Source organism: Nyctibius grandis, chromosome Z (genome assembly GCF_013368605.1).
Source record: "Nyctibius grandis isolate bNycGra1 chromosome Z, bNycGra1.pri, whole genome shotgun sequence".
Classification (NCBI taxonomy): Eukaryota; Metazoa; Chordata; class Aves; order Nyctibiiformes; family Nyctibiidae; genus Nyctibius; species Nyctibius grandis.
In genome coordinates this window covers 25,484,572-25,619,281 of record NC_090695.1, presented here as the reverse complement: position 1 = coordinate 25,619,281, position 134,710 = coordinate 25,484,572, and the positions used below count along the sequence as shown (strand labels likewise).

At 39.4% G+C, this 134,710-nt stretch overlaps 1 protein-coding gene across 1 annotated transcript; it reads left to right on the top strand.

Moving 5' to 3' along the window:
- Window positions 1–39,809: 39,809 nt before the first annotated feature.
- On the top strand, window positions 39,810–127,583 carry SV2C (synaptic vesicle glycoprotein 2C). The gene is made up of 12 exons (XM_068423305.1): window positions 39,810–40,386; window positions 62,303–62,483; window positions 78,360–78,511; window positions 104,920–105,053; window positions 105,210–105,299; window positions 110,090–110,200; window positions 111,727–111,815; window positions 112,182–112,346; window positions 115,216–115,349; window positions 116,618–116,821; window positions 117,383–117,542; window positions 127,400–127,583. Exons 1-12 carry the CDS (start codon window positions 39,810–39,812, stop codon window positions 127,581–127,583), a joined length of 2,181 nt encoding a protein of 726 aa, XP_068279406.1.
- The last annotated feature ends 7,127 nt before the right edge of the window (window positions 127,584–134,710 follow it).

Sequence of the window (134,710 nt, the reverse complement as noted above, 5' to 3'; positions counted from 1 at the left end):
AAAGAAAAAAAATGCTGTGTCAAGAAGGAGAGAGATTTGTTTTTTTATATCTGTATCGTGACCAAAAGGATTCAAGTATTAATAGTCCTCCTGTTGGTACAGTACTTCTTCAGCTGATAACGTTGCTCCTGCTTACATTACGTGAACATTTATTTAGTGATTCTTCATTAGTTTTAGAAGAGATAGAGGATCTTTTATCAATGGCAGACTTTACCTGTGATGGGTTTTTGTTTGTTTTATGAGGCCACAGAAAAACACGGTCTGATGTATATTATCACAGAATCACAGAATGGTTAGGGTTGGAAGGGACCTCTGGAGATCATCTAGTCCAACCCCCTGCCAAAGCAGGTTCACCTAGAGCATGTTGCACAGGGTTGTGTCCAGGCGGGTTTTGAATATCTCCAGAGAAGGAGACTCCACAACCTCCCTGGGCAGCCTGTTCCAGTGCTCTGTCACCCTCAAAGTAAAGAAGTTTTTTTCTCATATTGAGATGGACCTTCCCATGTTTCAGTTTGTACCCGTTGTCCCTTGTCCTCTGTGTGTGTATTATGTGCATGAATCAGTACCATATAGGCTGATTTAAAGTTACTTTCACTTTACAGCAAAGAAGTATCAGATTTTTTTCCCTTTCCCTGTAGTACTCTTTATATTTGTCTAATATTTCCAATTAGATGTGGCTAAACATTATGATACACAATCTTTAGGGTCAAATTCAGACAAGTATCTCATGTATAACTATAGAAAACTTCAAGAAAAACCAAAGAGAACTTAATTATTCTTTCCCTTTTAGACAAACGGTAGAATTTTTTTCTGTCGCTGTCACCTGAAGCCATAATGAATTCCTTCTGTATATTTAAGTGGCCTTTTCCTGCTGTTACTTATCTGAAATAAAGAGGTGTCCAAATGTCTCATTCAGGACTGGGTCATGTTCTGTTAGGTCACTGTGCACAGATGTAGTCAGAAATGTTTATACATTGCACACAATAAAATACTGAAGTGCTTTAGTGTCTGAGGTAGGCTGTTTATCATGGCAGCTCAGAGGATCCCTGTGGGTCTCTGACCCCTTACTGAGGATTAACCTTAAATGATTCTGTGAACTTTACATCTATATTCGATTCATTTCCCATTGCCCCATTTAAGTCAAGGACAGTACTTGCAGGATTGAATCAGTGATAAAGGTGGAACTTGTACAAATGGAACACATAGTATGGTGGAAGTCCTTGGTTCTATGAAGCATTTAACTTCGGTTTCAAGGTAAATGCTATAAATCTTTGCTGGTTGCTATTTTCAGTCATCATACTATAGCCAGACATTACTGTATTTATATCCTGAAAATGAAGCAGTGGAGAAACAAAGCTAACGTCTCACAGACAAACATTTAAGGTGCAAGTTAAAATAAATACTAACAACAACCAGACACAATCCTATGGTATTTTATTACAGACGTTTATTTGCCATGTACTTTTAAAACCAGTATAGAATAAATAATTTGGAAGGATCGCAGGGTCTACATTTTTCAATTCCTTTACAAAGTAATGATACTAAGGTTTTGTTGGTTTTCCATCCACCTAGAAACAATGTTCTTTGTTTTGTCGTGTTGCTAGAGGAATGCAATGTGTACGTGGTCATATTCCAGGATCATTTGCTAGCAAAAAAACTTGTGTTATTTGGTCTGATAGCTGTAAATGAATATGTCCAGATGTGTCATGTAGTCTCCACAGAAAACTGACAGAGCAGCAGATGTCATGAGCTTAACTGAATGTGCATATAGATTAAATTTAATGTTTGATACAAAAGAGTACTCTTGAGGGCAAATTTCAGGAAGGTCTAAACTATCAGATCCGGGAGCAGGGAAAAGAGAGGTAGCCTATGCAAAATTCTCAAACTTGAGAGACGTCATTTCTATTTGAGTTACCTGTCTGCAGGCAATCCATCTCAGGGTGTGTGTGCTGGGGGTAGGAATGAGACCTGCTTCCTGCCAACCCGCAGTGGGGACATTCTGGGGGAAGGAATTTTCTCCTATTGTACAAAGACTCTTCAGGGATGGAAAACCAAGCAAGGACTTACTATGCAGTTTTACTTAAATGATGCCTTACATTGCCACAACAACATTTCTGAGCTGGCGCAATCAGTCCTATACACAGCTTCAGGATCAGGTTAACTCAGCCTAACTGAGACAAGTGAGTCAATTGCTGGTCTGACTGAAAACCTGTCAGGCTTCGGCATACTTTCCTTTGGTTTCCAGGCTTATTGTACAGTCAGACCTACTCACCAACTCATTTTACCCTGTGTCCTGGTTTGGCCCAAACCAGGCCAATTAGTCTTAGAGAAACCAAGGTCACTGCTAAATTCCTCACTGCTTACGAGTGAAGAGCCAAAGGGGGGTCGCACCTGCAGGGAGGAGCAGACAGGGCAGGTGGCCCAGAATTGACCAACGAGGTATTCCATCCCATACACGTCATTCTCACTTTTCTATTTATCACTAACCCACTGCCTCCTGGAGGTGGGGCCCAGGAGGGAGGGGCCCTCCTGTCTCCCACTGATTGGTACCAGCTTTGTAAGTTCTCCAGTTAAGAGCCTGCAGGTGTGATGGCAGGGGGAGCTACTGCATTTTTTCCTCTGCCCGTGCTGGGGGAGTAACTTTGCCTGAGGAGGATTTCCAAGCTCTCGATCTTGGTTTTGTATATATTTGTATATATTTGATTATTTCTATTATTCTTATTATACTCTTTTTCATTACTATAGTTTATTAAAACTCTTTTAACTTTCCAACCCGTAAGTCTCTCTCCCTTTTCCCTTTCCCTTAGGGTGGGGGGGGGAGAGGGTTAACAGAGAGCGTCTGCCACCGGGTTAATAGCCGGCCCTACTTTAAACCTTGACACCCTGAAACCACACAAACAATAAAGCTGATGCTAAGAAAGAAGCAGGGCATGTAGACAAGTGGAAGAACTGATCTCTGCAGTAGCAACATAGTGTTACTTCAGTTTAACCTGACCATGAAACTGCACACTTTTTACTTCTGTGGATAAAATTCTTGGTTTTATCCTTTAGCCTATCTGCCTGTTTTCTATGAAATGTCTAGAAACCTATCCTGTGAACCTCCCTCTCTCTAGTGCAGTAGATGAGGAGGAAGGTGGCTACTGCAGTGGCCCTTTCCCTGTGGAATCTGAAGGTAAGGTTAAAAAAAGTCTTGTCTGTCCATTGTGCTTTTATCACACTGATTTAGTTTTCTTAGCATTTTAGTCCTATATATTCAAAACCTAAATGTGGTGGTGGTTTTTCTTTTAGAGTTAGTTGCTATATTTGCTGAAGAACTCACAAGGAGCATGTCTTCTGTCCTAATCAATTTATTTCACTAAAATACAGTGGGGTTGGTTTAAGATGCATTTTATATACAGAAATGTTCCTGTTAGGTATTCAACAGTAAATAGATGGAACAACATTTTACCATCATTCTTGTTTGTGTAGCACAAAGAGCCTTTTCTTTTGTTGCTGTGGGAAAATTTTGGAATCTTTGTTTTTCTTGTATATGGTACATGACAAGTTTAGTTTATTAACAAGCAGGTGCTGTTTTCTAACACCAGGTGCTATTTTCTAATGTTAGGATTACTGAAAGGGACAGAAAAGTAATAGGTATTTCTTTTCTCTTTCTCTGCTTGTGTTTCACACTTGACAGCACTCCATGCATAGTTCATTCAGTTTCTCCCCTGGGTAGCCAATCAATAAACCAGTTTCCTTTGCTGTCTGAGTCTTTTGATCAACAACAGAAGAAAAGAAAAGCATTTCAGAGTGTAGGAAAACATGCATATAAGCTCACAAATATTGATGGCAAGACGGAAAGGCAGATGAGCTATCAGAAATGACAACTCTGTAGAAGCCACACACTAGGTATGGGCAGAGTACAAGGCAGGGGCAGTGGTGGTATCTGCCCATTACCCTACCTTCCTACTACAGGTATAATTCATGGTTTAACACATTTTGGAGAGGTGAACCCAAGTCCCATGTTTGTTAACAAAACTGATGGAATATTTGCTGATTTTTAGAAGTAGTTTTAATATGGAGTCCTACCTGCTCTCTTCACTTTCTCTCATGTCTTCACTTTGGCAATACCACTGTATTCGTCACATTAAACACTTTGCCAGTGCAATTTCAGGTAATGTATATAATCATAAAGGAGAAACTGTCTTCATGGTTTTTATTCTACAGTGGCTATTAACAAAGTTATGATATCACGTTCAGTCCTTAATGCCACTGCATTAAAAATAATATTGATAATGGTAGTAAACATAATAACCTCCTACTGTTCATAGAACCTGAATCAAAAAAAGAGACTTCATAAGCTAATCTAGCTTATCCATTTGTCCCAAGACAAATCAATCATATTTAAAAATATGTTTTTCTGATGTTTTCTTAAAAGCCATGGATGATGGGGCTTTCACCACTGGTCAAGGCAATCTGTTCTAATGCTTCACTCTTCTAGTCAGGTATTTTTCCACTCAGGAAAGTGAATCTCACTTGTGGGACTTCCTACATCAACAACTTCTCACCCTGATCTTCACTTTCAGTTTTCGCGTGTGGAGTGCAGGCAGCTTTGCACTGGTGCTGCGAAGCGCTCACGACCCGCGCTCCAGGAGGACGGTAGGGAGGAAGGATGCCGTGATCTTTGGGTGGCCGTAGGGCCTGCTGCAACCCATTCTGAAACAAGCTATTTCGTACACACTCCTGTCGCCACCACTCATAAAACACTGTCTTCTGAAATAACGTGCATGTGTGGGTGTCGTTATTTTTATTTTTCCCTTCTACCGGGAAAAAAAGGAGGCTTGTTTTCGCAGAGGCTTCCCAGCCTTGTCCGCGGGGGGGGGCGGGTCTGTGCCTCCCCCTCGCCAGCTCTGGCCGCTGCCTGCGGCGGAGATCCCGCTCCCCGCAACTCCCACGCCTTCAATTATTGACGGTGGCGGCTGCCGTCCGCGCCTCTGCTTCGCGCTGCGCCTGCCTCCCTCCGCGCCTCGCCGTACCTCACTCCGCGCCGCTTCGCGCCTCGCCCGCCCGCTCCGCCTCTCTCTCTCCCCGGCACTGCAGCAGAGGCTCCACCGGAAGGCGAAGCCCACACAGGCGCTCCGGTCCGCCCCTTCTCTGGTCTGTCACGCTTGGCGGCTCCTGCGGGAGGCTCCTCGCCGCCTCCCGCAGCCTCACGCCGCGAGCAGGAGGCAGGCGGCTGCGGGGAGCGGAGGGAGCCGGGGACGCTCCGCAGCCCGGCCGCGCCGCGGGTCTCCGCGCCTGCTCCGCCGGTAAGTGATGCTCCGGGCGGTCAGGCGGCCGCTGCTGCTCCCGGACAACTTTTCCCTTCCCCCCCCCCCCCCCCACCTCGCCTCCCCCGCTCCGTCGTTTGCATGCTTGCAGCGGAGGAGGACTTCAACTTTTCCATGGGACTTACAGGGGGTTTGCTCGTCGGGAAGGGAGGGAGAGCGTTACAGGGAGCGCGGGGTTCCCTCGCATCTCGGCGGTGAGCGGGAGTAGTGTTTGCTCGGCTGCTGCTCACTCCAGCTCTATCCAGAGCTCGCTCGCTCTTCTGCGCAGAGAGCGCAGGTTGCACAGATCCGAGGCGGTTTGAGTGTCTAATCTCTGCTTTTGAAGCTGACTGGCATATTAAGGCTGGAACAACTTTTGCACACTAGGGAAGCAAAGACCAGGGAGGCTGAGGTTCTCGGACTTAAGGCGTTTGAAGAAAACAAGCTTGCAGATGTCCTAGCAGTAAGTATGGCAAGAAAAATCAAAGATGCAGGAAGGGTGTCAAGATTCCAGCTCCTTAGGGAACCAACACTTTCTAAGATGTGTTTAGAAGGAGCAGGCAGGGTTTCAGACCCTGCAACAGAAAATTAAAAAAAAAAAAATAAACAATTTAAGTGGGTTTGGAAACTATATTGCTTTTCTCACTGTAGGTTGCCTTCAAGGATTGTAACTCACGTTGACTACATTGGGAGAATAGTTAAGCATTTATAATCCATGAGGGCGAGAAGGGACTCCCTTCCTTACAGCTTCAGGAAAGGACTTTTCCAAAACACACTAAGTTACTGCTTTCCTGGTGCTTTGGGGATTTAGATTCGGAGATGCCTCCAGCAGTATATGGGGAAGGGAGCATGGAGAAGTCACAGTGGGGAAAATTGTAGTCCAAGTTCCAGGTTTAGGAAGAGCCATAGGCTGATGAGTTTTTTTGAGGCAGCCTCCACCTAATCTAAAGAGGATTGCAGGGCAGAAGAGCCTGAGGGATGCAAAGAGGCAGAGGAGTCTCTGGCAGTCCTGAGTGGAGGCAGGTCACCCCAGGGATCTGAGGGCTGGGTGAGCATGGATGTCACTGATGTGTCTTGGGAGCCTAATCCTGCAAAGCACTTTGGGCACAGTGTGAGTGGGGGGCGAGGGTGGGAGCTGAGTCATGCTGGCTGGGGCGGCCACGGCACATCTATACAGAAAGAGGGGTCAAGGAGAGGAAGAGATGAGGAAGAAGTATACAAAGATAGGCAGTGAGGACGAAGATCGTCTCATCGAAAGATGTTGAGATCCTCTAGAGGCTCCTCCATGATTGATAGTATCCTGCTCTCCTTCCAGTAAAGGGTTAGGAGGCTGATGAGTGTATCTCTGATGGAGGGGAGGGCGGATTGCAGAGCTTAGTACTACGCAAGGGAAACCTACTCAGACAAACACAATTGGTACTGCTGGTACTTGGGCTGCATTGCACTGCAGTGCAGGGAGCTCACAGCAACTTCTGCCTTAGGAGAGAGACGGAGATGCTGAATTGATCTGTAGAGGTGGCACAAACTATGCCAAAAATTACTGCTTTGCGAGGGAATTGCAGATAGAAGTAAAGCTGGAAGGAGATTTTGGAAGGGACTTCCAGATGAATTTACAACTAACCACAAAAGATTTTAGGAAAAAAAAAAAACCAACACCCAAACAAAATAAAGTTCTCTGATTAGAATAATTGTAAATGGTATACTTCTGTTGGAAGTTGTTTTCCTCTGAGTTCTCTGTGGGAAAGAGCCCTGTTCTAACTACACCATATGTCCGCGTGAATTATTGGAGTTTCACAATGGATCTTCTTTTCACGGATTGAAGTCCCTGTGGGAATGAAAACTACCATTGCACTGTTTCATGCAATATTCATAGTTTTCCCTGTAATTAAGTATTTATTCAGCATTTTCATAGAGAACAAGGCACCGCAGTAAACCGGAGACCCAATTCCTTCCCTCTCACCTAGCCATTTTCTTCAATTCTACTGGATGATAATATGCATTAAATCTTACTGGTTTGGTGCTTATTTTGGCGCTTTTTTCGTCTGTTTCCATAACGTCAGAGCGAGAAGCATTGCTTTTCTGTATTCCAAAGAAATGCAGAATTTGCTAAAACATAGTCACAGTAAGTTCCAAGTGGGCTTCTATTTATATTTGGAAGAAAGCCTTGTGTAGGCCAAATATTGAAAAAAGACAGTCTGTCAATTAAAATTATTGACACACATTGAGCCTCCAAGCATCTTCAAATGATAGCCTAAGAAAAAGAAGAAACAATCGTTTAATGTCTGTATTTCTGAAGCTGTATTCCTACTGCTCATTCAATAAAGATGACTGTGTATCAGTGGTACAGACTTGACATAGACTTTCTCTGATGGCAACTTGATGTAAAATCACATATCCTTGCCTTCTGGAAAAATAGATTTATATTTGGCCAAATGAGATCAAACCAAGTGTTTTCTGATTATATATTTGAGAAAGCTAATTAATTTTTAATAACAGTAAAGCAAAGGTGTTCGTTTTTTCTCAGTTCTGAGCAATATGCAAGAAATATGTTTGCAACAAAGGAAAATCACATGAAGCGTTCAGTTATGTTTGCAAAATATGGTGTTACTTCAGGTGGCAGTGTGAAACCTATAATCGAGTTTATATGTGCCTGAGTGTATAAGCTTGTGTAAGTTACTTGCAGTAATGGCGGATTTCAAATTAATTTTTTAAATAATGTGTTCCAAAGCACAAGGACAAACGTTTACCCGCAGTGGTCCTGATCATCCCGTTAAAATCAGTGTGAATTGTATTGTAGATTTCAGTGGGAACCAGAATGAATACAGCTATATAATTTTCTAGGGGTTTTTTTTGTATGAAAATAGTATTAATGAAGATATTTCACATTCTTGGTCATGTAAAAGTTGTTTCAGCGTCACAGGCAAATCACTTGGGCTGTATATTACTGTGAGTCTTTGCAACCCATATGCACCACAGGATGCATATCAATTCTTGTTTAAACAAAAGCTCATCAATTAGATTAAATGTGTTTGCAAACCTGTGAAGGGAACACACAGCTGTTGTCACCGCCTTTGTATTATATAGTGCACAGCATTTTCCTATGAAAACAGAATGGAGTCCTTTTTAAAATGATTCAGAGGACTGGATTTAGAGCTTGCCTTCTTTTAAGTGTTTGTAAGCGGTGAAATGGAAAAATTAATTGAAAGTGTGCTCGAAATATTGACTCTGTGAAGAAAAAGGTAGCTCCATTTTTCTTCTAAATTAGCAAATGGTTTCAGTTTTAAATTAAATGTGATATATTCAGTAGTAACTGTGTTACAAAACATGGTGGGCCTTTTTTGCATACAACACTGGTTGATAGCCTCACAGGCTTCTAATTTATCTTTGATTTTGTGTATTGTTACATGGTTCTTCCAGAGACATTCTAAATGTGCAGAGTACCGATTCTTCTGTAAATGTGTATGTTGCCTGTCTGTGATATGTTAGTCAGGTTTTGTTTCAAATTACCATTTTTATGTCAGAGGGAGATAAATACGTGTGGATTAAATATAATCCAATGCAAAATTCTTTGGTGTGATTATTATTGAAGCTGTTATCCTCTTATTAAAAAAACAAACAAAGAGGGAAAAGCAAGACTGAGCATGTCCTTTCTTTCTCTGTGGTTAGAGCTCTAAGTCACTTTCCCACCCAGCGAGGCTAATAAAAGTTTGAATGTTGCAGACACAACAATGGAATTGCTTAAGTATAATAGAGTGTAATACAGTGTAATACGATTAAGATATCGTAAAGTCCTTTCATTTTTAAGACCCAATTCTTACCTCTGTTTGTCTGCATTTCCGCTGACCAGCTGCTGACAGTAAAGACTTGCCATGCATCAACAAAACATCGGAGACTTTCATGATTAGGTGGGCATTCCATCCAAATATTTCTAATTCAACTGAAAATGCACTGTATTGAAAATACAAATGACACCTACCACGTAATGTGGCTGTTTCAGCACAGGAGGTATATAGCTTTATATTGATCTGAGACCCATGAAAAATATGGTGTTGCTGCAGCTTCGTGTTTCCTTGCCAGGAGCAAGATTTTTTTAAAGATAAAGCAGCATCCCTGTAGCTGAATCTCTCCTTCTCAGCAGGTAATTTTTGTGGTCATGGCTGTGTGGGTCTAGTTACGTGCTTTGTTCTAGGATGACAGTCTGTGTCTCACAAGCACGTCTAAATTTTTGTCTGAAAATCCCTGTTACAATGAATACAGTTGGTAGCAGCATTAAAGCATCCTGCAGGATTTTTTTTTCCCTTTAGTGATTATGTGAGGTTTTATATAGGGAAAAGCTTTGTGAAATACATCATGGAAACTAATTAATTAGAAATACAAGTAACCATGGAACTGAGAGGTGACTTTGCTCATAGCATCTCATAGGGTCTCTGGATCTCTTAAGTGGCACCATTTTCATGCCATATAGAGCTGCAGGATAAACTTCCCTTTCTGTAGGAGTAACAGTGCTAATCCCAAGAAGCTGGTTTTGCAAACTGGATTCCACCCTTTCCCCGCCCTTCCCTGCCCTGACCATGGCAGGTTTTGCTTTTATGCGGGAATCCCAGCCCTTGCCGCAGCCTGACAAATTAAGTGGTCCTCTGAACTGCTCCTAAGGATGAGAAATGGATGATTGCTTGCAGCAGCACTTCAACTGAAAGTCACTGCTCTTTAACATGTAGCTTTTTGTTGTTTCTCTTTTATCTGTGTGGATTCCTGAAATCCTGCCTCTTGGTCAGCTGATGGTATGTCTCACGTTCTTGCTGTCTGTAAAAATGGGACAAAATACATATTTATTTTCATTAAAAATGAACACACTTGAAAATTCCATTACAAAATATATCCAAGCACCAAACAATAAAGATAAGATCAACAATGTATTTTTCCATTTCCTGATCATGTTGAAAGCTCTCTGCAGAGCATTTGTGATATCTATCTTGTACAGATATGAAGGCACCAAATACTATTTGGCATTTTCCTTTTTAACTCTCAAGACAACAAAGTAAATAGCTTGGTACAGACTATGGAAGATCCTATAGTGAGGGCTTGTTAGTGCTTTTTGAGGAGTATTATGGATCTGTGAATGATTGGGATGCTTCTTCATGAGTCATATGAGGCTGGTCCTGAAAGGAGACGTAAGACCAGGTGTTACCATGGTCTCCTATGAGTCTAGAAAACACATATTCTTGATTTTACAGAGCAAAGTTCTCCTCAGTTTTTACTGAGCTGCATTTGATCTGGTTTTAATCAAAAAGTTAAAAGAAGATAATTCTAAATGTAGTAGGTGAAGATACCAGATGTTAACATTTCATGAGTCTTTGCCTCGTACTTTTCATATCGGCAGGTAGCTGTGCAGTTGATGGTGGCTTTTGCTTTTGGACAGTTTTCTTCTTGGTGTCTAGACATCACCTCTTGTGGGCAGAACTCACTGCCTCTCTTCATGTGTAGCTGCAGCACGGACTGCCACTGACACCGGTTCCACTTACCCTTTTAACATTCTTTCTCAGCGTGTGAGCAGCACCTTATTTTCAAATAATTCAACTGTTATTTCCTCTCAGCTTTGTTAAACAAATCAAGTTCTGGCAATAGGGAGAGTATCAGAGAAAAATGCACTTAATGATGTAAAACATATAACTAACAAACTCATTACTGTGCCTGGAAATCTTGTAAGGGTGATGCCTTCAGAAAAAAAAAAAGGAGAAAAGGAGTATTAAGGCTTGTGGAAGTCTTTGCTACACAGATAGAGTCCGTCTTTCCCTCAGTATGCCATCTCGTCACTGGCTGTAGTATACTGTAGACATAATGAAGACATTTAAAATAGCTGGTTTCTGTTACAGTCTAATGCACCAGTATGATGCTCTGGACAAACCACAGACATGCTTGAGGTTGTCGTACAGCGTGGACCATGATGCAGATTGTTTGCCCTCCATTCGAAGCTGCCTAGTTTAAAACTTGCAAGAATGTTTCTGCACAACACTGCTGCAATGCAGAATAATGGAATAATGTACTTTTGAAGGGACTCCTTGAAGTCTTTTCATCCAGTCCCCTTGTAAAAGCAGGGTCAACTTTTATAGTTAGATCAGGTTGCTTGGGGCCTTGCCAAGTCAAAGTTTTAATATCTCCAGTGATGGGGACCCCAAAGCTTCTCTGTGTAACCATTACCGTGCTTCACCAACCTCATCATAAAGAATTTCTTCCTTATAAATAGGTGTGGGTAATGGGGGCAAAAGTGAACATACTAATCTAGATGTAGCTTCACAAGCAGAGGGGAATAATTGCTGCAGGTAAAACTCTTGCTAATGCATCCCAGGGTTTGATTATCCTTCAGTACTACAGTGTACATTGTGGTGTGTAGCAGCATAAGTTAAAATGGGGTCCCCTTGCCATAATACTGGCGTTGGTACAGAGGCCCTGATTTTTTTTGTAGAAAACATTTCCCATTATCTCTTAGAAAGATGTTACTATGCGTGATTTTTGAAGTGTGATAATCCATGAAAAATATTTTGAGACATGACTGCCTATGGGGTTGCCACAACAACACCATGCACTGCTACAGGCTTGGGGAAGAGTGGCTGAAAAGCTGCCCAGTGGAAAAGGACCTGTGGGTGTTGGTCAACAGCCAGCTGAATATGAGCCAGCGGTGTGCCCAGGTGGCCAAGAAGGCCAACAGCACCCTGGCTTGTATCAGAAATAGTGTGGCCAGCAGGACTAGGGAAGTGATTGTCCCCCTGTACTCAGCACTGGTGAGGCTGCACCTCAAATACTGTATTCGGTTTTGTGCCCCTCACTACAAGAAAGACATTGAGGTGCTGGAGCGAGTCCAAAGAAGAGCAACGAAGCTGGTGAAGGGTCTAGGGCACAAGTCTTATGAGGAGCAGCTGAGGGAACTGGTGTTGTTTAGCCTGGAGAAAAGGGGGCTCAGGGGAGACCTTATTGCTGTCTACAACTACCTGAAAGGAGGTTGTAGCGAGGTGGGTGTTGGTCTTTTCTCACAGGTAGCAAGTGATAGGACAAGAGATAATGGCCTCAAGTTGCACCAGGGGAGGTTTAGATTGGCTATTAGGAAAAATTTCTTCACTGAAAGGGTTATCAAGCACTGGAACAGGCTGCCCAGGGAAATGGTGGAGTCACCATCCCTGGAGGTATTTAAAAGACATGTAGATGTGGCGCTTAGGGACATGGTTTAGCGGTGAAATTGGCAGTGTTGAGTTAACAGTTGGACTCGACAGTGTTAACGGTTGGACTCGACAGTGTTGAGTTAACGGTTGGACTCAATGATCTTAAAGGTCCTTTCCAACCAAAACGATTCTATGATTCTATGATTCTGTAAACAGCATGAAGACAAGTGCCCCACTGAGCTATCAGGTACAATGTAGGGGCTCAACTGTCATTTAACAAAGATATCCTCCACTGGTGGCTTTACCTCAGTTGTGAGAGGAGGGACACCACAGATTACTACAGATCTACACACATACATATACCAGCTATTTAGGTCCTAGTATACCCCACTGTAATTTAAATGAGGTGAATGGAATTGCATTAAATGGGAATTTGGCTCAGAATCTGTCAGTTTAGAGATTTTGTTGGAGAAAAAGGGCTATATAAGACATTGGTCTTTTTCTCTGATAATTATTTTCTCTTTGATTTTAAATAGTCATAACTACGTTGGTAAATAAATAAGCATTTGACCAGAAAATGTTTATCCTTCTAAGATTCCAGTCTAAAACTTGTATTTAAATAGGAGCCACATGGTTAGCCTTGGCAGATATTGTTATGTTAATTAGCATGGAAAAATTCAGATGGATGTGTTTGTCAGTACCATAAATTAAAAAATCACATCTTCTTTGTGCAGATATACCTGCCTTATAAAACCTTATAAAGCTTATAAAGGCATACCTTCAGCTTTAAAGGGAAAAAACTATATTTTCTCTACGTACCTTTAATCCTTTTGTAGTTGTTCATTACATCTAAAAGGACTAAACTTGAAAATGACAAAAGAAAAAATGACTTTTAAAGTAATTGAAAGCCTTTTCCCATATATTTTGCGCATTGCACACTGATTCATATATATCTGCTCTCACAGATTCCCCCCACATATCTTGTAACGTAGAAGGGTTGTGGATTCGCATGGATCTGAAGTAAAAACAGGAGACAGGATTGCATGAAAAAATGAAGCAACATATATTGTGGTAGTAATGTCACAAAAACTAGTAGGAAAATCAGTGGTATATATCTGCAATCACTTTTCAATGCTTTTTAAAACAGAGTGTTGGTCTAGTTGATGGCATCCCTTTAGTTCCATTTATCATCTAGCTCCATTAGAATTTATGAAGTGTTGCTCCTATCAGTTGCATAATTTGACTATTTACATGTTAAATTCAGAATAAGGCTTTTCCTCATAGCATGACCTGTATATGGAGTGAGTAGTCAGAAGAAAAAATGTTTTGTAGTATTCCAGTTTTGTTAGTATACACAATGTAAATGAGGAATGTTATTTGGTTTTGTAAATGTGTATACATACTTATTGTGCAAGTAACAGAGAAATATCAAACAAAATCATACTCTGACTTAAAAAAATGTACAACTCCTGTGAGTGTATGACGTTCAGATTTCTAAATGCATTTAGGTCGCTACATTTGCCTGTTGAGGGGATATTCCCTATGGAAAACAGCAAGTGTACACTTAATGTGCATTCTTTGGTGTTCTAAACTATCAAATAGATTCCTAAGTAATATATTTTGTAGAACTTTCCAAGTTGGGTAGGCCAAGACTGATGCACCAAAAATTCATCCCACTTATTGGGAAAACTGGAAAAGCCTTATGTTAGTCTTTGGTATTTTGTCTGGTCCATTTAGCTGAATACTGATTCTTTTCCAGTCCTCTTCGTGCCTTCAAATGAAGTCTTGAAAAGAAAAAAAGAAACAGCTTGTACATGGAGAAGTGGGGATGCTTTTCCTAGAAAACACAAAAAGGTGGTAATAAGTGTTTGACACCATGTAGGAACATCTAGCAATTGTCTGCTAAAATGAATTCAGTTTTGTTTAATTATTGTTTCTTCAAATAAAATTCCATGTTCAGTTCACATCTGAACTTGGGAGAGTCCAAGCACTCATTAATTGTAAAGCTCTTAAAAGTTTTGCTTGTGGTGCTAAGGATCTGAGCCATCTTCTACTCTGTAGATGCACTCCTTAAACTTTGAATATCTAATTAGAAATGGTTAGGCCAATATTTATAATCATAAATATCATGGGCTGACTTTCAGAGACCCTGGAAATTCTCTCACTAGAAGACATACTCCAGTAGAATGCAGCAAATACCCGTATTAAAAAATCAAGATATCAGTCCTTGTACACTTTGAACAACCAAACAATAGCAAACTCCCAGAGATTAAAAGACAATGCCATGAGGGTGGTTCTGTGTATTTGCTTAGAAAAACTACAAGGCAGGGGGAAAAAAAAACCCCAAACCACTAACTAATTGCCCAAACGCATTTTAGCAAATGGATGTTTAGAACATGGGTGTTAATTGGCTAGAACAAGTTCTTGTCAAAGACCATTATTTATTAGGTCCTACATGGAACAAACCAAAACTTGCTCCTACTTTAAGAACCTCAACAGCTAAAATCAAAATGAACAAAACATAAACATCTCATATGGCATTTGCTGGACTTACGGCTTGACTCTCCACTGTCTGTCCATGATCATGTCTGTCCATGGAGAAAGTAGCTGTCCAAGATGTGGCACTACTCACTAGCAGTCTGCAAGCAACCCTAATGCTTTGGTACTGGACACCTTACCTCCTCAAGGCAGTTTTGTCTGAAGTGCTGCTTGTTTTGGACTAGCTGCCTTTGTAGAAATAAAGAGAGTCCTGGAAATTCTCTTTCAGTTCGTGTTTGTTCAATGGTTAAAACAATGAACGTTTTTTAAGCTTTAAAAGAGCAGTAAGGTTTTGATGACAAAACTGGAACAACCAATAAAAGTAAAGCATTAAAAAGAAGAATACTGATAATTTCTCTGAAACATCTTTTGACTGAAGTGACTAAGGACCAGCTGAGGAGTAACCCATTCAGGGTGCTTTCCTCTATTGCATCAAAGCCATTCTTTGGCTTATCAATCACTTTAGAAAATATTAGTGTACTTCAATCTGTGAAAATTCAGAAAATGTTTCTCAAATCCCTGTCTAGGATTGAAACTCATAAAACCATTGAGTAATGGTTATTTCTCTTATCTGGCTCACCATCTTGCCTAGGAAGATGACTGAATTGCCTCCTGTGAGAAGTTCACTCTCCCACGTATCATGACAAACTTTCTATGACTTCATAGTAACTTAAAAATGTTAAGTATCATCTTCCTTCTCAATTTTAAACTTTGTTTCATTCCAGCTACAGTTTCATGGCAGAAAACTACCAAGAGTCATAGAATTACTTTCAGTTCCTTTATTTCAGTACTTACAGAATCATAGAATCATTGAATGATTTTGGTTGGAAAAGACCTTTAAGATCATCAAGTCCAACCGGTAACCTAGCACTGCCAAGACAACCACTAAACCATGTCCCTAAGCACCACATCTACATGTCTTTTAAATACCTCCAGGGATGGTGACTCCACCACTTCCCTGGGCAGCCTGTTCCAATGTTTGATAACCCTTTCAGTGAAGAAATTTTTCCTATTATCCAGTCTAAATCTCCCTTGGCACAACTTGAGGCCATTTCCTCTCACGCTACCACTTGTTACCTGGGAGAACTACTCTTCAGGTAGCTGTAGGCAGCGATAAGGTCTCCCTTCAGCCCCCTTTTCTCCAGACTCCCCAGTTCCCTCAGCTGCTCCTCATAAGACTTGTTCTCTAGACCCTTCACCAGCTTCGTTGCCCTTCTTCAGATGCTCTCCAGTACCTCAGTGTCTTTCATGTAGTGAGGGGCCCAAAACCGAACACAGGGTTCAAGGTGCGGCCTCACCAATGCTGAGTACAGGGGGACGATCTCTTCCCTAGTTCTGTTGGCCCCACTATTTCTGATACAAGCCAGGGTGCTGTTGGCCTTCTTGGCCACCTGGGCACACTGCTGGCTCATATTCAGCTGGCTGTCAACCAACACCCCCAGGTCCTTTTCCACTGGGCAGCTTTCTAGCCACTCTTCCCCAAGCCTATGCGGGACCCGGCACTTGGCCGTGTTGAACCTTATACAGTTGGCCTTGGCCCATTGATGGAGCCTGTCCAGATCCCTCTGTAGAGCCTTTCTACTCTCAAGCAGATCAACACTCTTGCCCAACTTGGTGTTATCTGCAAACTTACTGAGGGTGCAGTCGATCCCCTCATTCAGATCATTGATAAAGATATTAAAGAGAACTGGCTGCAATACTGAGCCCTGCGCAACATCAATTGTGACCAGCTGCCAACTGGATTTAATTCCATTCACCACAACTCTTTGGCCTTGGCCACCTAGCCAGTTTGTTACCCAGTGAAGAGTTCACCTGTTCCAAGCCATGAGCAGCAAGTTTCTCCAAGAGAATGCTGTGGGAAACAGTGTCAAAGGCTTTATTAAAGTCTTGGTAGACAACTTCCATTTTCTAAAGTCTAGGTAGACAACATTTAGTGAATGTTTATCATTTATGAGGTATTGAAGCACAGTATAGAAGATTCCTTGCTATGACCAGACGTACAAAATGATTAAGTAGAACGGCACTCTACTGCCACTCTACTTAATCATTTAGTAGATGAGAAAATTTTTGCTTTCTGGGAAATTCCTGAGAAGAGCAAATTTTCACTGTAGAAATTGTTTGCTAATTTCTTTATTATAGTAACAACCATTATAGTATGGTGATTCCCTGCTCCATAATCCAAAGGAAGAAAATATGTTTTCCAGTATTTTGGAAACTGTTGCAAACCAACTTCTTTCAATCTGTTGGTGGTGTGACTACTCTCTAAAGTAAATGTTGCTCATAGAAATCACCAAAGAGTAATTTTATTGTGTATATTTGCTGAATTATGAGTAACTCAATGATATGACCTGAAATGTGTGTAACATCCCACTTGGCATTTTAAGGGATGTGTGTTATTCTGGCAGGGATAGGAAAAAAATGCTACATGTTCTAGGCTTCCCTAGTGCGTGGTCCATGCACAGTCTTTCAGAATAGACCAACTACAGTCTCCACTGTAGGCAGTTCCTTTTCACTCCACCCAGTGGAGAAAGACACTGATAGACTGACAGTCTAGCAGGTGGTTGGAGTGCACAGTGCATAAGGAGAGGCTGTGGATTTGCTCAGCTGGGACGAGAAGGCCAAAGGAAGATGAGAGGTTCTAATTGCTCTCTTCCGTCATCTAATGAGTGATTAGAAAGAAGATGGAGTCAGGAAAGGGAATGGAAATTTGAACAAGATAGAAGGAAGAAATTTTTCACTGTGTGGATGGTGAAGTACTAGAGTAGGTGCACAGGAATGCTGTGGCATCTCTGACCTTGGAGATGCTCAAAACTTGCCTGGACATGGCCCTGGGCAACCTGATCTAATTTTGAGGCTACCCTGGCTTTCAGGAGGAGGTTGGAGCAGAAGACCTCCAGAAGTCCTTTCACACCTTCATTATTCTATAATTCTTACTGATATGAGGGACTACTGGTATAAAGACCATGTACTACTGAAAGCTAATAAATCATGGAATTCAGTCTCCCTCTCCTTTAAACCCTTCTGCTGATGTCAGAATAGTATCTGGTCAAGATCAGGGCCTCTTTTTACAATTGCTTACAAAATCAGAAGGCATAGACATACGAGTGAAGAATTTACAATCTGAGAGGGAATTTGATTACTAACAGGAAAATACTCCATCCTGTTAAACTGTATTCTGAAAAATCTCTCTTATTTGGCTAGAAATTCTTGTACTGACACAGACTGAGGCAAAATCAAGATAATTGCCTTGATCAAAAAATTGGTTTAGGTGATAAATGAGGTCATTTGTTCTATTGTTAAAGGGCCAAATTGTAGAACTGCTGAATCATTTCATTCTCTGTTTATTTATGGAAATGCAGTAGCTCATAGTGTCAGCTCATAGCTGGCCATGATTTGAGTTTCTGGCCACTTTTGTCTTCCTAGGGAGCTGTACTGCAGGGTACACAGAGAGGATTTGAATAAAAGTTACTTCACTTTATAGTTAAATACAGTTATTCTGAGGCTAAAATAATGAAATACGTTGAATAAATCTCCTCACATGGGATCAGAAAAAATGGAGACTGTAGGGCCTTTTTTACCAGTCTAAGGTGCTTTGTGCTAGTGCTTGCTCATGAGATTCAAAGTTTACCTTCAGTATCCAAGTTCATATCTGACAGGTGTAGTTAATTCTTTCCTTTTCTTGAAAACACATAAGGGTTTTTGCATGCTGGGCTCCTGAGTTTTTCCTGACTTGTAGGGGTGATACCAGATGGTTCAATTTAGCAACAGTTTAGCAAGAGTAGGCCTCAGAGTTAGCAATGGTTTAGCAAGAGTAGGCCTCAGAGTAGGCTCTAAAGGCCTGCTCTGTGTTACCTTTACACAGAACAGCATTAATTGCAGTATTGTGTTGTAACTTATACTCCTGTTCTTTGGATATTTCTCCTTATCATCTAGGATATACAAAGGCCACCAGTGATTACAATATTCTATAAGCTGCCTCTGGGTGAGAGTGTCTCCCCACCCACACCTTTTTCCAATGTTTCAATATACATCCTAGAGGAGATTTTTCAGAATCCCCCTTCCACCAAGGGATTGTTACCCATTGCAAAATAATATCAGAACACAAAAGCAGCGTTAAAACACAGAGACACAAAAGCAACGACTTAACACAGACACAAAATCAACAACTTAACACAAAATAACAAGATGCTGGGGACTCAAACCCCTTATACCATTTTCAGGTGACTCGAATCCCTTATACCACTTTCAGTGGGACTCTAATCCACCCCTTCAGTAGACTGTTTGTTTCCCATTTTACAAAGTTTCAAAATTAACACGAATACCCGAACAAAGTTGTAAGAGTACCACAATTACAAATAAATCTATCACAGTTCAAAGCCGGACTGGCTGTTAAACTGATACCAAACAGTAAACAGCAAAACGCTGCTCACCCCCCCTTTTCTCCTTTCCCTCCCCCGAAAGGGAGGAACGGAGAACACAGAGAGAAACTTGCAAGCTGAAAGTCAAAAGCAGTTTCGCTAAGCAGCAATGAATATACAAATATATACAAATATATACAAAACCAATATTCAACCAAAATCCAGACTCTGGGCGTCCCTGTAGTAGCGTACGGATTATCACAATTGTGCTCACCAATACCAATAGCTTAACAACGCGCGCTTAATTCAGGTACGACTTATTTGTAAGCACCCAAACAACCAAGCAACCAAATTAAAATACTGGTACCAATACTCACAACCAATGTCGTTAATATCCCAGATAGCTGTTAGCTGTCTCGGAAACTCACCCGACCAGGGACTCGGAGGCTTCCCCGAAAATACTCCGGTGCGCGCTGGAGCCCTCACGATTCCTCTGGTCTGTGGAGATTCCGGAGAGCTTGTCCCATCTGGGGTGCCAAATTCTGTTACTGGAAAATAGTAACCAAGAAAACTCTCCAAACCAAATGATAGTTTAGAAAGCCGACATTGGTTTATTGCAGCGCTGGGTGCATGGGGGATCTCTCCTCCTAGCATGCACACCTAAGAACAAAAGCTTGCTCCTTATATACGTAATTCCAAGCAAAGCCCACGCATTCCAAAAAAACCGTTATGCATAATATGGTGGAGAAGCGGGCTTTCTAAACTAAAAAAAAAAAAAAAAAAAATTTATACCAGACCATTCAATTTAGCAACAGTTTAGCAAGAGTAGGCCTCAGAGTAGGCTCTAAAGGCCTGCTCTGTGTTACCTTTACACAGAACAAACTTTCCTGTCAATAATTTTCCTTTTAGCTAGAATAATAACAATAGGTTCTGAAGCAAACTACATGTTTTATAGATAGAGTTTGTTTATGGGATTGATAACAAGGGTCTAGTAAATAATGATTCAGGCTGTTTACACCTAGTCCCAGAAAAACAAAGGTCTCTGCTAATTATATAAGGCCAAAAGACAAAACAAAACTGTAGAGAACAACTTTGTGATGTCTAAATTAACTTGATTCATAAACTCTTGTGTCAGAGGAGAGATAAGTTCAAAATGATATCTTCTTCTTGAGAACACATGTACTTGTAAACAAGAAGGCCTCGATCACGCTTGCGCAGAAGCACGATTAAAGGGGGATTGCCACCACCAGCGACCCCCAGAGACCACCCAAGACCCCTTCCCCAATTTAGTACGCATGCGTAAAGACATTACACAATGCATTACATAACACATTATGCATAAGGGTTTTTTTTGAATGCATGGGCTTTGCTTGGAATTATGTATATAATGAGCAAGCTTTTGTTCTTAGGTGTGCATGCTAGGAGGAGAGATCCCCCATGCACCCAGCGCTGCAATAAACCAATGTCGGCTTTCTAAACTATCATTTGGTTTGGAAAGTTTTCTTGGTTACTATTTTCCGGTAACAGGGGCACAAGAGCTTTGGCTTATTTTCCTTGATATTTTCTCATATGGTTTATCTTAAAAATAATGCAGTCAGATGCACTATTTCATTTTCACCAGTATTCACTTCTACTAGCTGTATGGCCAATTCTGTACAGAAGCAGATTGTGAGAATTCAAAACACAGATATGTCATTCCTAAAAAACCACCTAGTAGAGGCTGTCCACCCCGCCCCCCGCCATTGCCCTCCCCTGAGGCTGTGTGATTCACAGGAGTGCTTTCTTGTAGTTTGTGCACTTAGCTCCTATCCCAGAGAAGCGTAGAGGAATACATTGCTGTTCTTACAAATATTTTTATATATATATATATATATATAAAATCTACTTTATTGCAATAGGGTTGTTTATATGAATTATTTTACTCCAGGGCATAAGTTCTTCCAGAATAAGACCACTTCACTGATAAAGTGGAAATCTTGTTGCAAATAAGTGTTGACAGTGTAAGTTCCTGACAGGAGAGAGGTAGGAAATGAAACAATTACCAATTAAAACTTTTTCAGTCAAATGTTGAAGATTCTATGTTACATATCTCATGTGCTTTTGAGTCCATTTTAAATCTGGTTATTGGGTAAAAATGTATTTTTACTAGTTGGGAGAAATCGTTTTATATTGTACCTCTTACGCATGAAATAAATTGAAGTTGCTATGTAGGTCTGTATTTCAATATCTAGTTACAGGAGTGACCTACAGGTTCAAATACACCACCTTCCTCCACTCCTGTGACTGGGAAAACTAATTTGTGTGAGCAGAAGTATCCTTTCATTGGCGGAACTCTATGCCAGCAATTTTCTTTAAACTATGGCTTTTTTTAAATTATTAAATTCAATTTTATTTAATATTCTAAAACAGTGGAAGTAATAATTCTGTGATGCCTTTGGTCCTTAATATTCTAGTAATGTGTATTTTTAATTAGGAAGCTGTTTTAATTCAATAAAACTTTCTGAGAAAATGTATGGCATTGCTGGAATAGGGTTGATAAAAAGGGAAGTGTTGCTGTACTTCATAAGGACTCTGTAAACATGTAGAAGTTTTTCAGAAGGTCCAAATAAGTGTTAAAAATACAATTAAGAAAACCTGTTACCTGCTGGTTTAACAGTGCTATAAAAGCATAGAATGCAAGGGTTATATACTATGCATGTGAACTGTACCACTGAAAGCTGTGGGAGGGTCAGGAGAGGAAGAGCACATGCAGTAGACAGAAAAGATATGCTGATTCAAATTCCTGTGAAATTTTGGATTAAACTAAAAACTGCCTTTCCTTAAAGGGAATGTCCCTTGCTCTAGGGGTGCAAGTACTGAACATTGCCTCAGCTATACGATCTGCTAACTATTTTCAATGAAAGCTGCTACATATACATCTAATAAGCACTTAATCAATGTGATGTATATCCTGAGGCCACCATAATGTGATGCTTTTAAAATGCTAATTGTGAGCTATAATAGAGAACTAATTGGCTCACGAAGCAAGAATTTATTTTCTAAAATTTCTTTGCTTATTAAATTTAAATATTTATGACATCTGATTTTTTTCCTCTTTTTTTTTCAAGAAAAGGAAAATAGCTTTTAGAGCTTGGCTGCTGTGTTTTACTGGGGCTTAATTTGTTGTTTATTTTGCCTACTTTGGACTTATGCCTCTACACACACATAAGTGAATTGTTTCTTCTTATTCTCTCTTCAGACTCCCCCAGCCACACAGTAGGCAAGAGACCTGCTTGGAGTATAACACCAGTTTCCTTCATTAGTCAGCTGGCACTGGTAGCATACAGATAATTTTCTGTCCTTGAACCAAAAATATTATCTGATATGAGTCATCCAGGGCCCTCCTTGTGGGTGGGTAAGGGGAGTCTTAATGTTTCTTTTGAATAAGAAAAGTGATTATAATAGACCAAGTCTGAAGAGAAAAAAAGTGGAAATGTTTATAAATCATAGATTCATAGTATAGTTTGGGTTGGAAGGGACCTTTAAAGGTCATCTAGTCCAACCCCCCTGCGGTGAGCAGGGACATCTTCCACTAGATCAGATTGGACAGAGCCTCGTTCAACCTGACCTTGAATATTTCAGGGATGGGGCATCTACCACCTCTCTGAGCAACGTGTTCCAGTATTTCAGCCACCCTCAATGTAAAAATTTCTTCCTCATATCTAGTCTAAATCTACCCCCTTAATGCAAATTAGTAGTGTGGAACATTTAAATAGTTTGCTGCCCAAGCATGAGGGTAAATGAGAACCCATTGGAGGAGCTGGCCAAGTGTTAATAGTGGTCCTTCAACATGCTTTGTGAGTGTGTGTAATTGAGGTGCCAATAAGTAGATGGTCCACCTTATCTGTGGCGTTCAGGGGACATTACTGATGTGGAAATGCTTTCCTGATTCACTAATTGTAGCAATATCTTTAGTTACAAAAAGCACATGAGGACATGGTACCACTATGCAGGCTTTTGTACTCGATTACCTACTGAAGAGCCATTATTGGTTTTGTTCAAGGACAATATCAGTAAAGAGCCAGGGTGCAAAATAAGGATAATGATTAATCAGGTTGAAGACAGCAATTCAAGGGAAATTACTTCCAAACACAGCCAGGCCAGGATGGTACCTTATTGACCATCACAGTGTCAGAAAGCAAGAACATTGTTGCTGTAAGTCTAGCAAAGATAAAACTTAGTTGGTGAAAAACGTAAGTAATTCTTACCTGTTGGGGAATGTATGGTTTTTAAGGATTGAGCCAGCCTCAGGTTAGACTTCAGGAAATTACTAGATACTTTTTATTTTGTAACGTGTATTCTTGACATGTTTTTTGTTTTCCTGACTGTCACATTAAGTGCTCTAAATATCACTGCTATTCCGTCTTCTAAAACACGGAGGTAACAGGAAAAATGAAATAAGGTTGCTGTGTACTCTCTCTTAATGGTTTGATTTATCAAATTTATTGAACCTTGAGGGTTACAGGAAAACCATTAATATGGCTGTGTAGCTCCTATATGCTACAGTCCACATTGCTATAATAAACAAATATTCTTTTAGCAGGAAGACATACAATAACAAGTGGGGATGTTTTAATTATTAAGCAACTATTACTCATTTTTCAATCTGTAAAGAAGAATTTTTACTTTTTGTCCCCATGTTTTTATTCCAGTTCCTTTTCATGAAAACCCTTTTAAGGTGAATTAAGAAAGGACAGGCATTCATACATTCAGTCTCAGGAACTGACAGCGGTAATATGTTGTCCTCCCTTCAAAACTGCGAGGTTTAACAGTTTTTCTCAGTGTGTTCCAGAGCGAAGACTTAACCAACTTAAGACTTTTGACACCACCCCCTCCAGAAAATGTCTAATTCCTCCTACTCCTGTCTTTATACATGATAGAATAGATCCTGCTTTGATAATATTTCTAATATGCCATTTGAGTGGCAGCACAGGAAATCAAACCCATGGCCCCCGAGTGCAGCAGCATCACAAAGAACCTGTTCTTTCAGACTTCTGTCCTTTCAAGGGTTTCTTTCAATGCTGTTTTTCTCCTTGCATATTCACTCATGATGTAAAAAATGATGAATTGCTGTAAATTCATGATTCCAGTCAATGTTAAAAGTTGTGCAGAATTTTGGGTTGTTTCTTACGTGTTTTTAGCATGCACTCCTAGTAAACTGCTGAAGATACTCCCTCCATAAAAGGTGGTATGTGTTCATTCCAAATCCCACCAACTTCAGTGTGAGCATTTTAATTACTTCTAATCCAGTCCCAAACGTTCATCCTTAATGTTCCTCACAAACAGCCTCTTCAGTCTTGAAGAGTTTGTTACTGCTTCGTGTGGCAGAACAGAAAAACAAGATCATAGACAGATAGCAGAGGCTTGACGCTAAAACTGGCAGTTTGGCAGCTGAAATGCAGTGTGTGTTCTGCATATCTTGCCAGAAAGGAGAACTAAGCCAATGCCTGTTTGTAGACGAGACTTGCTACATATGCCAAAAGTGAGCTTTTTACTAGCCATTCTGATAACAGTTACAATCAGTAATTGCTAATGAAAAATATTGCCACATTTTCCAATGTGTGTCTTTCTCTAGCTGTTATCGTGCTCTTCCACATCATAGTGTTACCGGAAAATAGTAACCAAGAAAACTCTCTAAACCAAATGATAGTTTAGAAAGCCAGCATTGGTTTATTGCAGCTCTGTGTGCATGGGGGATCTCTCCTCCTAGCATGCACACCTAAGAACAAAAGCTTGCTCATTATATACATCACAGATATGAATATTCATATAATTCCAAGAAAAGCCCACCCATTCCAAGAAACTTATGAATATGCTAATGCATTATGTAATGCATTACGTAATGTCTTTACACATGCGTACTAAATTGGGGAAGGGGTCTTGGGTGGTCTCTGGGGGTCGCTGGTGGTCGCAATCCCCCTTTAATCGTGCTTCTGCGCAAGCGTGATCGAGGCCTTCTTGTTTACAAGTACATGTGTTCTCAAGAAGAAGATATCGTTTTGAACTTATCTCTCCTCTGACACAAGAGTTTATGAATCAAGTTAATTTAGACATCACAAAGTTGTTCTTTACAGTTTTATTTTGTCTTTTGGCCCTTTTATAATTAGCAGAGACCTTTGTTTTTCTGGGACTAAGCGTAAACAGCATGAATCATTGTCTACTAGAACCTTGTTATCAATCCCATAAACAAACTCTATCTACAAAACACGTAGTTTGCTTCAGAACCTATTGTTATTCTCTATTATTCTAGCTAAAAGGAAAATTATTGACAGGAAAGCTTGTTCTGTGTAAAAGTAACACAGAGCAGGCCTTTTAGAGCCTACTCTGAGGCCTACTCTTCCTAAACCGTTGCTAACTCTGAGGCCTACTCTTGCTAAACCATTGCTGAACTGAACTGTCTGGTATCAATAGTTTTGGTCACAACAGGCTTCATAGTTTTGGGTATACTGTTCTGGATGCATAAAGCAGTTTTCAACCTTCTGGAGTTTAGAGATGCCTTCAGATTTTCCAGTGGAGGGAAGGAGCCATATGTAGAGAATTTCAGTCTGCTGGCAGTAGTCTCACTGCCTGTTTTTAGTGGGCTTTCATGGTCCTACGGGTAGTCTGCAAGTCGGGCACATACTCTCGGTCTCTGTGAGGATGCTGAGTGCCCCAACAGACCTTGTTTGCCCTGATGAGTCTCACCTGGACCCCCTGACATAAGCACCTTTTGCCTGCTGGTCCAGGAGCTCTTTCTAAGCTCAGGCTTCAGCCTTTGTGAGAGCTGCCAGGGAGCACCAACTGTGAGACGGCTCCAGGAGGGAAGAGAATGCAAGAGCTGAGGGGAACCACAGTGCAGGCAGGTCAGTGCCTTCACTGATGGAGCACGGTCCCCAGACAGGGTGTATGGAGATGGCGAGAGCAATAGCTTTTCATCAACAGTCTGGTGCTCATCAGACAAGGTGAGGCAGTGTTATGTCCAAGATCAGTCAGGGAAATCCAGGCTGAGATTCAGGAACAGCAGAGAATAAGAGACAGCTACCCTTCAGTGTAGCTCAGGCAGAGTTGGGGTGCCCAGGTCTGAGCTTAATGGAGCTTGAGTCTGTGACAGAGGATGTGAGTGCCTGGAAGGGGTTCCAGGGGAGGCTGATCAGGGTGATGAAGGCCTGTTGAGGCACTTGGGGCCCTGACAGTCAACTAAATCTCTCAAAAAGAAGAAAAAACTATTTCAAAGCAAGGACAGCAGGAAGATGGTCAACTTCAGTGTTGGGTGTCAAGCGTTGTAAGAACCAGACTAAGAATTAGGCTAAGAATAAGTGGGAAGACTGAGGATCTCCGTGAACTGGAGAATTGTCTGTGTCCATAAAGCACACACTGAGAAAAAAGGCTGTCATGTCATTCTGCTTTAAAATAAAATAGAAGTGGTTTCATATGGCAGCATTTATTTCTGAGATGTTTCAGCTCACCATATCTGGTTGCTGTGCAGAGTCAAACACAGGGAACAGAAATTTTTTTCAGGTTGGCAAGTAGGTTGTTTTCAAAACAAGCTGCAGGAAGCTTACTGAAATTGAAAAAAACGTTCACCAGCTCTTCTATGTTCATTATGCTGCCTATTCTGTGCTTTCAATGACAGAGCACTGTGTTTGTTCAGTTGTGCTATCCACCTCTACATATTCTACCCAAGGGAAGAAAGCCACACTGAGGTAGTGCTCAGATTGCGTAATGTGCTCCGAGATACAGATAAATCTCATTTTGTCAGAGGTCTAAGCTGCAGAATCTGAAAACCTAGGGACTGCTGCATTTTCAATGCAGACTCTGTTCATCAGTCCGTTGTTTTAGTCTCTTTCTGTGCTCCCTTCTTACCTATGTTATCAAACCTGTGAAATAAAGTCTCACGAAGTTTAGTGAACCAGGTAGGGATATAAAATATAAGCTGCTAAAATACTACATTTGTGATTTAGTGGAAGCCACACACCTGCAGCCACTTGGATTTATTTACTTTAGGGCTGAAGTTTTCTTACACTTGCTGAAAAACTACATGTGCTAAGGCATATGTGTACTGTGCAACTTGGCATAACAGTGCAATCCAAGTTAACAAACTGAAGAGACCTAATTAAACATATTGTCAGCAAATGATGCTGTTTAAATATGGCTAAAACCTCAGTTCATGGGAATCTTTAAGAAGTCTTTGTTTTCCAGTGTGGAATAAAATTATGTAAACAATTTGTACAACTACAAGTCAGTACAGCCTTAAAAAAATGCAATTGGATTTTTAGCAGCAGCATTTATATTTGGGGAGGTTAGAGCACTCATGATTTCCTTTTTTACTCAGTTAAGGCCTGGAAGACAATGAGTCAGCCTTAATTGTGAAAAAAGTAATTTCCACCTGAAACTCTTAGGTTTTTTCCCCAGGGAGAGGTAAGATTTTGTGAGTGTGCAGAATCTCTTTTTTTAATGCAGCAGAACTAGTGCTCTATTTGGATATCATGTTCCATAATCTTTAACAGCCAAGGTATGTCTGAAGCAGAGGGACACATTACTGTGATCACAGGCTTCTAGTAAAAACACTGTATCTGGCACAGTGCAGAAAACAGTCCTAGGAAAACCCTAAAGGAACAAGAGGAAATAGAAAAGATTGGTGTACACCATCTGGAATATACACAGAATAGTTTTTCCAGCCAAATAATTTAGAAAGTACCCTGTTCCTTAAGAATGACAGAGAAAAGCTAAGGTCGATGTAAAACCAAATCGCTTTGTTTGCAAGAAGGAACCTAGCAGTCTTGGTTGTATTGTACAAAAGTGTTTGAGAAGACTTTAGGTTTGCAGGCTACTTTTAAGGTACAGTAATCTGTTAGTTAACTTCCTTCCTCTTTTATGTAAGATGCCAAGATGTTTTAAGATAGATCATCAACTTTTAATTATTTCGGAATGAAAAATAAAGTAAAACTGTATAAAATTTAATTCCTACTTAAATATGCAGGAATTTTTTTTTGCTATTTATAAATCTATTTTGAAAGCACTGAAAATATATTTTGCCAAGGTACCTATTATCTGCGTATTATCAGAGTGTTTTTATTACAGCTCTCTATGAATGTTCTTCCTGTCATTCTTGATTATAGCTGAGTTCCCATATTGATGAATTTCCATGTCACAGACTCTGAAAGTCATTGTTACTTCTTATATGCAAGTACACTTCTTATCAACTTATTGCCTTATTCTGCCTAAAGATTTCTACCTGACGTGTACAGCTTTTACTTCTATAGTTAGGCAGCTTTCTAGTTTGAGTTCGGGTTTTTTGACTTAGTTTCTCTCAGAGGTAGCAAGTTTATGGAAAAACACAAGGAAGAAATGATCTACACTGTGCTTCCATTGCCATTATTTCAAAGCAGGAAAGAAAAATTATTAAATACCCTGCCTGTGTAGTTTATCTAAGGTACTCATCTAAAAGCAAATCCTTGTGCTTTTTAACATTTATAGTCTACAGTATTTGTTTTGTATTTCCTGTATATCCTCATTCATTTGCAACAAGAAACATAAAGGCTATATGTCATCTAGTTTTCCCTTTCAAAACAGAGTAAAAATAGCAGGCACATTCACCAAAGTGACTTTTTTTGCATTTCAAAATCACTAGAGATCAGACCTTTTGAACTAAAGCAAAATCTTAAAATTGTTGGCATTTTCATGGCACATGACAGGGACATGACAAATACCTGATCCATATTTAATTACTGTTCAGATCTGACATCTTTGCCAAATGCTTCTCCAAGATCAAATCTGTATGAAAACAGAAGACTCTTTTCCTTTTCTTAGATGGGCAATGGTTGTTTAACCAGTTTTATCTAAGCATTTATGCTTTGTGACGTTTGGGTGTGTATATGCCACCAGTCCTCCAGAGTCCGCTGAGGTGTCCCTTACTCTCTCTGTAGTTTTCCAGGCTGGATTCAGAACCTTTTCAGTTATTCTGTGAAAGATATATTTGTACACTGTCATATTCGGCACTTAACAATTTTCATTTATAAAAATGAGCTCTTCATTAAATACAGGACAATTGAATTAAAAAAAAAAGTATTGGAATGATCGAATAATTTAGGTGGGGAAGGACCTCTGGAGGTCATCTAGTCTCAAACCCTGACTTAGATAGCTCAGAGTCTTGTGCAGTTGAGTTTTGAGTACCTCCAAGGCTGGGAACCCCAGAGCTCCTCTGTGCAGCCATTCCAGCCTGACCTGATTTCTTCCTTAGAACTGGCTGGAATTTCCCTTGCTGCACCTTGCAGCTATTTCCTCTTTTCTTTTTGTCATTTACCTCTGAAAAGAGCCTGACCCCATTGTCTTTATAATCCCTCATTAGATGATGGAAGACGGTGATTAGATTCCTCTTTAAACCTTCTCCTCTGGAGGCTGAGCAAACACAGCTGCCTCTCCTTGTATATCCTGGCCTCTAACCACCCTGGTGATCCTCTCCCTTTGTAGTTTGTCATTGTCTTTTTGAGACTGTGGTGGTGATGATGCGGGCAAAATAGGACATGGTAGTCTAGGTGTGGCTACACAGATAGAGGGGAAAAACTCCCTTCAGCCAGTGTGCAGCACTCCTGCTAATGCAACCCAGGACACAACCCATCTGTCATGGCAGAAAGGGTGTTCTGCAGGTTTGTGTTCAGCCTGTTATTCACCTCAGGTCCATTTCTGCAGAAATAATGCAGTGACTTAAATCTAACCTATGTAAATATCAATTTAGTTCAGGGAATACATTCCCCATCTTAAATTTGCATTTTGGTGTAACCAGCTTAATGACATATAGCAATAATACACCTGTATATTAAAATAGTTATTAGAGAATGCTTTGTTTGTTCATATCCTTCCTTGCTTTCTAACACTAGTGGGATAACAAACTCCAAACAAACCAGTCTGTGCCACTGTGGTGGGTTGACCCTGGCTGGACACCAGGTGCCCACCAAGCCATTCTATCACTCCCCTCCTCAAGTGGACAGGGGAGAGAAAACATAAGGAAAGGCTCATGGGTCGAGATAAGGACAGGGAGATCACTCACCGATTACCATCATGGGCAAAACAGACTCAACTTGGGGAAATTAATTTATTACCAATCAAATCAGAGTAGGATAATGAGAAACAAAACCAAATCATAAAACACCCTCCCTCCACCCCTCCCTTCTTCCCAGGCTCAACCTCGTTCCTGATTGTCTCTACCTACTCCCACCTAGTGGCACAGGGGGATGGGGAATGGGAGTTGTGGTCAGTTCATCACAGTTGTCTGTGCTGCTCCTTCCTCCTCAGGGGGAGAACTCCTCACACTCTTCCCCTGCTCCAGCGTGGGATCCCTCCCACAGGAGACAATCCTTCACGAACTTCTCCAACATGAGTCCTTCCCACAGGCTGCAATTCTTCACAAACTGCTCCAGCGTTGGTCCCTTCCACGGGGTGCAGTCCTTCAGGAACAGACTGCTCCAGCGTGGCTCCCCCACGGGGTCACAAGTCCTGCCAGCAAACCTGCTCCAGCGTGGGCTCCTCTCTCCATGGGTCCACAGGTCCTGCCAGGAGCCTGCTCCAGCGTGGGCTTCCCATGGGGTCACAGCTTCCTTCAAGTGCATCCACGTGTTCCAGTGTGGGGTCCTCCACGGGCTGCAGGAGGATATCTGCTCCATCTTGGACCTCCATGGGCTGCAGGGGGACAGCCTGGCTCACCATGGTCTTCACCATGGGCTGCAGGGGAATCTCTGCTCCAGCACCTGGATCACCTTCTCCCTGTCCTTCACTGACCTTGGTGTCTGCAGAGTTGTTTCTCTCACATATTCTCACTCATCTCTTCTGGCTGCTGTTCCACAGCAGGGTTTTTTTTCCCCTTCTTAAATATCTCATCACAGAGACACTAGCACCATCGCTGATGGGCTCAGCCTTGGCCAGCGGCGGGTCCATCTTGGAGCTGGCTGGCATTGGCTCTATCAGACATGGGGGAAGCTTCTGGCATCTTCTCACAGAAGTCACCTCTGTATACCTCCCTGCTACCAAAACCTTGCCATGCAAACCCAATACAGCCACCAAGCACAAGTGATTCTTTTTTGATTGAACTTGTGAATTCTTCTCATCCAAAGTTAGTTGTTTCTAATGACTTGTTTATAGTGAAGCATTTCATTATACATATGTATATGTATGCATAATATATTAATATATATTAAAGATTTGTATATATTAATAGAGATATACACATCTATACATATATACGTAATTTTTTTTTTTTTTTTGTAGCTAGACTTGCTGATGTATTTCATGTTTTCCACCCAGGCTCAATTCATTTTACTATATACCTGGAATTATTCTTTTTTTCCCCTCGCTATTTAGGTCAAATTGATGAATGCTCAGTTTCTTACCAGTTTCCCACAGTTGAAGCAGTCCGTCACCAAAAAAGCTTAGTATGTTGTTCTTGTTTTTATTATTTATCTGTTTTCACAAGATATTTTGACAAGGATGCAGGCTGAAAGCTGATGAGAAAACGGGCTTTCAGTCACAGAAAGCACTATATACAGTTTGTCACATTTTTGCTCAGGAAAGACAATGCAAACATCTTTCATTGAAGGAGGAACAGGTTAACATGAGTGCTTGGGGTTCTCAGTACTAGCATCAGTCTGGCGTTGAGCTTGTGAAACAGAGAAATAAAATTGAAGTAGTAAGTTCAGCTGTTGCCATGCTGAAAATGTAGCAAAATAAAATATTTAGGAAATGAGAACGATGGAATTCTAAAAAAAATATTATGTTTTCCATCTTTTCATATCCTCTTACAAACAATAAAATGTAACAGGTGTTAAAGATAAAAAAGAAAGAATATGTGCTGTGAGTGAATAGCAAAATGCCTGGAAGGCAGCATGGGTTAAAAACTAGGGTGTTAATATATGTTTTAACATAATGCCAAGAAACCACTGCTTTCTTACCAAGGTTTATTGTCCACAATAGCTGATTCCCCATGAAGAGGCCAATATAAACCAGCAGTAGAGAAGGAGGGAGCTGGCAGACCATATTAGCTCAGAAATGAGGAGAGTCTTGGGACTCTAATTCTGCACGCGCAGGGATCACATGCCCCAGCAGAAAGCCGGCAGTAGGGAAAGCTGATTCTTTTCAGAAAGTTTTTCCCAGTGGGAGCTGAGACTGTGACCCTGTATTTCCTCCTGAAATATAAAGAACACTTACCTGTTTTATTCCAGGAAGAAAGGAAAGGTGCTTAATTCCAGCTTGCAATACAGCTTGCCCTACACGATGCCCTTCAACCTTCCTGTGTTTTCCCTAAGCTCCAGCACTGTTCTGTGGCATCTGTCAGTCTAGTATTTTTGCAGTTGCTGTATTATAGTACCCATGCATCACAGATTTGCGCAGAGTAATTTCAGAAGCGGCTGCTTGAGTGGTTGAGGCTCATCCTGTTGCATTTGCAGATTTTATTCCCTGGAGACTTTCTACAATGCATTATTTTATTATTTTTCTTTCAGTATAGGACCCCTTGGCTATTGTTCTTAGAACTTCAGGCTCGGCACTTTTAAAATGCTTCTTTCCAGATAACAATCCCCAGGTTTTCTATCTGTCTTCTTCATTGTGAAGGGAATTGTTTTTCTGTCTTCTTTCAACCTTGAGCCATTCTTGACATCTGGTGGGCCTTTACTTTCAGAGGAGACTCTTTTGTGCTTTCTGTGCAGCAGCAAACATGACCTGCTTTGTGCTATTCCCTCACTATTCAAATGCGGGATGATTGCTTTCACTGTGGTTCTCACAACTGAAATGTACAAAACATGTTGGATGCACACACCCCAATGAAGAAAGTGAATTTTCAAGAGAAGTAGGTATGAGAAGGGGAATAGCTCTCAGCTCCAGTAGGAAATTCAATTTTCTTTTACTGTGACAGTCGGAAAAGTGCAGAAAAATGTTTAAATATGTTTGGTTAAAATGAAAGTTTGTAAAATAATGAAATTTCAACTTTCCCAAGATTTGGGTAGTCATTGCAGGTAGTGTCGGTACAGTATGCAATCTCATTAACTTTCACTGAAGAGGCTTAGTTTATGTCATCTAGTCTGGCTGAAATTTCTCCTTGCTTGGTTCTTGTCAATACTCATTGAACAAGTTGATGCATTTTAGTAACCACCACTCAACACAGATTCTGGAAATGCTCATTTAAGAGGTCCGCAGGAAGCAAGGAAGAGTGTTCAAAGTGCAAATTAAAACCACAGTGTTGGAAGAGCATTCCAATGGTCCTGCTTTGCCTTTAATGAGAATGAATTTTTCAGTGTTTGCCATATAAAAACAACAAGTAGCATTTCCAAGCTGCCAGATAGTGATCACACTGATGGCAAAACCAACAAAAGCAATTAAAACTCTGGTATTTAAGTACAGTAAGGCAAAGTAAGTAATTAACATTAGATTTTAAAATAACTTATTAGTAAAGTTATTTTCTTCTTTTGTACTATTCTCTGTTATTAGTTTACTGTGTAAAAGATAGCAAGAAATTTCAAAGTATGTCCTATTTTTTATTCAATTATCTTTTCCTAGAAAAGTAAACTTTTGATTTAAAAAAAAATCAAAGGAAGGATCACTTCACTGTGCAGTCCTTACAGTTTTGCTGCTATAATTTAATTAATAGATATGGCTACTTCAGTTTTGTAATACTGTCTAGCCCTACTGTTAGGGAGGGCATTGAGCTGAATCGACTTCTGAGGAATTGGATGGGTTGGTAAGTATTACAATCAGAGAGCAGATATCATCTTCCCTTGCTGTCAGTAATAAAACTACTTTGTAGGTCAAAAGAAAGCGTGAAAAGAGCTTAGCAAGAGAGAGCGGACCACAGATGAATCCTCAATCCAGATTGTGACCTTAGGTGGAACTGTGAATCAGAGCGGTTTGGAAGCCTGAGTGTGTTTAATGACGGCCACTTGAATTAGACATGTCTATGTCACTGTTTAAAAGGATGGTGGTGCTCATAAAACTTATCAGCATTGTGACACCCTCCTTCAGAATATTCTTGGAAAGATATTTAGAGTGTAGAAGTAATGCAGGAGGAGTAATATAGTGCAAGTATAAAGTGAAGAATGGCCCACCTCCTAACTTCGCACCTGTCATTTTCTACTTTGGCTCCCTTGGTTAAAGGAGAATTCATTTTTATGGTATTATTGAATTTTTATCACAGATGATTCAGTTAAGATTTCCTGATTTTCACTGCACAGAGTTTTTAATTTTCGGTCTTACATATGCATTTGGTCTGATTTCATTGTACCAGTAGCTTTTTGAGTTTATATTCCTTTAAGCAGAGCTTTTGCAGATCCTGTTTCTGTGCTAATATATCCAACTGTAAGTGAGGAAGAATTAGGCCTGTAATCAAAAGCACTGTGAGAAAAGAATTAGTAGAGTTATTTGGTTTTGGTGATACTTTAAGGCCCTAAGAGGAAGTTAAAGGTAGTATTTTTTGTTAATGACTGATGTACACAGAAAAAACACACACTCTTTCAAGCAAAAATGTCCCTTTTTTTTCTGATAAAGGTTATCAAATTTCAAGCAAAAACAAGTTAAAAGCAATTCCTCTGGTTTTATTCTAATTAGGTAAAATTAGTTAAATAGTTTAAGAGAAGCTGGGCAGATAGAGCATACAGTGCAGAGAGAAACAGTTATCACTGCTGGTTTAATGAGGAAGGATAGGAATACAACGGGAAGGGAGAGATTGCAGTGCACCATGAAACCCCGTCTCTGCTGAGCTCAGGATCTTTGATGTGTACTAGATTAATGAATTCCCAGACTCATCATGTGTACTCGTTTTTTGGCTGCCTGAGGATGAATAGTGAAAAGTGCTGGTACAGGACAAGTGGTGAGAGTGCTGTCCGAACTGGGAGAGGGCTGGGGACTGCCACTGTTGACAGCACTGCAGCCTTACAATGATTTACATGGCTTTGCTAAATGCAGCCCGAGATAGAAGAGTTGCAGCTTGGGTGTGTGACTCTCAACATGAGAGAAAGAAAATTCGCTTAAACTGTAGAAACTTATCTTCTAATCTGCTAACATTACCCAAAAAGTATCCCATTCTCACCAGCTTTGGTGCTAGGTCTTATTTATTATAAATAAATAAATATATCTATAAATAAACATATCTAATACCTTTATAAATAAACACCTTTTATTGAGGTATCTGTTCTTTATTGGGGCGTACTGAAGCAAGTACTATCCTGGAACAATAAAAGAACAGCTCTTCTAGAACAGTTTTGTGCATCAAGAGACAGGGAGGAAGTTTGAATGTATTCCAGTAAAATCAAGGATGGGTTACACCTCTGCATATGGCTCAGGTCTGTGGTGACTGTAGAGTCTATGGCTAGACTCTCATCTGCACTTTTGCTGCTTTATGCTACTCAGGTAGTCATTAGTCCTCACTCTGAGGAGTCTGAAAGACTTTCCAGTTACTTGTAGTCAATCTATCCAACATAATTAAAAGAGTGGGGAGCTATCATGCATAGGCTGTAAATAATTCCTCTTTGTACTTATCACCCTTAAGGCAGGGATTTCAGTTCACTGAGAAAGCAAAGCTGTTTAAAAGAACAGTGTTCAAATTAGGTGTTCTATTTGGAAACTTAGGCAAGATAAAGAGAAATTTCTGATTTCATACTCAGTACACCTTTCTGTCTGCCCAGACAGAAACCTGACTTGGTCTATGTGGAGGATTTTGCTGGCAGAGTTATGCTGTTATTGAGTTTGAACAGGTGTAATTCCTTATTAACACACCTGATCTATCATAAACTACAGTGTAAGCTCAGCTGCTTTTGCGAATTTGTTTTTTTTAGAGTGTGCTGAACTCACGAAGTAGGTGTACTATAGGAGTGCAAAGGACAGTTTTGCCAGTGTTGGCATTCAGACTTTATATTCATTCAGTATTCCTAAACTCCTGCTGTCTTCCCTCCATAGACATGCTCCACAGTAAAATGGAATTCAACAACTGAAAATATTTAAAAGAAGACTGTACTCACTGGAAGAAAAAAAAACCCAATAATCTAAGTATTAGAGGAATTCAGAGTTTAGGTTAAATAGGGTGCACACACACTCTAAAATAATCTAAAATGCTCAAAATCTAGGAACACTTTGTAATCATTAACCCTCAGAAGACTACCTGTTAGGAGTTCATGAAGTTCTTGAAAGTGTATGTAGAAGGCTACAGCAGACCCAGTGAATATTTTTATGCATTGCGTGTTGGATAATAGCTAGTAGATAGTGTAGTCACACACAGAAAATAGTAAGGATCAGAGGCATGATTTAGTACACAAAGAATAACTTCTAAGGAGTGCCTTGAAAACTGAAAAGCTGTATTTAGAGAAACTGCCTTAGCATAAAAGATTCACCAGGATGACCTTAGAGGGATCCTCATGTACCTAAAATCAGGCTACAGTTTTCAGTCATAAATATTACACCCTTGCTTTTTTTAAGACTGCATTTCTCTTCCAGTAAATGCTTCAGTTTGCTTTGAATAGTTGAATAGTGCCATCACATCTGATTTCTTTGAGAAACATTCAGAATGTATGAAATTAATCTAGAGGAAGGGACTAAAAATAAAGACATTTTCCACTATAGGTGAATTACTGTAGTCATTATAAGAAAAGCTAGGGAAATACCTTTTAGCTTCTTAAGTCGTATTACCTGCATGTCTGTGTGATTTTAGAGTTGGTTTTCTTTTATTAGAAGTAAATAATTTCCATAGTTTATCTAATGCAGTCTATAATTCTTCCTATCCCTCAAAACAGTATCAGTCTTAAAGTTGATATCTGGAATATACTTCTGGGGACAGTGTTTACAACCGAATGAGTAAAGGATAGCTTCTCACAGCACTACCTTGGTCTTCTCCCATGGAGCTGGGGTGGCACTTCACATTACTTTAGCAAGGGGAACAGGATTTTCTTCAGAAATTGCCAGCCATTTATTCTTACTCACAGAATCACAGAATCAATCACAGAATCAATCAGGTTGGAAGAGAACTCTGGGATTATAAAGTCCAACCATTGCCCTGACACCACCATGTCAACTAGACCATGGCACTAAGTGCCATGTCCAGTCTTTTCTTAAACACATCCAGAGACAGTGACTCCACCACCTCCCTGGGCAGCCCGTTCCAATGTCTAATGAGCCTTTCTGAGAAGAAATGCTTCCTAATATCTAACCCGAACCTCCCCTGGCGAAGCTTGAGGCTGTGTCCTCTTGTCCTATTGCTAGTTGCCTGGGAGAAGAGGCCGACTCCCACTTCACTACAACCTCCCTTCAGGTAGTTGTAGACAGCAATAAGGTCACCTCTGAGCCTCCTCTTCTCCAGGCTAAACAACCCCAGCTCCCTCAGCCATTCCTCATAGGTCAGACCCTCCAGACCCTTCACCAGCTTGGTCACCCTCCTCTGGACTTGCTCCAACATCTCAACATCTTTCTTGAAGTGCGGGGCCCAGAACTGGTGTGGCCTCACCAGTGCCGAGTAGAGAGGGACGATCACTTCCCTAGGCCGGCTGGCTACACTATTCCTAATAGAGGCCAGGATGCCACTGGCCTTCTTGGCCACCTGGGCACACTGCTGGCTCATGTTTAGCCGTCTGTCCATCAGCATCCCCGGGTCTCTTTCTGCCGGGCCGCTTTCTAACCACTCTTCCCCCAGCCTGTAGCACTGCATGGGGTTGTTGTGGCCGAAGTGTAAGACCCAGCACTTATTCTTGTTGAACCTCATGCTGTTGGTTTCGGCCCATCTATCTAACCTGTCCAGATCCCTCTGTAGGGCCTTCCTACCCTCCAGCAGATCGACACTCCCACCCAGCTTGGTGTCACCTGTAAATTTACTGAGGGTGCACTCAATCCCTACGTCTAGATCATCTATAAAGATATTGAACAGCACCGGCCCCAGAACTGAGCCCTGGGGAACACCACTAGTGACCGGCCTCCAGTTTGACTTTGCCCCATTCACCACCACTCTCTGGGCTCGGCCATCCAGCCAGTTTTTAACCCATCAAAGAGTTCACCCATCGAAGCCCCGGGCAGCCAGTTTGTCTAGGAGGATGCTGTGGGAGACAGTGTCGAATGCCTTACTGAAGTCTAGATAGACTACATCCACAGCCCTGCCCTCATCTACTAAGCGAGTCACTTTGTCATAGAAGGAGATCAGGTTGGTCAAGCAGGACCTGCCTTTCATTACATCTCACTGCCTTCTTAGTTGTCCTACTGCAGCTTTTTCTGAGGTTATGTTGGAAAATAGGTCATTAAAATGATCATGGTTAAAAATAACCTCTTCCCCAAGATGGAAGCAGGCAGTGTTTTCTTGGAAGCACTGCTACAGAAATTTTACCCTGCTTTCTCCCAGAGATGAGGCTTCTGCAATCCTGTTCTAACTGTTGCCGAAGAAGGATCCTGCATTTCTTCCCTCCCTCTGCTTGCACACTGATGCCATTTCTTTCTAATACCCCTAGTGATTGAGCAGATGTGTGATGAGCAAATTGCCTTGTTGATATGCCTGAAAACTGCCCAGAAAAGAAGGGAATGGTTAGTCTTTGGTCAAATAAGCAAGCTGCTCTTGACTTACTGTGTCCGCATTTGTGACCCTGGGGCTGCATAAAGGAAGAGTTGGAAAGGTACAGCAGGGGAGCAGGGGCGTGGACTGGGACAAAATGTCTTGGTGCTTTCATGCATGAACAGGGGAGAGAGGGATGTGTCTGTCCATGATTTAGGTATTGGAAATCTCCAAAGTGTGAAAGTGCCACCAGTTCCATCCACCCAGCTCCCTGCACTGATTTTTTTAGAGTGGGACTACATATTGCTAAGACTCATTGTGAATGCACTGTGAATGCATTGGCCAAGTTCAGTCAGCTTTCAGAGACTGGTACAGATATCAGGAATATTAACTCTCTACACATTTTTACAAGTTGGAGGCTGGACAGAGGACTGATATTTCATGGTAACTCATTGAGAGAAAAGCTAATATTTGTAGCATTTTATTACATAACAGGGAGTTCAAATGAGGAAGGACACAGCAGACAGAGTCAATATGATGTACAGTACATGGAATTGCTTGTTTTCTTTCAGAATAAAACCTGATATCCACTCAAAGAGTGGAGTGTAATAAGTTTCATTCTGAAAATTGATAGAGATGTTATATTTCTCTTCAGAGTATTTTCCTTCTAACCTGGGATATTTGCATCTCTGAAGAAAATCCAGATTTGTGTATTTAAAGCCTGAACTGTGATGTCCAGTGCTTAAATGAAGATTGATATGGTACTGTATCAGTGTGAAGAAGCAGCTAAGAAGGACCAAAGTATAAACTTCTTTCTTTCATATTTTGCAGGTTGAGAATTACAGCTTCACATGTACTTGGGCTTTTTCTACTGATGTCCAACACACAGTAGATATTATAATCGGTATTCAGCAGGTCCCTCTGCAGCATAACAGCAATCCTTCTTTGATACAAGATGGAGGAAACATACAAAGATAGGACTTCATTAGTGAAAGGGGCAAAAGATATTGCCAGAGAGGTGAAGAGGCAAGCGGTAAAAAAAGTGAATAAAGCTGTTGACAAAGCTCAGGATGGCTACACACAGAGGTCCTACAACCGATTCCAGGATGAGGAAGATGATGATGATGATTACTATGTCCAAGGAGGAAATTATGGTGTAGAAGCTAATGATGATGAAGGATCAAGCGAAGCAACTGAAGGGCATGACGAAGATGATGAAATTTATGAAGGGGAGTATCAAGGAATCCCCAACATGGGGCAGGGCAAGGATGGCATGGTGGCCTTAGGTCAGCATGAGGAATATAAGGATCGTCACGAACTGGAAACAGAGAGGAAAGCTGATGAAGAAGAGCTAGCACAGCAGTACGAACTGATAATACAAGAATGTGGCCATGGCCGTTTCCAGTGGGCCCTCTTCTTTGTGTTGGGAATGGCCCTAATGGCTGATGGTGTTGAAGTTTTTGTAGTTGGATTTGTGTTGCCCAGTGCTGAAACAGATATGTGTATACCCAATTCTGGATCAGGATGGCTTGGTGAGTAAAGTCTTTGCTCTATCTTTGTGCTATTTACAAGTGATGTTTACAGTACACCTAAATATGTATTTGTCAACACCAATGCTTATATAAAAATGTGTTTGTATTAAATATAAATAAGATATCCACAAAGTGCATTAACAGCTAATAAGGATTTAATGAACATTAAAATTTTATTTTTTAGATAACAGTTTTATTTTTCAGTCAGTAAATATAAATAAGTCACTAAAGTGGAAGTCTGCACAGTAAAACTTAAGAGGAGAGGGATACATTTTGTTCTCGTATACAAAAGACTGGACATGGCACTTAGTGCCATGATCTAGTTGACAGGGTGGTGTCAGGGCAACAGTTGGACTCGATGATCCCAGAGGTCTCTTCCAACCTGCTTGATTCTGTGATTCTGTGATTCTGTGATTCTGTGAATTAATTAAAAAAAAAACAAACAAAACCTCACAGTCAGAGTATTGGATTTCTGCTGGATATACACAGGCATAATAAAGACTAGATGATACAACTGTCCAGCAACATTGTCATACCGCATGGAAGCCTTCCCAAGTGTGGGGTGAAATGCAATCTGGGAAATGCAGGAAATCCAGGGAAAATGCTGTCTAGCCTTTTCCCTCCTTTTGTCTTTTACTCCTTTTGTCCCAATGACTGTTCTCTAGCGACCCGAAAAGTATAAGGTTTGAGTCAGGGGGGAACAGAGGTCAGCAGGACACATGGCTGAAGATGAGCCTGGTGTAGGCTTTTTGTGTCCATTCTGTTGATGGAAATGGGCTGTGTCTCATCTTGTTGCCTCTTCCTTCCCGTGGTGCAGCAAATAGGCAGGCTGAGCCAGCCTTGTATGACTCAGTGAGAGCAGCAGTGCTGCGAGCAGGTCCATGCTTGCCCTCCTTAGGCGTGCCCAGCCGCAGCAGATAAAGCCAGGCTCTCATGAGGCAGGACTGTGGAGAAAGGGTGTAGAAATGGTTCCCTGAGGAAGAGGGGAGGTAGGAGCATGGCGGCTTGGGACGTGTCAGAAAATGGAATATATGTGTGTAGGCAAGCAGCTTGGGCCTGAAGGACCCAGCCTATTACAGAAATGGAGGGATTCTTATAAAATATTTAGGAACCTTTGTCTTCTAGCAGATGTACTGTTTGTTCCCTGCATCTTTACAGCACATGGTTCTATTGCAACAGTCTCATTTTAACTTAGCTCAGTTTCCTGATTTTATTTCTTTGCTCGCTATCAATTAGAAGAACCCTAAGATACCAACTGCATCAAAATTAGATTCAGAATTTTAAATAGCACAAGGCTATTTGTGCTATCTAAATAACACAGAAGCTTTCTCAGTAGATCATTAAGCTCATGACAGGTTAGACTCCTGACATATCAATACTAGCAGTTTGAATCTATAGGTTTCAGTAAAGTGAACTGTAGTCACCCTCATTTATATCTCTACGCCTTCCTCCATGTCAGACGATCAAGAGTGGAAAGGGCAGTTGAGTTCTCAGACGGCTGGGTCCTTTAAGACATTCCTTGCCATTTGATCATTTGTTGTTAGAGATGAACTACTCTGCCTATTTGTACAGTGCAGTGATTAAACTTCTAACAAAAGAAATGGAGTTGTCTAAGTTTTTGTGTTTAAAGAGGCTGCATGCAAATAATCTGTTTGATACTGCTTGTTTACACAAATTTACGAACACCGTATTTGTCATGCTTGGACCTGTGAGTTTTCAGATCTACTTCTTACAGAAAGAAGGTGCATAAACATGTCTATTTATAGCCATTTTGGAGCTCTATAAGGAATTCGAAGAGTAGAGAGAAAGAAGAGAAACCAAAATAACCCAAAAAGGTATCTCTAGATAAATGTTACTGTGTCAGTGCAGATAATAACACAGAACACATTTTATAAACACAGTGCACACCCAGCTTGCATTTAATGTGATTTTGTTACCCAGTACTTGGTAGTTGAGGACATCTTTAAACTCTACTACTCATTTTTATAAGTCCTCTCTGTGTTGGAACAAAAATGATGGATGTCAACCCTATTTTTTAATTACTAATAACCCTGTTCGTTTTACCAGACACAGCCTCCCAACAAATTGAACAGTCAAAGTTGTGTTTGTTCTCCAGGATGATAACAATATAAGGGTAGCCACCAAATCACTCTGCAGTTAGTTTGTATGGGATTGAGAAAAAGAACCAGATTATGCAACTTTAGGAGGCAGCTTCATGATGCTTACACATTCAGTAGCTAACTGATCTGCATATGCAGTTCCTTCCATTTACATTAAATGTGTTAAACTGGGAAATGGATATTTTCATAATAAAGACATTCTGGAACACTTTAGTACTCCAGGCTTCTCTGATTGTCAAGTGTGGAGAACATGGCCATAATGATTTTTCTTTGTTACACCTGCTATATAGAATTGAAATTTGCGGGCAAATACATTGTATTTTCTAAAAATAGTGTTTCATTTAAACAGTTGCTCTAAGCACTGCGGAGGTGTTGGGAATTGGGAGTGGGAAGTATTGTCCCCACAGCAGCAGGTGGCCATGGGGATTAGCAACCACCTGTTAAGGTCTGGAGGGCTGAGGATTTCACTGTCACTGGACTTCTTATGAAGCTGACTTGAGATATATTGGAATGACTGTGTCAATATTTAATTAAAATTAATTACAGTGATGCTTACTAACAAAATTAAGGCAACAACTCTGGAAGGCTTAGGTGAGCAAGCCATGTATTCTCATGCCTAAAATACAGAAGTTGTAATGGATGTCCCCGTATTTCCTTTTGTAATAATGTAACACTAGCCTCTGTGTTGTGGTATTAACAAACAAGTAATTCTACGCTAAAAGATTAACATACAGAAGCAGAAAAGAACAGAAATAAGCAGTTTCTTTCCAAGTGTGTATTGAAGGCATTGCGACACATGGTGGTTGTGTTGATTTAATCAATAATTTCACAAAAATTATTATTACTTGCCCATTGCTAATAGAAGTATATTGTAGGCTGCAATTCGTCAATACACTTATATTATTGCTTATAACTAGTGCAGATATACAGCCTTTGCAGACAGCATAACCTTAATTCCAGTGATACAAAACATTCATCATGACAGTGAATGCTTAGTGAAAGCATTTTTATATGAACATAACTAGGCCGTTACAGCCATGCATTTCAATTATTTTGCCATTGTGCTTTCACATCATAATTACATCCTAACTGGAGTCTTCCAGACAGACATAATTTTTTTTTGTGATTATAATTCCATCATCCAGAGAGCTTTAATGTAGTTAGAATACTAAAGTCATGGGACCAGTCCTAGGAGTTAGAAGGTGGAATTGGTACACATATACAATAGTTATTTTCCAGGCAATTTTCTAGGCTCTTAAGAAAAACACTACGAACATGTTACTTTGTTATCGAAAAAGCACTCATTGACTCAGTTGTAAAAACTGACTTGTCATACGTCATGCTGTGATAGTTTACTAGGGAACATGAGATAATTAAAAGAATGTGACAATATTCATAGAGCCTCCCTGTTGCATTTTTTAAAATTTACTTGCACCAGGGCAATTTCTGAAAATCCCTCCCTATTGACCTTTATACGAGCTTGGGGTCACTGTTGATTGATCACCAGCCGCATTTCAGAGCCTGTAAAGTCACGTGATGAGAGGGCTGATCAGAATCATGAGCTGGTTTCTCGATGCCTTTTGAATGAAATAACACAATAATAAGTTTTTTCATCTGCAAGCAGTTGTTTTATTAAAAATAGGGAAGTTGACTTGCTTAAACTTTCCAAGATTATAGTGACATGTCACTAAGCATGAGGGAAAGGCCTACTTTCCCTGCTCTATAACCTGGCTGTACTTGTCAGCTCTTGCATGTATGTGGATCCATGTTGACCGCTTGGGTTCTGGCACCGATGAGGCAGGACTGTACCTTCATGAGAAAGGTTGTAGGCTCAGGCCTAAAGATGCTATATTTTAACTGTTTTCCTGCTTGAGTCTTATCCCTTTGGTTTTACATGCAGCTCAGAACTTGGCTGATTTTAGGTTAATTCTCTGGGCTTTCATTTGTGTCTGCTTTTCTACATAACTTTGTTTCTACATCTTCGCATGGAAATTGTTCTTAAGTTTTACAGATTTTGTTTTTCTATGAAATTTAAATTTCCTCAGCATCTCTGCATCTGAAATAATGAAACATTTTTTTCCCTAAGCTAGGCAAAGCTAGCTTTTTCCAGCTATATCTGTTCAGGATGCCATGCCACTGCTGACCATCTTCTCACTAGTCCCATCTTCGTATGGGACCTGTAAGTGCTCACCTTCATGTGGAAGAGTCTTGACAGCTGCACTGCTGTCACCATTGCCAGCAGCAGATACAGGTTGATTCCTGCTTCACTGGCCCATGTTGCCAATCTTCGTGGCACCAGTTGTGCACATTTTTCAGACAGATACCTCCATCGCTTTGTTGTACTTCATCACCTCAGCACTAGGAAAAAAAAATATATAGATCCCAGGATTAAGTGATTATCTTCTTTAAACTTTTTTTGCATTCATACCAACAAAACCTGACAACTGGTAGCCACTCATATGCTCTGACTGCCATCCTTTCCAGAGGCCAATGGTTCCTCATTGCTTCCTGACAGTCTCCCTGGTCTGTTTTGCATCCATATATGTATTCATCCTCTGTATGAAGTTTAGGCTGAATGATCTCTTGAGCATGAATAGTCTTTTTTTGTTCTGTGTTACTTACCGTTGTGTTAAGCGATGTGTTATCCAAGTCCTTGATAAGGGTTTATAGATAGTACAGTAATAAAACCAGAAATAATCTGTATATGTAGCAGGATGACCATGAGCCAGCAATGTGCCCTTGTGGCCAAGAAGGCCAATGGCATCCTGGGGTGTATTAGAAGGGGTGTGGTTAGCAGGTCAAGAGAGGTTCTCCTCCCCCTCTACTCTGCCCTGGTGAGGCCGCATCTGGAATATTGTGTCCAGTTCTGGGCCCCTCAGTTCAAGAAGGACAGGGAACTGCTAGAGAGAGTCCAGCGCAGAGCCACAAAGATGATCAAGTGAGTGGAACATCTCCCTTATGAGGAGAGGCTGAGGGAGCTGGGTCTCTTTATCTTGGAGAAGAGGAGACTGAGGGGTGACCTCATTAATGTTTCTAAATATGTAAAGGGCAAGTGTCATGAGGATGGAGCCAGGCTCTTCTCAGTGACATCCCTTGACAGGACAAGGGGCAATGGGTGCAAGCTGGAACACAGGAGGTTCCACATAAATATGAGGAAAAACTTCTTTACGGTGAGGGTGACCGAACACTGGAACAGGCTGCCCAGAGAGGTTGTGGAGTCTCCTTCTCTGGAGACATTCAAAACCCGCCTGGACGCGTTCCTGTGTGATATGGTCTAGGCAATCCTGCTCTGGCAGGGGGATTGGACTAGATGATCTTTCGAGGTCCCTTCCAATCCCTAACATTCTGTGATTCTGTGCTTCTGTGATGTAAAAGATATTCTTAACTGATTAGCCATACAGACAGTTTCTTCCATCTAAAATCCTCAAGTGTCGTGGTAAATCACTGGGCTGATAATGCAGGTACTGTGAATATGAATAGCAACAAACAGCTTACTTCAGAAACTAAAGGATTTTCTGAAACCCCATGTTTAGTGTCAAATAATGCCTTGATGTAAGAGTTTTCTCTGTTATTATCAGAATTTAATAATCACATTTTATACAATATTTGTAGGAAGAAGAGTATCAGAGGTGTTAAGTAGGTCTTTCAGGGTGAAGTAGTTTTCAGTGTGGGAGAACAGGCATGTGCCTACCACTTCAGCATTGATTGCCAGTTTTCTTATTAGCTGGTTTAACGCAATCCTTCCTGCACCTACTCTGTCTTAAAACCTACTAAACATAACCCAGTGTAATTCTAATCCAGACAGTCCTTCCTCTTACATGGGAGCCTCCCCAGAGGCTCAGTATTTGATGTGAAGTGCTTGTAAACTCCACTGAGAATACCAGATGATTATTGAATTTTTTTCCCCCCATAGTTTAAAAAAGTATTGGCTTGCCAGATCTTTGCTACTTAACTTCATTCTGGTTTTGCACTGATCTTTTGCAACAACTTTATATTCAACAAATAACTCTATGAAACTTATCAATGCAAAATACAAGTCGTTCACCTGGGGCAGAATAACCCGAATTGCTGGTATAGGCTAGGCACCAAACTGCTAGGTAGCAAACAACTCTACAGAAGACGATCAGGCTCTGAGTAGGAAACAAGTCGAACATGGGTCAGCAATGCCTTGCAGCAATAAAGGCTAACTGCATTGTGGCCTGCATTGGCAAGAGTGGCCAGTAAGTAGAGGGAAGTGATTATTTTCCTTTCTCAAAACAGTGAGGCCACGTGAGATTCTCTGTCCTGTTGTGGAGCCACCCGAAAGAAGAGATTAACAAATTAGGACAAATCCAGTAAAGGACCAGTGAGGTGGCTAGAGGGCTGGAATACATGGCCTATAAGCAAAAGGAACTGGTCTTGTTTAGCTTGGAGGAAAGAGGTCTAAGAGGGGATCTATCTGTTCTATTTGGTGACATAATTGAGAGCTGTAGAGAAGGTGGACTCAATTTTTTTCTCAGAGGACCACAGGAGGCTGGAAATTGCAATCAGGGAACTTCTGGTATAATGAAGAAAGTTCACAGTGAGGTGGTCAGCCACTGGGACACATTGCACAGAGAAGCTGTGGTATCTCTTGGAGATTTTTCAAAAGTTGACTGAAGAAGGTCTGGAGCAGCATGATCTAGCTCTGAAGGTAACCCTGCTTTTAGCAGGAGTTGAGAATAGAGCTCCCCAAAGATCCTTCTCAACATGTTTTTCTGATTTTTTTTTTTCTGATTTATTAAAAAATAACTGTCTATAGATGTACAACACTTCCAGCTGCCTATAACTAAATGAGATATTGCAGTTGTTAACACTTGACTACACTTTTAAAGGAAAGACTGTTCTGAACACGTGGATTGTACACAGGCTTGCTGGTTTAAACACAGACTAGAGTCTGAATTTGTCTGGGCAAGATCATATAGCTTGAGTTATTTGTTCTCCTCCTGAGCCTGTATGGATTGTCTCTGGATCTTTTACAAATATGGGAGCATGTGACAAAATGTCAGGTAATAAAGGACTGCAGGACCTGAGTCCGACAGGACCATTCTGCAAATATTCAGGCATCTACACGCCTAGTGGGATTCTCCAACGTGTCTAGGCATCTCATTACATCACTAGACACCTTGCACACATCCTTACAGACATAAATATATGGACAAATCTGGAATCAAATTGTTATTCTCAGACTGTGGTTTCCCTTTTGCATGTTTGGATAGGTTTCCTTCATGTAACTTGTTGCTGAAGCAACAAACTTCCCTTTTAGAGAGATTTCTCTTGTGGATGTTCAAACTAAAATTATCTTAAGCAAAATTTTGTATTGAGTTTTCTTTGATATTCAGTTCTTGTGATACTCCTTTGTCTTCCCACCTATTAAGTAGCTATAAATTCTCTGCGTAGGCCAGATACCTAAAGACACCATAATTTGGAGGGGAGGAGGAGCTTTCTTGGGATTCCTAATCTTTTCTGAGGACTATGATTTAATATGGAAGCTAAAGATTTTGACTTTGCTAATGGATGTTTAAGTAAACACTTTATCACAAGCTTTTTCTTTTAGCCCATTGTAAATAAATGCACTTTTAAAGCTTGAAAAAAGGCCATGAAAACTAAATATATTGATCTCAATGATCAATTAAGATTACTCCTGTTTGTGAGTTCATTAAAGCTGTTTTTAACCAGCCTTGTTTATGCTAGGTTATGTTACACTTGTAGCTTAACTGAAATTCTATCTTCAGGGCCAAGTCCAGAATTTGAAGACTGAAAACTGGGGAAATATAATACTGAGCAGCTGATTTTCTGTTTCGCATTTCTTCTTAAAATTCAGACATTTAAGACTATTTCAAAACAAAATTTACTTCAGGTGTTTCTCTTATCTACTCAAGTCAATTGATACTTAGTTTTGACAGCATAGTTCCTCCCTATACTATGATGCAGAAGACACAGTTAACCATATATTTGACACTTCTTATTAAAAGGTCTACATTTTAGTAGATTATCACAAAACTGTCCTTACACAGCAGTGAGTATAATTCCTTCTGCTGCTGTAAGTAGGCATCTATGTATAGCACTGTTTTCTTCTATTGTTAAATATTACTATAGGTCATTAGATACAGGTGGGATATATTGCATGTTCCTGCATAGAATACAGTAGGAGAAAGTGAGCGTCTTCTGTTTATTAGCAGAGTACCAGATTTGTGATGACATAATAGACCACAAGTGACATGAAATAAAGGAAAATCAGGCTCTGCTACTCTGTATTTCAGTGTTATGTGTAGCTAGTAGATGTGCTCCTATAGAGTTGTACCAGATTTGTGATGACATAATAGACCACAAGTGACATGAAATAAAGGAAAATCAGGCTCTGCTACTCTGTATTTCAGTGTTATGTGAAGCTAGTAGATGTGCTCCTATAGAGTTGAAACTTCCAGGGAAAGATCCACGTTTTTATTATGGAAAGCATGTTGAAGTTCTTTTTCAAAATTAATTTAGACTTCAGGGATAGAGGAAGAGATTCAGAACTAATTTTTTAATGTGGACTCTTGGCCATGGTAAAAATTTTATTGAAGGGAGCACAGATGTCAAAACTTAGGTACTTATATATGGGTCTGAGAATTACTATATTCACAAGAAATGCATCTAGTTTAAGAATACTTACTGAAACCACAGCAGACCTTTGAGTGTGAGGAGTCTCATTGAAATAACAGTCAGAGTCCATTGCACTTACAGTTAATAGTAGTAATAAATCTTTAGTAGCAATAGAAAGATTTAGAAATAGAGCTGCAGTCACTGAAATGTGCACTCAATATTCCCGAGCAAGGTGAAAACTGGTCTATAGGATTAATGTCTTATTTCTTCAGAAGGAGATGCCAGAAATACAAATGGCATCATGCATGCTGTTCACCTTTGGTACAGCTCAGTTCCCTTACAATGGCATTATTAAAGTACTCCGACTGCAGTGCTTTCTCTGCTTGCTTTCCAAACACAATTATTTGAGGGAGAAAAATTAAAGAGACAGATCCTTATCTGTTCTAAGCAGTTACATTACATGGACCAGTGGAGACAGTGGTTACGTTTGCTTTTCTTTTCTGAGGGGAAAAAAGGGACAGTGGAGAGTATGCAATGTAATTTTTTTCTGTTACGAACTGGACTAAACCGGTATCACACAGAATATCACGGGCTTGTCACAAGACAGGAACTGGGAGCACAGATTTGAACCATTAATGAAATGCAGTGTATTCAGTCCTCTGTGCTGTTGGAGGCTCCCACTATAAGCTAGTATTTAGGGTGGGTCATAGCTGCCCTCCTTTTCTGAGGATGATGTTGTTCCCAAACCATCTTATTGACGATGGTGCTAAAGGGAGAACGCTACCACCATGTCAAATGTTTTTACTCTTTCACAGTGTTCTTGCATGCAGGTTTATTGAGCAATACACGCTGTTGGACACCATTAACTTACATGTTCACTCTTTGCTTTTAAGTGGTTCACCATTTAGCCTGAGGTTAAATATAATACTTCCCTGGCTCAACACCCAGTTTCAGTCATGCAGTTTTAACCTAAGTACCACACTCAATACAAGACATGAAATGACTGCATTGCAGTTAGTAGCTAGAGAGTCTTGGAGTTCGTATGCATTTTCAGCACTGCCAAATGCTGTTTTACCCAACTCATCTTTTGAGACCTCTATAAGTAATGTAATACTTACTTATTATTTTTTTTAGTTAAATGGACTTAACTACACTTGCATACCTAGGAATAATGTCAGAGATCAGTAAGTGTACATACAACTCGAAAAGTAGTAGGTCATTTTTTGAGCAAGACATTTGCTGCCCGAATATAACATTTCTTCAATATTTAAACTATGCTTGCTTCAGCTGAATTTGATGAGTACCGTGGGTATTGGGAAACTTGCTTTTATTTAAATGATAAAAAATACAGCCTGCAATTGGGATAATGTATGTACTTGTGAAGATTGTATGAGTAGCCAGGAAGATACTTGTACATTTAACCGCTTAAAAACATGCATTACCACCATGTGCAAATATGCCTATACATCTATTTGCACACAAAAATAAAGCTAAGTAATTATGCGCTTGTAGTTATTTTCAAATCTCTGTCTCGGAGATTGATTGTGTCTAAAACAGTTAAAAATCACTGGGCTGCTTTTTTATGCACTGTGGGTTATTTTCTGTCTCTGCCTATCCCATCACAGATCAGTGATTTTACCATTTATGTCACACAAATTTATAATCTTACAGAAGTAGCCAAAAGAAGGAAGTGCCTCACAATGAAAAGTCTGAGGGCCATGGTGATTTCACACATTTAATTTGTCTGTCGCCTCCACTTTTTCCACCCTCTCTCAACTGCCATGGGATCTCTGGCTGATGACACATCAATTCTTAAATCAATGTGTCAAATGTAGATTTTTAACCAAACTGAGCATTTTAAATAGCACTCTCTTCCAAGTCCCTGTTTGGTTAATTCTGCAACGTAGTTAAGTTATGATCTGCAGCCTTTCATTTATAGAAATGTTGATCTTCATGATTTGTGTATTTGTAGCTCTGAATTTTGCATCTTGCATCAAATGTTGAGCTATGAAATAAAAGAGGGGACACGCGAGCTCCTTGGCAAGAAGAAATGCTTTAACAGAGAAAGTGTTAATGAACTTCATTAAGACATGGAACAAACAATTTAATGGCTCTTTGTCACAGCTGAGTAAATGTCTTCCTATGCATTTTATCCATGGATTAATCAATCAAGGTTTTTACAACCTTTCAAAGTTTGGCTTGTCATTTTATCTTATATTTCAGTATTTTGAAGAATTGGAAGCAAATTGTATGTTCTGATGGATAAGGTTTGAAATAGCTGCTTATTCCAGACCTTTGGCTTGTTTAAGGGAATGTCATTGCTGAAAAGTATGGAACACAATTAATTTTCTAATCTACTCTGACTGCATTTTACTCCAGAGGTAATTCTTCCCTTGCGATGGGTACATCTATTGTCACTGTACACACCTGGTTCCCTTGTTTGAAGTACCACTTTGGTATTGTTTCAAATGTATGGAATACCACTACTTTCACAGCTGATGCAGAATCAAAGTCACTATAATGTACAAGTATAAATACTTAAATGAAGGAATAATACTGAATTACTTCTAAAATAGGTACTGCTAAAAATATTAATATGACATATGTAAATATTTTAAACTATTTATGCAGAAACTTGTTTAACAACAGCTATAGTGATAGTTAACAGTTTGTCCAGGACACAGTTATTTACTGACATTTATAATAAAGTTTATTTTTTCATTTTTTCTTACCCATGGACAAAGTGTCATCAAAGACTCACAGAAACCCATTTATCCGGCAGACAGATGTTTTTATCTGACTTTTTTGGGGGATTGTGGAAAGTTGGGAGGGTAATGTAAAGTCAGAAAATTAAGAAAATGGTGTAAAGTGACACTGGCTTTACATCCATAGTGTTAAAAAAGGTCTGCATTCTCAAGGATGAGCAAAAGTGGCCCATTTGCAAATTTGTTCATGTTGTGTTAGCTGGACTGAAATTATTTGCTGTATACTGGTTAGCACTGGAGACTCTCGTATGAAGTTGAGGCAGTATGGATGAACGTAACCCGTGTGATGCATGACTCCCTATTGTTCTGTGTGTTGCTTTTGTCTGGCATTTGTCAGACCTGCTCATTTTCACAGAGCACAAGTATTTTCCTAATCCGATAGAATTCAGGGCAATTTTCAAGGTTGGTTCTGAAGTTGCCACTAGCAAGTCTTGTTAAATGGAGATCATGAACTGATAGATACAGTAATCTAAACAATTTTCCATTTAGATGTTATAGCAGTGCCTCCTGGCACTATTGTAAATATGTAATTAAAAAGCCTCTTTAGCATCACCAGCACCTGCAGGTGTATTGGCACCATACAGAGGATTATTCTGATCTGTTATTCTTCACTGTGACATTGGATTAGTTAATCTATTTCATTGACTCTAAATGGGAAAGCAGAAAGATGTGGGACCATTAGCAATGGAAGTTTCCTTTTTCACTCACATGCTGTTGTGTTCTAGTTGAGGTAGACCGTGTCTCTTGTCAGACACTGGGAGATGTGTGAGTTTCAGCCCTTATTAATTTTGGTAACCTGTTCCTGATGAGGTTAGGCCTAATTCAGTGTCTTTTTCTGAAACCAGTGGGATGTCTTTGGTTTTGTTTTTTTTTAGATTATTTTTCTTAGTATCGTTTCTCTTCCCTGACTCTTTCACTGCATTGGAATAAAGGTAGTAAGAGCCACTGTATGGATGAAGCAAAATCAAAAAAAGTTATTTCCACCCATGTACAAGGAATGACATTTACACAGTACTGGAATATAGTTACAGTAAGGAGAGTTAATAGCTGACTAAACACTGAAGAAATAATCAACTGTTAGCTTTAATATTGTACAGATACCTTCACTAGGAGCAGTTTTATTAATTAGTTCTTAGTATCACATGCTTTGATTTGCTGAGTTGGATGCATCTGTTATTAATGTAGGTGTATAGACTTCAGGTCTTTTGTTTTAATTCAGCACTAATTAAAAGTTAGTGATATTCATGGACTCTGCTCTGTTTTGAGTCAGAAGCAGGACTGGCTTCTGGCAAATAAGAAATTAGCATTCAGGCAATAAAATGTGTAGTCAAAATGAACAGTTTTGATACGAAATGAGATTATTAGTGTAGATGACTGCGTGGGCAATTTAAAGCTTTACTGAAATAAATTCTTTTGCTTTGAAATTTAATTGATCCTAGCACATTGCACAGTGCTATGTGCTGTTCAGTCATGTGCAGCATTTATAATTATTCTGATTCTCAGGATTGCCATGGAAGTGCATTTCGAATTGCAAAGTCACAGCAATTTCTAGCATGACAGGGTCAGTTCAAAGATGGGCAACAAGTGCATTGAATTTAGCATCTAAACCTGAGAGTAGAAAAATCCAGAGGAACCTCAGCAGCTGCAGTGGAAGAAAACAGGAATTAGGGGTACTAGGACAGCTTAACTAGATGTGTTTTATCTGAAGCTCGTCTGTTAGGATTTTCTCGCTAATGCCAGAGGGAACTGTTGGATCAAAGGAGAAGGTAGTGCGAAAATAGTATGTTCAGTGATAGCACCTAGGGAATCTGTCAACAGCTTCACATGATCTCCTGGGATTACCTGAGTTTTTGATAAAGTCTGTGCTCTATATATTGCATATTGGTAACTACCATCATGTAGAAATATTGTTTATATGGGAAGAAAAATACCACATATTGGCTGGTTTTTACAGTCCCATGTTGCTAACTTTGAATGCTGATTGATTATTTCTGTTGTGAATATCAAGGAAGCAGTGCTTTGGTCTTTTTCTCTATAATGCATTGTTGAATTAGCTAGCCAAGCAATAGCAGGATGAAATAGCAGAGTGCTGCCATTTGCTGCAATAATCACTACCAGTATTCAGTTTGTAAATTATTCTAATGAAGAAAATGGAATAACTCTGATCAATCTTTTATTCTGAGAAATCTGTTATGGAATAAATAGAAATGATGCTAGCATCTGGTAGTAGGTGGCACTTTTTTAAAAGACTTAGTTATTGACATGATAACATTCTTAAAGCAGTGCTGATGATGACAATGTACTGCAAAGGTACCGGTTTACCATATTCTCTATTTTGCTGCCTTATCAGAAAATACAGCTGTGAAGAGTATTGCCCATCCTAGCAAGTAATATATTACCCGACAATCTCTGCAGTTACTGAGCTGCTTCTATGCATTTATTAGTTTATCTAATTTGGAACTGAGGAAAAGCAGGAGCAGTTATTCCTGTTGTTATTACAGTGTTTCGGTTAAAATAATATTTGAGTACACAGGAAACTCATCTGTAAAGACAGACTATTACTTCATTAGCAAAAAACCATGTATCAGCACACCTGCTTATGTAAATTTTAGATATATTATAGGGTGAACATCCCTAGAACTGTAAGGAGAGTTAATAGCATACAGACTCTTAAAGCAAGAAAATACTATGTTTTTTAAAATTAACAGATATTGTAAAGGTCCAGAGCTAGATCACCTTATTCTGCACTTAATACATAAATTAGAATTAGTCTCATTAGCCCAGTGAGAGGAAACATGGAGGCAAAATACCAATGATTTTCCTGTTGGAATTAAATTGAGCCTTAAACCACAAACACTGTAGGTTGTAAATCTCACACCTGAGATACAGGAAAGAAATCACAAGTACACGTTAGGCACATTATTATTATTAATTAACTAATTAACTAATTAGTTCTTTATATTTTTATTAAAAATAAAGTTAACTAATATCTGAATGAAATTTGCGTGAATGATTGTTGTGGGACCCTTTGACTTTCATGTGGATGGTATTTCTGTTATAGCACTGGAAAAGCTTTGGTCAAACCTTTCCAGCTATGAGATTTCATCTCCGGAGTTTCCTTCAGGGCGGACACATGCTGAAGTAGGTTCATGATTTGGAAATATATGCAAGTTTTTTTCCTAGAAAAAACTGTGTTTTTTTTTAAATTCCATAGAGAGGACAGAACTGTTCTCACTTCTCCTTTCCTCCTAAGAAAAACTATTATCTTCCTGGCCTCTCTTTGACCTTCATAAGAGCACAGCTGGATGATGAGTTTGGGTAGCCATGCCGTGAGACCATTTTCACATCAGTCTCAATGTTAAATCAAGACAAATATACTATAGGTATTTGTTGATCTAAAATTTTGTTGACCTAAAATTTTGTATTGTCACATTTTGTCTTGCGTTATGTGCTTTCTGCTTTTCAAGTATGCGATAAGGCCCATCCACTTAGTTTCGGTTGTCTTCCAACTATCTTGGAGGTTCCACAGTGGACTTCTATATCTACTTCTCTTTTTGAGTTCAGTTCTCTGGAAAATTTAGACTTGATCCTTTTGAAAGGGCAAAAAATATGAAAAAGAAGTGCGTTTATTTTTTTTTAAATTTCCATTTAATATTTTGTACTTTTTCTAGGCTCTATCTTTGTGAGGCTTCTCTTTAAAAGTACAGTACTTGGCTACCTCATGACGGTTTTCCTTTGATTAAATCAATCATCAAATTGTGCCTGCTGTACTATTACAAACCTATATTGTTTGAGTTGCTTGTGTTGCTGATGATGTCTTTTCCCCTATTATCTTAAACATTGTAAATAAGTTTCCACGTAGAACTGTTGAGTTACTTGCTCTTTCATTTTCCTGTCTATGCTGGTAAACTGAAAATGATCTTGCTTTTGCTCAGCATTGCTTTCAGTTCCATTTTCCATGGCTGAGTTCCTCTGTTGCATTTCATCAGTATTTGTCTGAGAACAGGATCATTTTGTCTGAGAACCAGATACAGTTCACTTGATTTCTATTCATGTGAAGTTTCTGGATTGGTATTAGATTAAATGTCATCAGATGTTTTGTAGGTATGTTTGAAAGTGGTATAAGGAGGTGCTTGTTTTCTTTTTTCTGACGAAGAAGCAGAGAGACTATTCATTGTATTGTTTTTGTTTGATTGATTTGAGCTATGAATTGTGCGCTATGAATTTTTGGTAGCCTTTACATCAGAACATTTCCCTGAGTTGTTTTCCTATGTAAACACTAGAGAAACAGACTTTTAGAAATCAATAAAAATTTTTTAAAACTTGTTTTGGATTGAAACAATATTTTTTAGTTTTCTTCCCTTCATGAAATGTTTCTGCATTGCTTAACATGTTTCAGAAGAGGAGACGAGGTTGTCTTTTTTTTCACTGATCTCAGTGGGATTTGGTATCTTCCTTCATCTCAGTGCACGTGAATTTATATCTTTCTTTAGTTATTACGGAGATAAAGTTGTCCTTTTTTACTGACTGTGAAGGATATCCAGAATGTCTTGTGCACTAAGCAGCTAAATGGTCTGTTATGTGAAGACTGGTCACTTTGGAATTACTACTACTAGAGGACTAAGCATACAGGTTATTCAGTTGCAAGTTGCACTCAAAGGTCCAAGAACTACTGCAGTGTGGCAATCACTGTACAAACTTGTATATTGAGATTAAAGAGCTTCAGCAGTCATTTAAAAATAGCTTTATACCTTTCATGTGTTTGAACAGATAAATCCTTTTACCATGATTGATAGAAATAATTCTAATAATGTAACAGTAAATAAAACTTGACTGTTTGTAAATATATATTAAACAGAAGAGCAAAAAGGTTCAAAATGAATGTGTAATTAAGCATCTGCACTAGATAGAATGAAATTGCAGATTGAAGCCTGTCTGCAGCTGTCCTGAAAGGGAATGCAGGAGTGGATTAATCTGAAGAGTAGTAATAGAAGAAGAGCCTGATATGCTGTGGCATTTGGGCATTTGCGTATATTGCATATTATTAGGTAAGAGCAATCATTTAACATCTGAAGTTAAGACACAAAATGATTGCTGTGGGAAACAGCTAGCATTTAGATAAAGGAAATCCATGGCTTGAGAAGCCTTGAACTTGCAAAGACTCATGCAAAATTTTGATTTTAGTTGATCTGGTGTCTGGCTCACACATTTGTTGGAAAACTGTACTCATCAATTTTTTCAGATGTCTGAACAATTGAGGTTTTACTCCTTTAACCACTTAGATCTACACCTTGAAAATTTACCATTTCATAAATATAGCACTTGTTGTTCCACCACTTCAAGCACTGTTTAGAGAAAAGAAGAAATAGTTGTTACAAAGGAATATTTGTTTGTAGCAGTTCTTCATGTAAGAATGTTGGAGTGTTAATATCTCTGAGGTGGTGAATGGCATAATGTAGCAAATAAGAACTGAAGATCCAATATTCTGACTACACTGATGGTTTCAGACAACCAAAGACAGTTGCTTTAAAAAATCGAGTTCTTCTGCCAATTGTAGAGTTACTACAGTTTTCTTATATGTGTCATCTTAATGTAAAAGTGTTTGCTTTAATTATCTCCTATTATAAACAGTTAATTAGATGTTATGTTTGACTGTAGTTAGTTGCTGCATGGGTTGCGATTCTTTTCAAAGTCTTTTCTGATCAAAGAAACTAATAACAGATTATAATTAAATATAGTTCTGAAACATTATAATCTTTAAACTTGGAGTATGCTCTTTAAACAAAGATAAATCTGGATATTCTTACTCATTATGCTACTTACAGGCATTGGAGTTCTTCACTATGAATTGTTGCGTTCTAAACAATAGCATATGGGGAGATCCTAGTACAAGTAAATAAAACACTAAGTAAAGTACAATATAATTCTTATGAAAGGAGTTTTTTTCCTCTTGGAGCTGCCATAGTATCACATTTATAATCTCATTTTCCAAAATATAAATAATATTTTAATCTTATTTTTAGGTCTTCTTTTTAATGAGAGTACTTTTTCCAGTGGTATGAAATACATTCCTCACTCAGACAAATCACCTAAACAACACAATAGGAAAAAACAGCTTGAGGCTAGTTTTATATCTACTTTATAATAGGTGTGTTAAAGCAAAAGACAACCATCCGTGAGTCCCATAGCTTGAGTCTCTCTGTTGCAAGGAAGTCTGGCTTTACTTTCATTGCTTTATTTTCTCCCAGTGAAGTGTATACTTGCAGACTGATTTCTGCAGTCATGTCTATCATTTAGATACCAGGCTGTGAATTGCAACAGACAGTGGCAAGTAATGAAATTATGGCAGCACAGGGAGTAAAATACTCTTTAACTGAACCTCAGTGACTGATCATGCATGTATTCTTATCCCATTGCTTAATTGCCCATAACTAGCATTTGGATACTGAGGGAGTTCTTGGTCAGCTGCTTTGTGAGGTTAAGCTGTTGCCTGCAACCTGAAAGATGCTGTGTGCACATCTATTTAAAAAATATCTAGCCACCTGGTAGCCAAAGTGTGTGCATGGTGTAAACCAATTCCAGACTTGGGTCCTCTCATCTGAAGAGGACGCAAGCATGTATTTTGTACAAGGGGGAAAATCATTGATCTATGCAGCATTTCTGTTGTGGAAAGAAAATACAAGTTGTTAAAACTTGGTAAAAGAACAATAGAAGAGAATATTCATTTTAGCATGGCATGAGTTTCTTTTCAGCTGCCACTTACCTCTTCTCAGTGCCATTCCACCAAACGACAGAGTTTGAGATTACACGTTACTTTGTGGGGAAAATCAAAGACTTACATTACAGCTATCATTAGTACTCTTTGTATTTTAAAATAAACTTTAATTTTTGAAAATATGTTTCTAGGATCATGCTGGCTGTCAAATCAATGTGTGCCTTGTGCTGTGTAAGCTAACCTTTTTAGAGGCACAGGTGTGCTGTACCAAAAGAAAAAGAAAAGCAGCCTGTTTTGTGATCAGTCGCAGCTGCTCGAAAAGGGAGTACCACCTTCAGGATGACATGCTAAATTAAAATCTATATACATACATGTACACCCATACAATAATTGTTTTGATGACTGGTGTTTAAAGGTAATGAGAAAAGGGAGCAAGCTCTGTCCAACAGCAGGTTATTTAATTTTTACATATATACATTTATGCAAAGTGTAATATGTGATTTATGAAAGGTGTACAAAAAATTATAGTGTTTTCCTCATGAGATTTATATTCTGACCAGTGGCATGACATAATAAACGGGAGCTACAAAGGTTGGAAAGGAAGGGATGATGAAGGGTAAAATGATAATCTGTGTATTTGCATTTGTTAGGTGGTTGTTCAGCTATTTTAATTGTTCATAGTTAGAGTACTCCTTTGCCATTTGTCACTTTTATGGCTTATTGTGAATATTGCTGTGGAGGGGAAAAGTTCTTAGAGAATGATTTGAAAGTTGAGAGGAAGAGGACTTCCTTTATGGGCTGCAGGCAAGGCTATGTTCTGTATAAAGAGAGACAGAAAGTATGAAAAAGAAGACAGACAGGAAAATACACTGAAACAGTTATCATTGGTAGCTGCAGTAGGTTCAGGGTGGAAAACATACAGATCTTTGGTGAGGGAGAGGGGTTGTGGAGGATCTGCAAGGCAATTAGGAAAAAATTCAAAGTTAATATAGTGAGAAACAGTAAGCTAATGGTGCTGCTCAGAGAGCAGTTTATTTACAGCAGTTTATTGATAGGAGGAATATTGTTTTTAGCAACATCTTTTGAATGCTCTTCAGGAGAATTACATGGGTATAAGCGAGGCCAAAGCACAGTACAATGACCAAAGGACTTGTCAACAAAAAGAAAGCTTGATGTTTTTAATCTCTCAAGAATTGGTAACTTTTTTCTTTAATTGTTCATAGTGTTTTGATATTTCTGTGCATCACAAGAAAAGTAGTTACTTGGTAAAATAAAGAGTATTTGCATAAAATATCTCAAAATTATCTATATAAAAAAATACAAACCTATTTAATTGGCCTTCTCTGAGTATTTCTAATATTAGTGTTGACTGGGAAAGCCCAACAACGTTTATTTATGAATCAAAGTAAGGAATTTCACTTTAAGAGTAAAAATTAACCATTTTATTTGCCTTTTTGAAATCAGTCTGCTGGCAATGCAGCTATTGAACTATTTTTGCTAAATTCTTTCAACTAATATTGACAAGCAAGCACCAGCTCTTCTGGATGGAGTTTCCAAACTGCTTATGAGTACTGGTCTACCTGCAGCATGGTACAGTAACCTTGCCCACAGGAGAGATCTTAAAACCGTTGAGCAAATATGCTAAGCCACTCGCCAAGCTTTGTCTGTTTAGGACCAGAAAATGTATGAGCTGTGCGTGCATTCTCAGGAAAATCTCAATTATTGGGATAAAAATTTCTGATCAGAATGAAGGAGCTATCTGATAAAGGTCTATTGCTAAACACCTCTAAACCGAAAAGAATATTATAGTGTCTGTGTCCTTCCTGGGATAAGAGGAAAGAGAACAATAATATCTTAGTAATTCTGCAAATTCTGGATTTACCCACATTCTCAGCAATATCCTTTGATGAAAGACTAAGACCCCAGTAGTAGCTAGAAAAACTCCATTGACAAAAATTGTTTTGAGAAGACATTTAACTGCTGTTCTTAAGGAGCTTGTTGCTCTTGCTTAGGTAAAGAGATAGTTAATGTTCCTGTGATGAGCAGCAATGGATCTGTCATCCTGTCCTGAGGGACTCACGGAGTAGACAGTCAGTCTAGAAATATCCTGTTCTTATTATATGTTGGCTAAAAAGGTAGCTGCAGAAAAAACTGACTTGCTGGTATTGGTCACCATCAACAGCAAAGGGCATTGATAAAAGCTTCATACTCACCTGACCAAAATATAACTCTCTATCTCACTAATATACATGTAACACAATGTGTGTTCTATCAAATGTTTTAAAACGATGTCTCATGAGGAAGCAGTGGTGGAAACTACTTGCACAAAACATGAGGGGGAACAGGGACATTTTGGGGTGCATGAGACTCTGCAGATGTCAGCACTTCAGATGTTAACATCTGGAATTCCAAGCATGGAAATATTGATGAGTGACCTCTACATTAATATGCAGTTAACCAAGCCCAGGCATTTAAGTGTTTTTTTCAGCTTGCTTTCCCTTCCAACTACCTTCTGCAGGGCAGAGGTGATTCTTTTGGAAGCCAGAATTTTACACAATACCAATTAAAGCCCAGCAGAGTTGCTGGGGAATTTGTCCACTCTTGTGGCTGATCAAAAAGAGACACAGGACAAGGATTGCTAGTAATTTAGCTGCTTCCAGCTATTTTATATCTAATTCCTGCTCTGTAGTAGACATATAAGATGGCAGCAACTGCCAGGTAGGTAAAACCCAATATGGAAAGTTGAATAAGAAAGTAGGTGGAAAAAGAATTACATGTATCAAATGAAATACAAATCTGGTTGGTTCTGTCCAAAGCTCGGGAATTACTTTTTCTTCTGACAGTCTGCTCAATGTGTTGTGCATCTTTGCCAGATGTCCCACAGAAGGTTTGTCCCTGGAAAGCAAATAATATACAATATGCTAAGATGTGAATGGTCAAAGTGTTAAATATTTCAACTTATCTTTCTGTGGGAAAGTATTTCACATTGAAAACATCATTGACCTTAAAAAAAAATCAGCTCAAAATAATTTTTCGCTATCGCATTTTAATGCATGTAGCTAAACTGTGATGTATCTGTTCAACACTCTTTGGAAAAAAAAAACACAAAAACAAACCATTCCAGTTCTTTTCTATATACAGGACAGTGCCTTTTTAAATAAAACAATACCCTAAAGTAGGAGGAAGAAAAAGTACAATTGAGCTGGACATCTTTGGTTCTGTATATCTCAAATGGAAAGTGTCTGTTTCATAATCAGCTTTCTTTAGACTTAGCACATCTTACTCTCAGTGATTAATTTCCTACAGGACTTCTTATATTCTAGAAATGTTCAAACGATTTTTTTCTGTAGGGGAAATTATAATTTTTGCAGTATTTAACATGAATGTAGCTTATTACTGAGGAAATAGTGGTATTCTTTATCCCATTCAGTCTTATTTGCCTATATTTTAATTGTTTCAGCTAGAGGCACCTTGTTTAATAATTTTATTAAGCTTCAGTGTGTCTGGTAACAGATGACAAAGACACAGTAGGAAACCTGTTCTCCTTAGATACACTTGCAAAGCTACACACATAATTTCTATTCACTGAGAAAGGAGAAATTAATCTCTATACTATTTGTTTTGTAAATATAGAAGATCAGTTATTTTTGATGTGGTCAATTGTGGTCAGTTATGTAGCTCACAAAACAACATTTTCTTTTTGTGTATTGCAGGTAGCATAGTGTACCTTGGGATGATGGTGGGGGCATTCTTCTGGGGAGGCTTGGCAGACAAGGTGGGAAGGAGACAATCACTCCTGATATGCATGTCTGTCAATGGATTCTTTGCCTTCCTTTCATCATTTGTCCAGGGCTATGGCTTCTTCCTCTTCTGTCGCTTGTTTTCTGGATTTGGGTAAGCTCCTCTGGTTTTGTTCATTTCCACAATTCTGTAAGTTAATAAGACTTAGCTGTTTGCAAAAGCACATTATTTAATGTAGAATACAGTCTGTGTCGGCGGTGAGAAAATTAAACAAGGTAGCTGCTACACTCCTAAATAACAACCTGAAGGGGAAGAATAGAGGTCCCTTCCAACCCTAACCATTCTGTGATTCTGTGATTCTGTGATTCTGTAATAGTGATTTTAGGAAAAAGTCACAGACTGCAAATTGGGAGATTGAGTTCGTTCTTATTTTGCAACAGACATGCTTTGTGAACTTGATCAACTTGCTTAACTCTTTTATGCCTCAGCTTTTCTATGTATTACATGTTCAGTCAGCAAAATAATACCCTCCTCACAGGCATACTGTAAGATTTCATAAATATTTGCAAAGTTTCTAGAATCTTTGTGTGCATAATATTGTTTATAATACCAGTGCAGTCAAGACTGTCAAATTTAATATGGGGCCCTAGAGTGTACTTGCTCTCTCCAGAAGAATGGTGTTTGTGGCCCTGTGTTTGCTTTACTTTTCATTTAAATAGCTTCTCAGTTATTTGTAATGGTGAACTAAGTTTATAATTTTAAACTTACATGTACAGTGACTGAGACACACAAGTAAATTACCACGAGAAAGCTTCTACCTTTACTACACCCTGGGATAATCAAGACCTCTGTTCTGCAGAGCAGTTAGTTTAGCACTTCTGGTAATTGCTTGATTCAGCTCAAAACTCCCAATTACAATTTTTAGGATGTCAATCTTTAGGATGCTGCACAGACAGGAGCTGGTGTGAGCACAGTATGCTGTGTCATAACGTCATGCACATGAAGTTCCCTGCTTGTATGGTTTGTTTTTATAGCCATAGTGCACTAGCACTGTTGTGTGATTTATGTGGTTTTAGAAACCTCTTGAACTGGTCTGGAGTAGGGCTAGAAACTCACACCAAAAAGAAATTACCATAGCACTAAGTACTATTAAACTGATTTAGGAAGGGGAATAGAAGGGTAAGTGAAGAGAGGAAGGAGATGTGAGGAGTCCTCTTGCTAGAAGAACCTCCGTAATCTGTCACCAAATTGTCAGATATGACTTTAAAAGAGATCAAGAAGAAATGGCAACTGTTCTAATTCTTAAAAAAACTTAGAAGAACAAACCAAAGAAATCACATCCAGCTTTACATGTTTTTTGTGTCATAGATCACTATCAGTTCCAGGTACTATGCTTTGTCTCTCCATAGAGAAATAGAGAAACGTTGATTATGTTGCATGATACTTTCACTCTTCCATGATCCTGCCAAAGTCCGGAAGCTTGTTGTATTCCTGATTAGCCTGCTCAGTTCATGAGGGCAGTGCTGGACTCTTGTGCCACAAAGGTCTGTCTTTTGGCAGACAGGTTTGTGACACTGTTGGCTTTCACCTAGATTGTCCCTCTTGGGGCATACAGCAAAATATGTAATTGTCATGCCTCATGCCAAACTTGTCAACAGGATCTCCTTCTCACCTGTAGTAGTAGCTACAGTGCCTGTAGCTTTTCTCGTGATAGATGTCCTGGATTGGGAAGCATGTTCTATTGTGTACTCAGCTTATGATTAATGGTCTTTGAAGGAGCAGGCCCTTCATATCTGTATTTTATACCTCTGTGTGGGTCCCCACTGTGTCCAAAGTCCTCCTACCTCATCTTTGAGAGCTGCATGAATAAATAATAGATGATTTGCCACCATGTACTATGTTTTAAATGCCCCCTCCCCCCAAAAAGCCCCAACCAACCCACAATAACAACAAAAACAAGACAGCATGAGCTGCAGGATCATTCCTCATAGCAACTACTGCAGAGAAAGGTTCATAGCTGGCTCACATTTTCACATTTGCTTTTTTTTTGTTCAAAGACCAGATTTCGCACCAGAATAACCTCCTTCAGCTGGTATCAGAGTTGCGTTGTAAAAGCCATTGGGTTCCTAGAAATGAATCTGTGCTTCATACCCTCGAGATGAGGGAAAGCTCTTCCTTTTTCTGTTTTCACTGTTTGCCTGTGGTGATGCAGTTTTTCCACCAGACACTTCATATTTGGAGCCCTTCTTTTTCATCTGCTCACTCTCTCTCAGAGAAGGCTTACTTTTCAGTTAAGAACCATATTCAAGATGGTATTTGTGTTACATCTGTCTTTCCTCTGTTTTTTGATCCCATTTTGGACATGATCTTATGTTGAGAGCAGCTGTAACAGCAGCAAACTCATCATATGCAAAGCACCAAGAAAGAAGGAAGAGGCTAGAATGTTCCAGCTGCAGAGGCAGCAAAGTAAAGTCTTTTCACTTTTAAACAGCTGGGCACAAATATACCCACTGTTAGAGTATATATGTCTTACAGGTCTCTGTTTCCAGGTGCTTTGCATCAGCTGCTGTGGAAGAAGGCAAACTCTTTTTGGTATCGCTCACTGCAGAACTCCCAGATGTTTGCTCCAGCTTTGAAGCCTTATCTTCTTGCAGTATGGCAGGAAATTCGCTTCAACAGTTTGAATTATATCTTGAACATTTATTGCATTCTTTACTACATCCCATGTCTTGCTCAAATAAAAAAGAAGTTGTGTCAGTTGAATGGGAATAGAAATTCAGCTTGATTTCTCATTAAAAGCTTTCCTCATTTTAGACATCCTGTCTTTGGACAGTAGTTGTCAGTTCCCCTTCCTTTGGTGGAAGACACTGAATATTTATCTCTGTTACCAATGGAGGAGGCTTTGTTCCAGTAATTTTGTGTGAATCAAAGACCCCAAATATGAAATAGGAATAATTTTAAGCAAGGAACTGAATGATATGTTTTGAAGGCAAAATCGTGTTGTTACTCAGATTGGAGAAGAGCTTTCTGAAGGGGCAGAGAGTTATCTGGACGATTTCATATAATTAAAAGTCAATAAAATGTTAAGAAGTATTCAAAAGTTGTAAAATCATTTAGGTGTATAAAGTTTAAACTGGTCTGTTATCTTCTGGATAATATAAAAATAGATTAAGAAGCATGAAAAATAAAACCAGTATCTATCTGATAGAAGATTTTATTTATAAAAAATACTACAAAATAGATTCTCAGAGTCTCTTGCAATCAGAATGTGTTTATAGAAGTAAACTGCTCAGGAAAAAAACATCCTTTCAAATAATTTTTCTTGCATCTGAAAAACCTAAAACTAGTAAAAATTTTGCATGCAAACGAGTTATTTGGAATAGAAAACAGTATAGATAATATTAAGATATTGCTGGGTAAAGGGCATTGAGGAATATGAAAATCTGAAAGGTGAACTTAAGCTAGTGAAAATAATGAAGAAATGTGGGACAGTCTGCAAAATCATTTCCTTTTATGGAAAATAATATCAAAACTGTGATTCTTCCATTGATTAATACAAAATCAAAACTCAAAAGGATATTGAATCCCAAAGCCTGATAAAGGTCTAGGAGGGATTTAGACATGTTTCCCTACAAAGTAAAAAAACGTAGGCAAGAAACTGTGAGCTGTATTCATCATTAGCCATTGGGGGAATGTGCAAAGATTCATCATCAAAAAGCATGTTGTTACATCTGTCTTTGAAATTGTCAAAGGAAGGTTTCTCTGATATCAGAACATGACTCATAACATTGCTGCTAACTTGAGTGGAACTGGACTTGTTGCCTATTCAGCAGTGCCACTGTGAAGCATTATTCTGAACTACAGAATTTTATCTAATTTCCATTACAAAAAAAATTATATTTAATCTATTAGTTTACTATTTTTGATACTTCTAGATAATTTTAGATGCACTTTTTCTAAGTACAACTCAATTTAGAATAAAGTGCTTAAAAGTGCACTATATATTTGTATTATCCCAGCAAATTTCATTTTAGTTGCTTTGAAATAACAATTTGGGAAAATGTATCATGCTTATCCAGCCCAAATGTTGCTTCTAAAAGTAATCAAAGTTTTCATGCAGGAAAAATCTAGCTGAAATAAATATCCTGAGATGAACTAGTTTAGAAATTCTTCAGATAACCTCATATGTTTGCTCCCAGATGAAACTGATTCTTTTTCATAAGCAAAGTAAAAAATGCTAAATAAATGTGTCCTATTTTACAAACCAGATATTAAGTTCAGACTACAGAGATTTCTCTTAATTTGCCAAAATTGCCACTTTCACCAAATTTCCTCTCCAAACCCGCAGAAATATTAGGAAATACAGCTTAGATGTGGTTAACTTATGTAAATAAAAGCTATTGAGAAGCCTTTATCGTGCCTGTTGCCCCTTGTGAAAAAGAGTCTCTCTCAAGATGTACTATCATGTGGTGTTTCTTTTCCAGGAATCTTTGGACTATACTTCATTAAACCTGAGACTTGCCTTTAGACAGCTTTCTTAACCCTTCCTCAGAAAATATCTCTAAAGCTACCTGCAGTAGTCCTTCCACATTACTGGGATGTATCAAAAAGTGCTGATGTCAATGTAGTAGCACTAAACTCATTATTTAGATCTTTTTTCAAACTCTTCACATTCTTGTGCAGAATCAACAGTTAGCAAAAATCCAAAACTGAGGACGAAGTTTCTTGTAACTACTGGTTTTGAGGTGATTGCCTGTGCAAATTCACCCATGCTGACTTTTACCACCACTTTTGTATATTTTATGTTGTGGCAAGAAACTCTTAGTGTTGTATATTGCCCTTCTCTGAATGGCCAAGACGGGAAGGACATGCAAGAAGTCCATATGCATAACAACTGTAAAAATGTTCCATCAGACATATGGACCATGTGGACACAGCACAAGATGGCTGGTCTACACAAGCAGTTGCCTTCAGGAACTTCAGATCTAGACCAACAGGCTGCTTTTATAACTGTGTGTCATCAGTATTTAGTATCAAGTTGTATTTATCTTTTACCTCTTCATACCCACTTGCTCCATTTCTTTCTCATGAAATAGCTTGTGTCCTCTCACCCTCTAAAGGCTGTAAGCCTTCTGCCTCTAATTCCTCTCTAGCTCCCAGCTGTCTACCACCCATGGCTATCAGTGTTTTTACACTGCAAGCTAATGAATAGCTCTGCAGGTGACTGGCTTCAAAGCTGATAGCGTATGCCAAATGGCACATATGAATCTCAGTCAAGCCAAGGAAGCAGTTGGCAGGGTTGAGTTTTCCAAATAGCTTTAACCCAGCCCTTGTGGCTTCAGCTGTAGGTAAAGGTTGACTCATGTAAACCTGGGATAGCTGGGAGACAAGTGGTCTTTCCTAAGACTGTTAGGAGAAGAGGACAGTATTCTTATGAGAAAAGGAAGATTATACAAAAGGGAGAGAAAGACCATACAAGGAAAACATGCAAATAAGGTAGAGAGCCTACATGACAGAAAACCATCAAAAGAAAAAATATAGAATGATAGAATCATTTAGGTTGGAAAGGACCTTTAAGATCATTGAGCCCAACCATTAACCTAACACTGCCACATCAACCACTAAACCATGTCCCTAAGCACCACATCTACATGTCTTTTAAATACCTCCAGAGATGGTGACTCAACCACTTCCCTGGGCAGCCTGTTCCAATGTTTGATAACCCTTTCAGTGAAGAAATTTTTCCTGATATCCAATCTAAACCTCCCCTGGCGCAACTCGAGGATATTTCCTCTTGTCCTATTGCTTGTTACCCGGGAGAAGAAACCAACACCCACCTCACTACAACCTCCTTTCAGGTAGTTGTAGACAGCAATAAGATCTCCCCTGAGCCTCCTTTTCTCCAGGCTAAACAACCCCAGTTCCTTCAGCCTCTCCTTATAAGGCTGGTGCTCTAGACCTTTCATAGAATCATAGAATAGAACGGTTTGGGTTGGAAGGGTCCTTAAAGATCATCTAGTTCCAACCCCCCTGTGATGGGCAGGAACACCTTCCACTAGACCAGGTTGCTCAAAGCACCATCCAACCTGTCCTTGAACACTTGCAAGGAGGGGACATCCACAAGTTCTCTGGGCAACCTGTTCCAGCGTCAACCCCCCTGTGATGGGCAGGGACACCTTCCACTAGACCAGGTTGCTCAAAGCGCCATCCAACCTGGCCTTGAACGCTTCCAGGGAGGGGATATCCACAACTTCTCTGGGCAACCTGTTGCAGCGTCTCACTACCCTCCCAGTAAAGAATTTCTTCCTGATATCTAATCTAAATCTACCCTCTTTCAGTTCAAAACCATTAACCCTTGTCCTATCACTTCATGCCCTTGTAAAAAGTCCCTCTTCAGCTTTCTTGTAGGCCCCCTTCAGGTACTGGAAGGGTGCTAGAAGGTCTCCCTAGAGCCTTCTCTTCTCCAGGCTGAAGAGCCCCAACTCTCTCAGCCTGTCTTCATAGGAGAGGTGCTCCAGCCCTCTCATCATCTTCGTGGCCCTCTGTTGGACTCGCTCCAATAGGTCCATGTCCTTCTTATTTTGGGGGCCCCAGAGCTGGACACAGTACTCCAGATGGGGTCTCTCGAAAGTGGAGTATAGGGGCAGAATCCCCTCCCTCGACCTGCTGGTCATGCTTCTTTTGATGCAGCCCAGAATACGGTTGGCTTTCCTGGCTGCAAGTGCACATTGCTGGCTCATGTTGAGCTTCTCGTCAACCATCACCCCCAAGTCCTTCTCCTCAGGGCTGCTCTCAGTCCATTTTCTGCCCAGCAGGTATTTGTGCTTGGGATTGCCCTGACCCACATGCAGGACTTTGCACTTGCCTTTGTAGAACTTCATGCAGTCCACACGGGCCCACTCCTCAAGGCTGTCAAGGTCCCTCTGGATGGCATCCCTTCCCTCCCTTTGTCGACTGCACCATACAGGTTGATGCCGTTGGCAAACTTGCTGAGGGTGCACTCAATCCCACTGTCCATGTCGCTGACAAAGATGTTAAACAGGACTGGTCCCAATACTGACCCCTAAAGAACATCACTCGTCACTGGTCTCCACTTGGACATCAAGCTGTAGACTGAAACTCTTTGAATGCGACCATCCAGCCATTTCCTTATCCAGAGTGGTCCATCTGTGGTCCACCAACTTTGTTGCCCTTCTTTGGACTCTCTCTAGCACCTCAATGTCTTTCTTGTAGTGAGGGGCCCAAAACTGAACACAGGATTTGAGGTGTGGCCTCACCAGTGCTGAGTACAGGGGGATGATCGCTTCCCTAGTCCTGCTGGCCACACTTTTTCTGATATAAGCCAGGATGCTATTGGCCTTCTCGGCCACCTGGGCACACTGATGGCTCATATTCAGCCAGCCATCAATCAATACCCCTAGGTCCTTTTCCACCAGGCAGCTTTCTAGCCACTCTTCCCCAAGCCTGTAGCAGTGCATGGGGTTCTTGGGACCCAAGTGCAGGATCCGGCACTTAGCCTTGTTGAACCTCATACAGTTGGCCTTGGCCCATCGATCCAGCCTGTCCAAATCCCTCTGCAGAGCCTTCCTACCCTCAAGCAGATCAACACTCCCGCCCAACTTGGTGTCGTCTGTTGACTTACTGGGGGTGCACTCGATCCCGTCATCCAGATCATTGATAAAGATATTGAACAGAACTGGCCCCAATACTGAGCCATGGGGAACACCACTTGTGACCGTCCACCAACTGGATTTAACTCCATTCACCACAACTCTTTGGGCCCAGTCATCCAGCCAGTTTTTTACCCAGGAAAGAGTACGCCTGTCCAAGCCATAAGCAGTCAGTTTCTCCAAGAGAATGCTGTGGGAAACAGTGTCAAAGACTTACTAAACTCTAGGTAGACGACACCTGCAGCCTTTCCCTCATCCACTAAGTGGGTCACCTTGTCATAGAACGAGATCAGGTTAGTTAGGCAGGACCTGCCTTTCATAAACCCATGCTGCCTGGGCCTGATCACATGGTTGTCCTGTACATCCTGCGTGATGGCATTCGAGATGATCTGCTCCATAACCTTCCCTGGCACCAAGGTCAGACTGACAGGTCTATAGTTCTCCAGATGCTTCTTCCAACCTTTCTTGTAGATGGGCGTCACACTTGCTAACTTCCAGTCACCTGGGACTTCCCCGGTTAGCCAGGACTGCTGATAAATGATGGAAAGTGGCTTGGTGAGCATTTTTGCCAGCTCCCTCAGTACCCTTGGGTGGATCCCATCTGGCCCCATAGACCTGTGTGTGTCTAAATAGTGTAGCAGGTCACTAACCATTTCCTCTTGGATTATGGGGACTTCATTCTGCTCCCTGTCCCTCTCCTCCAGCTCGGTGGGCTGGGTACCCCAAGAACAACTGCTTTTACTATTGAAGACTGAGGCAAAGAAGGCATTAAGTACCTCAGCCTTTTCCTCATCCTTTGTCACTGTGTTTTCCCCCACATCCAATAAAGGATGTAGATTCTCCTTGGCCTGCCTTTTGTTGCAAATATATTTAGAGAAAAATTTTTTGTCTTTTACGGCAGTAGCCAGATTAAGTTCTAGTTGGGCTTTTTCCCTTCTCATTTTCTCCTTGCATAACTTCATGTCATTGTTGTAGTCCTCCTGAGTTGCCTGCCCCTTCTTTCAAAGGTCATAAACTCTCTTTTTTCTCTTGAGTTCAGCTCTCTGTTCAGCCAGACCGGTCTTTTTCCCCACCAGCTTGTGTTTTGGCACATGGGGTAGCCTGCTCCTGTGACTTTAAGATTTCCTTCTTCAAGAATGTCCAGCCTGCCTGGAATCCTTTGCCATTCAGGACTGCCTCCCAAGGGACTCAGTCAACCAGGCTCCTAAACAGGCCAAAGTCTGCCCTTTGGAAGTCCAAGGTAGCAGTTCTGCTGGCCCGCTCCTTACTTCTCCAAGAATCAAAAACTCTATCATTTCATAATCGCTATGCCCGAGACAGCCTCTAACTGTCGCATTACCCACAAGTCCTTCTCTGTTTGCAAACAAGAGGTCCAGTGGGGCACCTTACCTAGGTGGCTCACTAACCAGCTGTGTCAGGAAGTTATCTTCCACACACTCCAGGAACCTCCTGGACTGTTTCCTCTCTGCTGTATTATATTTCCAGCAGACATCTGGTAAGTTGAAATCCCCCATGAGAACAAGGGCTAGCGATCGTGAGACTTCTCCCAGCTGCTTATGGAATATTTTGTCTGCCTCTTCATCCTGGTTGGGTGGTCTATAACAGATTCCCACCATGATACCTGACTTTCAAGTAAAAACTTGAAAAGAGCAATGAAAAAGGAGAAGAAGAAGATCTGCAAAAGAAAGTGTTCATAAACAATGGTTTTGTGATTACCAGTACCGGCAGATCTGAAAGCAATTTGTCTGACACATCTAGCTGAGCAAGTACTACAGGCAAATTCTTCACAACTATATGCTTGAATTTGACATCAAATTTGACTTGATTTTTTAAAATAGTGTTCGGTAAATTTGGAGAATGAATTATTTTCTCATCAGTTCAGCTTCCATCAGAACTGACAGTACTGTAGAGTTTGGTAAATAATCATATGAATCTTTATCACAAGGACTCTCTTGCTGTTAATAGCATACGGGTAACCTGTGTACCTGAAAGACAACTTCTCTAGTATACATAGTCCAAAGAGGCACTTGTATTTAGACATGGGCAGAATTATCAGCAAAGCTTAGTCTATAGTGTGCTGCAGTTTTGTAAGGCTTTATCCAGCAGTTCCCAAGGAGAACCAGTCAATTTGGCTGCTCATTCTTAGATACTTTGTCAGTCTAATGGCAATTCTGAAAGGAAAACAACAGAGGTGTTTTTTAATAAGACTTTAGTAGTGGGGGTAGAGAACTGTTACTAAGAAGAGGGAAGAGTAGGTGCAATTGGACAGAAGGACAAAGTGTGGTGGGCTGTTTCCAAGTCTTAGGAGTGTAACACTGAATCTCTGTTTTGAGCTCTATCGCTTTTTAGCAAATTATGAATAACAAGGCGACAACCTGCAAATGCCATCTCACACAGACGCTATCTTTATCTTAGTCTGGATGTTGTCCAAGTTTGAAAGGGAAGACGACAAGGTATTTCAGAAGAACACCATGCTGCCTTGTGCACTTAGTATTCTGTAAGGGGTTTTTTCCTAATTATCTCTCTTCCTTGTATGCTTTTGTATTTCAAGTCCCTTTCGCTAGTGAATCTGCAAATAAACAGAGGCTTCTATGTGAAGCCAGAGGTTCCTGAATGCCTTGCAGAAGTGTTTTCATCCCAGCTGTCACACTGTGCAGTTGTCAAAATCTGTTGTGACAAATCACAGCTCTGAAGGTAGATTAGCAGACATTTATCATCTTTGTTTGTGACAAAGAAAACAAATGTACCTTAGCTTATTGTTTTTTTCACTGAATCCTACTGTCCTAGTGGCACTTAAATTTCCTTTTTGTTTCACCCTCCCCATAATTTCTCAGAACAAACATGAACAGAGAGTATGCAGAAATAACATTATAGAAGCATAGCTTTCAGTTTGGATGATTATCTGGGGTCAGAAATTGAACCTTCTTTTGCTGAAAAGTGGGATTAGATCAGTTGCTTATTTCTGTATTGTCATTTCCCCCTGAAAAACTGTTGTTCTTCTTGAATCTAAAATAAAAAAAAATGCATCAGAATGTTGGATAAGGACCCACCCTTCTTTGTGAATTAATGGAAGAAACAGTACAACTCTTTTTGAAGTAACAGAGCTGAGCAAATATTACCTACCACCCAAAACACATGCCATATGCACACTGAGTGGAAGTTGAACTATGTAGGAGATGGCTTTCACTAGACTAAATGCAGCTGCAGGGCATGGGTACAAGACAGTGGAGGATGCTGTGTAAATATGAGGATATATGTCCATATATGAGCAAAAGCAGACAGAAAGAAGTAGTCAAAACCTAAAAATGTAGCTAGAAAGATATTAAGATATTGGGGAGAAAAAAACAGAGTGAAAAGTAAGAATAAAATAAGAATTTGGGGGCAGAATGTGTACATTCTATGTAACCAGGATGGCATCAAATAACATGTTCAGTCATTAGTTTTTTCTCCAAATGGAAGTAACCCATAAGGCTCCAAAATTGGCTCATCTTTTGCATCAATAAGGGTAATGCTGATTAGTTGGTATTTCCTTCCAATGGAAGTACATGTTTCTGAGAAAATACCAAAAAAATATGCATTCTGCTCTTGCTTTGGCTCCTTCTAATGGGGTTTATTAAGATCGTGGCTGACATTTGTCATTCTTTTGATTGACATTTATGCCGTTCTCTCCACGTATGAAGCAATATGTGCAGTAGAAGAGTCGTCCTGCTATTTATTAAATGTTGCATATATTCCTACATATTTATTAAAAAAAGACAAGGCTGAAGGAATGCATCCTGTTGTTTTAGGTGCATAGACTGATCCTTATAGAGTGAGAGTTTATTTTATTGTCTTGAGCCAAGCTCTACAAAGTTTTGCCTCCTGCTGGTATTAGACTGTGCCTCATTACAGAATCTGTTATTCTGGAGACAGTTATCACTCATGATCATCAACCCAGAGGTTTAGACCAGCGTTTTTTTTAATCTTTTAGAAAAATGTTCAGACTCTACACAATTTTCCAGCGGAGGTATAAAAACTCTGTATAGTTCATTTGTACATACTCACAATGTATTTACACCTCATAAACAATTTTTGTGACCCTTTAGAAAGCGATGCACAGACTCCCCTCTGTGATCTGTAGATAACAAGTTTATATCCGCTGCTTTGGCTATGATGACTGAAGAAACAACATACATGAATAACAGATAAGATGTAAAAACTTCAGTTTGCTTGAATCATTTGTATTTAAGAAAGTTAAAATCTTCCCATCTTTTAGAATAAACATTCTTTTCAAGTCAGCACAGTTTCCACAGGCTTTTCATCTGCACGTGCAGACATATGTCAAGAAGGATGTAGTTTCACATATCAAATTCTTTTCTACAAATGAGGATGAGCCATATAATTTATCAACATAGTAAAAGCAAACAGCCCACTGTATCAACCCAATTAATTGCCAGAAGCAGACTTAATACTGTATCCTGTGGGAAAATATTACTTGCATTTCCCACAAAACAAAAGATGAAGTCTTCCTACTTTAAAATCAGTGGCAACTCTGCCTTTGATTTTATTTGGAGAATTTGGAATTCCCCCCTGTGCATGCCACCATCGGTTCTACACAATGTTGGTGGGACACTAAGAAGGCGTTCCACTTTCAAACTTGTAATACAAAAATGTTGAGCATCAAATTCTCTTCCTTCCATGTAAAATGGCAGGGCTTGACTGGAGCCACTGAATTATTAAGGGCCTTATATGAGTGTAAATGAAGGTGGGATCTAGCCTTGGATTTTTTTGACTATAGAAGGTGCATTTTTCCTTGCAGCTGTTGGGTGATGTGGTGGGGTTTTTTAATATGAACACTTGATGGATTAATTCATAATGTGCAATAGCTGCTGAAGTATGTGAAAGATTCTCACAATAGCGTGATGGAAGAAGTCAGAGTTGCTCTGATCTTCTCTTGCCCAAGTCTTTGAGAGGTAGTTTATGCTTCTGCTAGCAATGTTCAGTATACCAGATACTACCTTAGTTCTATAATAGTAAATGGCTGTGGTACTAAGCACATATTAAAATTTCTGCAAGAGTCAGACAGAAATTTGTTTGCTTCTTAAAGGCATTGTCTAGGTCCACACAGTTTTTAAGGAGTTCCTCATTGTTCTTTGGTGTGATAACAGCTGTGGCTCTTCCTGCCCTCCCTTTCAGCTGTCACTTGCTCTGCATTTGGGAGCAAGTTTTAGGGAGTGGAAGTACAGCCACTGCCACCCTGAGATTGTCCAGCATAAGAGCAAAAGAAGTCTTCTGCAGGAGGCTGCTTCCTCTCCATCTCCCTCCTCTCTCCTCCAATTCGGCTGTTGATTAGCCTCTCTAAGATTTTCATAATAGTTTTTTAGTCATTGTAACAGATTTGTGACATAGGAAGAGCTTTTTAGGTAGTGGAATCCTCAAAGCTTCTAGCAGTATCACTCTGCACTTACATGAGGCCAGAAGAAAGAATTTAACAATCTGAGAAGTACGTTTCCCATTCACACATTTAAGGTGCAAAGAAGTGCACAACACACTTTACTACACAGTTGCTATGAAAACAGCAGCCGTTTTCTGTATGATGAAAATACATCCTTTGTTTCTCCTTTAGACAGTAGACAACTTATTTTCACTGTTTAACCAATATGAACATAGTATCTGGAGTTCTAAGCTTTTCTTAGCCTTTGGTGTACTCACTGGAAATGTCAAATTAATCACATCAGATGAAACAGAAAAACTATTCTTTTTCGAAGATGATTGTTTTTTTCTGTTTATTTGCATATCCTAAATCAACGTTTTGGTTCGCTGGCTCCAGAATTCGTCTTACATCTCTGAAAGGTCTATTTGTTAGAAAAGTTGCCCTACTGAATTTGTCAGTACAGACAATGCTTCTTCTGTAGCCTTGGAGGACCTTTAGGACATAGCATATGAGTCAACCCATCTGGATCAGTTTTAAACCTTCCATCCTCCATGGTACAGTTGGTTCATGCTGGTGGGTAGGAGATGCCTTTTTTGATGCCTTTGGTCAGGATCTCTGTACATTTTGTGACATTAAGATGGGGTATGTTCCTTCCACTTGAAGCATGCACCCACTTCCTAAACCATGATACCACAAACATTCAAATGACCTACAGGTGCATAACTTACTGCACCCATTGGAAACTCTCCACAAGCCCCACTTCATTGCAATTCCAGCCGAGGAGATTTAAGGGAGATTTCAAGAAGGTTATATGTTGAGTCTTGAATTTCAGAAGCATAAGAACTGTATTTGCCTGAAATGAACTCTTTATAAAGAATGTTTTCAAGCATTTTGCAATAGGAAAACTATTAAAGTGTTAAATATGATTTATCACTAATTGTGCTATATAGAACAGATGGTTTCAGACTGTATTTACTACCATAGTAACTGCATTATAAAAGAAAGAGAAGATCCTGTGCTTCATGAAAAAACATATGAAATGAATAAAAAGGTAAATTTAGAAGAACAGATTCGATAATAAAACAGGTAAATTACCAAATATATATTTACTTGCCACTCTCTATACTTTCCTTAATGAGCAGAAGCAATCAGAGAAAAAAACACTGACTTACCAAAAATTATTCTCTTTAGACAGGGTGCTGTTGCATGAATGTTCTGTGTGCCATGAGCAACTTATTAATCTAGGTCTTCTTGAAAGTGGGCACCTATAACCTCATCAGCATTTTCCAGCTTAGGCAGGAAAGAAGAAGACCTTGTTTCTGGTTCTGCTAGTGATTTTTCCACATTAGAAAAAGAACTCTAATTAGATCCATGAGTACTGTATTTGGGCAATATTGTGGGAGTGCAATTCAAAGCTGTGCCTGAGCCCTGGAGGGTAAGAAATCATGGCTGTAATCTGCTTATACTTTGGGAACTGGAAAGCCCCAAATCCATAGCACGACTGAGGCAGCAGGGCTTCCCCATCACCGCAAAATGTGATTCCACCCTTGGCCATACCCACTCCTCCATTCCTCACTCTGAGCTTCCAGAGGTACCTTTGAGGACAATGTCTCTCATTGCCTGTGACAGGGCAGTTCACTAGTGAAGGCTTTTAGTGTTTTTACCCATGAGAAGAAATGAGAAAAAGCCCTTGTTAGCTGTGTATCTAACAATAATTCGTGGAGGTGTAAACCTTTGCAGAACTGGCAGAAAGTATAAGAATTAGCAGGCTCAACTGTGGGAAACATTCATTGTAAAGCTAAGAGTTGACCATTAGTACTTCATGAAGAGCTGTCTAGAAGGAAGTGACAAAACAGCAGACCCCTAACAAGTATAACAGCTCAATCCAGTATTTCATTGCTGTACCTGAAGACATCTTAAAATAAACTGTATTGCTATGGCACTGAATTTTCTCAGGATTGAAATACCATTTCTGTATTCATGTTTTCCTTGTTAATATTTGTTTTAATCTGTTTCAAACTTCTTTCTTTTTGCTCCCAGTTTGGCAGCTCCCACATGGCAGCAAAAATATGCATTTATCTTTGATATGCAGTTAAAAATTCAAACCATGTGAGATAGTGCTTTAACGTATGTAATCTGTTATGTGAGAATACCTCTTCAAGCTACACAGGTATTTTCTTCAGCAGGAAAAATAAAATCCACAAGGACTTGTCCTATTGTGGAACATTTGACAGCTTTCATTGGTAGTGAGGAGGCAAAGCCAGCAAAAGATGATCTGGAAGCTGGTACTGAAAATCCGAGTTACTCTAAATTTTTGTAAAACCAAGTTGAACAACTTTTTTTGTCCAACTAACCTTCAGACAGTGTTTATTTTTTGACATGTGAAAAACTGAATATTATATGAATGCATAGGCTTTTCATAAAAAAAATAAGTAAAAAAACCAGCATGGGCTTAGCAAATCACGTAGTACAACTGAATAGAACATATTTTTCAAAATGCAAGAAATAAAACTTATTATTAACATAGCTGGCATTTAGTCACTTCTTGATTACCTAAAGCATGGGAGGTAAGACTTAGAGAAGTATCTATTATTCTTTGGGAAAATTATTAATATTTTCAGTGAAAAGCAATGTATTTTGACACTTGTCAGTAGACTGCCATGATTTCAGCATTTTTGTAATGGTGAAAGTCAACGCTTTGTGCTGGTTTCTGTTCCAGCACCTGGCACATTGACAATCCCCTTGAAACACTGAATGCAACGAGTTGTGTCCAAACTGGTGAAAGTTTCCTCAAGAGTTCCCCTATACATGGTACAATTTGAGAAAAAACACTCTTGCCAGAAAAGCTGCTTGTAGATTGGGTTTTCAATGACTGCCGCTATGGGCTTGTTTAAACTTCAACTAGCTGTTACTCTCACTTAATTCATGGTCTGTATCTCCTTTTAGTATCGGTGGAGCTGTGCCAACAGTCTTCTCCTATTTTTCGGAAGTGCTTGCTCGGGAGAAACGAGGTGAACACCTGAGCTGGCTCTGTATGTTTTGGATGATTGGCGGCATCTATGCTTCTGCAATGGCTTGGGCAATAATTCCTCATTATGGTAAGACAAACATCGCCTTGTGATTTGTAGCTCTTCCAGTATGAAAGTAAAGGTCTTGAAGTATAGTTTAAAGAGGGGATTTCAAGTCTGTTCTCAAAATACTGATCCTGCTGTTAAGAAAATCATTGATTTGTTTTGGTGGAACTAATGAGAATAGGTTGTACCCTAAGTAACAAAAAATATATTAAAAGGCACTAAAATTAGCCAATACCTGTATCTAGTCAGATTCTTTAGATTACTGAAAACTTGGACACATGAAAATATAATCGGTGTTATTGTTGAATCTGGAGAAAAGAGGTGATGTGGAGACTTGCATCAGGGAAAATAAATTTAAAATTTTTGGATGTCCAATTTGTGCTCGCTTTGTTCGTTTGATACAGAGATAAAATGTCAATTACACATTCTTGAGGGAGAAGAGTAAGAACTATCTTAATGTTTGCAGTACTAGTTCTGAATATAAAGCTGTGCTGAATGTTTCATTCTTAGTAGATCTTTTTAGTGGAATAGAAATAGAGAAATTGAACAGTGTGTTTAAATGCTGTAGGGGTGAATGAGGGCAAATAAGGCAGAAAGCTTGCCGTGGCTGAAGTTATACACATGTGCAATATAAGCCACTTTGCAAAAGAGCTCTTTACTGCCTTGACATGGTTAAACATTATGTGGAGGTACAGATTCAATTCTTAGTCTTGGGCTTGCCTTTTAGATAGAAGAGTTAAGTGCTCACGGGTCTCCAGGGTTGCTGAGACTGCTCAGGGGTTTTTAAAAATCAGCCTCTTCAAGCACTTCTCCCTGGCACTCCTCAAGATAAATAAAGCAGCGTTGTGAGTTAGCTGGCATCCAAAGCAGCTTTCTTTAGCCAAGTAATGAGGTTTATTGCAGTTGGATTGTGAAAGAGAGGACAACTTTGTAAGGTTTGCCCAAAGTGATTGGAACACTTAGCAAGCAGTAATGTCCAGAAATAAATTATAATCATGCAGAATAATCAAACATCTAGGCTGTTGCACTAAAATTAATTTTAGAGTCCAGTACATGCAACCTGAATCTATGTCTTCAACCTTGCCTTTTGGCTTCGAATTGCTGGAATCAAAGAGAGGATTTTTTGCTGACAAGGCACAATGTGGATATTTTTTTTTTCTAATTAGTAAATTGCTTTGGATGGCAAGTACAATTTGCTTTCCTATGGATTTTTATTTTCTTTATCTTTCAGTGGAAAATACAAACATTATGACAGATTGATTTACATAGGTTGTCTAATTCCATTGTAGATTGTATAAATAACTCAATAACTTTTACTGAGGTACTTTTAAAACATCACATGGCAGTATCTCTCAATGAATAATAATACACTTCCTTATACCAAAGCAGTGGCACTAGAGGGAAAAATTTTCTTCTTTCATTAGCAATGGAAGAATATCAGTAACAAAAAGCCATGCAGAACTGTTAATTTTTTGTGTCCTTCTGCAAAAATATTTATGAAATCACTTAAGACTAAAGAATGTAAAAACCAATTTTAGAAGCAGTGTTCTTCAGTGTTAGCCATATAGATCACTTGCCTTTCAGTCTATTAAGGAAAGTCGTAATAGCCAAAAAGAGGGCTAAAAATCAAGCTGTTAACAACAGAAACAGTCCTTTCTCACAGGAAAAGAAGTGGGTTTAAACATCATTTTGGCAAAATTGAACAGAATTTGTGGGTTTTTATGAGGTCTTAAAATTCTCTTAACTGTAAATCAGACCTTTTCATTATGTTGTAAGTGTAAAACCTGTGTCTTTTAGTTCCTAGTACAAACATGGAATCACCCCAGCTCAGGATCAGGGGCAAACTGCTTCATTGTCACAATGCTGTGCCAAGCTCTCAGGCATTGCCAAGGGCTCCCAGGGCAAACCCTGCACTGGCACTTGGGAAAGCGCAGACACACATCGCTGTACACTCCTGGAAACACTCCAGGTCAGGCGAATACTAGCACAGATCTGTGCACCATTTGTATCATGCACATTCATGAGGAGGCTATTGTAATTGTATTTTATTTTTTACAATTTCTACGTGGTTTCCATGGAATTATTTTGCCAGTATTAAGCAAAGATACGGATTTTTCTCCAAATCACTTCCAGTCCTTCTCATCATTCACGTCTCCACTGACCAGGAAGCAAAACATAATTATAAACAAAGCAGCCCACCCGCTTCTCAGCCTCATTTACATAGTGCATAGGGATTTCTGAGATCTCTGCTTCTCACATGAGGAATCGACAGAGTTGTTTTTTCCCAGATGAACTCAGAAGTTACTCAACGACAGTGAATGAAGTTGCATCTGTTGAAAAGCAATAAACTGCCAATGAGCATAGTGGAATTATTCTTAAATGAATAGAAAAGCACCAGGCCAACAGAGTAGAATAATTTCATAGTTTTTTTTTCCTTCCTCTTTTACAAATGTATTCCTTTCATTTGTACTGTTTCTTATATAAGCCACTTTAAAGTCCTAGATTCACAGCTGGTATATGTTATCTTGCTCAAGGCAGCCAGTGAAGCTATCTATGCAAGTTTACCAGTTGAACATTTAGCTCTATGTTTCTGTGAGAAAACAAAGAAAACAAACTTGAGGAAACTGCCGCAGGTTGCGTCAGGGGAGGTTTAGATTGGATATCAGGAAAAATTTCTTCACTGAAAGGATTATCAAACATTAGAACAGGATGCCCAGGGAAGTGATGGAGTCTCCATCCCTGGAGGTATTTAAAAAACGTGTAGATGTGGTGCTTAGGGACACGGTTTTGTGGTTGTCTTGGCAGTGTTAGGTTAATGGTTGGATCTTGAAGGTCCTTTCCAACCAAAACGATTCTGTGATTCCGTGATTCTGTGAAAGATTACATTCTCTATACGTAACAGTTTATCTCTGTTTCTGTTCAAGCAGCATAGGAGTGTCTGAAACCTGAGTAATGCTCTGAAACACAAAATAAAAGGAAGCTAACAGTTGCCCTTGGCATCAGTGTGTTGTTAAGAGAGGAATCAGTGTAATGTAGTGCTGCAGTGACAACATACAGAAAGGCTAATATCATCTGGAAGATAAGCATATTGTCTATAGCTGTTGGTTTTTTGTTTAAAAATTGAAAATGGAGATAGACTTGTTCAGGGTGTCTGAAAGAGGAGTTCAGGTCATGGATGAGCTATTAGAAGAAACATCTGCAAAGAAATGCTTCTAATTGCTGCCAATTAACAAAGTCCCAGATTAGGCCACTACAAAGAAATTGCTTTATGCACTACTTAGATCAGGCTGGATAGAAAGGAAAATTACCATTTCATAAATCATATTGCAAGTGCAACTTTAAATTTAGCATCATGTTTCAAGGTAGATTAGTTCTAAGATTGTCAAATGTGTCAAATGTGTATTACAATATTCTTTAAAAGGTTCATTTTTTGAAATAATGAAGAATCTTAAGAGTGAGAACTCACATTTCAGTTTAAAATCTGGGTAGTGATATATTACCATTATTTTACACCAAGTTTATGTGTTAGTCTGAGGATAAGAATCAAAAAGAGTTACGCAAGTTGTTCTAGCAATTTTACCCCTTTAATAAAAAGACCAAAAAAGACGCAAAAGAAAGTTATAAAATCATCAGTTCTACCAAAAAAATATATTGCCTGTCATAAATATGTATTATTTTAAAAATTAGTTTCCATTTTTATTGTACCATATCTCCGAACTAAAAATCAGAGGAAGCTGGATAAGGATTTCAGTGAATTTAACCTATCAGTTTTGGTATTCCATGTAGTCTTAAATTTTGCATATATGATGTATGCAAACCTTTTCTGGCTTGATAAACTACAGAAAAACCTTTTGAAATTGGAAACATTCCCTGGAGTATTTTGCTTAGTGACAAAAAAATATTGACCTCATTGATTTGTAAATCTTGTTCCTGAACAAGGGGAACACATGGCTGAAAAGAAATTATATTGTAAGGCAGAGAACAGGATGGTGCAGGTGTCAAGGCTGCTACAGCATAAAATGCACTTGAAATCTGAAGCTTTCCCCACACTCTTAACTTCCCACTTCTGATATTTACCAGAGGAGAGAGGAGATAACCATGTCAAACAGCTTTAGTGAACAAATCTCCACGATATGATCAGAAACAGAGACATTACTTCCATATATATCAGTCAAATTCCAATTAAATTAAGCTACATTATTCACTAAAAGACTACAAAATTAGTAATATAGAATCAAGGAAATAGGAAACATGCTACTTTCTAACACACCCAATGCAAAAAGCAGATTTAAGTCTTTAGTCTGAACATTTTATGCAGACTGGTATAACCACATTGCATAACAGAACTTAATCTAAACTATTCATTTTTCATCAGTAGAGTCTTTTTTCCACTTCATTGAGGACCAGCTACTTGTGTTCATGAGAGAGGTATTTAGCACCATTCAGGGAACACAAATTTGGAGGAGAAAGAGGTGGAATAAGAAATCTAAGCAGAAAGCATTCCATTTCAGAATTGAAGATTTCTTACCTAGCTATAATGTGTCTCTCTAGGTCTAAGTAGGAAAGTATTAACTTGTTCACTATTTAAGCAGTTTTTTCCATTGCGTCTGAAAACAACTGGTATTTATCCTGTGACTGAAAGAGGGCAAGTTACAAATGATATTTCTATTCCAGTTGTTAGAATTTTACTAAACTAAAGAAAGCAATTTTTTTCTGAATATATAATTTTTTTAAAAGAGAATAACTTTTTTTTCAGTAACACAGAACTTAAAAATGCAGACATAGAAGTGTCCAAACAATGGACTCACACTTGACTTGCAAAACATTGTATTTAAAAGATTAATGGTAAATTCTATTTTTAAAATGTATAATTATGTCTCCTACTGGAGATTTTGTATTCTTTTCCTGGTTTGTGAAATATATTTGCTCCTACTTTTCTCTGAAGATCTTTGCCTTTTAATTTTCTCATGCCAATAACCTTAAATGAGTTTAAATGGCAGAAGCTGGCATTTAGTTTAGATAGGAAAGAGGTTAAGTTTTAAATACAGATGTATTTAATATAAACTACCAAACAGAGTTACAGAACCTCCGTCAGAGGAGGTTTTTAAGGGCACATCAAACCACAGCCTGTCCTCAATAGTTTAGGACCATGCTAAATTCAGCAAACCTACTACTGGAGACCTGTTGTCTGTTCTTAATTCTACTTTTTGTAAGTAGAGAAGTATTTTCACAGGCATTGGAGTCCATGAATGGCTTCTATTTCTAACCGAGTGTAACTGTGATTAGAGTGGACCAATCTGTTTTTCTTTTGAGAAAGTGGCTTGCAAAATGGCCTGAAAAACATCTCTCAATTTGTAGAGGAAGATTTTTGAGGTGAAGCAGATCAATTCGCCTGAAGAAATTAAATTTACTGGCAACAAAAAAGATCTTTTTATCACCTTTTGGTAGGTAACTCAAGAGTAGTTTCTGTAGTGTTTTCTATTGCCATGTTTGCTTTGTTCTTGTGGCATCCAATTGCAGATAAAAAAGGTAAACATATTTTCAAAACTGTAATAAAGTCCCTTGCTGTATGAAATCCTTGTGAACTTTACTGTAGTAAAATAGGCAAGGAGGTAAGCAGAGCCGCGTGCAGCAGCTATGCAGATGAGATGGAGAGCTACTGGTTCACTGTGCAACTCAGAGCATGGTACTGTATATACTGGTATATACTAGTATATACTAGCATATATACTGGTACTGTAGTACCAGGCAGTGTTAATGGTGTAGTTAATCTCCCAGCCTGCGGCAAACTAAACTGAGAACATGATGGACTAAAACTCTTCAGTGGCAATGAAGTCAGAAAAACTTTTAACTCCCTTATTCTGTCTTCTTTTGTTGGGCTAAAGGGTTTCTCAGTGGCACATGGCAGCAGCAGTATTGGGATAAAAAATCCTATGGCAATGCTATGTATTATCAGTGGGGTTATAGGGCATGGTGAGAACTTGATTAGCAATAAAAGCAGAAGGATCTCAGGAGCCATCCATCTTTCAGCACTTCTGATGAGCAGAACTGGATCCTTCTGAGTGCTGGGAGCTGCAAGTGTGTATGTACGGAGATTTCAGTCTAGCCTGCTGGTCTCCTCCCATTATGCGGAGACAAGAGTTTAGTGCATTAGCAAAGTGGAGTCAAAAGGTTGCACTCTTCTGTAGTGATGATTATTCCAAGGTGAATGCTGTGACAGCGGCGGCAGCAGCGAAAGCGGCGGCAGCGACTTGAGGTTAGTGCGGGGGCGAGGGCGACATCGGGCTTAACCGGGCAGTTTTTCGTACTCTGGGCCCCCCCTGAGCCCCCCGCGAGCATCAGCCCCGCGAGCATCAGCCCCAAGCTGCTTCCCCCTGACCCCGGACCCGGAGGTTCCCGGCAACGAATCAGGAGAGGAGGGGGCGTAGCCGGAGGCACCGCGGAGGCACCGCGCGCGATTTAAGCAATTTAAACGCTCCACCCCCTGTTATTGGGTGATAAAAAGTCCCTGCCCAGAAGGGAGTGGGACACTCAGCAGTGCCTGTGTGAGTCAGCAGTGACTGGGTGTGTCCCAGGGCAGGAGAGGCTCCTTCAGGGCAGGAGAGGCTGCAGTCGTTTGCAGCTCGTTGGGGAGGGCGCTGACTCCCTCCCAGTGCACAAGGCGAGGAAGGTGCCAAGGAGCTGTGAACCAGGGGTGGCACCAACAGGTATTTCCCAGTTCAGTGAAAGAACAATGGTATCTACCCGGTGGAAGAAGACCAAAATGGATGTGGGAACCCAGACAGAGCTCCCACGGAAGGAGGCGATGGTGCAGGTTGCGGGCTGCAGGGAATGCTACAGCGTCTCTGTGGTGTCAGGGGGCTGTGTGCGCTGTGAGCAGGTAGATGATCTGCTTGGCCGAGCGGCACAGCTGCAAAGCCAGGTTGAAAGGCTTCAAGCCGAAGTAGAAAGGCTTAGGAGCATTCGGGAGGCTGAAATGGAGATAGACTGGTGGAGCCAGGCTCTGCCCTCCCTGCAACAAAAATGGGAGCACCTGCTGGAGAGCTCCCAGGATCGAGGGACCCCTGTACTCTGCCCCTCTCAGGTGGAAAACAATAACCTAGAGGAGAGGAGTGAGTGGAGGCAAGTCTATGACTGTGGCAAAAGGCAAGTGCCCTCCTTGCCTACCTTGCCTCCACAGGTGCCTCTGAGCAATAGATATGAAGCCCTAATGGAATACAGCCGGTCCAATGGGGATGTGGTGGAGAGGCAACCTATATCAGAGGTCCCACCACAGTCAGAAAAACCTGTCAGGCGTATAGCTACCTCCTCCACAAGGAAGAAGAGAAGAGTTTTAGTGGTTGGAGACTCCTTCCTAAAGGGATCTGAGGGCCCAATATGCAGAGCTGACCCCCATCACAGGGAGGTCTGCAGCCTGCCTGGAGCCCGAATCAGGGATATCACCAGGCAACTCCCCAACCTGGTGAAGGCCACAGACTACTACCCCCTGCTGATCTTCCAGACAGGTGGGGAAGAAGCTGCATCCCGTAGTCTGAAGGGGATGAAGAAAGACTACAAGGCCCTAGGACGGTTGGTGAAAGAGTCTGGGGCACAAGTTGTTTTCTCCTCCCTCCTTCCATTTTCAGGTGATGACGTGGGATGGAATAGTAGGATTCTCTCTATTAACGCCTGGCTACGAGACTGGTGCTACAGGCAGGGCTTTGGGTTCTTTGATAATGGCTGGTTTTATAAGACAACAGGCGTGACAGTGATACATGGGAAAGGTTTATGTCGTAGGGGCAAAAGGGTTCTGGGACAGGAATTAGCAGGGCTCATTCGGAGAGCTTTAAACTAGATTCGAAGGGGGATGGGGTAGTAGCTGGGCTTGCACCACTGGGGCAACGCTCTAGTGTTGAGGTAGACCAGGAGGCCTCCCATCCCCCTGGGGTGAAATCGGTGTGCCCAGCTCGCTCCCTGAAATGCCTGTACACCAATGCACGCAGCATGGGGAATAAACAGGAGGAGTTAGAAATCCGTGTTCGGTTGGGGGGCTATGATCTAGTGGCAATTACAGAGACTTGGTGGGATGCCTCGCATGACTGGAATGTGGTCATGGATGGCTATGTCCTGTTCAGGAAAGACAGGCCACTAAGGAGAGGTGGTGGAGTTGCTCTTTATGTGAGTGAGCAGCTAGAATGTATTGAGTTCTGTCCAGGGGCGGATCAGGAGCAAGTTGAGAGTTTGTGGGTGCGAATTAAGGGGCAGGCTGGCAGGGGTGATACTGTTGTGGGTGTCTATTACAGGCCACTGGATCAGGATGAGGAGGGTGATGAGGCCTTCTACAGGCAGCTGAGAGCAGTCTCGCAATTACAGGGCCTGGTTGTTGTGGGGGATTTCAACTACCCTGATATTTGCTGGGAGGCCTACTCAGCCAGCCATCCCCAGTCCAGGAGGTTCCTCCAGTGCATTGATGATAACTTTCTGATGCAAATGGTGGATGAGCCAACTAGGAGAGGAGCGCTGCTGGATCTTATCCTCACTAACAAGGAGGGTCTGGTTGAAGAGGTGAAGGTTGAGGGCAGCCTTGGTTGTAGTGACCATGAGATGGTGGAGTTCAGGATCTCATGTGGCAGGAACAGAATAGCTAGCAGAATCACAACCCTGAACTTCAGGAGGGCCAACTTTGGCCTTTTCAAGCAATTGCTAGGGGAAATCCCATGGGACAGGGTACTAGAAGGTAAGGGGGCCCAAGATAGTTGGTTAGCATTCAAGGACTGCTTCTTCCGAGCTCAAGATCAGAGCATCCCAACAGGTAGGAAGTCAAGGAAGGGTACCAGGAGACCTGCATGGTTGAACAGGGAACTGCTGGGCAAACTCAAGTGGAAGAAGAGGGTGTACAGATCGTGGAAGGAGGGGCTGGCCACTTGGGAGGAATAGAAGTCTGTTGTCAGAGGATGTAGGGAGGCAACTAGGAAAGCTAAGGCCTCCTTGGAATTAAACCTTGCAAGAGAGGTCAAGGACAACAGAAAGGGCTTCTTCAAATACATTGCAGGTAAAGCCAACACTAGAGGCAATGTAGGCCCACTGATGAATGAGGTGAGGGCCCTGGAGACAGAGGATAAAAAGAAGGCAGAGTTACTGAATGCCTTCTTTGCCTCTGTCTATACTGCTGGAGGCTGTCCTGAGGAGTCCCGGACCCCTGAGGCACCAGAAGAAGTCAGGATAGAGGAGGAATCTGTCTTGGTAGATGAGGGCTGGGTCAGGGACCAATTAAGCAACCTGGACGTCCATAAATCCGTGGGCCCTGATGGGATGCACCCGCGGGTGCTGAGGAAGCTGGCGGAAGTCATTGCTAGGCCACTCTCCATCATCTTTGCTAAGTCGTGGGCAATGGGAGAGGTGCCTGAGGACTGGAGGAAAGCGAATGTCACTCCAGTCTTCAAAAAGGGCAAGAAGGAGGACCCGGGTAACTATAGACCGGTCAGCCTCACCTCCATCCCCAGAAAGGTGATGGAACAACTTGTTCTTGGTGCTGTCTCTAGGCACATCAAGGATAGGGGGATCATTAGGGGCACTCAGCATGGCTTCACCAACGGGAAGTCATGCTCAACCAACTTGATAGCCTTTTATGAGGATGTTACCCGGTGGATAGATGATGGTAAAGCTGTGGATGTGGTCTATCTCGATTTCAATAAAGCGTTTGACACGGTCTCCCACAGCATCCTCGCAGCTAAACTGAGGAAGTGTGGTCTGGATGATCAGGTAGTGAGGTGGATTGTGAACTGGCTGAAGGAAAGAAGCCAGAGAGTGGTGGTCAATGGGACAGAGTCCAGTTGGAGGTCTGTGTCTAGCGGAGTCCCGCAAGGGTCGGTTCTGGGACCAGTTCTATTCAATATATTCATTAATGACTTGGATGAGGGATTAGAGTGCACTGTCAGCATGTTCGCTGATGACACCAAACTGGGAGGAGTGGCTGACGCGCCGGAAGGCTACGCAGCCATTCAGAGGGACCTGGACAGGCTGGAGAGTTGGGCGGGGAGAAATTTAATGAAATATAACAAGGGCAAGTGTAGAGTCCTGCATCTGGGCAAGAACAACCCCATGTACCAGTACAAGTTGGGGGCAGAGCTGTTGGAGACCAGCGTAGGGGAAAGGGACCTGGGGGTCCTAGTGGACAACAGGATGACCATGAGCCAGCAGTGTGCCCTTGTGGCCAAGAAGGCCAATGGCATCCTGGGGTGTATTAGAAGGGGTGTGGTCAGCAGGTCAAGAGAGGTTCTCCTCCCCCTCTACTCTGCCCTGGTGAGGCCGCGTCTGGAATATTGTGTCCAGTTCTGGGCCCCTCAGTTCAAGAAGGACAGGGAACTGCTCGAGAGAGTCCAGCGCAGAGCCACGAAGATGATTAAGGGAGTGGAACATCTCCCTTATGAGGAGAGGCTGAGGGAGCTGGGTCTCTTTAGCTTAGAGAAGAGGAGACTGAGGGGTGACCTCATTAATGTTTATAAATATGTAAAGGGCAAGTGTCAAGAGAATGGAGTCAGGCTCTTCTCAGTGACATCCCTTGACAGGACAAGGGGCAATGGGTGCAAGCTGGAACACAGGAGGTTCCACTTAAATATGAGGAAAAACTTCTTCACGGTGAGGGTGACTGAACACTGGAACAGGCTGCCCAGAGAGGTTGTGGAGTCTCCTTCTCTGGAGACATTCAAAACCCGCCTGGACGCGTTCCTGTGTGATATGGTCTAGGCAATCCTGCCCCAGCAGGGGGATTGGACTAGATGATCTTTCGAGGTTCCTTCCAATCCCTAACATTCTGTGATTCTGTGATTCTGTGATTCTGTGATTCTGTGATTCTGTGATTCTGTGATTCTGTGAATTTTTCCCCAGTACATAAATGTTACATGGTGTAGGTTTTAGACAATATAAGGAAAAAGTGGAGCTTTTTCTGTTAGTCAGCATTTATTTTTGTAGAAATTAAAAGGTTAACAAATGGCTTTGTTACTAAGATGAAGGACTACAAGCCAGATTTTTTGCTAGCAGCTTGTGTAGGCTACATTTTTTTCAACAGTAACCCATGAACTTGGGTATCTCAAGGTCTTGGTTAAGATTGTACCTGGATGAGTATAGAAAATTCTTGACCACTTTGAAAAATTAGGGTCTCAACTTCATTATTACTTGTCTGTAAAAAATCCCACTATTAATTATTTTGTTGAGATTGCACAGGTTAATTTCTGTAAGGCATCTTTAGACACAATTTTTCTGCTCAAATCTATAAGCTTCAAAGCATCAAAGTTGATGGCGATGCTGTAAATAAGTGGCTGTTGCTTTTATAGATAACGCCGCATTTCAAGTATTTCTTGTAGCACTTCTAAATTCTGAGACGTGTGTTAGAGGTGGGTCTGAGCATCAGAGGAACAGCTTGGTTTCACTCATGGCTATTTCATCAGCTGCTCCCATCATTTCCTCAGCAACATGGCGCCCAGCAGCTTATAAATACATTATAAATCATGGTTTCATCTTAGTGAAAGGATCACCAAGTTTCTTCTTCCACCCTTGCTTTGCTGTAGTCCCTAGAGAATTTGACTCTTTCTGACGCAGTGCACCCATCCAATCAAAAGACCAGGTTCCACTTACGTGATTTATTATAAAAAGAGCCACTTGACTGATTTCATATTGCTGCATCACTGTGGTGACTGTGTCCAAAACAACCAGGGAAAGAAAGTATACTCAGTAGTCATATCTACAGAGATGCTTTACTGCAGTTCCTTGTATGTCAACACCTAATTAATGTAGGTTGGAAGTAGGAAAAGCAGTTATGTGATGGCTGTTTGGTTTCCTTATTTGACATTGAAACATGCTGAAACAGGATGCCATGAATGATTTAGACGTGCAAGAGGTGTATCAATGATGTCTTCTTTAATCTTGCAGAAGGCAAATATGAGAAAAGCATGATTAGCAGCAAAAGGAAAAGGAATAAACTGCTTACTGATGATAAGACAAAAAGTAATGAGCTGAAATTTCTGTCAAGGGGAGATAGTATCGATAATGAAAAAGACTTTTTAATGGTGTATTAGTTAATTATCTGAATAAAACTGCTATGAAAGTAGTGAAATCTCAGCCACTGTAACTCCTTAAGAACATATTTTGAGAATATTGTAGGGGCCATCACTGATTCTGATTTGGAGCAAGTGGATGCACTGCATGCCCCCTCAAGGTCCCATGGTCCCATCCACCCCTGTTCTCGGGAAACTATTAAACAGATACTGTTGCTCCAGAGTGTGCTGGGGGAGGCCAGAAAAGAGCAAATGAAGGAAACAAAGATAAAAGGAGGAGTGAACTTCAGAAATTAGAAGAAAAAAGCAAAAGAAAAAGGAGCAGCACTGGACATTCCCAGCACATGTAGGAAAATGTCCGTCTATCAAATTATTCTGCTGAGTAATGCTGGTAGAAAGGGAAATGAAAAAGTCGATCTTTCCCTAATCTTGAAAATTCTGGACCCTCTATCTAAAAATCATTACTTTCTTATTTTTCTGAAACCTTTCCCTAATAGTCTGCCTTTTCATGGTGGTTCAGCACAAATCCAAGCCATGGCAGCAGCTGTTTCAGAAAAAGCTGAGCCCAAGGCTCCATTTTCTATTGCACAGTAGCTTCTGTTCTCTGCAGAAGATCTCTGAATTTTATTAGTCGTCCAGAACAAAGAGAGATGCCAAAGAAGATGGCCTGGGGAAGAGCTGCGTGTGTCTTTTCTCAGTTATAAAAAGCCGATGAATGCACTAATAAATCTGCAGAATTTTAAATCAACATATGTATAATTTTTTAGACTTGGAGAAAACATTTGATCCAAATTTTAAAACCAAAAGTAGCTCTTCAATTTTGCCTTCTCCATACAATTGCCTTTTTGTTGATCTTCTGTCTTCAGTATCCATGAATCTATGGGTACCTTAACCAATGAAAAATACTGTTTGAGATTTAAAAGAAGAAGTTGGAACTTTGTTAAGGTTGAATATGCATTTGCAAGGAGACTCTGTCATGCTGAATTAATGGGATAGATCATATATAAAGGCATCTACTACATAATGCAACATCTGTTGATCTGTTTTGCGTTCCAGTAAGAGGCAAAATGATTCCCCATGTGCTATGCTTCCCCCCCATACTTAGTGCACATCCATTAATCTGATATTCTGCAGGCTGAAGCTGTATCTATACTTATAAAATCCAAGTTAATTAAAGTGCGTACCAGGCAGTTTTAATGTTAACTTGAGTTATCAACTCCTGCTGGTGAATTGTTCTTCATTTGAAATAATTCTATGAAATTAGATTACATTCAATGTGGATACTTTAAAAAAAATCTTCATCTTTAGGAACAACAAGAATGACAGAACAGAGCAGAATTTAGAACAGCTGCTTATGCAAATCCATCTAGGAAAGCAAAACTAATCACTTTGGTTATCAGTTTGTTATTTTCTGTGCCCTAATGCAGGGTTTGATATGGTCATTTTAATGTTTATATTTGCAAGCCTTAGAAGCTTAAGTAGCTTTTAGCACATCTACTTAATAAGCACTAAAGATGCTCATTAGTGAGCTTCAAATATAACCTTCTTCTGGGCTCTTTAGGTTGACTGTGAAAGAGAAAATTTGTTTATTGAGAGGTTCAGTAGAAAACTAGCAAATTGTTTTGTGAGCAGAGAAGTTATGAGGCCCAGTTTCCTAGGGGTTTCTGTCAGTGCCCCTGCGATCCTGGCTAACCCCTTTCTCCCCTCTCTTCCTCTATACCCCTTACAGGGCACCTCAGCAGTCCAAGTTTCTCCAGGTTTTTTCCAGATCCCTTTCTGCTATAGCCGCTACAGTTGCCCATCCTTGTTCCCAGCACTGTGCAACAAGAAACACTCAGCTTCTCACACCTTCACCATGCTCCCTGCGGCATTACAACCGTCTTCAGTCCAGCAGCTGTCAGGGAGGGGGGCAACATGTTTTGGCTTGGGTCAGACCGGTGCCAGAGCCAATGGATGGCATGGCTGTGGCGTGGTCCCAGCCCCCAGGCTGGCTGCAGCTTCCCAGAGGGACGACTGACTTCTCCTGCCTTTTCTTCCATCCTCTGATGGGGTCTCTCCCCTCTGCCTGGGCAGTGCATTTCACAACGCTTTGGGGAACGTGATTATCTTTGAGACTGTTTCTTTCTGTCAGATTTGATTGAAGTAGGTCAATGGTTTAAATGATGCTGGTGGAAGAACTGACAGACAGGTGAACAGACTGTTGCCATAAACATCCCTCTCTAACACAATAAATATAATTTTCCACAGAAACCATAGTAATAGTCAATCATTCTTGACGACAAAAAACATAAAAATAACCCAATAACTCCTCAGCCTTAGTTTTAATGAAAACTCAGTTTCGAACAATGAATAGGCCTTAAGTATAAGTTAAGAAAAATTACATACAAATTAATGAAGCTACCTTAGAAGTCTGGCCAGTGGCCATCAGAAATGCCTGCAGCGTCAGGCATAACCCTTGCTTTTCACTTCCAGAAACAAAGAAGATGCTAATCTGATGAGATTTCTTCTTTGTTCAAATTTTTATTGTTAAAAAGACAAAAAAGTTTTTGGTTTTGTGATTGATCTATAACAGAAGAAAAATTCAGGTGATTTGTACAGATGGGCAAAAGAAGAGGTCACTGGTCTTACTCTGATATTATTCAGATACATAAATGTATTATTTTTCTCTAGAACACAGTACAACAGTACAGATTTGTTGACCATACTCCATATTGTTTGTCTGGCTTATAAAACTGTCTACTCTGAAGGAGTTAGTGATTGTCCTTTTCATAAGAGTTTCTTTTCACTTCAATAATATATTCTGTCTATGAATTGGAAATACAACTGGAATACCATTTTTCAATTTGCAGTGCAGTTGCCTTTAAAATAAAATTAACATCATCAATTGCAGAATGGCACAGGATTTCTTTTTCAGGAAGTTTGTTTATACTTTTTCTCAAAGAAAAATATTAAATGTTACTTTTGAAAATCATGCCTACTTCAGTGAAAGTTTTTCCATCAAAGTATATTCAATTATCCATGCATATCTGAGTGTCTGAATGTAGCATCTGACTATATTCTTTCTGCATGTATTTATAGGGGAGGGACCTGTACAAATATATGGGAAAAAAGTGATCTACCTCCTCTATAGTGTTTGTGTGCTTAATATTCCCAACATGGCTTTATTTTTACACTTTCCAAAGATGCCAGCAGAAAACAGTATAAAGTGAGCAAAAAGAAACACCAAGATTTAGTGGTGAGGGCTCTGGGCTGAGGTTTCGGTTCCTGGTCTCCTCGGCTTTGATGCTGGCTGAGGTGAGGAGATGCTGCTTTCTACCACTCTCTGTTCCTCTCTTTCTGTTTGAGTCTGTATTATCCTGTTTCCTTTGTGGTACAAGGGATATTTGTTTTGGGGCATTGAAAGTTTTGGCCTCCCTCCTAGTTGTTTCCTGAAGGTAGCATTGCCATATAATAAAAAAGCAAGGAATCGCAACTAAAGAGATCAGGGTAAGGCTTTTAGACTGTTTTATTTTCCCTCAGTAACCTTGTGTATTTCAATCTGTTATAAGCATCTGATTCCTTTATGATATCTGGATATTCTAGACTCTGTAAGGAAGTCATGAAGCTTTATAAAAGGAAAAATATAATATAATGCTCTGTTTATTTAATATATTGTATTTTCTTTTTTTTCTTTTGATAATTACATTTCAAACACTGTGACTGCCTCTCCGTTGGCAAAACCCACCACCCTCCCTGCCACCCCTTGGATAGCTGTAATAGATTATAACTTAGGATCATTAGTACTTGATTTGTGAGTGCAAATAATATTTGTGTTGCAAGTGTTCGACCAAAGTTTGAGTCCCAAGACTTCTGACCCATGGTTCATGGTATGTACAGGAAAGCTCCACGTATTCAACTGAACAGGTTTGTTTAATTGACTGCTGTTAGATTAGAGTAATTCTTAGAATGCATATCTGGTCTAATTATTAGATCACATAAACTGCTTGTTTAGTCTATCTATCTCTCTTTTAGTGATAGGATATTGCTCCTTTTTGTTTAAAATAAAAAAAGATAACAAGAGGTAAATTAAATAGCAAAAAAGGAAATGAGACTTAAATCACAGCACTGAAATGGTCATTTAAAAAAAAGATTTTTCTTGCAACAACTTTCAAACAAATGAAATATAATAAAGTTAAATTTTGAAAGAGCTTCTTTAATTGCATACATGTTCTGTTGTTACACTGCAGCAGCACGCGAAAGGTACAACACCTATCACTGGTAAAAGACACGTCCTCTCTGCGTTCTTCAGAAACTGTTACAGCATTTCAATGATTGATTGTTTTGTTTGTAAGTTAGGCTAGAGAAGAAGGCCCCATTTTTTTTTCATAGACTGCAGTGTTTTATTGTGCCTTTTTCTGATTGTCTTTTCTGATTAATTGCTTCTCTTCTTCACTGTGAGCCCATTGTTTAAATATCCTTAGTCCAGATGCACATAAATCACTGGAAGTCCCGGACCAGGACAGGAACATTTAGATTTTCAATTAGCTTCCACATTTAACACCTGCTATTAGTAGTGTCTACAACAACTTACCGCGTCAAATATAATGCAATTTGTGAGCTCAGAGCTATGGATAGGCCGTGGAGGGCACCACACAAAAATACGTAGGTATCATTATATCTGTATTTTGAATATTGATAGGACAACATAGAATCAGACTTTGTTGTAGACAAGTGTTTTCTTTCAGACCTAGTTCATAATGACTACTGCACAGGGCATTTGGCAATTTTAAATTGTCTACTTATGAAAGCAGGTTTTGTCTGCTGTTGATGATTTACTCTTATTTTACTCTTTAGCACTGTCCAAACAGATGTTTCGAACTTCGTATGCAAAACATTTTTCATTTCTTAGTTAAGTGTAGTAAAATAAAGTAGTGGAAACCAGTAAGTACATGTAGGAGACCAGAGGCAGTAATCTTAACGAGATATCAAAAGTAAGGTCATATAAACAAAATTTGAAGCATGTTTTAGTAACATTTGATTGCACAGTCTCAATGTTGACACTGACCATGATATTTTTAAGCTCTGACAGCGTGTGCTCTCCCCTCCTTTTTTTTGACATTAGCTGCATCTGCTTGATCTGTCATCTCTGGAAAGCATGACATGGCCTTTTCTCCTTAGACTGATGAGACTGTAAGTTGTGATGCTGTCAGAGTCATGACCAGAAGATTTTACCTCTTTGTTTTGCATATTTTGAAGTGCCTTCACTGAACAGCTGCACAGAACCAAACCCAAGCAAGGACTTTGCAGAACTGCATGAGTACATAAATCTCTGGGGCCACTGACTCAGTCAGCCAAACAGTCAGATCAATTATCTTCCACAGTGCTTGTAATGAGATTTTTTGATGGTATCAGCTAAATATTAACCCTTGGTGGCTTATTCTGGGTTGGTTTTTTTAATATGTGAGTAATTAGAACATCATCTTTCCAGTTCTTCAGTCTCCATTCCGCTTTAGACTATAACGTAAACTCAGTGTGATTATTGAATATATCTTGCTCGTGTTGGAAAGATACATTTTAATTTTTACGCTCACTTTTTATCTGGTTGTTAAGCTAAGAAAATTCTTAGACCATTCTTTGATTTGATTTTCTTTCCAGATATTGCCAGCTACTGCTGCGGTTTTCAATAGCGGGGACTTCATCAAATGCTTCTAGGCTATATGCTCATAAAAATAATTAAGTCAAATAAATCTTGAATCCATAGGCCTTAGTTAGCCATGTGGGACTCTACACATCCATTTGAAAAATGTCTAGTGGCCATTAAATTCAGGAAGGTCACAAACCACTGACCTATTGCATCCCAGCACTACTTTTGCTTTTTGCTGACACCATAGTATTACAAGGGGTTTGGGAATACTGCAAATGTATGTATAATAGAATCTTACATCCAAATACTTACAGCAAACATTGGTTTCCACAGGACTGAAGAGGGTGCCGTGTGAGTGCTAATATCTCTACTTACAAGGAGATGTAGGTCTATATCAGATCTTTAACTGAAAGGAGAAAATTTTCCAAATCCGATTTAGATGCAGAAATGTGACAAAACCAGCCATTTATAGGGAAATTAAATAGTTGAGCTTTTGATTACAAATCATAACCCTTTTCAAGTTTTGCATCTGAACTCTGGACAAAATTTGACCTGTGTCCATCTACATTAATTTCTAGTAGTCTTGGGAAATATTTTTTCTGAATAGGGATCATGAGTGCACATAAGGGAAGTGAAGAACATTCTAGCCTGGAATGTGCATATTTACTTACTTAATAATTTTGGTAGCAACATGGTGTTTCTCATTTTAAATTTCAGAAATACACAATTAATGTAAATTTTAAGAGCGTTTTTACACTGATTTGTATTTTATAAAGTATGAGGTAGAGAGGAAGAAAGCTATTTTGAGGACACACAAGTAGAATGTTTTAGAAACACTAATTTAAGACCTAAGCAGAAAATTACAGGTTTGCCCCTGGAAAATTTTCAAAATCTTTGCTCATTATCCAAGGACTGTAATGAGTGAGGATATACCCACTTCCCAAGGAGTATAATATTTGCATTCAGAATGAAGCCACATAGAAGTTATTCAGGCTTGATTCCTGCTAATTGGTGTCTGAAGTCTGGCAAAATTACTCAGGATGGAGACGAAACTCTTAATGTTAACCAAAGTCAAGACATTGCAATTCTGTGTTGAAGTGCTTTGAGATTTGGTAGGTTTCCAGCACTGTAGGATAGTTGCATTGTGTTTGTATTCGGCATTGCTAAAGTAAAAAAATGTGTCCTGCATGGTGGTGGCCAGGTGGAGACATTTATATTAGCATGACTTAACCAAAAGGGAATAATTAGCATGACATCTTAGCAAAGTGCATTTCTATTAATTCTCCCTAGTTTGAGAATGGACAATTCTACATGGCCAAAGTTAAACAAACAGAAGTAGAGGACTGCAGGCTTGTCTCCACTCGTTAGCAGTGACATCCCTTATTCCTTTCCTGTAAGTGGAACTCTTTGCTCTTAGCCCTTATTTTCATGCAGTATCATATCAATGGGTGCAACGAATAGTTTACATCAGAGGTTCATTCTAGGAAAGGCTCACAAAGCTCTGTGTGATGATCCCACATCAGCTGAGCACCTCTCCAGGGCCAAGCAGGTATTGGAGAACAACCCTAATTCTCTTAGGAATGAGGTGCAGGTGTATCAAGAAACCACACAGAGGGTTTTGTACAAATTTGATGCTTATCCTTTCCCTCTCTCCTTATGGGGTGATGGCTCTGCATTTCACATCAGTATCTTTCTTTAAGGATTTGGACAGTACAGTCTTCTCCCAAACTCTGTATATTTTGGTTCTGATTTTTCTCTTGTTTTCATGCCTCTTCAGTGTTAATGTGATCTTCCAGCACTGAGCTAAGACTTAACCTGTGTAGGTATTACTGGTCCTGTTTTATAGATAGGGATGCAGTATACAGATACACAGAAAAGCACAATAAAACACTGAAGATTGCCAATAACTCACCACGTAATTGGATGATGTTAGGGAGAGTGGTGGCTTGGACTAACTAAAGTGAATGAACAAATATGTATACCTCTGTGTAAGATAAATAACTTAAGAAGGGAGGAATCCTCATCTTCTGTCAGCTGGTTTGCTGTCAGCTGACTCTTAACAGCTACCGTTCAGACCAGGATGTTTCTTGCAAAGTGCACTTACCCAAGATGTTTATTCTTTTTCTCTTTTTAACATGCTTTTTGTATATATGGGTAATCATTAAAATTTATTTGTTTCAGTACTGCTTTACATGAGTAAAAAGGTGATTTGTCCAGCTCTGTGAAGTGTAGAGGAATCCTCTTTTTATCATACCTTTCTGCGTTATATAGTAAGTGCAGAAGAGGCAAAACCAATTCTGAAAATGCTACAAGCTGCCTCTTGTGAAAGCTTTTATACTCTTTTGCCACTGTTTGTTATAACTACTGAGTCTTCAGAATAGTCCACTGAAGGGGAGAACGTGGGGTGTATACACAGAACATTTGTAATGGTCAACTTAGTTTGCAAGCCCTTCTCTCTGGTTCTGTATAGCTTCTCTTCTGCCTTGTAAGACTTCATAAAACGTGAACAGCTAATGACTGATTCTGCCTTATTCATGTCTCTGTTCTGTTTAGTTGTCCCAGTATCCTTCCCAGTAAAGAAAATGGAAGTGCAAGAATGGCTTCCTTTGTGGAAGTCAAGATACAGACATACCATTCCAATTAGGCTCAGTACTGACAACAGCCTACTTCAAGAGCCTACATGTGTTCATGTTTGTCTAGCTGGGAAGGCAAATGAGATCCTGATTTCCTAATCATACATAGACCAGCAATTACACATCCTTTGCCACCTCTAGCATCTGCCAAGATTAGACAGATGACATGACTAGGCTGTCGAGTACCTGCAGTTCTCTTGTTAGGAATTGCTGCTTTAATTCTCTTATATGATTACACTTGTTCATCTCTTCTGCCATTTTAAAGATTAACTTCTTGCCTGTATTGGCTACTGTGAGTCACAGCATCTTGATACAGCCATAGTTCAGGCCCAAATGCAAGTCAGATTTCAGACAGACCATTGCAATCCATGTACGCAATGACTTACGAGCTTCCCTTGTCTTTATTTCCCCCAGCATTGCTAGGTGTTCTGATTTGAAACTATTTTTTATGGTTTTTCTATCAGTCCTGTCACAGATACACTAACATTTCAATAGCAAGGAGACAAACTTAACAGCTCAATATTCTGTGTAGAGTATATGTAAGGTTAAGTGAAATGCTGACATATCATTACTAAACCTCAAATTTTGGGCTTGTATCATATCATATCACTGTCTGAAGTATGGGGGTATACAAACTTCCTCCTCAATGAAAAGTAGAACTGAGCAGTACTACAGCAGGTATTGGAAACATTTTAAAAGCGGATTACTGAGGTCACTGTTCAGAGGTACTACATCTAGAGACCTCACCCTTACTACAGTGCCATGCACTGGATAGAGGAGTTGTGTCTGATGTTATTAGAGAACAAATTACTTTCTATGCAAGGTCAGCCCTGCTTGCAGCTGTCCTGGGGCTCGTCTGAATGGCAGGTAATGTTAAAGGAGTGATCAGAGACCTGATAATCTCGGGTCTCTGGATGAAGATCAATGTCAGCACAGGGAAGTGATGACTGTCAGTGGTTGACAACACCATCCTCCGTGGGAAAGGAAATCTGTCTTTAGAAAATGCCTTGTTCCTATTAATCACGGTTTTAACCATCAGCAGACCAAGTCTGAGTTTAATGTATTTGTAAAGTATCTCTGTTTAACACTATTACTTTCTTCTTTCATTGAACCGTTGATCCTTCCAGGGACTAATAGCATCAGCTAGAGAGCCAGATGGATGCAGATGAGAGTTAGAGAGTCTTCCTAAGGCACCTTTGTTAAGGTACCTCCATCATGGCCTGCCACACTTCAGCTATTTTATTTCCAGATTCCTTCTGCAGAAATTACCAGCAGTTGACCTGCTGAGCCGGTGGGATTGCAGAGTATCTATCTATCTACATAGGCTAAAAATATCACTGCCTTTCCCATGTGATATCAATAATCTAATCGTAGGAAAGACAAGTGTTCTACTTTGTGTTGGTGAAATTTCACATTAATACGATTGCAGAATAGTTCTGAAAACATTGTTTCTGCATTTGTTAGAAACCATGTATTTCACTCAGTGTTGTAAAAATGTCTAACTGAGCTTCTTCAGCTATATAACTTATCTGAACGATTTGTTTTCCATTTCAGTGGTGCTTTACCATTATTTTCATCAGTACCACCAAAATATATGGGCTCAAATCCTACATGTCACTCACAGTTAAAATTGGTAATGCCAAGACAGATTAAATGTAAGTGCAATAATAACATATTTCAGTGCTGCTAGCTGCAAAATATTTCCAGTCCTCCTTATAATTTTGATTTAGCTTAGATTTGGGAAATACTCGACAAAACAACATTTAATGGTAGAAGTCTTTCTGCAGGATTTTTTTTTAAGCGTATTATTTGTATTACGTGCGGTAACAGTGCCACCGCGTGGCAATTTACATCAATCACTGGAAATTTTTCAAATTTAAAAAATTGAAAATGGAGGCTAGAAAGCTGGGTCTTTACCAAAGATTGTGTGGTAAAACAGAAATAGGAAAAGTTATGAAATCATAGAAAATATTCTGCAGACGAATCTTATCAAGTCTATGAATTCCTGTAAGTTCCTTGGCTATCTTTCTCCTGTGCCCCTAATTTTAGGGATATTCTTGCATCTACTCTCTCCTTTGATCTACCGAAAGACAGATGTTTCTGCAAACTTGGCTTTTGACAATTTCTGACACTGCCATGAATCTAGTTCCTCTGATTCTTACTGAGTGACTAACAAAAATTGTTGTCAAGAACGGTCAGTCTTTAGCTAACCATGCCATAAAATCCCTACGTTCGATTAGGCTTTCTTTGCCCACATTAGTCTCTTAGAAAGGTGTTTCACAGCTTTATTCTTCTGGTTTTTAGAAACTTTCCCCTTGCCAGCCAGTATTTATACAGAGCCTGTAGGCACCCATATTTTTCATTGCCGTCATGATACTTTAGTGTAACCCTTATGGATTTGTACAGAGCTATCATATTCCCTTTCAGCCCTCATTTTGGAAAGTTAAGTAAATTATCCCCATTAGTCTGTTCTCTAGTAATCTAGCCACTGTAAAAGATGATCCTTGTCCTTGGAGTTACCCACTGTTTGTGAGGTAATATGCATTTACAAAATTCAACGTAATATGAACAGTTTTACCTCTGTATTTATTCAGAAAGTCTATGACATAAATGCTCTTTTCTCTCCTTTGGAGCAGGAAGTTGTTTGTAATATCCCTTTAATTTACTAATATTATGGAACAGATGAAATGCTGTGTTGGGAGGGAAGATTTTGGTGATACTGAATTCAACATAGAAATTGGTGATTAGCATGTTGTACATTTTGGGTTTGCTCTGCTGCGTGCTGCTGTGTTTCTGTAATCAGTAATTGCCATGCCGGTGATTCACTTGGCCTTTTCCAGCAGTCAGTAAAGTGAGAGGCTGGTATTCAGCACAAAGGTTGCTGCAGCAGCTTCAGATTCAGTCGTTGCAGGTTTTACGTTGCTCTACAGCACATCATTCCCAATATGCATTTGGGCCAAGTGTCCTAGCAATTCATAAAACATTGGGACTTACCACCGTTTTCAAGATCAATGACTCTTGAATACAGGATAGCCAGGGAGCAAGGGTGAAGTTTAGCTCTAGGTTGCTGTGCAGTGCTCTGAATGCAACCATGTAGAGCTGCTCTGTCTTTGCTATTGTGTCATAAATCAGGGAAGGGAGAAGCAAATTGAATTACAGCCGAGAACACACTTTCATTTGGTTTCAAGACTTACGTACAATAGGAATTAAAGCCACTTTATGACCTAAATTCAGAGCTACTCTAATGGCTCCATTTTCCATATTAGCTCATGACCTAGAAAATGGGATGTCTTAAACGTAAGAATAAATCTAAACTTGCTCTGCATTTAAACTTGCTCTGTTTCGCTGATCTAGTGCTGGTACTGGAACAGACAGGAGGGCAGCCTCAGGAAAGCTGTGTTGCAGCTGACTTTTTTCTACCAATTGCTTCTTGTAATCCTGATACTCACTATTATAATTAATTCAGCAGATATGTTAAATCACAAGATAAATTGCAGCAGGTAATACAATACATATAGAAAAAGATGGAAGAGCAATAAAAACCATAATGAACATTTCACTTCGCATGCCCGTCAGATATTTTGAGAAGCAAAAAAGATGTTTTGCAGATTGTCAGGATGACAGCAGGATGAACGGTGCCCTCATTGCTTTTAATTAAGTGTAGTATGGTTCAATTACATTAATAAATGACACCTTAAAACAAATTATCACCACCATTTTCCAGGACTGGCTACAGAGCACAAGATGTTGCTGTTGTTTTATAATAGTTATAAAGCCAGGCTGATTTAATTTACTGCAGAAGTGCCCTTTATGCAGCTCAATCTCATAAAACATGACCCAGAGCGGTGAAAGGCAGATTGTCTAAATATACCAGTGGCTCTGTATTTCTGGGACAGTTCCTAATGACAACAGGAGCCAGTACCTTGACCACGCTGTTCTGAGAGACGAAAACCCCCATCCTGTGCAACCTTCCCCGTGGCACTAGCAGTTGCATGGCTGCCTGGAGAGGCAGATCAGCTCGCTGCTCTGAACAAAAATTGACTTAACCAAAAGGAAATAATTTTGCAAGTTCTGTATCAGGTGATTTTGTGGTACAGTTTAGAATATCTAATGAAGACTATGATTCTAATGATTACAATAGAATCTGTACACAATACACAAAACACAGGTATGGTTTCTAATTGCCTCATTAACTCACTGTAAACCTTTCCTTCTTTATTTCCTTCCCTTCCCTATTTAGATGTAAAGTATGCTCATATTATTTAAGATTTTAAATTCCATAAGATAGAAAGTTCACGTTTTCAAAAAAAAACAGTAAAAAGTAAATTTAAATACACTTTTATATGTGGTTTTTTTTGTTATTTTTAATATTAAATTTTCATTCCAAGTTCTATTTTGCAATAAAAATTAACATGAAATAGTAGACAGCGTCTTTTTGTTGGAGGGAATTTTGGAGGAGGAAGATGTGTTTATCTGGAACCTTACTTTAAAAAAAGTAACATGACATTCCAAGATCATTGCCAACACTGTCATTGATTTTACCTCTGTTTTCCTGGGGTAAAGATGGCATGGGCTAAATGAGGCTGTAGAGCAAGCTGATACCATTTCAGAAACACAGAAAATTTGTAGCAGACCAGAAAAAAACAGGTTCCCAAGCCTGCAGATCAAAAGGTTTCACCGAGCTGTTGATAAAGGGCAAAAATAAATCATGAGTTGACTGTATTTTTCATATGGTCACATGTAAGTACTTTAATATGAGAAGGGATTTTTTTTCCAAGAATGTATTTATGATCCACAGCATAAGACTTTTAAATTCCAAAATACACTATACATTTAACAGATAAATATCTTCTTTAAAGAACTCTTTAATAGGCCATTTGGTACCATGTTGTACCAGTTGTTTACTGACATCCAAATAGATGTAATTTACTGTATTTTTTGTCTAGAAAAATCAGTTAGCAAAGAAATATATCAGATTAATCCGGCGTCAGCTCTTTCATTAGCCAGGATTCCATTTGCTTCCAGTAACCTCTTCTGTCCTTTATTGTTATTCTTATCTTCCACTCATCTTTTAGTAAGTTGTCCTTGAGAATTTTACTTGAAAAATTCTGCTACATTGAAACCGGACTTAAAGGCCAGGTAGTTACCCAAATAGTATTTTTCTCTGTCTTAAGAGAAATTCTTAGGTTTCTTACAATTCTAGCAGTGCAATAGTCCAGTCATAATACACCAAAGAATCAGACATTTTATTTAAAATCTGAACTACCAGCCTTGTAGTTTCACATACAGGTTTTCCAGTATTTCCTTTTTTCCCAGTATTTCCTTTTGTGTCCTTTTCAGTATATTTTTTCAATGGCTTCTACAGTATGTTATTAGTCAGCACTCAGATGTATGTCAAGATCAATTTTTCAGATAAAGAGAGTTGTTTTCCTGTTGTTACCTTTTCTTAATCTCTTTATGTAATAATAAATTCTCTCTCTACTTCAGTTTTGAGGTTGCTCCTCTCTGATAGAAGTTTGGATACTGAGTATTTTTTCCTGTACATCTAGTTATGGGGCAGAGAGGACAGGTGTCAGTTTACTTTTAACAGGGTTTAAGGAGTGTTATAGTGCTCTGGAACAAGATGGAAACAGAAGTTAGGCACTGTAAACACTTTATGTGTTGCACTGTATTACATTAGGAGACTCAATGAGTATTTAAATTATGTAGAAAATGTTAATAATAATAAGGAAGTATGTAAAATTCCATAAAATACATCACCTGAGTGTAGATTTTTAATTCTCCCTTCTTCCAGTATTCATAGAAAATGATTTCTTTGTGTATGTATTCTTATGTATAGTGATGGTGTTCCTGTTTTGTTCACGTAACTACCTTCATGCAGATTTTGCTAAGAGGCTTGAAAGAGGCTTCTTCATCCCTGTGTAAGGAAGTCTCCCACCCTGCACAATATGGCCGTTTTCCAGCATGACTAGTCACATGCAAGTGGCAAGTGTAAGATTATTTATGAAATCAACGATATTTGTGGAAAAAGATCAGTTAGGCTTCATTGAAATATAGGTATCATTTTGCATCTCCAAGAAGCTGCAGACTCCCATGTACAATCCTCCTTATTTCTCTACATTTTGTTAATTTCTTCTTTCATAGGATGGAGTTTCAGCATGGGCTCTGCCTACCAGTTCCACAGCTGGCGAGTATTTGTGATTGTCTGTGCACTGCCCTGTGTCTCTTCCGTGGTAGCCCTCACCTTTATGCCAGAAAGCCCGCGGTTCTTGCTGGAGGTATAAGTTTTCAAATGGATTTTAGATTCCAGTCAAAATTATTTCTGTGTTTACATCATGACCTCTATATAACAGACATTAAGATTGTTCAGTGACTATAGTGAATATCTTAATCTGTATGTATGTTTTGTTTAAATGTTTTGATCAAATGTTTAGGTTGGAAAACATGATGAAGCTTGGATGATACTCAAGCAAATTCATGACACAAACATGCGAGCTCGTGGTCAGCCTGAGAAAGTCTTCACGGTGAGTATTTCTTTTAAAGCTAATAGCTTAGCACATCAGTGAGCTTGCTGAGTGGCAAGGTCTGGAGTGCTTAAGCAATCAACATTAATACGCTGCATAACAAAGCCAGTCATTTGCACTCTAAATACCTTAAGTATAAGAACCAGACTCCTACTGAAATTGTTATATATACAGCAGAGGTGTCCTGGTTTCACTGGGATTTTGTTTCAATTTGTGGCCAGCCATGGTGATCAAGGCCCTTAGGAGTTAAATCCAGGGCAGCTGACCCAGGCTGGCCCACAGGTGTATTCTATATCATTGATATCAAGTTCACTATAAAAGGGAGGGCTTGTGGGGGAGAGGGGGGGGGCTGTTTTTGCTCTCCTCTCTTCTAGTATTTTTTTTTTCTTCTCATTGCCAACAATTGGTATTCCTGGAACAACCTGCTGCAACTCTGTAGCTAAGTATACTTTTGTGTGTTTTGTGTTATTGTTGATATTAGTTTCTTGATTGTATTAAATATGTTCAATTTTAACCCACGAGTCTGCCTGTTTTTCCCAATTTCCTTCCTCGGTTGGGGAAGGGACATTGGGTGAGAGAAAAATTGTTATTGTTTAGCCACAGGTGTGGGCTAAACAAAGACAAGATGTTAATACATCAGCCTTTGGCCAGCATATTCTTGAGCATATGAACCCACAGTATGATAATTTTCTCTGGTGTAACAAGATACTTAATAGACTCTGTGTTTTATTTATTAAGTTTACTTCACCCTTAATAATAACAGTAGGCACATAGAAGTCTAAATTAGTTGGCTGTTGTGTCTTTAAAGCTTTTGAAATTTTTTCTTAATTTTTATCAGTTTAATAATTCTAAAAAATTCATTTTCACATCTGTGAAATACTAATTTCAGACATCTAATTTTCTCAAAGTATCTTGGAAGCTCAACTGCATCTTGTTGACTTGCAGGTCTAATGATAAGGCCATATTCAAAGTATTGATGGGTTGTTTCTATTTGGAGGAGAAATGGGCAATTCTCCAAAATTTACCAAGAAAAATAGTGGGACTTTTTTATAGCATCTTCCTTTTTTGTGACAAATACACAAAACAATTTTGTCTTCCTGAATACAGTAGGACCAAATAGCAGAAGGCATTTTCTTGCTTTGAAACCCAGTTTGCCTTTCTAGCTTGTGCTGTGGGGATGTTTCCACTCAGCTCCCTCTCAGAGCCACGTGTGGGATGTTTTTCCTTGCCCAGAGGCTTTCTTCTTCCTTTAATGAACATATAACTCAATTAAGAAATCCTCTTCAAGGTTATGCATTTGCAGGCAGTCTTGAGGAATGACCGTCTGACTGTATAACTTTATTCCATTGAGGCTTGCAGTTTATTGCCTTGGATATAGTTTCGGTTGCCTCCATTTAATTTTTTTTCACAAAGAAGCTCAGGAACTCCTATATTTAGCCTGAAAGAAGACTGGTTGGCACATCTATCATGTTAAATCCACATTTATTGACACACACATGACCTACCCCTAATCCCACCTAACCTAATATTTTATTTTCTGATTTTTGTTTACAAGGATTTGCCTAACACCGTACAACTAGGGTGTAATTTCACAATTGGCTCTTGCTGATCTGAGCTGTTTTCCGACAGAGTATGCCTGTCCCTGGTCACTCTTTGTTTTTCTTCTGCTAGCATTGATATTCTTTGACTGACTGCACAGACAGCCATAGCACAGACCTTGTCCCCCTATGGTATTGGCTTAGGCATGAGGAAGAAGACTGAAATGTGCTAGGGCAAAAGGTGGGAGAAAGGATCAGCCAGTCTCACATCACTTTGACCTAATTGTGATCACATCCTAAAGCAGCTGTGGAAAAGAAAACAAAGCACATGCTTGTTATTTCCAATTCTTGTGATCTAACAAGTCTCTCTGAGGTTGTTAAAATGTGGCACTGAACCATGTTGAACTCAGTATTTATAGCTATTTTTGTTGATTGGTCAGCCATAAATAAGGAAAAGCCACCACTTAGGTTTTTTGCCTGTTTCTGCCATGAACTTTGGGGAAAACTCAACTGCTGATATCAAGGAGTTGAAGGATGAGAAATACTGTATTGCAAGGCTACACGTGTACAGAAGTCCCTATTTTTAGCTTACATTAATATGATTAGAAAATGCATCATTGTCTCCTCATTGGACAGTATCAGCACTTCATATTATAAAACCCAGAAAGCAAAGAACTTATTCATAATCTGTTTGGGACATCCTTTCAGTCTCTCTTTTTTGTTTAATATAGGCTAGTCCTGGATATTGTTACATTTTGTCTCAGTAATTTATTCACATAGCTCTCCTAAACCCCGTTGCTTCCTCCAGTACCATTCTATGACTTATGCGTTACTATTTTCCTCCATTTCATATCACTACTTACATCAGATATACTTTGACAGTATGTTTTCTAACTCTACAGCTGCTGTAACTTTTTCTCCATTACTGCTGTAGTTTTAGTGTGCTTTCCTTTTATATGTTTTCCTGGTTATATTTCTGTCATATTTTCCTAGAAGCTTTTTTCACAAGTTATGTTTATTCTTGTTACTCATATTATTGAGAATTTTATCTTCCAGCCTTTAGAACAGAGAAGGCATCAACTGATGAACAGTTTGTTTTAGTTAGAAACCCCAAAATGGATGTATTCTAGTTACTGACTGTGGAGGTGGTGGCCCTTAATACTCTTGAAAATCTCTCCTGCGAGCAGTGACGCTAACAGAGATGGTAGTAAGTTGATAGTACCTTCTATTATGGGACTACCCAAGTTAAACGCTTATGTACGTGCTTAATTACCTTCCTGGGTCCTTAAAATATACATTCATTATATTCGTTTGTTTAAATATTTAAGTAAAAAAAAAATCTTTGTATACCTAAACCAAAAATTCTCTCCACTCTTTCACTACCATGTATTGATTAATCTTTTTTTTCTGCAAACATTTTGCTTTGCAGCATGTCTTGATTTTGTAAAATTTAAAATATTGCATATTTCTAGCCATTGCTTTTAAACAGAAGTTCCATTTTCATTAAAATAGATATTCTTTATTGTTTTTTCTTTCATTCTTCATATACTGACAGCTGAATTTGCATGGTCCAGGTGGACTATTGTCCTGATTCAAAAGGGTTTTTCTTGTGTTAAAGAACCATCAAGGCCAGAGGCTTTTTGTCCCCAGTCACATACAGTGGTCCTAGGATATATACATGTTTCCTCCAACCTCCACATCTCCAAATCAGTCAGGTGGCCAGGACGGTGAAAAGGCTGCCCCTGAGCCTACAAGAGCAGTACTGGTTTATACAGCGTGATTCAAAAGGCATGCCATTTCTGCCCAGAGGTGTGGCATGTCAGCATGTCTGTGTGTACGAGGTCTTAAATAATCGTGGAGGACTCAATTCAGTCTTTTGTAAAAAATGTTTCATAAAAGCAGTTTAAGAAAATCTTAAAATCAATGGAATGATGCAAACAGGATTATTGCCTTTGGAAGAGGCATCACAAGAAGGTTACAGGCTTTTTATATAGTCATGGTTTGGCAAGACAGTGAGCTGCAGTATATCAGAAATCAGCCTGGTTATAGCTAAAACCACTTAGTAGGCTTTTGTTTGTTCTCGTTCATGGGATGAGGCTGCTGATGCATCTTAAACAGTGTACATCTGTAAAAGTAGTGGGCTGAAAACTAGAGCTTTACCATCAATACTGCTGTTCCCTGATGTCCTGTAATCCACTATGATACATCTGTGGGTGGTGGTGGTGGTGTCATTCTGTTAAGAAGAAACATAAGCTATTGCTACCTTCAGAAACTGCAGCTAAACATTGAAAACTCAGTCTGTTCTCTCTCCCTCCCTATAAGTCAGTTCATTTCCGCATTTTATTTATTTTCTTTCCATTCCCTATTTGTCTTCTTTTGAAATGAACTGTGGATGAATACATTGCCTTTTGTGATATCGCTATGAACCTGGGACCAGAGCGGAAGCCAAGACCAAAACCATACAATGGTATAAGTTTGTCAGGTCCTGTGTCTGGAAAGACCATATAACACATTCTTGTTCTGCTACACAGGAGAGTGCAAGTGAAAATTAGCATTGTAGGCAACATCACATTCTCTGTCACTGGTAATTCTGTATTTTTCCCTGATGTCTGTTTATCTCATTTCACTTTAGATGAGGTAGATGATTGCTCATAACAATAACATGCATGGATCATTTCACCTAACTTTTTTTCTCTTCATTAAAAAGGATAGTTAAAGGCAACATCTGAAAGACAAAGAGAGTTTCCTGTCTAACACTACAGGAAATAAAAACAGAAGAAAAATGTTCTTCAGCTATTAATTCTTGACATGTCAAATGCTTCTATTTTCATTACTGTATCTTTAATCAATAGACTTTCAACAATTTTTAGCAAGTCAGAAACAACTTGATAGCAAACTCCAGACGTGGTTAACTGAAGATTTAAATAATGTTTTATCCTTTGTGGCGTTAGAGGTATGTACACCAACACTCTAGCAGAACCTGAGAGTGACAACTTGTTTCAGTCAGAGGAAATGGATTTCCTGCATGCTTTCAAAGTACAGCTTTTCCAATACAGTTGCATCCATAATGAACTTTGGCATTATAGTATGCTACTATTCCTTTATACTTCTAAAGCATTTCTAGTGTAGACACAGGTTTAATATCCGCTCATTTTTAGTTTATGGGATTTATTAAAACCTTCCAATACTTCTCAACAAGCAGTTAATTATTCAAGAAAATGCAAATATTTGCTGTTCTATTTTTATTTCTAGGTTAACAGAATCAAAACTCCAAAGCAGATAGACGAGCTCATAGAAATAGAGAGCGATACAGGAACGTGGTACAGGAGGTGTTTTGTTAGAATTCGCACGGAGCTGTATGGTGTAAGTAATAACATTTCTGTTCATTCCATAATTACTTCTTTTTAATTAGCCTTCAGAAATGGGATGGGTTGATTGAGCTCATGCTGGTGATAGCTGCAGTATTTACATATTCCATGCAACTGGGAGATTCAGGAACGAGTGTAAGGTTCTGGTTTCCTGACCCTGAAGAGGCACACATGAATCACAGAGTTGGTCCCAGCTTCTGAGGAGGAAAATGCTGCACTGGTCTTCGCACAAGCGATGGCTAGTAGTTACATGTCCATATTCACAAGCACCACAATATAATACGTACTGGGAATGTATATCAATATATTCCTATGGAAAGAGGTGACACACGATGAGATGAAAAATTATCTGCAGGAACTTGAGGCAGCCACATTGCTTATAAATGTTAAAGTTGTGACTAAATTGTGTAAATGAATGTCAATAAAACCTTCAAAAGACATCATATCTGCGTGTATTTTTAGGCATGTTAAATGTTTTACCAGAAAACTATGTTAGAACCATTTCAGAGAGTTTAATACAAGATCACTGGGACTCTGCTCTGTATCCTTTTTACTTTTTTGCAAAACCAAAATTATGCAGTAACTTTGAACCTTGTAATGAAAATTGAGAAAAGTCTCATTAATCCTAAAAAAACCCAAAAGATGTCAAAAATAGCTCTTCACAGCTGTTAAAAATTTGGCATCTTAAAGCTCTCCAGAGCTATAACCAAGGTTTGTCACAAAATTGCTTTGCTTGGAAAAATGGCATTTTCCCTGTGAAAAAGAAAATAATCCAGAAAGTGTCTACTTTTACAGTTATTTGTCCAAAAATGGAGTAGTTTAATATTGAAATATTATTATTTGGCCTTGTTACTAAACCAGCCTTAAAGGAGTTGCAGCTTGGTTGTCTCACATCCTTGTTATCTCACTGGACTAGCCCCTGGTCAGATCACCTTTCTTGTTGCATGATGTGTGCTGAAACCTCCTCAGACAGACTGCCTCTTCTCTTCAAAATTAGGAGATCGTGTTGAAATATGAGAGGGAGAGAGAGGAGAACACCCTTCTCAGTCAACTCTTTTGTAGTGTCTCTGACCTGGGGATAGTCCCAGCTTTTCCTCATATAATTAAGGTACCAATTTCTATCTGTGATAGATTATAATAGATCAGACTTTGTGGATGCCCCCTCTCTGGAAGTGTTCAAGGTCAGGTTGGGTGGGCCTTTGGGTAACCTGGTCTAGTGGAATATGTCCCTGCCCATCACAGGAGGATTGGACTAGATGATCTTTAAAGGTCCCTTCCAACCCAAACCGTTCTATGATTCTATGAAAAGAAGCCAGAAAGCCACAGAACACACACAACCTGGCTATAGCTGGAGATTTACGTACTTGTATGAGAAGTACAGCTATGACCAGCATCAAAGAGCTGATCTGCTTTCTCCGATGCCCTGAAGAAGCAAATAAATCAGAATCAAAAATCTTCTATTATTTAAAAACATTGTCCAAAATACAATTTAAAATAAATGTGTTTCCTAATGATTTACAGATTTGGTTGATGTTTATGAGATGTTTCAACTACCCGGTGAAGGATAATACGATCAAGCTTACAGCTGTATGGTTCACCCTGTCTTTTGGGTAAGAGTAGTTGAGGTCTTAAACAATTTTTGATAGACTTGACAGAAGAATCATCTGCATGCAAATCTCTGCCACTATGATTATCCTTTTTATTTGGAAAAGTTTTATTCAGTATCTTTCCACAAAATGTGATATTTATCAGTTAGTCTGTTCTTGGCTGCAAGCCTGACTCGTCAAGAATATCTGCTTCAGAAAACTGGCATCTTCTGGAGTCAGTATCTTTCAATATTTTTATTTTGTGGAGGATGTTTTTATGATGGAGCAACTGCTCCATCAAGGAAGCAGCCAAGGGAGCTGCTCATCCTCACCTCACATGGATTTCGAAACAAGTGAGACTGGCAACTGAGCTTTTTCTGTTTTTCACAGCTACTATGGCTTATCTGTCTGGTTTCCTGATGTCATTAAACATCTGCAGTCAGACGAGTACGCGTCCCGAGTGAAACATTTCCGCAATGAGGAGGTTTCACATTTCGTCTTCAACTTCACACTGGAAAATCAGATTCACAGCAATGGAGAATACATCAATGACAGGTTTAGAGATTTCTTAATATCCTGACTTGACTGGAGTAAGCCAATGCATGTTTTAAAACATGTCCTAATAAGCTAATATTTTTTGCCATTAGCTAATGATAGATGGTTTTGTTACTTCTTAATGGGAATTTATTTCTGTTCTTGATTTCTTAAGACTTGTGGAGCATGGGGAGAAGTGAACCTGTGCATGCCCTGGTGGTTCCTGTGTGAGGATCCCCCATGCAAACCTAGCTTCCTTGCCATCTGGAAAAACAGATCGAAAAGCCTAGGTTAACAATACTTCCTTTCACAGTGGGATTCAAAAGTTTTCAGACCCAACATATGCGGCATATTGTAGGAGGCTGGGGAAGGACTCACTTTCATCTCTGTTGCCGATTCTTTTCTTACATCAATGAAAGATGCTTCTGTGAAAGCACTGTACATTGAGAGGTTAGGATCTTATCACAGACATTGAGAGGTTAGGTTCTTATCGCAGAAAAATAAAAGCTAAACGTTACTATAAATCAATAAAAAGTATGAACAGCTCTGAAATGGGAAGCAACATGTTGGCAATGTCTTTGTTTTTTAACTGAATCCAAAGATATTAAGGCTCTACCTGGACTTTAGAGATAACTAGATAACTTGGGGAAAATTAAATACAGCTGGTTTAGGTACCTGGTTTCTGTTAATAAATATGTGAATGGTCTCCTGGATATCATGGTGCTAAGTAATTATTATTTCCACAGGAAAATCTATATCTAAGTGAATAAAATTAATGGTTTTGGTAATATGGGACTTTTAAACTTATTTTTGTGAGAACCTGAGTTTTGACACAGTCAAAGGTTTATGCATTGCAGACAAAAAAATAACAGTTATCTCAGTTTTAACTAGCCATAGCTTCTCAGTTCTGCTCCTTTCCAGGAGGCATATGTTCTCCTAAAAGCGAAGAACCATTTACTGCCAGTAACTGGCAGCACTCTGTCAACCAAGGTCTTATCATTTTGAACTGAAAATTGTTGTAAAACACTAAATCTAACATTAATCTACTCTAAACCAGTAATTTACTCTTTCAAATGTGCAAAGTTAATAGGCCTCTGAGGTTATTTGTGATTCACAAAACATTTTCCACAGAAGTATGAACTCATTTGCTATTCTTCCTCCACAAATGTTTCAATACTCCACTCACCCTCAATCTCAGTGTTTCCTTCATGTTCTTTCTTAAGTAGAAGATCCATTGATACTTGACTTTTTACTCCATTGCATTTCTGTTGGGTTTTAATTCGAATCATTGCAACACCAATTTTAATATAGTCACAATGTATTTCCTGTCCAAAGGTAAAAAGTACATCAGAGAATGTAGCACATGTAGTCTGTAATTTCTGTTCCAACTGACTAATCTAATTGCTTAATTTTTTTTGTTCTCCTCTGGAATTAGGTTACATTTTAAACTGGAAAGCGCTATATGAAAAATGACAATGAGTTGACACTGAATGCCAGCCTGATTTTAATCAGAGTCTTGTCACAAATGAGAAATAATATATGGTAACTAAAACTAATGGGCTGAAAACACCATTCTTCTGACCAACCCACAAAGAGCATTCATTAGCTAATAAGTATTTTCTTGTGATCAACACAATTAGCTTTTGCTCTCTTTAATCATGAAGATGTGATTCCAACACCTTTATTGGAGAGTCAGTTTAATTTCTTCTATTTTTAGTAGCATATTTTGTGTGTTCCTATTCCTACTATTAGTCTTGTAATAAGAAAAATACTTAGCTGGTCACACCAGGTTTAACTAGGGCAGAGCCAGGTCTGTGTTCGAAAGGCTTTGCCATTTTAACAGTTCTTACTGTCATGTAACAGTTAAATCACTGCTTTTCAAACTGTTGCCACTTTGGGTGAAGTCTGCCAGCAAAACTGCCCTTTTTTAGTTGGAGCTTTTTCCACACCTTCATGTGAAATAAAAGACATCACAAAAATAATGATGTATTGCTACATCTGTCTTTTTTTTTGTTAGCGTAATTACATTATTTCGTAGAATTATACTAAAAAAAGCTTACAGCATTGTTTTACTCTAGTAACATTGAGGTAGAAAGTTACTGCTAATACACTTTGTTATTGACTTTTTCTGTTAATGACTTGATTGACAGTCATGATCGAAGACCTATGAGTTAAATGAGAGTCAGTAGGAAGGAGGATGTTCAAAAATAAGAAATGCTACTGACAATTTGTTTACACCTGTTTTATGTACACAGTAATTGCAATTGCATCCGCAGACACAAGAGTAACAAACACATACTTCCAGTTAGATATCTAGCTGTATAACTGGCAATATAATTGTTGTGTTCATGTTAAACCATTTTGCGAAACCATTTTTTAACACTTGGACTAGTATGTTTTGCATTTGAGCCTGACATGGTGCCCAGTGTCTGGAGAAATAAATGTTCTTCAAAAAATTATTTCTTTCCAGCTTGTTGATACCAGCAGGTGCTTGTTTGTTCCAAGAGACTAAGTTTCTGGAGCATGACTTTCCAATTTCCAACTGTACTGTCAAATTACAAGTAATAGTGATTTTACAAGGCTATTCCATGAAAGTCGCTACTTTGGTTTTGGTTGATGATTAAGGACAAGTACTAACAGAAATATTATGAAAGAAATTGCATTACCAGTTGTGACTGGTAGCTGTGTGGAGCTATTTGTCTTATTAATGCTTTTTCTGAATGATAATGTGCTAGAATCAGCTAAGCATTAATTACATCTCCAGAATGCCTTTAAGGAATCACTGTTTCTGGAGTTGAGATTTTTTAGACCTGTATAGCTGCATCAGCTTGACCTGTTGCTCTTTCTAATCTCTGAAGGTAGACTGACAGAAATTATTTGTATTGGGCAGGTTTATTATGATGAAGTTTAAATCAGTAACCTTTGAAGATTCACTTTTTAAGAACTGCGTGTTTGAAGACATTGCTTCATTGAACACATACTTCAGGAACTGTACTTTCATGAATACCACCTTCTACAACACAGGTATTATGAGAAAAAATCCTGAACATCCATTGTTCAACTGCGTGTTCTCATCTTACATTTATAATTTCTGGATTTCTAATAAGGCAAATGAGAAGCCCTCTTGTAGGGAATAAAAAGCTATGAAAAGCAACAGGCCTCCATAATATTATAACAGAAAAGTGAAAGGATCACACCCACCCTAGAGATACTGCAGGATTGATATTGACTCAGGTAATAAATATCTGTTTGATTTTAATCATCTCTAAAGAGATTCAGTCTGGAAAGGAGGAAATATATTTACTGCTTCACTGCTAGCTTTATCTAGTGTATTTTTATTTAGTCTAAATGGGACTGGTGAAATACTTTGTTCATTGTGCTTGCTGTGGCAATCTGAGTTCAGAATTCAAACTACCTAATCTATAATAATTCCCACTCTCGTAAGTATCTAACAAAAATAGGAATGTGTATTTTCATATGTTCAAACAGAGGACTCTTTTTTTTTTTTTTTCCCCCTCCCCGTTTCCTAAACCACAACTGGAAGTAGAACATGGTCAACAAACCTTGTTGGAAAGATGGGCTCTTACTGCTTTCCCATGACTCCAGCAATCATAATAGAGTTAGGTTTCAGAGCAAGCAATGCCCAGCTTGCTTTGCGTGGAAGGAAGGTATTCTTGATTCAGGGTTATAAGGCTGACAGGAGGAATAGAAAGGAAGTGGAAGTGTAGGGAGAGATCTCTGAAATAGTACTGGAAGAATAATGGCTTGAACAGTTGCATGTAGTAACTCATTTGTGTTTGAGCTGAAGACCACGAGGCCTTCTCAGAAACGAAAATTAGTTTAATCTGAATTCTGTAGGAACATTTCTCTTTAAAGGAATTCAAACCTAACTGAGCACAATTGGCAGTCTCGTCTGAAAGGCTGTCTAGTGTGGAAATAGAATGTCTGATACCGAGCAAGACCGAGTGATAGAAACTTGCAGATACCCAGTGCTTTTTATGTAAGACCAGCTGGTGCTGCAAGGCCTTAACCAAATACAGTTCAAGCAGAGCTGAAATACATTAATATAACTTGCCTAATTCTAGGCCTTAGTTGCTCTTTTTCATAAGGTTTGCATATTTTTCTGTTAAGATAAAAAAATATCAAAATTAACAGCAATAACTAGTTCCATTTTACGAAGCAGTGAAAGCTCCAAGTTGTCATTAAAGTTGCCTAAACTTGAAATGTTTTAATCAAAAGCTGCACATGGTGTCAGCTGTTAGCTGAAATATTTCTTTTTCTTCTTCCCACAGATCTCGAGCAATATAAATTTGTTGACAGCAAACTGATAAACTGCACATTTTCCCATATCAGGACAGGATGCCAGATTTCTTTTGATGATGACTACAGTGCCTACTGGATTTACTTTGTTAATTTCCTGGGAACTTTGGCAGTGTTACCAGGGAATATTGTGTCCGCTCTCCTGATGGATAGAATTGGACGGTTAACGATGCTAGGTAGGGGCTTCACTTTAAAATGGGAAAAAACACCAAAACCTAAAGCTCTCCGCATAAAGTAACATGTTCTCTTTTTAAAGGATTTGGTTTGGAGAGTGCAAAACGTTATCTTCAATGACAAATCGATTTTCAATTTGCTTAAATAACTTTGTTGTAGTTCATTGTGTTCATTTACTAGGAGAATATCTCTGTATAAATGCAATTCCCACTCATGTTTTTGTTGCTACAACATATGAACAAGTTTCATGTAATTGCAGAAGATGATGAACAAGGAAGAATGGGGGTAGTTTTCCTCAGGTAGCTTGCTTTGGGAGTTCAGAGAGGGTTACAGCTTAATACTTTATGATATATCCTAATATTTGAGGAGCTGGTTTTTTTCTATGAGTCCCTTACAATGTTTTTCTGCCTGACTGGTCTTACCAGCAGAGGAGGTCTCTAGTTTTTAACTCAAATACATGAGTCAGTTATTTAGCTACATTGTGCGTATAGAAACATTAGACAAAACAGATTATTCTGGATCATTGCTCCACTTCGTGTTTGTTTCACCTGTCTTGTACCTAGGTGGTTCCATGGTTCTCTCTGGCATCAGCTGTTTTTTCCTGTGGTTTGGGACCAGTGAATCCATGATGATAGGCATGCTGTGCCTCTACAATGGCCTCACCATCTCAGCATGGAACTCTCTAGATGTCATTACTGTGGAGCTGTATCCTACAGACAGAAGGTATGTGCAGATGCACCTGCCCTAACCTCACAGACAATATCTCTATGTACCAGCAGAAATGGTAAACAGAAATGGTTATGTATGAGCTTAGAGGTAGTGGTGTTTTGAGTGGGCCAAGTGAATAGTTTGTCTTATAAATAGCAAGGGGAAAAAATTTTTTTTTGAGCTATTTGGTATGTATTTCGCGTCAAATATCACCTAATCAGGAAAATACCACAAATGTAGTTCCATATGAAAAAAGACGGTCTAACTGCTACTCTCATTTAAAACACAGCTAATGAGTACTATTTCTGAAAACAGTAATGGAATATTTCTGGGTTTCCCCTAGTGCAACTGGCTATGAAGCCAGTAGTTGGTCCAAAATAGCAATATAGCTGCATTTGTCTGTTGGCTGTGAAGTGGTGGAGATGATAATAAGAGTCACTGTCTGGAGCTGAACAGCATCTTCTGGAAGAGATTATGGGCTTGAACGATGCTGAGCTGTTAATCAGTTTGCCACGAATTTGTATGCAGGGTCACTAGGAGTGTACATACTCAGCATTAAGCGGATACAAAAATGTCTCAGACACTGCTTGTGACTCTTCAGGGCTCTTGCAGGAAAGCTCAGGACAATTTTCATATCTTGCAGCCATTGCTGCTAGATCACATAGGGATTTTTTTTCAGATACAGGGTGCTTTTTAATGCTGATCTTATGTCACTTAACAGACTGAAGGAAGAACAATTGAGTCATATGCTGTTGTATGTTGAGTGCAAAAATGTAAAAGCCACATTTTCTTGAAGAGACTGGAATGTTTCTCCCTCCTCCTCTCCTTAAACAAATTTTATGTAAAATTGTCCAGATTCCTGCCAAGGGGCAGTGTGCCCTTTCTCGTGTCACAGTGCAGTTTGTTATGTCATTCACTAGAAGTTTCAAATATAGTGAAAAATATTTCCAGTTTATAAATGCATAATGCCTTGCTGGCAATTCTGTTTTTGAACAGGGGTGCAACTGGCTTTAGTATTGTCCATCAGGACAAGAAGACTGTAGACTGGCTTCTCAGTTTTCTTTTCATTGGCATTTTAAAGATACATGCTTCTTAACACAAGAGATTGATGTCCATTGTTGTGGTTGTATTGAATAACCGTACTAGGCTACTTACGAGTCCAAAGCACTAAGCTTTAATATTATGTGCTACTGGTTTTATTACACCTCAGGAAATGGCTCTTCTGGCAAGAATTATTCCATCATCCAAACTCCATGATATAATTCTAATAAATATCCTCTAGAAATAGCTATCTTTTCGGTATTCCTGAATGTAGCAGCCACAAATATTTTCTTAAAATGAAATAAAGGATAGTTGGAAAAGTATTGATGTTAATGGAAGCAAAAATAATCATCATTACTTGGCATGATAAAAAGAATGTAACTGATATCTATTCTAGGGCATCTAATAGCTAATAGTTGTTTTTAATAGTTTCTACTAGCTTTGGGATTGTAGCAAATTCTTCCCCAATTTTTCTTTTTAAAAAAGTTTGTGTGCAATAATAGCTGTCTGGAATTCTGCCTCAGAAATTTACTTGCAGCTGAGTTTTTGGGGTTTTTTGCAACAACTCAGGTAGAAAACTGTGCACTTTGTATTATTGGTATAAAAAGACTGATAGGCCGAATCTACCTGTGCCAGGAAAGACATTGCTGACATATAATGTAGATGAGATTTTTTTCCAAAAGTGATGGAACCATCACTGCCAGGTTTTGCCAGGTGGGGTTATAAGAAAACAAGCAATTCTAGAAGTCACTTCCTAGGCATGCTTTTTTAGACTGGTGCAAAGCTTCTTCAATGTTTCATAAAACTATTTGAAAATTAATACCTGCAGGGACTCAAATAACTTGCTTCACAGAATTTTTTCTCTATTATTTTTTTCTACAGTTTAACAGCCATCATTGCCCACCTCTGATGGTCCTGTCTTTCCATCTAAGACTCCTCTGATCTCCATAGCCTGGCACAACTTGCCACAGTTTGCTGGGAATTTCCAGCTTCTGCAAGTAGTGGTAGGGCTGAACAGCCTTTCCAGGCATATATGGTACATGGAGCTGCCTGACCTGTTCTTGCATTTGAGGTCCTTCATGCTTAAGATGATGTCCACTTTCACTTCAAAGCTGCATCCAGAGTGAATCTGGTCCTGAAAATAACTTCCGTTTTTCCCTCAAAAGGCAATCTAGGCCCAACAACTTTGCTCACTCTGTCACTATTTTACCATTCCCATATGTGCTTTTTTTTTTTACTCCCAATCAGTGAAATGACCACAAACCAGCAGCAAAGCGCAGCTGGAGGTTGGGCCGGAAGAAAAGTGTGTGGAAGGAAGCCAGTTCATGCTACCATGCACAAGAGACCAGGCTGGGCAGCCCTGCACAACTTCTCTTGGCAATGAGCCAGTTATCAAACTGCTGGGGCTTTGCCAGTGTTGTGCAGCGTAACACAAAAGGTGTTTCATAAATTGTGCTCCAGGTTATTTAGGGATCATACTGGCTTTTTGCCAGGTAGGGGTGTGATCAGCAATTTGGACATGTGCAGTGTATATGATACATGGCACACATCTCAGTTTCCTCTTCGTCAGCTGCCCGCAGGGCAGAGTTAAGGTTGTTTTAAAATCTTAACAGATTTTGATTCCGTATGTATTCATACTCATCTACCTATTTACATTTTAATTTACTAACACCTGGATTTGAGGTAATTAAGTAGTTCGTCCCATATTCTTGATGAGTACTTTCAAATTTTATGCCATTTTAGCATAGTTTTTGCTTGCATGTTCTTTATAAAATCTCAGTTTATTTGCACAACTGCTAAAATAAGAGATGTTAGAAGCTGTACAGGTTTCAAAAGGTTCTCAGCTAGATGACGAAGTTGTGTTGAAAGGTGAAGATATGTTACTAATGCTAGTCATAGGTATGTTTCTATCTTCCAGATGACTCACATGGTGGTAATAAATAATCATTTGATAATATTATGTATTTTTTTTTTACTTTTCAGTACACAAATTTTAATATACTCATGATGGCTAACCGTAAACTAGCTGATTTCCAATACGCAAGTAAATTAACTCAGCTCCACAATGTAAAGAACTTGTATTAACTCATCTTTTGCCTCGTGCTATTCTGGACTAGTCAGCATGTTCTGAAAAGTCTTTGGTCGGTTGTGACCCTCTTGAAGGCCAAACCAAACTATTCCATAGCTCTGGATGCTCTCCTCTGAAGGACAGTTATTAAATGTCTTGTAAACATTTTTCTGTGCTCCTAGAGTGCTTTGCTGTTCTTCCATAAACTTTCCATATTTTCTAAACACTGCTTTCAAAGAAGGTGATGTAGAAATGGAGGCAGAGAGGAAAAAGATACTGTTAAATATGAGTTTAGGTGCCCCATTTGACATGTGGTACCAACAATCCCAGTGACTGGGCTTTTTAGAAGAGGGAACAGGCTGAAAGTGTAACTTCCACTGCAGCTATGAGTGCTCAGCACTTCAGCAACACAAACCTGAATGTGCTAAGCTGAGCACCCAGAAAATGTGAAATGCATACTTAATGACCGTTTAGTTAGCTTTAAGTGACTTGCTTGCATCATACATGAATTCTGCAGCAGGGGTAGGGATTGTATCCTTTCTTCTGACAGCACTCAACTAACGTAACTATCAGACTGCTTTCACATCTTGGAGTTCCCAACATTACTCACAGTGCACCTTCCAACTTCTGCAGCAGATGAGGGAAGCCAAGTTTTTTTCACTACATTTTTGTTTTACCCTCAAGCTGTCTTTGTTCTGTGCATTGGCAGAGTGATATGGGAAAAAAAAATGTGTGATGAGGTAATTATGGCTTGTGTGGTAATGTGCGTGTGCCCAAGGGGCTTGCAATAACATTGCACAGTTTTCTAGCTCTGTCTGTAATATAAATATGAATGGAAGAGAGTTAAAATTCTCTGAAGAAGTAACATTTAGGAGATTTATATTACTTTCACATAAATGATAAATATCTTCTTGTGAACTGATTTGGGAAACACCAACTTTATAAGCCAAGATCTTGTCAAGGAGTGGATACAACAAATAACCCAAACCTAAACAGAAAGTAGAATAGAAATAGGTCATCTCCCACAGAGTAAATCAAGGTCAGATTGCATCAGATAACCAACAATTCATCAGTTTTACTACAGCTGCCAGGCATCTGGGTTTGAGTCTTGGCCAGGAATATTTAGAATTCAAGGTGTACTGTAAAATGAAGTCATCCTGTTTTGCCTTTTTTTTTTTTTTATATACCTCTGAAATAAGTTCATAAGGATTTGGTCATAATTAAGTCGCCTATCTTCAGTTCATTATATTTATCTTTTTCTGTTCTTCTTGAGCTCTGACAATCTATCCCTAGAGTAATAAACATTATTCACAGGGTATCTTAAGTCCAACTGTGTATTGTTGTGGCTGTCAGAAGAGAAGTTTTCTGTTCTTTTGAGTCATAACAGCAGTCATCAACTTATGGTAGGCTTCCTGACAGCTGTTTTCTACTGCCATCCTGTGGATGTGGTTCAGCTGCATTTTGCTGAAATTTCATGTTAATGATTTTAAGGCATGACATGCTGTCCAAGGCAGGAAAGCAAATTCCACAGTTTTACTTGCACACGGAGTACTGTAATTGGACAAGCTATGATATGCATCTTTGTACTCATTTTTTAAAAGATCTTAAAATACCTGGACATTAGAAAATTGTCCATAGCACATTCAGAAACTCTATTTTAATAGCCTTTGCATATTACCAACACCCACAAAAGTGATATTTGGAGTTTTTTGTAACTTGCTGAATAGGCTCAGCACTAGCTGTGTCATGAAAGTTACCAAATATCTGTGCTACACACTCAGTAGCACTCTGCTGCAGGACAACTAAGTTTTTAGGTGCTCTGACTATCAGCAATGAAAAAGTAGGCCTGAAGTATTTTATGTAGGAATATAAGCACCTTGTCTAAGACAGAGCATATGTGGCAACCAGGAAAAAAGCTCTTTTAATCTAAAGGCTTGGATAATGCCTCTATTTTTAGCTGTTTGGACTCTTGCCATTTTTATGTGGGGCTTGGGTGAAAGGAAGCTAAGCATTTTAATTTGTTGCAGCTTTCTGAGCAATGGAAGGAAAACACATTGGGGAAAATTCCTTTTCCCTAACATCCAGCTTTATCTCAGACCTGGCACTTTTATAGGACTTCCTCATTTTTCTCCTATCAATACTAAAATCTGTAACTTTTTTTTTTTTAAGGCAATCCCAGATTGATTCATCAGCATTATCTTACTGATGTACCTGAAGGATTTAATGATATTCTCTAGCTGGACAAGGGGTTCTTGCTACCGAGCTCCCTTGACAAGTAATAAAGATTGCTCATGGAGTCAAAAAGACATTTTTGTGCCAGTGCTTAGTCCAGTAACTGATCAACATAACAGAAATTGGTGTATATAGTAAAGGCCTTATGCCTTTGGATTTTTTCACTTAATTCATTCATGATCCTGAGATGACATATCACATATCTTTGATCACTTGCAGACTTTCTGTACACTCTAGCACTTTCCTGAAACACTGTAGCAGAGACTGTACTAGCGCTGCAAGAGAAGGCTGTGCTCATATATGTATGTGAATAGCAGCATATTTAATGGCTGGCTGTTTTTACTCCCCTGGATTCAGTAGAATTAATTATAAAGGCATGAATTAATACAGATTTTAGCTGATTTGAATCACAAACATTTTCCAGGTAAGATGTTTAAAACCCAACAAGTCTGAATTTGCTACCCCTAGAGCTCAACACTTTGCTTAATGACTTTGTTCTGACTATTAGTAAAGAACAAATTCACATTCAAACACAGTATTAAAATTGAAGGATATGAAGGCTGAAGGTTGAACAGTGACAATGCTTTTCAGGTACAGGTCACAACAATATTTTACTTAAGCCTGTAAAAATCTCATTGTTCCTGCCAATGATGTGCATGTTTTAGGCAAAAGGACATGCCTGAAAACTGCTTAAAAAACATGCTTAAAGATCAAAAGATTGAACTACTGCTGCGTTGTTCACTTTGTATCATCAGGACAGCCAAGGGCAATAAAAATGGGCTTACTTTGTCTTACTATTCTTTGTTTATGATATGATAACATTAATGGGATTAGACTAATAACGACCCCTTACAACTGGAAAAGTTGGGTAAGTCCATTTTACAAGGCAGAGCTGGTTTTCCAGTGCCAACAAATTACTTTAACTTTGCTCAGATATAAGAGATACTGTATTACAAGATTACTTTAAACCTTAATAACGTAATTTTGGGTATATAACCTGTAATAGATCTAAATCACAGTGGTAGCCCTGAATGTGCTATCTGTAGAGCCCAGCACATGAAAAGAAATGGCCCAAATTGCTCAGAAAATTATATTCAGACCCCTGTTATAACTAGTTGATACAAGTAAATAACATCTGTGAAACAGCTTACCTTTATAAGGCAGTATAAAACAACACTGAATATAAGTCAAGCATCCGCATATGTTTTGTGCTATTGCCTTTCTAAAGATTTCCTGCCTGTATCTATCCAAATTTGCTTTAGCTGGATCTATGTGTTCTTTGGGGAGTTCTGGTATCTCTCTGAATATACTGAGGCTGTTGATGACTAAGTGTCTGTTTTCTGTATGTGAACACTGTTTTTTTCCTGTTACTGTTATTTGGAGGCAAGTTTGGTTTTACATCAGTACTGGCAGCTGAAGAAATTGTATTTACATGTGCAGACCCTGATTGCAACCAGTCACCACCATAAATTTAGAAACACTTTCTGTGCGTAAACGAGGCCAAAATTAGAACAGTTCTCTTTTCCTCTCCTCCTTCCCCTGACTTGTTCAAAAGAGCTGCAGCATAGTATTATCCTATAACATAAACTCTGTTTTCCAGGCTGGCTGTGTTGGCTTTAACCTCTTCCCACCCATTTGTGATAAAGTCTATTTTACCGCAGTCTTTCCTCTTCATGCTCCTCCTTCCTATCTGCACTCTCATTCACCCTAGAAGATGCATCTGTCTGGAGCTCCTTCCCTCTCAAGAGCTTCTCTTCGTTCTGGTCAGTTTCCTCCAGATATTCTTCTGATGCTCTGCTTTATCTGCCCTTGTAGTACAGATTTTTCTGTGGTAGAGATTTGATCTTCTTACAGGTTTTGACAGATTACTCAGCAGGGTGCCCCTTCGCTGCTTCCTTCACTGCATCTTCCACTCCTCCTTTGGACTGATTCCTCCAAAAGTCTTCCTTAAAATGGGCAAATTTTAACTTTCTCATTTCTCCTTTGAGGAAGGAATTTTCAAGGAGCTATTGAAAATGTTTCTCTGTCAGAAAGCTTCACAAACAACACCACCGAAGTTTCTTTATCTGCACTCAGCATTGTGTTCTCAGGCAGCCCTCGCTGGTCTGCACTGTCAGACAGCAGAGCATGTCACTTTGGAGATGGTTTTCTCCAGGATATGCATGTTTAGCTTTTCTTGGCAATAAGTATTATGTAAAAGTACTACAGGTTTAATAAAATTTAGAAAAAAAAAAAAGCGCAAGTAAGGTCTTTGACCATTCAGGGGGCATATCTGAGTCTCTTCTACTTGTTTCTTCACAGTGTTTCTAGGTAGTTTCTGCTCTGTTGTCAGAATGACCTGCCTCTCCTTCCTTAGATATCGCTGATAGTTACTGTCATGCAGTATCTGGATGGGTACCATGTTTTGCACAAAGAGGAATTATGATTAGTTCAGGCAAAATAATACTTTGCTCAGGTATTTTAAAGACACAGAAAGACTGCTGTCAATTGCAAGAGACATATAGCCAAACTAATAATAAATTTATTATGATTACGATCACCCAGAAAAAGAGACTAACTCATGTCTTTTATGGGGTCAGAAAGGGATATAATACACAGAGCTGACACTGGAACAGTAAGTATCAACTCTGCTGATTTTACTTCCATAATGTTTTAGGCAAAAAGGTTTGAATTTGGTCTGCAACCATGGACAAATTAATACTTAAAATTAATGGAAAAAAAACTTTTTGAAGGTATATTGACTAGTCCGTTCCCCATCTTAATTCTGTTCTGCAAACATACTTTTAATTTCAACTGATTTAAGAACTTGACAGACAATGTACCATTACTTCAAATTAGCACATTTCTGAATCTTATTCAGATTCTGGATTTGACTCTGTGGGTTAGAGTTCTGTTTCTTAGAGGAAACCAGAGCAATTTAGAAATATACCAGAAGGATCTAGATCTACCTTCATCATTCTTCTGGTGCAAGTCCTCACATATACCTGGACTGGTATAATTCTGAAGCACAGCATGTCAGATAGTTGGGGCATGGACAGTGCTGAAACCCTCTGTATCCTGGTCAGCTATACTAGACAGAAGCTTTTACCTTCCCCTGGTATAAGCTGGTTTCCCATTAGGACACTGAAGGGCCTGACTAATTAACACTATTGAGATCCAGCAGCCAGATTTGCAGATGAGCAGAAGAGATGAACTAGTGACACTCTGGACTGTGTCCATGTCTGTCGGTTGCTTGAGGAAGAGGGCCTCTTCTCTCTTGATACCATGGTTTGCTGTTATCAAAATAAAAAAAATAGTTCTGTGAAGAACATTGAGAGTTTATATCCTTGCTCTCAGCTGGGATCAAGTCTACTTACTTCAACTTAATTCTCTGGGCTGTTCTTAGGAGCTCCAGTAGAAGTTTCTCAAACTTATTTCCTAGGAATTCAGGCTACATCTGAGCACAGGACTTCTTCCTTTCCTTCGTATGTACCTCAGTACAAGAACTAGGGCTCTTTTAGTCACTCAGACCATTAGCATTTCTGTTAATCTCTGCTGTTTAGACTGGAGGTTTTTCCTTCTAATGGCAGTATTTCATATTAACAAGAAAGAAACATTTTGTTCTGAAAGGAAGTTTCTATCCTCCTGATTCTTCTTTTATCCCAGAAAGCACAGTGTGAGCTCCACACAGTCCTTCTGTCTTTCACTTCTAAGAGATTTCAGAAATGTCAGAGATTCTACTATTGTACATATATTTTTATTAGGACACTTTTGGTAGGACAAGGTTATTCCTGCTACTGTGAATCATACAGTCATGTCAAAATACAATGTATTAAAATGATGGCGGTTTGCATAATACACTGTGCACAGGTTACTAAACATCTAAAATAATTAATCCAGACTACTAAAATCACACCACTGGAATGCAAAAGCCCCTCTGAGCTGCTCAGATCATACTTTCTGTTGGCAATCTGTTTCATTTCCCTTTTTTTCAAAGTTTCTCAGATATCTCCTCTGCACCAAGCAGGGATATTTTATACCCTATTCTCTTTAGCTCTAAGAGACAAACATTCATTATTATTGGAGGTGTCATTAGCCTTTTGAAAAAGCACTGGTTGAACATGTATACCACCTGTAAGAAATCCATTTCTGTTCTGTACCTCAAGATGATCATCCTTTTATTCTGGTGACTTCTCTCCCAAATCACCAAGTAGCCCTCAAAAGATTTCCCACCTCCTGTCTCCCAATCCAGTATTTTAAGTGTTACTGAATTTCCATTTGAAAGTCCTTTGTTCTGCTATAGAGGTGTAGAGTTACCTATTCAGTCATTCATTTCACATTTTGGTCCCTAAGGCAGCAGAATCAATTTGCCTCCATAAATGCTGTAGCAGCTGGGCTTTGATTTTGTATTATAAAGACAAGCACAGAATCCTTGTTGGCATAAATTCTGTTTAAGATATCGGGGCTATACTGATTTATTCCCACTGAGGATTTGTCTCAAAGGCTTTACTCTTTCACCCGTTTTTAAACTTTCTTCTGTTTTCTCTTCCAGGGCAACAGGCTTTGGCTTTTTGAATGCACTATGCAAAGCAGCAGCTGTACTTGGAAACTTAATATTCGGTTCCCTTGTTGGTATCACCAAAGCAATCCCTATTCTCCTTGCTTCTACTGTTCTAGTATGCGGAGGTCTGGTGGGACTTCGGCTTCCTGACACAAGAACCCAGGTGTTGATGTAACGGGAAAAAGCCATTTACTATTTATTTCCTTCTTCATACAAATGTTAACTCTCCTGACTGATGGTGCAAAGGCTTCAGATTCTCAATGCTTAGTAGAGTGCTCAGATGTCAGAAATCAAACTCAAAAGATACTTTTGAGTGGCAGAGATTTAGAAACCTCTGTATGAAAGTTTTAAAATTCACTTTTGTTCACTTGCGTACATTGCTATTCAAAATCACTTAACTTCAAACTGCAAAGCTACCTCTTAAAACACTTTCAGTGACATGGCCAGGAAGGTAAAAACCGTACTGACAATTAGATGTTTAAAATTCAAGCAGCCATATTATTTAAAAATAGATGCTAAACTTGGCCATGGCATTGTGAGCTTTTGTATCAGTACAGACAGGCAAGTCAGTTACTTAACAGGATTGGTGCAGAAAATGTTAATATTACATGTATCAATGCGTGCAGCATTAATTGGGAAACTACAGACTGCATCAGTACTGAGAATACTGACCTTCTGCAGCTGTGCTTAGATGGTAAAAACTCGTGGCAATGCCGCTTTCTTGGGAAACCTTTTTAGGTAGATTTAATCTAAAGTAAAGATTGCCAACTACACCCGGTATTTTCTGAGAAGAAGACAACAGCTACTGCAAGGAGATGAAAAGCCCATACAGGTGAGCAGCAAAGAAAATAACAAAATAAGCACTTTCACTCTTTGCTGCTGGTCCTCCAGAAAAGTTTGGGTTTCTTCTCACTTGTGGCATCTGGACTATTTTTGCCATTTTAAAACAGTGAATTTGTCTTAACCCAGGAGAATACGAAATTTATGTTGTTATAGGTATAAATAAAGGAAGAATCGTGCCAGTGAACTATATGAAAAGTAAGATGCATTCAGAAAAGTTTGTTTGGTATTTACACTCCTAATAAATTTTTCTTTGTCACAGAATGGTTATAAAAATACGTGGCTGTAGAGTGCCACCTAGTAAATTTAGTCAGGCCATAACTTCAATATGGAGTATAATGTAAATGAAACATCTCAAAATGTTTTTTTTAAGTATCAAAACAAAGAAAAGCAATAATTAAACCCGTCTTCATTATTTTTGCAGTTTATACGCTTCTTTATATAACCATTTTCTCAGCTGATTTTTAATAGTTCTAGAGATATCTCACCATTTAACACTTTTGATTATCTCTCTGAAAGGCCATTAAGAAAGAAGCCATGCCAAAGCTGCAGGGAGTGATAATGCCTTTATTAGACTAAGTGCAAGGACGGAGAGTAAATAGTAGTAAATGTATTCCTTCTAAGCCATATGCTGTGAACTGTTCTGGATTACAGTAAAGAGTTCCTCACCAGTCTACTGCTCTGCAAAAGGCTATGAGGTCTCTTTAAAATGTTAGCATTAAAAATTAAGTCTATAAAATTAGCAGGCAAAAGAGGCAGATCCTTTGATGACAGAAACTGGCATTGCTTTCAGTGGAGCTAAGACAACTTGTATCATCTGATGGACTACCTGCATTTTCAAGTTTCAAAGAACAAATTTGGTATAAAACATAAGGGAAAATTACTCAGTATTTTTTCTAATTATGTCTGACAACATTTATTAGGTGGTTGAATCATTGCCAAAGAAATTATGCTTTCAGATAAGGTCATTGTGTACCAGGATAGATTTTTATTTCATTAATTTTTCTCTTGCTCATATATGTGAACTTAGCTTGGGTAGTAATATCTATCACTGCATTCTGTGTCAGTCATTGTCCTAGTCATATTGAAAGAGTCAATAAAAGTCCACATAAGGAGACCATTCATTACATTTAAAGTTCACTGTTTAGTTTACTGATTCCAGAAGTTATGTTTTTCAGTTATTAACAAATGCCTGTGCTACACATTATAGCACCAAAATGTTAGCTCAAGATGTGGTTTTCTGCTATTAACAAATGAGAAAAGTGGCTGAATTAAAGCATGAGTATGGAAAGCTATTGGGCATTTTTTTGATGTTGATACTTTAAATATGATACAGTAAGAAGCAAAGTTTAGGAAGTGTGTTTATTTTGCAATATAAACAGTCAAGATATTTGAGATGAAATATTTTGTATTTAAATGTAACTTAAACATGTCTTTTAAATTTCTAACCTATGTTAAAAAAAAGCAGGAAGAATTATTTTTCACCAAGTTCCAGGTTAAAAGCAAAATGCTGGCCTTAGTTTTGCATCTGTGGCTTTTGTCCACTAGTCATAGTCTTAATATTATTTCAAGGCTGTTTTCTCCAATGAGAGTTGTATTTGAGCCGTTTCTATGTGCCATTCATTAGCAGCATGTGTCCACCTCCTTGTACTTACTGCACAAATTATTTTGAAATCTGAAGCCTCTGTACATGTTTGGAGTAAACATCAACAACAATGGTAAAATATTACAGTGTCTTGCTATGTACTGTCCACTTAAAAGTAGCATATTCTGTCCATCTCTGTGTGTAATTCGAAGAACATCCAGATCCAACACTTCGTGCCACCTGAGCATTGTGGAGGAAATGGGCCACAGAAAAATAAGGTTCAGCTTTTGAGGGCTACAGTTCAAGGCTAACACACTAAAATCTCATTACATGTAAAATTATGCCAATTTCAATGCTAGTTCTTATCCTAAATCCTGACTACATCATAACTATGTGATTAAGTCTAGATGAAGTGGAATAGAACAACAGAAATTAGTAAGGACTAACAAAATTCCCAACTACATGGACCTTGCATGCTCTGGGATTAGAGTGAAAGTTCTAAGGTAGGAAAAGGAAAAAAAAAGGAGTGGGTAGGAAAGAGGAGAAAATGTGAATGGAAGTGATGAACAAAAGGAAAAAACCCACAGATATTTCCAATATATTAATCAAAATCTAAAGCTAGAATCTCCCTAGCTGGTGACCACTTGGCTCAATGGATATGAACTAGTGCACAAGCCAGCATCAAAGCTGTTTGAACAATCAATTCTTTGGGCTTGAGTGCAATAAAGACTGATCTCATAAAGGCAAAAGAAGTGAATGCAGTTTCAAGCTATAAATACTTGGTTAGATATGTACAAACCACAGGCTGGTACAGAAATACTTACTTTGTGGAGGTCTGGACACAAATGTTGCTTACGTTATAAGCAAAAGTGATTTGGCTGGTCTTTAGTGAATCTGTCTTTTTTTGCAGCTTCCAAAGTGATCTCAGGTAATACATATCGAACAGTAGGAACTGCACTTCCTTTCTGTGTCTATTTGCTTATATCACACAAAGAGTCACTTAGTGGCCTGTTTAGATCACTGATACACCACAGAGAACTGAACTTGAAAACATTTGTGTATTAGAACCATCAAACACATATAATCTAACCTGCTTATTTGTCTCTTTTGGTCACTGAACTGACTGACCACTAACTGGAAACTCCTTTCAGTCTAAATTGAAGTAGGATATAAGGTCTAGTGCTCTTCTCCTGTAAAGCTGAAAGGCTCACTCCAACGACAGTGATGACAAAAAGTACAATGCCCCCTGAAGACAGACTGACAGCATTTAGAATAGTATTAAGCATGATGGTCAACTACTTTAAAATTTGAAAACTGTCCAAAAAAGAGACCACATGTTTTAATTTTTGGCAAAGAAATTTTATTTTAATTAGTTTTATTCGTTGCAGGTTGTCTGATAGTAGAGCTTGACTTAGCAGACTCTTATTTCTTGAAAGCATCTTTTTCATTGTGTTTGTATGTTAGAACCAGATTTACTATATTCATGTTAGCACCTTGTTGGCTGGAAGCGTTTGGTATGCACTGCATTGATTGCTGAGCACAGACTCCTAGCAAGGGAATCAGGACTAGGTGTTCATGGTTTCTGGAGTGCTGAAGGGGATTGCTAATGAATGATGTATTGGGAAGCCTTCTTCCTCTATGCTTGATTTTAGCCAGTGCCCTTCCAGGGGTGTACACTACAAAACTTCGACACAGGTAAAGAAATGTTAGCCCACCTTCCTGATGGCCCCAGTAGTCTACTCTTTGTTCATCATCTTAGAAAAGTGGGGCAAAGCAAGACTGCTAACTCAAGCTCTGCTCTTTCTCTTTGTTCCATTCCAATAATTCCACCCCAAATTACTTTTCTTACCAGAGGGCCAATCTTAAAGACAGACGAAACTCACTGCTCCTTCTCTCACTTGCTTCTGACTTCACAGTAACATTCAGTAAGAAGGTTTGCCACACATCTCTTGCAATTTGGCCATCTCTTTTTAAACCAAGATAGAAAGCAAACTCAAAAGTCCTTCAGACAATCTCATCCTTTTAAGGCAGCCAGACTCCACATTTCCCTACATACTTGCATACATATTTGCCCAGGGAAGTGGATGAGTCACCATCCCTGGAGGTACCTAAAAGATGAGTAGATGTGGTGCTTAGGGATGTGGTTTAGTGGTGGACCTGGTAGCGTTAGGTTAACGGTTGGACTTGATGATCTTAAGGGTCCTTTCCAACCAAAACGATTCTATGAGTCTATATCCAGAAGGCTGAACTAATACAAGGAGGAGTCTCCTGTCAGAATGGCCCTTGTTGGCCTTCTGCTGTGGGTGCAGATATGGGGGAATATTTTTGTCTGTGCACTTAGCTCAGCTCCATTTGGAGGAAAAGATATTCTCTGCCCTTGTTTTCTTTTTCTACCACTATGGAGCCTTATTTTCATGAAACTGCTCTTGAGGCACAACTGCTGATGCCAATTCTTAGCAATATAGTATAGTGCTCGGCCCCTCATATGGACAGCCTCTGTTTGCTGGGCTTTAGCTCTCTTCCCTGTTGAGAGTTTTAAAATGATCTTAATTAGTCAGAGAAAGATGTTTACATCCAGTTGCACCTCTTTACCTGAACAAGGTAATATAATGGTAATACAACCTACAAGCCATGTTTCCTGCTTAGAAACCTGGAAATGCAATTGAAATTTCAGTCACAATGTTAAAAAATGAATACTTGCACTCAGAGGGTCAAAGAAGTGAAAACAGGAATGCTCCACTTCCTCTGGAGTCTTGAAAGAAAACACATGTTTGGTAACCATATTCCAGAAGAAAACATGTCTGAGAGACTGCTTTTCCTCTGCATTTCCTGCCTTCTTGTTCATTAACCTCACTGTAAAATATTAGGTATTTTCCTGAATTAGTACTTTCTAACACTGTTAGTTCAGGAAATGCAGCATGAGAAGACAGACTTTTGCCTGCAGTTTGGAGGCAAGACAAGGATCAGGCAGTGATGTAGAATTAGCAGAGACATGTTAGCCAGAAATTCTGCAACTCACTTCAGAACCTGAATTAAATAGAAAGCACTGATTTATAATGCTACTTACAGATCTCCCTTACCTTCACTTACCCCCATCCCATCTACAACCAGTCCATGTGCTGAAATCAGCCTCATTTGCTTTCTTCTAATGTTGATAATTTCAACAAAATTATGCAAAATGTTTTTTGATCCATTATTGTTATCTGCATTCTTTATTTTTGTTGCTGTGGTGATACCCTATTTCTTCCTGCAAAGGAAGGATCCTTCAATATTTAGTGCTACTCTAGATGTGTAAGATGATTATATGGAATTTCATCCACATTCAGGACCTTTCTTTGATGTAATGACTTAGCATGTCAGAAATAGGAAAAAGACAAAATGGGACTGATTGATTTACTTATTTGATAGTAGGCTGAATTATCTTCAAAGACGCTGGTCTGTAATATGCAGCCATGCCTTCTAGCCCTTGGAGCACATCCTGTCTAACTAAAAATTAATAAAACAGTAAGTATTGGCAGTCTCCTCCCACAACATATACCCAAGCTACATTTACTAGGACCAGAATACTTAGGAAAAAAACAGGGAAAAATACAGGTGTAATTGCTTTCTGCGGTCTAGAACACATTGCTCACTTCTGACCAGCACACAGTTCAATAACCAAAGATTGGAAATTACTTAACAACAAAGGTATTTGGATGAGGATGACCTGACACAAAAGTATTGTCCTTTCCACCCAGGGTATTTATTAATATACATTTTAATGCCACATAAGCAAGAAGATTTGTAGAGATCTTGCCCCTGCTCTGACCATCAACATTTCTGAGCTGTAGCCAGACACATCAGTCTGCAAGTGAGAGAGACAAATTGCTGTCAGGCTGACTTTCATCACTCTCTCTGCAGCTAGCCACCTAAGCTCATTTCTCTTGGATCCTAAGGATCTGCTTTTTTGCTCAGCCTCCTACCTTCTAATTTTGGACATCTACCACCCGCCACTCAGTTTTCACTGGTAGTCCTGACCAAGCAAGTTGAAGCTACTTGCTGCTAATGGACATCATTCAACTCATCACAAGCACAGTATTCTGCAAGAGTCCAATATCTCTTATGTGTTGTTCCAGTTTCATCTGTTGTCTAGAGCTACAGTTCTCACCTAGCATTTCTCTCTGATAATACTGCATATTTTCTAACCTGTAATACATGTCTTATATCCTCTCAAAGTCTGCCTTGTAAATACATGCCTGTCCCCCACAGGCTACGTGAAAAAAGTAATTTGTGAATCTCATGTAGGCCTGTCTTACCCAGTTAAAAGGTGGTCCTTAAAAAGAGGAGGACCGGGAAAAAATAATGAAATGGAATCAAATTAAATGCAAACCATGAAGAGTAAGATTTCAAGGCCTAGGGTCCAATTACGTTTATTTTTGTCAGCTATTTTCCTTAAATCCTAGGCTGCAGCTATATAATACTGTATATTGTAAAGAAGTATTATACAGTTAGAGGTGAGTACATACACAGACACACGTGTGGGTGAGTATACACACATATATACACATAAACCTCCCTATAACATGGGTGGATGTAGGACTTGCAAACCATATTCTCATCTCATTCTCAATGATAATAAGTGTTACATTCTGTATTACACATTATGCTTTGAACACAAATAACATCCTGCTCCATTCCTTGTGCAGAACCCTTTACTTATTCATGTGCAAAATTGTTGGAATGCCAAGATTCATCTCAGCTGGCCATTAGCTTTTGATCATTGGAAAGGAACTCCTGAAATACTCTGAAAAATGAGCTCTGACTTAGCTGTAGCCTTCCCCGTTGTGCTGCACTGTGCCAAACAGGAAAACAGCACATCGTGCAAAAGCACTGGTCAT

Bases quoted from the DNA above. Each gene is read 5' to 3' on its own strand.
- SV2C (XM_068423305.1), top strand. From the start codon at position 39,810: ATGGAGGAAACATACAAAGATAGGACTTCATTAGTGAAAGGGGCAAAA. The intron at 105,054-105,209 runs GTATAAGTTTTC...TCAAATGTTTAG, and splicing joins GCCCGCGGTTCTTGCTGGAG to GTTGGAAAACATGATGAAGC. The intron at 111,816-112,181 runs GTAAGAGTAGTT...TGTTTTTCACAG, and splicing joins TGGTTCACCCTGTCTTTTGG to CTACTATGGCTTATCTGTCT.